Below are 144,179 nucleotides of genomic sequence, written 5' to 3' on the forward strand. Positions count from 1 at the left end.
CCATATTGGCACCGTGGCTCCAACCCACACTGGGCCTTGAATCACCTGAAGGATGGAAGCCCACGCTGAGGTGAGGCCGGACTGAAAAGTCACCACAGGCCACCAAAAGACCACCGCACCCGGACGGGAGATGGCCGTGCCAGGCCGAGAGGAAGCCTCGCCAGGTTGGAGCTGAGGCCAAGCCTCTGTCCTTGACTCAATTTCTGCTGGAGTGTCATGTAAATCTGACATAAATAATTTTTATGCAATCCCACGCCCAACCCCCCCCCTCCCACCTCAGTTTTATAGAAACACTCCATTCCCTTTGGCAATCTTCACTCTCCAAACCCCAATCCCCCATTCTACCGCTGTCGTTCACATTCACGGCTTCTTGGTTTGATTTATTTATTGCCACTTATATCATGTTACAAAATACATTGAAAAGTGTTGTGTGGTGTCGCCGCTCTCTGGCGCTATCTCAAAACAGAGAAAAATAAACCGAAACATAAAATATAAAGGTAGCGATTTGAAGAAATAAAGAAAGCATCCAACTCTTGTTAAGTTCTCCGTCATGGACCATGGGCCTGGTGTCTCTTTGGTGCCATCTTGCCTCACCGACTTCTTAAGTCTGTCCAGTTATTTTGCCATCTGATCCTGTCTCTCAGAGGCAACGCTCTCTGCCTCTCCCACTAATTGTTGCTGAAATTCTCCCCATCTCTTAGCTCACTGTGACATTCTCCTGCCCACCTCGTTCGCACCCCAGCTCCCAGTTCCTGCCCTCTATACATCCCAGCCTAACCATCCCTTTCTCTATCTGTTCAGAGGACATGACCACCCACTGCTAGGTCAGTCACCATTTGTTGCCCACTCTTAATCACCCTTCACAGAGTGGTGCTGAGCTTGAAAGCCATCTGCTGTAAGAAAACCCCGAAGCGATATTATGGATGGAATTCCTGGAATTTTGACCCAGCGACACTGAAGTAGCAGCGATATATTTCCAAGTCAGGATGGTGAGTGAATTGGACAGGGTGGTATTTCCTTGCTGCCCTTGTTCTTCCATAGAGTAAAGGTCGTGAGCTTGGAAGGAGCTGTCTGAGAACCATTGGAGAATTACTGCAGGGCATCTTGTAGGTAGTACACACTGCTGTGACTGAGCGTCGGTGCTGGAGGAAGTGGGATGTTTGTGGATGTGGTGCCAATCAAGCGGCTGCTTTGTCCTGGATGGTGTTGAGCTTCTTGAGTGTTGTTGGAGCTGCCCCATCCAGGGCAAGTGGGGAGTATCCCATCGCACTCCTGACTTGTGCCTTGTATGTGGTGGGACAGGCTTTGGGGAGTCAGGAGGTGAGTTACTCACTGCAGGATTCCCAGCCTCTGACCTGCTCTTGTAGCCGCTGTCTTTATGCGGCTAATCCAGTTTAGTTTCTTGTCAACGATAAAGCCATGGGTGTTGACACTGGGGAGGATTTGGTGGTAGTGGAATGCCGTGGAATGTCAAGGAGAGATGGTTAGATTCTTTCTTGTTGGAAATGACCTTTTCCTGACATTTGTGTGTCACAGAAGTTATCAGCCAATTTGATGCCAGTTGCAACCCTCTACCCCTGACACTCATTCTGCTTACAATAGTGTCAACACCTTTTGACCTCTCTGTACCAGTGTGAGCAGAAGAGAATCCATCCTGCTGAACGTGGCAGGTTTCTACAAGTGGTACACAGCAGTTGTGACCCCATCCATGAATCGCTGAATTGCACAGGGCAATGATTGCATTTAAGTAAAAACAGCGGATGCTGTAAATCAGGAGCAAAAACAGAAGTTGCCGGAAAAGCTTAGCAGGTCTGGCAGCATCTGCGAAGAAAAAAATCAGAGTTAACGTTTCGGGTCCAGCGCGTTCTGAGGAAGGGTCACCGGACGCGAAATGTTAACTCTGAATTTTTTCCTTCACAGATGCTGCCAGACCTGCTAAGCTTTTCCAGCAAGTTCATCGTAGAACCCCTACAGTGTGGAAACGGGCCATTCGTCACAACAAGTCCGCACTGACCCTCCGAAGAGAATCCCACCCAGACCCATTCCCCTACCCCTGTATTTCCCATGGCTGACCCATCTAACCTACACCTCCCTCAGCACTATGGGTAATTTAGCACGGCCAATCCACCCTAACCTGCACATCCCTGGGCACTATGGGTAATTTAGCACGGCCAATCCACCCTAACCTGCACATCCCTGGGCACTATGGGTAATTCAGCACGGCCAATCCACCCTAACCTGCACATCCCTGGGCACTATGGGTAATTCAGCACGGCCAATCCACCCTAACCTGCACATCCCTGGACTGTGGGAGGAAACCGGAGCACCCGGAGGAAACCCACACAGACACAGGGAGAATGTACAAACTCCACAGAGACAGTCGCCCGAGGGTGGAATCGAACCCGGGTCCCTGGTGCTGTGACGCAGCAGCGCTAACCACTGAGCCACTGTGCTGCTCTATTTCTGTTTTTATTGCATTTAAGTAGTGCGTTTCAAGTAGTATAACATCCTGAAGTGCTTCATAAGAGCGATTATGAAATAAAATTTGACACTGAGCCATATAAGGAGTTGTTGCAGCCAATAACCAAAACCCTGATCACAGAGGTGTGTTTTAAGTGGCACCCTTAAAGAGGTAGGAGGTGGAGAGGGGTAACGGGGTTTAGGGTGGGAATTCCACAGTTTTGAACCCAGACGCGGCATTTGTTGGACAATGGAACTTGGAGACAAGAGTTCAACATCAGCACAGCACAGCGACACTGGAAGGTTCTAGAACTCGACGAGATTACGTAGGTAAGAGGGGCAAACACCTGGAGAGATTTGAAGCCAAGGATGAGAAATTTTAAATAAAAGAAAGTGACTGTAAACATTGACACTTCAGAATAGTGGATTTGATTTGGAATAGGATCCCAGAAGTTCAGAATTGTAGGTATGTGATGCTGTCAGATGGGCAGTATCTGAAAATCCAACAAATCAGTAGGAGCTCAAGTCTAACTGCCTGAGTCTGAGTGTGATGGTACCACATCCTGCTCTAGAGACATGAGTATATAGTCCCGAGTGACACCTGCTAGTGCCAGACTGAAAGTGCTGCACTGTCAGAGAGGTCACCTTGCTTTCCCAGGTGAGGTTGACCTCCATTTGTGGATATCATTGGCCCTAGCTGATAGTTATTCCTTGACCAACATCAGGAAAGCGGATGAGAGATAATGGGAACTGCAGATGCTGGAGAATCCGAGATAACAAAGTGTAGAGCTGGATGAACGCAGCAGGACAAGCAGCATCATCTGCTCCTAAGGTGCTGCTTGGCCTGCTGTGCTCATCCAGCTCCACACTTTGTTATCAGGAAAGTGAATGAACTGGTCACTGATTAATCAGCGATAAGGCACCGATGGTCAGTTATTGCTGACGGTTTGACAGGTGCAGCTGGTCACTCAGAACGCCCTGCTGGGAGAACCAGAGAAATGATACCCCACACAGGGCGGCCACTTGTCCCATCTTGTCCTTACCTCAGCATTCCCTTGGCTGCTTTGTGAAGGGTGGGGGGGGCATCGTTTTAAAGTGACAGGTAGAAAGTTGAGAGGGGATTTGAGGATAATGTTTTTCACCCAGATGGGAAACTTCATTGCCTTTAAAAAAAATACTTGGGTGAGCACTCAAATGATTGTAACATCAAGGCTACGGGTCCAGTCCTTGTGAACTGGTTGGACCAAAAGGTCTGTTTCCACGCTGTATGACTCTACATCTCTGACTCTATAGCATGGCTGTTTTTGGGAGCTTGCTGTGCATCAATTGGCTGTCACATTTCCTACATTACAATACCAAAGAATCTTTGTAAAATAATATGTTGCAGCTGTATGTTACTTCCTTCCAGACTATTTGAAAAAAAAACTTTTTTGTGAATGAAGAATTAGCTTGCTTTATAATAAAAGGTAACGTGATGGAAGGCAAAGTTGCTGGGATCACGTGATCATGTCAGGGAACTGCGGTCACGTGACGATAACCACCTCTTGCAACACAAACCACGTGACAGTCACCGGGGCAGGGCGCCCGCGAGGCTTCCGTCATTCCGTTTCATCGCTGGTACACGTGACGAGTAGGGAAAACCGGACCACAAGGCCCCGCCCCAGCGTCGTACCCCCCCCCTACGCAAACCTCGAGTCACGTGATGAGCTATTTTTAAAAAATCATGAACACGCCCCTTCCCCACCCCTGGCAAGCAAGCCCCACCCCTCTCGATGAAGTCATTGGCTTTTGGGCGGGGTGAGAGTGAGAAGGGGCGGTTACCTAGCAACAGGGCCTTGGCGACCAGTGAGCGGCGGAGGCGGAGCGGGTACCGGGAGGTCGCCTCCTCCATCCCGCACACAACCGGTACCGGCCCCTCAGTCACTGCAGCTCGGTTCGCCGGCTGGTCCCTGACACGGCAGGAAGAGAGAGAACGAGCGGTGAGTGCAGCTGTGGGGAGGCCGGAGGCTCCAATCACCTTCACGCCCCTCCCCAGGGATGGACTAGAAAATACAGGTTATCCATTAACTAGTACCTGACTAACCAATACACCATCTGTTGCCAGTTAGACACTTAATGTTTGCAATCTCTTATTTTATACTTAATTATATTTACATTTACTCTTTCATATTTATTGCATATTTTATTTCAATTTTAGTTCCTAAAATTATTGGAATGCTTTTACATGATTAAAATTTCAAATTAATAATGATCCATCCATTTGGTCAGTTTTTTAAATTTTACTTTTGTTGTTTTTTTTTTGTTGTTCAATATCTTTTAAATTTCTCATGATGTTATTTTACTTGTATTAAAAATATATGTTCTTTAATGGTTTTGTCTCATGGTTTTTTTTTGTAGTGTTACATTCTTATCAATATCTTCAATGATTTTTGTTTGCAGTATATTTTGATACAGTATGACTTAATTTTTGTTTATTCTTAACTGCTTTATTGTTATCTTCTGATCTTATTTTGGATAGTTTGTTTTCCTTATCAATTTTGTACAAATATTTTGATTTTCATATTTTGTTTATGATTTGCAGTTTGAATTTTATACTTAATATTTTAATTTATTTTTGTTTTAGAATTAACTTATTTATCATTTTTATTATTCTTTATTTTTAATATTTTCTATTTTATTTATCCTAACTGGTATTAATTTCTTCACCCAGCAAGTTGTGAACCTTTAGAATTCTCTATACTGGAAAGTTGTGGATTATTGAAAATATTTAAGACTAAAACAGATAGATCTTTGGATTGTGTAGGAATTAAGGACTGTGGGGATTCAGCAGGAGGTGCAGATGAAGGACCTTGGTCCAGTTAAAATCTGTGTTTTCAAACAGTCATTCCAGTAAATGTAAAATGCTGGTTAACAACAAGATTGTGTTCAGAACAAATGACAAGCAATACCTGCTGCTTTCTTGGGCCTTGTTATTGACCACCCATCTGGCTAAGTGAGCGAGCAATCTCTCCGTGTTGTTTGTTAGTACGATGGTCTAAATAGAAAAATTCCTCAAATTGTGCCTCCGTGGGGATCATGTCATGATGTTACTAGATGACATTCAGGTGCAGCTAGCATCAGATTGTCTTCCAGTTAATGATGTGAGCAGCTGTATTAGAGTATGGGGAGCATTCTGTATTGTGAGGTACTCAATAACGAGAATTTTATTGTAGATGGTAGCACAACTTGAGAAACAGTAGCCAAAACTGGTTCCTATTTTTATCCTCCTTATCTAACCAATAATTAGTCCATTGGTTAACAGGTTGATTCCCTGACTTAACACCCTAGACTCATTAGATAATTAGTGAGCAAATTAGACAGTGCTAATAAATTTAATTGCAAATCTGTTTGCTAATTTTGTAACCTCATACTAAATACATAGCACATTCTCTGCCTCTGCCCAACGGTTGAATAAGTTGTATGATCAGTTAAATTTAATCATTAAAGAAATGTTCACCCAGATAATAATCCAACATTTCATTCACCATAAATTAATCATTGCCTTTCCACATTGCCAAATTCAATCTATGGAAATTTGTGAAGTTATAATGCAGACAATAAATTAGATGGATTTGGGACTTTTGTCAGGAGGGAATATGCTTGAGGATCACTGTGGTCAATGAACTGAAGACTAATACAAGCTTTCATCTTTACTAATTGTATTGTGTGAAAATCTAGTTAATGTTGAGTTAATTAAGAATTGTTACACTGCACGAATGCCCTTTAGGGCGAGCAATCTGCTATTCCTACCTGATTCTGGCAACGTGTGATTCCAGCCCACACAGCAATGTGGTTGACTCTCAACTGCCCTCTGCACCCAAGATTAGGCAATGAATATTGGCATGGACAGTGATGTCCATATCCTGTAACTGAATAATTATTAAAAAAGGGAAGAGCCACAGCTATTTGGAATGAACTTTTCATTGACTTAACAGAGACAAGTTGGACAAATTACTTCTGTTTGCAAAGAAAATACAGCATAGAAACAGGCCATCCAACCATACTGTTCTACGCTGGTGTCACTATGGATACAGTAGGAGCTGGAGCAAGCCATCTCGCCTCTGAAACTGCCTTGCCATTTAGTGTTAGTGATAGATCTGCCTCCAAGCTTTCCCAAGCTGTCCTTCGATTCGTTTGTGCTTGGTAAAAGCTCTTTGTCTCCTGTCTTTATCTCATCCCAAGCTCATTCCATCACCATGTCTTTCTGTTTCTTTCTATCTCAGGGCCTTGTCCAGCTTCTCTTAAATTCATGAACACTGTTCGATTGAACCTGTTTCTGTGGTAACAACTTCTATATCCTTAACCACCCCCAAAATAGGTTTGGCCTGAGTTCTCTATTGGTGACTGTCTTCGCTTTTAGGGTCCAAAACAGAAATTACTGAAGAAACTCAGCAGGTCTGGAAGTACCTGTGGAGAGAAGGTAGAGTCGACGTTTCACATCCTGTGAACAATTTTGAGGAAGGCTCACTTGCCCCAACATATTGACTCTGTTACTCCCCCCCACAGATGCAACCAGACCTGCTGAGTTTTTCTAGCAATTTCTTTCTGTCTTTTGTTTCAGATTTCCATTCTAGCATCTGAAGTTCTTTGTTTTATTCAAATTATGGACATTACTTTTAGTCTCCCTTACAACTGGAAGCACTTCTTTGACTGTGCCCCATCAAACCCCAAATTGGTTTTGAAGATTTCTGAACTTTGAAAACACCTTTTCTTGAAGAGCACCATCCTGTTTAAGGTGAGAAAGAAAATAATGCATTTATATAGCACTTTTCACAATCACTAGATGCCTCAAAGCACCTCAAAGCCCAATACAATTGTGACTACACTGCAAAAGTTCTGACGTATGAAGTGCAGCAGCTAATTTGTTCACAGCAAGTTCCCACTAGCAACGGTGTGACACTTGACCAGATAGTCTGACTTCTGGCATTGATTGGGGGATAAATTTTCTACAGTACAATTCAGGAACAGGCCTGTCGGCATACCAGGCTGCACTGATTCCTAACCCTTACTTAGACGGCTATTTATTGCCTATATGCAGGCTTTATCCCTCTCTTTGTGTCTATCAAGATACACCTCAAACATTGCTGATGTGCCTGCTTCCACCGCCTCCCACTGGCAGTGCTTTCCAGGCACCCAACACCCCTGTATGAAAAATGTTCCACGCACTTATTTCCTAAATTTTCCCCCTCTCACCTTGAATCTGTACCACCTTGTGGTTGTCCCCTCCACCCTGGGAAAAAGCTTCTGACTATCCACCCTGCTAATGCCTCTCATAATTTTGTAGACCTTTGTATCAGATTGCATCACAGCTTCTGATGTTCAAGTGAAAATAATCTGACTTTATCCAACCTCTCCTCATAACTAAAACTTTGCAAACCAGGCAACATTCAGGTAAATCTTCTCTGTACCCTGTCCAAAGCATCCACGTCCTTGTGGTCGTGTGGTGACTGGAACAGCATGCAGCACTCAAAATGTGGCCCAACTAAAGCTCTACACAGCTGTAATATAACTTGCCAACTTTTGTATTCAATCCCCCAGCCAATGAAAGCAAGCATGCTGTATGCTGCTTGACCACCTTGTCCAGTTGTGTTGCCACTTTCAGGAATTTTTGGACCTATACACCCAGATTCCTTATATATGTTACAAACAAGAAAAGCCCCAGCACTGATCCCTGTGAAATACCACTAGTTACTGATCTCCATTCTGAAAGGCACCCTTCCCACTGTTACTCTGTCTTCTATGAGCAAGGCAGTTCTTTGCCCATCTAGCTGGCACAACCTTGCTCCCAATAGACTCTAGCTTTTGTAACAGCCTGCTATATCAAATGATTTACTAAAGCCCATGTAGATAACATCTACCTTCCCTCATCAATCATTGTTGTCATCTCCTCAAAACTCAGTCAAGTTGGTGAGACGTGACCATCCTCTCACAAACCCATGCTGCCTATCACATACAAGCCTATTCACTATAAATTCTGTCTCTATTTTCTGCAACAACTCCCTATCAGTAATGTCAGCCTCACCACCTCTAATTACCTGGACTATCTCTGTTTCCCTTCTTAAAGAAAGCAACAACATTGGCCGTTGTATGTCTGATGCCAAAGAGAATGCAAAGATATCTTTTAAGGCCCCAGATATTTCCTCCCTTGCCTCCCACAGAAAATTGGGCAAGATCCCATCTGGCCCTGGGGATTTATCCATTTTAATGCATTTCAAGACACCCAACACTTCTTCCTTCATTACGTTGACCTGCCCAGAGTATTCATACACCTTCTCCTAACCTCATCATCCTTCACATTACTTTCTTTGGTGAAAAGTACTCTGTCACCCATTTCCTGTGGCTCCACACATATCCTCCTTAATTTAACCTTGAGTGGGCTTCATCTTTCCTTGGCTACTCTCTTGCTCCTAATGCATTTGTAAAATGCCTTGGGATTCTCCTTAACCCTGCTGGTCAAGGTTGTTTAATTGCCCCTTTTACCTCTCCTAACTCCCTATTTGAGCTCATGCCTACTTTCTCTATATTCTTCAAGGACTTTGTCTGTTTTTAGTTACCTCAGCCTTAGATATGCTTCCCTTTGTTTTTGACTAAGCTGAAAATTTCCTGTCATCCAAGGTTCCCAAATCTTGCCATTCCTGTTCTTCATTTTCACAGGAACATGCCTGTCCTGCACTTTACTCAACTGAAATATTCCTACATATTGGACCAGAGCTGTAGGAAAATCCCTTCACTGTTCTTTGCAATGTAAGTTTTATGCCATGTATTATTTTACGTCCACCAGTTGTGCTCTTGACTTAAAATCTCACCAAAAGGACAGCACCTCTGACAGGGAAATTCTCCCTCAGTATTCCAGTGGGGAGTGCCTGCCTTGATTTTTAGTTTTTTTTTCTGAAACCTGGAACTTCATTACTTCAAGGATGAGAGTGCTACCAACTGAGCCACTTATGAAGCAATTTCCTGATATACACCTCCACTCTGACCTGCTATCGTTTTGTGACAATTTGTTCAATTATTATATTTCCTTGCCTGATGCTGTTCTCATTTTCATTCAGTGTAACTCATAACTCCTCAGGCAAGAAGTTAGAATAGCTCCAAGCAATCTGACTTATTAATTGCGAATCGAAAGCATTAATTGCTGGAGAAATTCAGCAGACCTGGCAGCATCTATGGAAAGAATGCAGACTTAATGTTTCATGTTTAGTGACCCTACTTCAGAACATAATTGTGACATTTTCCTTCTGATCCTGTTGTGGAATTGCTACATCAGGTTAACTTAACTAAAATGAGTGTAGACTGAGTTCTTCTGTCCTTCTGAGCTCAGGATGTGAATTTTCATCACAACCAAACATGATAGTTACTTGCCTTAGTTACAATAATTGTTACGTGCCTATCCCTTGTGTTAGGAATTGTAAGTGTTGCAGGGAAAACACTGGCGTGACACGCAAAGGCAATGGTCTCCGTGCAGCTGGCAACAATACTCCAGCTGGGTGTAATGACAACATTGTTCCCTGATTGTTATATGTTTCAGTCCCCATCAACAAAATTTGCCACATCTTCTGAACTGTGCACCTACCCCGCTGAGAGTAAGATCCCACCTCGGGGAATTCCCTGTTTACTTAAGTTTACCTCAATAGCTGTTGGGATGTGTGCTAGCAAGTGCCTCGCCCATTTTCTCTTTTACTTGTTTTCTTCCAATCAAATCAGAATGCTGCCTGTAATTGAGTGTTGATGGTGGAAGGTGGGGCACTTAGTGTAGATCTCCAAACATATTTTTTCACCACTTCTGCACAGTGCTAATTCTGGGAAACATTAGCGCTCGTAGATAGGGAAAGGTGAGATTTAAAGAAAACTATTTCTCCAAAAGAAGCCTTGCAGAAAAGGAGGTGCTGTTAAAAGATGGGGTAAAAGTCTCTTTGCTTCTAATTTACATGCCTTAATTTGCCTGCATTTTACTAGTTGTTGTCTGGAAGGTTGTGCTAACTTGCTCACAATTTAATTAGTTGTTGTACCGAAGCTGTGAGTGAGCATATAATGATATGAATAATAATTCTATGCTCCAGTGTCAGCACTTCTCGTAGAGCTGAAGAGTTCTGCTTGTCGACCTGCTAAAGAAGGCTACTTTGCAGCTTCGCTGAGGATTGAGAAGCAAAGTGACTGTTTAGCTTGTGAGTAATGACATTGCTTTTTCTTATATCATCTCTAATTTGTCGTGGTGGCTCTCTCTGCAATCCCTTGACCTGTGGCTTTTTATCTTCCCCGGGCTCAAAGTCATTTAGCAGCAACAGATCTTGACAATGGCACTGTGCATTCATGTGCTGTTCAATGTGTAATGGAACTGTGGAGTCCAGGAAAGTCCCATCTTTCACCCCCCGCCTCCCTCGGCTGATCTCACTCAGGTGGTAATAGGGACAAAAGTAAAGGACAGGGAGCAAGCAGGCAATTTTTATTTTCCAGTCGGATGACCAAAGAATTGTGTTTGTGACATGTGTGTTGAGTGAAACGGTCCACCTATTTCCACATTCATTTGGTACACATAGAAGGCTACTTGACTGAAGGACATGGGATGGTCTGTGGTACATTATGGACTCCAGTAATCAATAGCTGCTGGTAAAGATGGAGAGGGTGCATACAGCAGGACAAGGAAGTATCACTTGGCTGACAATTAGTTTTAAATGTGTATGTGCGACTGTTCTTAATGGACACTCCTGGTGATTAAAATTTTCTGAAATGGGCAAGCCTTCAGTGTACATTGTAGCAACTGTTACTACACAGCTGCTACATGCTTCAGCAGAAACCTGAGAACCAAGAATGGAAAATAAGTATCCAAAGAGAGGCCTCTTAATCTATTAATAATAAGATTTCCATTTGTATCGTTTTTCACCTGCAATCCCTGTATTTGTGATTAATCATGTTTCAAATGTTCTTTGAGTCAAAAGCATAAAAATAGTCTTTTTTTAATTTAAAATTTGCTGCTTGAATTTTTATGACATAGAACTTGTTGTGAGTTTATTAAGGGGAAGAAGGGTAGAAACAGTTTGCAGTTAAGCCTATTTTTCTAATCAACCTGTTCAGAGATGTTATTACACACCTCTAGAGCAGGTTGAACTTGAACCCAGCCTAACCCTAACTCTAACCCTAACCCTAACCCTATCGCAGGAGTAGGGACTGTACTTCCATTGCCACAAGCAGGCCCAGTTTGCGGTTATACAGGTGTCTTTCACAACCCTGGGATGTCATCAAGCACTTCACATCAAAAGGAACGCTTCTGAAGAGCAGTCATTGTTTCAATGTAGGAAGCACAGCAGCCACTGTCACACAGCGAACTCCAATAAATCGTAGTGATCTTACAAGAGGAAAAATATGTGTATCGGGACACCAGGGAAAATTCCACTGCTGTATTTTGAGAAGAGCCAGGGCATGTTTTGCGCTTGACCTAGAGGGCAGATAGAGCCTTGGTTAAATGCCTCATTCATTCTGTCGCACAGCAGGTTTGACAGTGCAGACTTCCTCCATCTGACATTGGAAATGTCAGTCCGGATATTATCCTCCCATCTCTGGTATGGAATTTGAACTGTCAACTGCTGACTCAAGTGACAATGAGACAACTGACCCAAGGCACTTTAGCACAAAGCATGCTTGTTGCAGAGTGTCTTATTCCTTTAAGAATTCATCTGTTTTAAAATGTTTGGAATGGTAGTGAGATTAATTAAACATGTTTTTCATAAATATAATGTGTTGAATGGAGTTGTAGTTAACGTTTTCACAAATCATTCACTGGATGTGAGTGTTGCTGGCTTGGTCAGCATTTGTTGCATATCCCTAATTGCTCTGGAGAAGGTAGTGGTGAGCTGTCTTTTTGATCCACTGCAGCCCATATGATGCAGGGAAACGTGCAGTGCTATTACAGATGGGAGTTCTGGGATTTTGATCCAGTGACTGAAAATGAATGGTGAATTTTTTTTAAAAGCAAGATTTTCATCTGACTTGGAAAAGATATTCAAATGTTGGTGTTCTAGTGTGTCAGTGGTTGCATATGTCAGTTCTGTGTTGTCTGCTTCATAAGTTATCTTAGCCGCTGTATTGGATTAAGTTTAACTTATTCTTTTATGAGATGTGGGTGTCATTGGCAAGGCCTATGTTTGTTGTTTATCCCTAATTATCCTTGAACTGAATAGCTTGCATGGCTGTTTTACAGGTTAGGTAGGAGTGAACAGCATTGCTGTGAGCCTGGAGTCCCATTGACCAGACCAGGTAGATTTCCTTCACTAAAAGGGATATTCGCGAACCAGATCAATTTTTAATGACAAATTATCAAATGTTATGAGTTTTAGCTTTAAACTTGCTTAATGCTTCAGTAATTTTGTTGGAAGACTCATTTCTCTTCATTGCTTGCAGTTTATGGTTGTCTCTGTACGGGTATTTGTTAAAATCCCACACATATTTGCAATGCAGCCCATGAAGCCAGTTTCATCCCTTGTGCCCATTTGTAAGTCTGTAAACATGCATTTGTGGGGTGAAAGATTGAGCCTGACTACTATTGTTGAGTATAGCGTAGTGGGCAAACTGAAGGGTCACATTGTATGCCGAGAATGTATAGATACATGGTTCTCATGGCCGCAGAAATGCATACTGCTTCCTTCCCCAGTCTGTGCAGATAACACTTTGTGGGATGTAGATTAAGCCTAGTGGCAGAATGTTGAATGAGGACACCTTGTCCACTGTGTTTGACACCCCCGATTATAATCTATTCACTATTGCAGCAGTTGGAGCATATTGCATTGTTTGAATCACTGGCCTTGGTTTGTTAATAATCTGCCTGTTCCATTGGGCATTGAAGCCCTGCAGTAGTGATTTATGATACTGACATTTGTTGCTGAGTGATGTAGCATCTTTGCTTCTAAATCAAAATGTTGAGAGTTCAAATCCTGTTTGAGAGAGATGAGCATAAAGGCCAAGGTGGCACTCCAATAAATTCCTGAGGGAGTGTGAGCACAATTCTTTTTCATTCAGTACAGAACATCGAGCTCCTGTCTAAATTCTGTCCATTTTCCTCAAGGAACGTTATTTTAACATATAGATGATCTGGTAATTTCTCTCTCGGCTCTTACTAGCTGCTGTAATTGCCTAAATCATTGTAACTTTGACGATATTGCAGCGCTTAGAAATGGTTTAGCATTTTTTTTAACGTATATCCATTTCATGTGTTTATGTTATGAAATACCAATTTGTGCATGACTGGGCAAATTATTCCTTTCTTTCCCATTCACTGTTGAGAATTCTTTTAAGTAAGTTTGTTTTACAGAATGAATTGTTACAGTGGCACCTTTTAGCGAAGGATAAACAAAGCAACCTCTAGAGTTGAAAAATATTGTTTTTTAAAGATAGTCTGTAACTACAGCCGACTGATGTACAAAGCTTGTTTGTTTGTCTTTAGGGCTGTCATGTTGGTTGAATGGGTGCAACTCTGATCAGAGTTTTATTGGATGGAGTAATTGAGATAAAATGCTGTCAGCTACCATCCACTATTGGCACACGAGATGACACCACTAACCAATAGAGCAACAGGCTGCTCAGTTCTTGTATTCTGAAATACTTCACTTGGGAAGTATTCATTCATTTCATTTTACAGTCAGGAAGCTTCTGCTGAGGTCCTAGAAGTGAAATCTGTACTGTGTTTGTGCCATAACTAAACTTTGATAGGGGAAACGGACCGTATGTGTTGGCTGTTGCAGTGGTTTTAACCTGAAGTGTTGAAGTTGGGAATTGCTGGAGTAGATATTAATGTTCTTAAACATTAGGTAGGGTCCATATAACTGTCGTACTGAAGCTTTTTTCTCAATGCCCAGCCATTAAACTGTTCTATTTAAAAGACGAGTTCAGCTGTTAGTGAAAATTTCTGAAAAGGAATCTTTTGTTGCACCACTTTGATTGATGGGTGCAGATTAAGGGGAAAAAAACAGCTTCAGCATTTGGTGCAGTTTCAGTAGAGCTCTTTGTTGACATATGCCCAAGGGCTATCATGTCAGAGCATCACTTGGCTGAGTTTCAAAAGGTTCAGTTATCAAAGCAATGGATTCTGAGTTCAGAGTCTGAGTGAAAGTTTTGAAAATAATTAAAGGATTCACTTTTGTTTTTGAAGTAAAGTCTGAATAGGAGCTTTCTTTTATAAGGGATGAACCACTTGAAATTTTAAAATGTTGAGTAGATGCTATGATTGGGAGTTTTTTTTCCTCTCTATCATGTGTAGGAATGAAAATGGTATCGCCCTGTTGGAAGTTAATGTTATTTTGTCTCCACTTGGCACCATAGGTATGCCCAAGATGGACACTGGGAGAGACACTGAAAGATGACTGGGCGACATGCATGTGCATGGAGGGTACGAGGGACAAAGCAGTAGGGGTGCTTAGGGTGCCTAAGTTGACATGGAGGATTTAGGGATGGGTCAGATCTTGTGAATAGTGAGGGGTAGAGATCCTAACAACTACTAAAGTAACTGGGATGAAGTTTCAGAGAATCCAGACTGGCTTTTTGATTAGCCTGTTTTTCCATTTACCCACTTTGTGGCTGCTTTTGCTTTGCTCCTGACGTCAAAGCTCTGACTCTATTCCTGACTCCCAGAGTGAAAAGCCACGTTTTAGGGTAGATTTTACTCAGTTGGTTCCAATGAGTCAGGAAATTTCCCAACTTGAGGTACCCATCCCAGTAGCTAAACTCCTGCCAAGAATGTCTGCTCATAGTGTGTCCTTTCCCACAATCTCTCTCGCAGTAAGCTGCTCTTCATAGTGTGAAATATCTGGCATCTATGTCAGCCATGTATGCCCCTGTGTATCCATGTGCCAAAGCGTTGGTACCATCAGGATTTTTAATCAAAGCAGCAAATGTAAACTTGGCATCTAAAAGGGAAAATCACCTTGACATTTCGAGTAGGGTCATCTGCAAGGATCTTGGAAAAGCAGTCCTGTGAAACTTCCTCTGAATGTCTGCCTGTGATTTTAGACTCTCTTGTCACTTGTACCCAGCTGTGCATCCCTAATGTTTTCTGTTCTTAATCTGGTCTTGTACATTTGGAGAGTTCATTGTTATGTAACTGCAGCGTATCTTCTTGCTCATTTCAAAAAGTGTTTGCATTGCGACAGTGGGGGAGGTTAAAGAGAATAAGCAGTGTCACTTTAACATTCAGCTAACTAAATATGTATTTTTTGAGTCATTCATGTATTTCCTTTCCTTTTAATTTTAACAAGCTCACAACTCCTAAGATACCAGCAAATGCTGAAGACTGACAAACTCCTTTATGTCTTTTGGACATGTCCTGTCCAATTGCATTAGACAGTCTGCCATTTCCATTCTAGTGTGGTTCCCTGGTTGAGATTGTTGCCTAGAGAATAGATTTTTAAGTACATGGTTTACATTCTTTTGTGGGCTTCGTCAGCTGAGTGGGAAAGATTTTGTGGCTCAGATGGCTTTGCAGGGTGGAAGCTGAGAGACCCGGGTCCAGTGGAGAATAATCTTTAAACTTATCCATGTGCTCGCACAACATGAAAAGAATTGCTCCTCCTGCAAGGATCACGGCGTAGTGATGTGTCACCGGGGGATTGGTGGTGCTCAACCACTGTGAAATCGTACAGTAATGTCTGAAATACTGGATCTACCCTGTGATTTCCCAACTCGATGCAAAATGTTTATGGCAAGAAGCAAGCTATTTACCCATCATGTTTATAGAAGCAGCAAGTTCTGGAGAAATGCAGTAGGCCTAGCAGAATCTGGAAGGAAACCAGGTTGATGTTTTGAGCCCAAAGTGCCTCTTCACTCCTCTTCTGCTCGGGGGAAAAAATGTACTCCAGACTTGATACATTAATTCTGCACCTCTCTCTACTGATGCTGCCCAACCTGCTGAGTTCCTCTGACACTTTTGGTTTTTATTTCAGATGTCCAGCATCTGCAGTGTTTTGTTTTTGTGTTAGTACAACTTCTTTACCAGAACAATCCAAAACCCCATCTCACTGCCCTGCTCTTTCTGCATTTATGTTTCACTTTTCTCCACTTGGAATGTCTCTTCATCTCTTCCTTCGTCATACATTAGTCTTCGTCTCATTTCATCCCTAGTGGCAAAGCTTCAATCTTCAACAGCTTTTAAGTATTTTACCCTCCATCTCTCTGTCAGCCTGTCATTGGAGGAAATGTGAGTACCAATTGTAAAAACCTCTGCCTGGCCAGAATCAACCAATAGTGCTGACCTATGGCTACGAGTGTAGCTTATACCCTTATTGATATCTCCAGCCGTTTTGAATTACGAATTATCAGACAAACGTATTTCAAACACATTGTGATTACTAAAATCCAGAACATGAGCAGCCAGCTAGTTTATTTTCTGAGCACAACTAGTTTTTAACAAACAAAATACAATTTCTATGCTTTACTGGATGAAATGCCTCCACTCCGTGTAAGCATTGAGCTCATGATTAAGTTTATTTGGCAGCACTCTCACTTTTTTGACCAAATAGGCAGCACAGTGGCTTAGATGGGTAGCATGGTGGCTTAGCCATTTGTACTGCTGTCGCACAGTGCTAGAAATCGAGGCTTGATTCCACCCTCAGGCGACTGTTTGTTTGTGTGGAGTTAGTACATTCTCTGGATGTCTGCATGGATTTTTTCCGAATATTCCGGTTTCCACCCACAGTCCAAAGATGTGTAGTTTAGGTGGATGGGCAATTTAGCAGTGATGTGCAGACTACGTGTATTAGCCATAGGCAATGCAGGGTTACACGGATAGGATAGGGCCTGTGTGGACTTGAAGTATACCATTTGACCCATCCACACTGTAGGGATTCTAAGTTCAAGTCCCACTGCAGGCCTTTTTCTCAAAAATCAAGACTAACACTCCCTGTGCCAATACTGATGGACTGCTACAGTGTCAGAGGTGCTGTCTTCCTGAGACAAGTTAAACCAAAGCCCTGCTTTTTCAGCTCAGATCGAGGTAAATGATCCCACAGCTCTATTTTGAAGAAGGGAATGAAAATTTTGCCTGATGACCTGGCCAATGACCTCGTTATCTGCTTTACTTACTCAAGTGCCATCTGTTTATGGCTTCAAGATCCAATTTGGAGATTTGAGCACAAAAATCGAGATTGACTCTCTACTGTTCGCTCTGAGGGAGGGCTACACTGTCAGATGGATTTGTCTTTCCGACGAGAATTGTTTCTTACCATCTAAAGTGGGCACTGGAGATCCAACAAAAGGGTTTTATGGAACAGCAGGAGATTTCTTCCTGGCCTTTTTGGGCTGACGTTTATCCCTCGATGCTCATCAATAAAATGGACTATTTGGTCATCCTGTTGCTGTTTACGGGAGCATACTGTGTGCAAGTTGGCTGCTGTATTTTCCACATAGTAACAGTGTTCGCACTGCTCAGCACTTTGGAGATTATGAAAGGCACTGTGTAAGTGCAAGTTCTTTGTGCGCTACTCTAACGTGCCTCCTCTATTTTCTTTAGTATTTGCACCTCTTCAGCTGTCTTACCTGGAAAATTCTGAGGTAGATCATAAAAACAGTTTATTTGTCACTTTCTTTTTTTTCCTTGCCGACAATTATATCTCACATCATGTGGTGGAAGGCAAAACTTTATTTTCAAAGACATGTCATTGTTTTCAAATTTTAAATTTGTTCTCATAAGTGTTGGTAAATCCACATTTACTATCCATCCATATTTGCCAAAAGCCGAAGGCTTGTATGCAATTGCAGGTTGTGGGACCTTGCTGTAAAATGGCTGCTGCTAGTCCATGATTGCCCTATTATCTTGAGCCCTTCAAGACTAAGAGATAAAATAAGATGATTCTTAAGTTTAAAAATCTTTCAGACTTTTTGGAAAGAAGTTACCGTTTGACCCTTGGTCACAAATCATACACTTCCTCCTAATATTCTAACAGCTTGTTGTGAAGGAGCTGATTTCCTACACTTTTTAATTTCCCTTATCCTTCATTGGATGTGGGCATCAGTGATAAGACTAGCATTTGATGCTCACCCCTCACTGCCATTGAATAGAATGGCTTCCTACTCCCATATCTGAAGGTAGTCAAGTGGCAAACATCCTGTCACATGGATTCACGTGTAGGCCAGACCAAGTAAGGACAGCAGATTTCCTTTTCTAAAGGGCATATGTAAACTAGGTAGGGTTTTTGACAACAATAAACAATAGTTTTGTGCCCACTGTTGCTGAGACAAGCAGATTTTTTTGCGATGAATTAGGGCCAGACCGTTGAGAGATGTTAGGAAACGATACTACACAAAGGGTGGGAGACGTTTGGAGCACTGTTTCTGCTTGTGGATCAGTTGTTAATTTTAAATCTAAGATAGTTTAACAAAAGTTTATCCAAGACATTCAAGGATATGACCCAAAGACTAATATATGGAGTTAAGCCACAGATCAGCCATGATCTCATTGAATGAATGGTGAAATTCACTCAAGGGGTTGAATAGCCTACCCCCGTTCGTATGTTCCTAGCTAAATTTGAGGTCTGTCGTCCACCGTAACGGGGTTTAAATCTGTAAACCCAGAGCAATGACCTAGACTTCTGGATTACTAATCCAGTGATAATACCGCTATACCTTTGTTTAACAGGCATTTCATCTTTAGCATCTTGTTCATGTGAGCATTTCCAAGTATGGATTGAATTGAACCATGTTAGCCGGTTTTTGGCTTAGAAGCAGTTTTTCTTTTATTTCTCTTTATTCAAACAGCAATTTTAACTGTTCTCTTCCTCTTCTGAGATCAGCTGACTTAATGCAGGCCACAAATGCACTTAGCTAAGCCTACATTCATTAGACCTTTGGGGAAATTTGAGGCATTTTCTGTTCTGTTATGGGAACACATTAATGCAGATGAATAATTAATTCCCACTAATGGACTTTGCTTCCTGCACACAGGGCCCAGAGCGTCATGTCCACAATGGTGCAGTTAAATGAGAAACTGAGTGCAGATGAGATCATTACCAGCACCAAGCAGGTCATCCAGGGGCTGGAGGCACTGAAGAATGAAAACAACACCATCTTGCAGAACCTGCAGGAAACACTGCATGGTCTGACTGAAGATGAAGAAGCTCATTTGGTGGAAGAGAAGACCTGCCTGATCCAGAGGTCACTGGAGATGATTGAGTTGGGGCTAAGTGAAGCACAGGTAAGACTAAATATTAAATGATGGGTTGGGATTGCATAAAATTGGTTTGTATTGCCTGGAATTTATAAGGATAAGTTGGTGACAACGCAAAAGCAGGCTCTTTGGCTTGTTACCATGCCAACTCTCTGAAACAGTAATTTAACTAGCCTCACCCCACCTCACCCCACTGTTTTCCTCTAACCTTGCAGTTGTTTTTCTTCAGGCCCGTATCAACTTTGTTCTTGAAAACCATGACTGATTCAGCCTTTTCCCAAGCGCTCAAGCAGTGTGTTCCACATTCTAATCATTCATTGCTTTCCTAATGTCAGAGCAAATTACTGCAGATGCTGTACTGAAAACATAAAATCCTGGAGCTCATAGTGGGTCAGGCAGCATCCATGGAGAGAAAGCAAGCTAATGTTTCGAACCTAGATCACTCCTCATCAGAGCTGAAGTGTGGAGGAGACAGCATTTATGAGAGTGTTTGGGGGTGGGTGGGGAGAGGACTAAGTCTAAACTATCAACATGTTTTCTTCCCCCAACACTCCAAACCCCTCCCATCCCACTATTGCATAAATGCTATCCCCTCTATGCTTGACTTCAGCCTTGAAGAAGACTCATCTAGACTCAAAATGTTAGCTTGCTTTCTCTCCATAGAGCTGCCTGACCTGCTGTGATCTCCCAGGGTTTTCCTCATGTTGCCCTGGTACTTTCGCCAATCACCTTAAATCTGTGTCATCTGATTCATGACCCTTCTGCCAATGAGAAGTTTGCCCCTATCAACTTTGTAGGGTCAGAAGTCACAAGACAGCAGGTTATATATAGTACAACAGGTTTATTTGAATTCACCAAGCTTTTGGAGTACAGCCCCTTCATCAGGTGCACTGAGAGAGAGCAGCCTGCTGACACAGAATTTGTAGGCAGAGAGAGCGAAAGATCGTACAATTGGTCTGAGTGAAGTGTCAGATAATAAGTCTGTGCAAGTTATCAAGAGTGTTAGACACTGATTAGATTCCCTACAGTGTGGAAACAGGCCCTTTGGCCCAACAAGTCCACACTGCCCCCTGATGCATCCCACCCAGACCCATCCCCCGATAACCCACACACCCCTGAACACTATGGGGCAATTTAACATGGCCCATCCACCTAGCCTGCACATCTTTGGACTGTGGGAGGAAACCGGACCAAACCCACGCAGACACGGGGAAATGTGCGAACTCTGCACAGTCAGTCACCTGAAGCTGGGATCGAACCCGGGTCCCTGGTGCTGTGAGGCTGCAGTGCTACCCACTGAGCCCCCATGCTGCCCTGAGTAAAGTGTCAGCAGCTGAATAACCTGTGAAGGGATGACCTCTGATCCAATTAAATTTAGCAGAGAGATAATTATTAAAAAATTAAAAATGAGATGGTGTTGGAGACAAACTAAATGACTGGAATAACGTGATAGGTATAAGAGTTGCATGCTGAGGGCCTAATCAAAGTAATAAATAATTCAAAACTTATAACCTAAATATGGTGGGGATTCTATATCTCTTTACAACCTCTTTCTCAACTTGTACTGCTGTTTTCAACAATTTTATACTCCTACCTCCAATTTTTTTTCAGTTCTTGAATGTCCTTCAGAATTAAACTGTTTGTATTGATTCTGCTTTTTCTTTACAAAATTACCGGGTGAGTTTAGTGCAGTTTTCAAGATGTGTGGCTAGGGTCAACAAAAAGAACTATTTCCATAGTTTGGAGAGTTTAGGACAAGAGGTATAGCCTAATAATTCAAGCCAAACCTTTTAGGAATATAATTAAGAACCATTTCTACCACCTTTTTTGTTTGGAGAATTTTAGAGCTCTCATCTGCTAATGGCAATGTTAATTTAAGAACTGTGACTAGCAGATTTTTGTGGTTAAGAAATTAAAAGATGGGAGACAAAGGAGGAGTGGAGTTAGGTCACAGATTAGCCACAATGTTTTCAAATGGCAGAATGTGTGAAATAACCTCCTCCTGTTTTATGTTGCTAAGACTTCTCATTTTACTGTGGCAGTTGTGAATTTTCAAACGTATAGAATATTCCATAAAGAGGCAAATTACAGTCTGTTTTCCAATTGTACCGGTTCTGAACAGTGGAAGGGTATTTTTGGGTTTCCTCTGTTCTCACACAGATTCCTGTGAGAGGAACAGAGTTAGTAGAAGCAGGAATGGACCATTGGGATCATCGACCTGCTCTGCCATTTGACTAGATATTGATGCTGAGGTAAATCAGCCAATCTTCCACACTATCCATTTATCCCTTGAAATCTCTAATATATCTGGAAGTCTATCAGTCTGCATCTTGAATGTACTGAATGACTGAGCCTCCAGAGCCCTCGGGGGGTTGAGAATTCCAACGATTCATCACCCTCTGAATGAAGAAATTCCTCCTCTGCTCAACCTTAAATGGTCTCCCGTTTATTTTGAGACTTGGCTTCCTGGTTCTATATCCCCATGTCCTCTGGTTCTCACCAGGTACTTCATTGCCTCTGGCCAAGCTAAATTGCCCGTAGTGTTTGGGGTGTGTGGGTTATAGGGGGATGGGTCTGGGTGGGACACTTCAAGGGGCAGTATGGACTTGTTGGGCCAAAGGGCCTGTTTCCACATTGTAGGGAATCTAATCATCTCTCCTCGCACCCTTCCTGATCCTGAAGCTTACAGCTGTGCCAAAAAAGCTGATGAATGCTCCATTTTAGTTCAGGGAAATGAAGAGAGCAAACGTGATTCTCACTAGTGATGTGCACTCCAGGGGCAGGAGGCACTTAAAGGGAAAATACTATCACCTTGCAGCGAAAAATGCCATCCATCTGGAGCAGGTTCCTGCATTTTGTCTCACCCTTGTGATTCACCCCACTGCAGAGTGTAGGACAGCCCAAGGAGAGAGGACAGGAGTCCTCGTCCATCACTTTAGGTGGACACTTTGACACCAAGAAGCCCCACTTCATGCTTACTGACTGAAGCAGACCCAAACAGTCCCTGCAGTTCTGTCATACATCCTTGACCCTTAAGTAATCAAACTCTTTTGAGATGATATTTGGCTGAAACAATTCACCAAAGCAGGTGAATTAATCAACAAATTAACCAACTTAGTTGTAGGAACATCTTACCTCAGTAATTTTAAATCTTTTCATAAACGACTGAATTGTTTTAGCACCTGGCAGATGTCCACTATTGAAACTTTCCAAGCACTTTCCACAAGAAAATGATTGTGTTACTCAGCCCTTCAAGGATCTTGAATCCAATCTTTAAATCTTGCTTTCTCTTGCCTCTTTCTTGAAATGGGTTGAGAGCTCTCTGCCTTGCAGGAAGGTAGTGGGAAAAATTTGAAACTTTTTCCCCTGTGGTTTGTTGAGATGATCAGATCCTGAGGCATTTAACATGGATGTGCCTTCACATTGCAACATTGCAGTAGCAATTACTGGATTGCTAGAGTTTCTATCGTGCCTGAAGATAAGTGCTCCCTCCAGCAGTACAAAGCTGCATTGATTTTATTTAATCCACAAGTTCTACAAATCTTCATGTTGCTGCTGTTTTGCGGACTGTGACTCCTGGAAATAACAAACTCAACTGTACTGAATAAAACTTTTGATCTGAAATATTTACTGTTCAGCGTTTATTATTTGTTCAAAGATTCAGGAAATAGAGAAGCCATTGAAGTATATTTCTGGAGAGGCTGGGAGCATTTGGATTTGAATTGCCCAGACATTTTAATTCTTGACCTGTGTTTCAGGTGGTGACCGCTCTGTCTACCCATCTCAGTACCGTGGAGGCAGAGAAGCAGAAGCTGCGGGCACAGGTGCGACGGCTGTGCCAGGAGAACCAGTGGCTGCGAGATGAGCTGGCTGGCACCCAGCAGAAGCTGCAGAAGAGCGAGCAGATGGTGGCACAGCTGGAGGAGGAGAAGAAGCATCTTGAATTCATGAACCAAATTAAAAAGTACGATGAGGAGGAGGCAGCGGTACGTCAATGAGCGGTGTCACAATTAAATACTGGAAAGAGAGAAAGTTTGCATGGGATTTGGGGAGGAGGGGCAGAGAAGTGAGGTGAATTGAAGCTATTGCAAAGCGCTGGTACAGTCAGGATGGGCAGAATGGCCTCTTGTGCTGAAGGGATTTCTGATGTCTTTTTTCAATTCTTCCTTCTTTTTTTTCTAGTCAGAAGGTGCTAACTTACCAGATCCCTGATTGCACAGGGGCAGCATCCCTCTGACCATTTCTTCGTATGTGAACTTGGCGAGTGATTTTTTTTCGTTTCATTCATCATGCGATGTAGGTATCACCAGCTGAGCCAGCACTAATTGCTCATTCATTGTTGCTCTATACCACCTTCGAATGCATCGGCAGCATATTCTGCATTCTTGTGATGTTCGTGTTTGCATCATGTCTATGTTTTAAAATGCACCCTCGCTGACTGGGCTGGAGAGCGTATGGTGCAAAGAATTGGCTGAACCGTCAATGAAAAGGTCCCACCACGTGTAGGTAATTATTTTTGTGCAACAACAAGCAGCAACTTCATGAATGTAAAAAAAATTAAGAGCAGGGCTACCAATTCAGTCCCTCAAAAATGCTCTACCATTCCGTAAGATCATGGATGATATTCCCCAGGACCTGAGTTGTCTTTCATTTCTACTAACACTTCGATGTTTCAAAAGTATCTACCTCCTTTAAATATTTCCAGTAATCCAGCTTCCACAAGTCTCTAGGATAGAGAATTCCAGACATTCACTTCCGGCTGAGAAGGAATTCCTTCTCAGATCGGCTTTAAATGAGTGTCTCTTGTAACTGTGTCCCCTAGTTTGAAATTCCCCCACTAGTCGAAACAGCTCCACATCAAAGATATCAAGCACCCCCCCCCCCCGAATCTTGTATGTTTCAACAAAATCACCTCTGTCTTCTAACCTCTAATGAATAAAGGCCTAACCTGTTTAGCCATTTTTGATATGTCAACCACATCATTCCAGTAATCAGCCTTGTGAATCACTTTTCAAATGCCTCCAATGCTAGTATATTTTTCTTTCTTTAAAAATATGAGACTAAAACTGTCCACAGTACTCCAGGTGTGGCCTCACCAACACCCTGTACAGAGGTAACGAGACTTTAGTATGGGTAAAAGCTCTAACTTCTTAGAAGCCAAAATTCCATTTGCTGCAGCTGTATGCCAACTTATTGTGTTTCATGCACGTTATCCCCCGGAGTTCTCCTGTGCTGCACTCTTCTTTGGAATCTCTTTTTAAATAACAGCATTCCTCCTGATTTTTCGAACCAAAATGCATGATCTCACACTTTCTCACATTAAACTCCTTCTGCCATGTTTTTGCCCACTCGCTCAACCTATCTGTGTTAGTGATAGTTGGCATAGCCTCTAGAGCACCAAAGGGGCTGTTCTGTCTTTACGGAGCGATGGCTGTAGGGAATTTAACCTGAGGGTCACCACACCTCAGGCAAGGGGAAAGGCTGAGAAGATGGAAACTTCATGGAGCTCTCAGCTGATGTGGGAATTGAACCTGCACTGTTGGTGTCTCCATGCATCGCACACTGTCCAGCCAACTGCCCTTGCAGATTCCTTATGTTCCCATCGCAACTTGCCGCCCCACCTGTGTTTTTGTACCATTTTGTAATGGCTCTCCACATCACCTGTCAACAGCTGTACAACTACAGTGCACTAAACTGTTGACTCTTCCCAGTCTGTGATTCAAAAATAACCTTTAGCTGTCCCCAGCCCATTAATGACCTGCTCAGGATGATTAGCAGACAGTACATTGCAGGTAAGTGGATTGCTGACTTCCTTCCCCTACACCCTCCTGCCTTTGCTTTGAAAATATCACCATATTTCAGAGGCTTTGGAAGACTGATGTGCCATTCAGAAATGTTATTTTCAAAGTGTTCACCTGTCCGTTCTTGCTACTCACAGGCTACTGAAAATCAAGTCCCTCAATCTGAGGCACAGAGTACCTAAAGACCTTTTGGAGTAAATGCCCTGCATTTTGAAGTGTAGCGACTGTTGTAATGTATTTCTTAATCTCTAATGACTGTTCTTCCCGATTTCCTTCTCCATTTGACAGGAAGATAAAGACAGTGTATTCACAAAGGGTCCACTGGATGATCTGTTCCCGAATGAGGATGAGCAGACTCAACGTACGTATTATGTGCATATTTGAGGAACAAATTTTAAAATTTTATTGCTTCTCTCTCTAGATATAAAAATTCAGCTTCTCCTCTCTCCCTCAAATCGTGTGCAAGTTCCTCAGTTGTTGCTTCTGATTGCAGCAAAACTGAAGTGAACAGGCACCTCTGAAAGAACTCCTTCAGTCACTGGGTTCACCAGAAAAATGTGTGCAACAGGCCATCCACAGCGGTAAAGTGAATGAGAAGCGTTTGTGGAAAAATGCCAAAAGGAAAGCGGATGAGTTCCGCACCTGAAAGATGAAAGCTTTTATAAATTATATTGAGGCATCTCACAGAAAAAGGGTGGGGATAATTGCTGGAGACGGTCTGGAAAACTTTGCTGTTTGGTATTCTTAAGATAAATATTGGTTAGCTTTGATGAGGGGAAGAGAGCAGATGGCTGTCTCACTTTGGTTTTTTAAAAATTAAACAATTGTGTGTGTTTTTCCTAGCCTTGCTGAACAGTCTCCTTTGATCTAGCACTTTTTGTTTTGCAAAAAATTGCAGTCAAAATTCTGGGGTGATGTTGATGAGACCGCCACTAATTGCGGGGTCCCTGAGAAAGGTGGTGTTGTAACAATCATTTGTACTGCTGAGTACCTGCCCAGGCTACTTTTATGAAGAGCCAACTACATGATGTAATAGTAGGGTCAAATAAAATCCGGTTAAAAGTTAGGGGTAACTACAGCGATCATTGGTCTTTTTAGAGCTTGAGAATTAATGGAAAATAAGGGAATGCTATATGAGTTGATCAGATATTTTGCATCTGTCTTCTCTCTGGATGATGCAAGTAATTGTCCAAAAATAACTTTCCAAATTTCCCTAGATTCTGGAGAAGTTTCTTTAAATTCTCTACTCAACAGCCGAGTTAGACAGAAAACAAGAAACCAACCACAGACCAGTTAAACTTGACGTCTGTCAGAGGGAAATTGTTGGAATCTGTTATTCAGAGGGTTTTTGCAGGGCAACTGGAAAATCTCAACATAATCAGACCAAATCAGCATGGTTTCATGAAAGGGAAGTAGTGTTTGATTAATTTGCTGTTGAGGAAATAACAAGCAGTGCGGGCCAGGGGAAGCTTTTGGATATGTTGTACTTGGATTTCCAAAAGGCCTTGGTCCAGATGCTACATCAAAGACACAAAATAAGAGCTCATAGTGTCAGGGTACCTATTAGCATGGATAGGGAATTGATTAGCAAAAGGAAACATAGTATAGGCATGAATAGGACATTTTCTGGTTGGCAGCATGTAACAAATGGAGTCCCAAAGGTCTGTGCCAAGGCCTCAACCATTTACATTCTAGCACAGACTTAGTTGTAGGAAATTATGGTTGCTAAATTTGTTAATAGTCATAGAGATATACAGCATGGAAAACAGACTCTTAATGATGGAAAGATAGCTAGGAATAAAAATTGCATAGTGAATATAAGATATCTGCAAAGGGGAATAGCTAGGTTGTGAGTGGGCAGAGGTTTGGAGATGGAACAAAATGTGGGAAATTGTGAATTTGTTCACTTTGGCCTGAAGAATAGAAATACAGTGTATTATATACATATAGAGAGATTGCAGAACTCTGAGGGGCAGAGGGATCTGGTGTCCCAGTACAAGAATCACAAAAGTTCATTTTTAAATATGTTATAATAGTAGGACGGCAAATGGAATGTTTTTGTGGTTGTTGATTTGTTTGCCGAGCTGGTAGGTTGGTTTCGCCACCATACTAGGTAACATCATCGGTGTGCCTCCAATGAAGCATTGTTGGTCTGTCCTGCTTCTTACTTATGTGGTCCAGTCTGATGTGGTGTTTGCACTCCTTTCTGCATTTGCTTCATCATGGTTGGTATATGGGGTCAATTTCCACATGTTTGTTGATGGAGTTCCAAGTTGAGTACCAGGCCTGTAGGAAATCTGTGTGTGTCTTTGGTTGTCTTATCCTAGGTTGGTTACATTGTCCCAGTCGAATTAGTGGCCTTCTTTGTCAGAGTGTATAGAAATGAGTGATAGTTGGTCACGCCTCTTGGTAGCTAGTTGGTGCTCATGTGCCCTGACAGCTAGTTTTCTTCTGGTCTGTCCATGTAGTGTTTGTGGCAGTCCTTACATGGAATTTTATATATACCGTTGGTCCTGTTAGTTGTGGGTATGGGATTCATTGTTCTTGTCAGTCGTTGTCATAGTGTAGCTATGGGTTTGTGTGCTATCACGATTCCTAGCGGTCAGAGTAGTCTGGTGGTCATCTCTGATACGTTCTTGATGTATGGCAGGCTGTGTCTTCCTGTTGTCTGTTACCAGCAGAGTACGCATTTTGGGTAGCTGTTTTTTTTTCAAAAGCCTATGGATGTGTTCCTCGATAATAAAATGTGAGGCTGGATGAACACAGCAAGCCCAGCAGCATCTCGGGAGCACAAAAGTTGACGTTTCGGGCCTAGACCCTTCATGTGTTCCTCTTTGGCTTTATGCGGTGCCGGACGGCTGCAGTGTATTATGGCTCTTTTGTACAGAGTTCTGATGCAGCTCTGTTTGTGGGTGTTGAGGTGGTTGCTGTTTAATTTATTGCAAGTAGATAGAATATAAACATAGGGACATTTTGCAGTTTTATAGGATATTGGTGAGACCACATGTTTAATACCATGTACAGTTTTAGTCTCCTTATTTTAAAAGGGACTGAATTGTGCCAGAACCCATCTGAGGCAGCTCATCACCACCTTTTCAAGGACAATTAGGAATGGGCAAGAAATACTGGCCTAGTAAGCAATGCCTAAATCCTGTGTGTGAATCCAAAGACAAAAGCAGTTTGGATAAGATTGAATCAATGCTGAGATGAGAGGCTTGCCTTATGAGGAAAAGGTTGGACAGGTTGAATGTGCATACATTTGAGTTTTGAAGGATGTGAGGTGATCTTATTGAAACAAGTAAGATCCATTGTGAAATAACTTCACAAAGAGCTCCCTTCTATCACTAAGTCAGCCTTTATTTACACATGAATAGTACATGACACTGATCCGGCTATTCAGAGTCAGCTCCTAGAGTGAACAGAACCCCTGACACACTTGTTTATATCTGTCAGCTAGGACTCCCTAATTGGTCCTGACTAACGGCCCCAATTAGGGAACCCATATTCTGTGAGGCCCCCATCTGGATGGCCCTGTTCCAATCCCTGCACATTGGAGATTTGACTTTGTGGATGCTGAAAGAGCTGCAGTTTAAAAATAGGCGGTTTCCCTTTTAAGACTGAGACAATGAGAAATTTTTCTTCAGAGGCTTGTAAATATTTGGAACTCGTATCCCCAGAGAGTGATAGAGGCAGCATCATTGAATATTTTTAGGCTGGAATGAATAGATCCTTGATTAACAAGGAAATGAAAGGTTATTGGGGATTGGCAGGAAAGTGGGGTTAAGGCCACAATCCAATCAGGGGTGATGTTATTGAATGGTAGAGCAGACTTCAGGGACCAAATAGATTCCTGCTGCTCCTAATTCATTATAGGAATGACATTGTCTCAGCATAAGGCTTTCAGATCCGAGGCAAGAAGTTTTTTTCTCCCCACTGAGAATTATGATTTTTGTTCAGAAACTTCCTGAAGCAGAAAGAGGAGATGCTTTATCATTGACCATATTCAATACAGAGTGCTAACAGCATCAGGGAATAGACTAGCACATTGGAATTCAGGGAGAAGATCAGCCGTGATCTGAGTGAATGCAAGAGCAGAATTGAGTGACCTTATGGGTTACCCCATGTCTTTCAAAGATGTGAATGGAGTGGTTGAGTTTTTACACTGACCCACACTTAGAGTGAGGTTCCTGCTTGTGTCAACCCACAAGTAACTGGTTTGATTGCATTCAGTTAGTCTATTTGCCAGAACTGAGGCTTGAAATAGGACGTCAAAATTATTATCCCTGCACCATCACTATTCATCACCATGCCTGGACATCATGTGTGTCAAACATTGATGCTCAATTCCTCGATGGCTCAGTTAATAAAGGAATGGAGTGCTACTGTGACTTGCCCATCCTTGGAAGTGAAGATGACAGTATACATCGTATAGGTTGTTTGACAGGGCACGTAGATGACCGTCAAGGTCAATCTATGCCCAGGAAGTTCTGCTACAATTAGGACGGAAAATCACAATGATTGATTTGAGTTTTGAACAAGTCACTTATTTTAAGATTTGATCATCTTGCTTATTCCTCCCTGCCTCTGACATGCTCTTGCTTACAATGTAGCCCATATTTTTTTCCATTTCATTGCACCAGATGTGATCCTGGGAGAGGTATTCCTGGGTCTTGAAGTCAGTATCATAGCTCATAAAGAGGTTATTGAGCTACGTGTGCCAGAAATGTCCCATGTTTGACCCCTTTGCTGAATTAGGCAGACTTGACAAGGGAGCTTAAGGTGAAGGAACCCTTAGGAGGCAGTGATCATAATATGATAGAATTTACTCTGCAATTTGAGAGGGAGAAGATAGAATCAGAGGTAACGGTATTACAGATAAGTAAAAGCAACTGCAGAGGAATGAGGGAGGAGCTGGGCAGAATTGACTGGAAGAGGAGTCCAGCAGAAATACAGTGGAACAGCAATGGCAGGAGTTTCTGGGAGTAATTCAGGAGACATAGCAAAAATTCATCCCTAAGAGAAAGAACAGGGAGGATGAGACAACCGTGTCTGACTAAAGAAGTCAGGCATAAAAGCAAAAGAGAAAGCATGTAATATGGCGAAGGACAGTGGGAAACCAGAGTATTTGGGAAGCTTACAGAGGACAACAAAAAAAGAGGGAGAAGATTAAATATGTGGTTAAGCTAGCCAGTAATATAAATGAAGATTGGAAGAGTTTCTTAAAGGGTAGAAGAGAGGCAAAAGTGGACATTGGACCACTGGAAAATGACGCTGGAGAGATAGTAATGGGGAGCAAGGAAATGGCTGAGGAACTGAATAATTACTTCACATCAGTCTTCACAGTGGAAGGCACGAGTAACATCCCAAAAATTCAAGATTCGGGGTAGAGCTGCGTATGGTCACCATCACCAAGGGGAAGGTGCTAGTAAAACTGATCGGCCTGAAGGTGGATAAATCACCATGGACTACACCCCAGAGTTCGAAAGGAGATAGCCAAAGTGATAGTGGAAGCATTAGTGGTGATCTTTCAGGAAGTGATAGAGTCAGGGAGGGTCCCAGAGGACCAGAAAATTGCTAATGTGACACCCCAGTTTTAAAAAGGGAGTAAGGCAAAAGAAGGAAAATTACAGGCTGATTAGCTTAACCTCGGTTGTGGGTAAGATTTTGGAGTCCGTTGTGAAGGATGAGATTTCTGAATATTTAGTGTATAGTAAAATAGGGCAAAGTCGGCAGCTTCATCAAGGGGAGATCATGCCTGACAAATCTGCTAGAATTCTTTGAGAAAGTAATAGTCAGGGAGAGCCAGTAGATGTTATCTACCTGGACTTTAAAAAAGCCTTTGACAAGGTGCCACAGAGGAAGCTGCTGAGTAAGACAAGGGCCCGTGGTGTTAGAGGCAACATGCTAGCATGCATAGAAGATTGCTTTCTGCCAGACAACCAGAGAGTGGGAATAAAAGGGTCTTTCTCAGGATGGCAGCTAGTGACAAATGGTGTTCTACAAGGGTCAGTTTTGGGACTACAACTTTTCACGTTATACATTAATGATCTAGATGAAGGAACTGTAGGCATTCTGGCTAAGTTTGCAGACGATACAAAGATAGATGGAGGGACAGGTAGTATTGAGGAGGCGGGGAAGCTGCAGAAGGATTTGGACAGGTTAGGAGTGAGGGCAGTGAAGTGGCAGATGGAGTACAACGTGGGAAAAGTGAGAGGCCAGGCTCTCTGATATGAAGAATAGAAGCATGGACTATTTTCTGACTCAGGAGAAAATGCAGAAATCTGAAGTACAAAGAGACTTGGGAGTTCTAGTCCAAGAATCTCTCAAGGTAGACTTGCAGGGTGAGTCAGTAGTCAGGAAGGCAAATGCAATGTTGGCATTTATTTTGAGAGGGCTTGAATATAAAAGCAGGATGTACTACTGAGGCTTTATAAGGCCCTGGTCAGGCTGCATTTGGAGTATTGTGTATAGTTTCAGACCCCATATCTCAGGAAGGACGTACCCGCTCTGGAGCGGGTTCAGAGGAGGTTCAGGAGAATGGTCCCAGCAATGAAAAACTTAACATATGAGGAACGTTTGAGGATTCTCGGATTATACTCATTGGAGCTTACAATGGTAAAGGGGGGATGTAATTGAAACTTACAGGATACTGAATGGCCTGGACAGAGTGGCTGTTGGGAAGATGCTTCCTTTGTTAGGAGAGACCTGAGGGCACAGCCTTACAGTAAAGGGAAGTCCTCTTAGAATGGAAATGAGGAGAAACTACTTCAGCCAGAGAGTGGTGAATCTATGAAATTCACTGCCACTGCAGTTACATCAGCTGGAGGTGGGTTGACGAAGAACACAGCTGCCCCCTGTGGAGGCCGGGTCATTGAGTACATTTAAGACTGACAAAGATAGGTTCTTGATTGTCAAGGGGATCAAGGTTACTGGGAGAAAGCGGGAGAATGGGGTTGAGGAACTTATCAGCCATGATTGAATGGTGGAGCAGACTTAATGGGCCAGATGGCCTCGTTTCTGCTCCTATGTCTTGTAGTATTGGCAGGGTTGGCAATGGGCTTGCTTTTCTTTTGAGAAGTTGGTGTTGAATTACTTTCTTGAACCATGACAGTCTCTGATGTGGGTGGACCAACAGGACTGTTGTGGAGGGAGTTCCAGCATTTTGACCACTGTCACCGAAGGAGTTGAGATATATTTTGACTCGACCCTATATGATTTGAGGGTAAACCTTTGGATGGTGGTGTTCCTGTGGACCTGCTGCCTTTTGTTCTCTTTAAGAAATGGAATTCAGAGTTTAGGAAGGTGCTGTTGATGGAGCCTTGGCTAGCTGCTGTAGTGCTTCTTAGAAATTGTCAACACCACTGTGCACCTCTCGTGGCAAAGTGAATTTTAAAGCTGGTGGTTGGGGTGCCGATCAAATTTTGGATAGTATAAAACTTCTCGAGTGGGGTAATTCCATAATGCTCTGAACTTATGCCTTGTAGACTTCTGGAAGCCAGGAGATGCATTGCTTGCTGCAGAACTCCCAGACTCCTGATCTGCTCCTGTCGACCATAAACTTTATGTAACTGGTCAGTGGTCAGTTTCATTAGAGCATGTTGACTTTATTGTCTCTGAATAATCTGTCAACACTTGTTGCCCAAGCTACCAGCCTCCTTGGAAGAGGGATAAATGAGGCTATCCTGTGTCCTGCAAAACTTGAGGAGAAGAAATAAAGTTTAGAGTAAGAAGTAAAGTGTTTAATGGTCTGGAGAAAGGAGCCCGAGCTTTTGTGCTCCTAAAATGCTGCTTCGTCTGCTGTGTTCGTCCAACTCCACACTTTGTTATCTCGGGTTCTCCAGAGTCTGCAGTTCCCATTATCTCTGATCTCAGTGTTTGATTTGTGTGCTTCTGTATTGCAGTGCACCAACCGCACAGCAGTGCTGCAGTAGCAGCCCAACAGGGTGGATATGAAATCCCAGCACGACTGCGAACACTGCACAATCTGGTGATACAGTATGCTTCACAAGGCCGCTATGAAGTGGCTGTTCCACTCTGTAAACAAGCACTGGAGGACCTGGAGAAAACATCAGGCCACAATCACCCTGACGTGGCTACCATGTTAAATATTCTCGCCTTGGTATACAGGTATGATTTACTCAATATGCCAGCATTAGGGGCAACAGAATTAGATCAATTTGAGAAAATCTACTTTAACACACCAGTTTGCATAGTGTAGCTTATGGAGAGATTCCAGAACTTGCACCCAGCGACACAGGAGGATGATGCCATGTTCTAACTCTAGCTGGTGTGTGATCTGGGGAGACACTTTTGGGTGTTTGCACATGCTGCCCATGTTCTCCTAAGTAATTCTTTCTTTGTTCATTTCCAAACGTGGTGGTTTGTTCCCAAATAGAGTCCTGAGCTGCAATTTTGGCCTGTTACTGTCTGAAGCAACAGTAGCTGCCCCAGTACCCCCCCTCACTCATAGGTCTCTGCTTTCCCTAACCCCTGTTTTCCTAATTTTCACTGAGGACCCTCATAATGGGGTCATAGTGGCAAAACAGTTTGGGAAGCATTATCGCAATTCATCATTTTAACTTGCTTCCATTACTGTGATCACAAGTGAACATTAAGTACAAATACAGTGTGTGCAGGATGTATCAGGTTTGTGCATCTCTTCTCTTTTGTACTAAGCTATTTGCATGTTGTCTCTAATCATTGTTGCAAAGTATTTTCACAATCAATATTTCCTGTTAATTTCTACATAAACAGCACTACCTCTGCACTGATAACAAGGGGATGTGATTTGTTTTAAAAGAGGCAATACTATTAATAGAAAAAACATCCCAGTCCTCAAGACCTAGTATAGAGTTCACAGGAATGTGTCAGTGTTTGCAGGAGAATCTTGGAGCAGGTCAGTGTTTCTAGAGAGCAAGTTGTTTGTGTGTGTGTAAGTGCGCGCTCGTACATCTATCCACGTGTCCGTTTGGAACCCCAGCACTGTTCAGTAATTGCTCTTATCAGGATCTGGGCTGGAAGGCCCATGGTCAGTCCTCCTGCCAACTGGAACTCTTAAGTGATCAACTAAATACCATGAAAGGGCCTCCTGTTGCTCAGACTGCAGTTACATCAGCTGGAGGTGGGTTGAGTAAGAACAGCCTACCTGACTAGTTCAGCAATGCAGGCAGACTGTCCATTTTCCTGGGGAATGGGGGTCTCTATATCTGCCTAATTTGTACATGATCAAAAGGGACTGGATTGAGAGCTGCTGAGAGCCACCCCTGCCACCTTCAACCTGCATTGCCCAACTCCAGAAAGGCCCCGTCAAATAATACTTAGCTTTTCCATCAGTGATCCTTCAACCTGGGAGACTGGGCTCCCTCTCTGTGGCACTGCCAGCCTCTGTTTGGCTAAGTCTGAAAATGGGAAGATATCAGCGAAAGTTTTTAACTGCAGCACTCTGAATTTCACATTCCTTATCGTGTTTTTATCTCGTGGAAATGTCCTATCTCCATGGGCTCCCGTTCCATTTGCCAGAGATTTGCAGAATGGCCCTATTCCAAACTTTGCACATCCCAATTCATCCATCAAACATCAATGCTCTGTACTGTCCATCAAAGCAAAACCTACTATTAGTGTGGTTCAAGAAACTAAAACAGAAACACAAGTAAACTGTTAAATCTAACTCCCAATTCTGTTGAAAGGTCATTGACCTGAAAATTAACCCTGTTTATCCCTCCACAGATACTGCCCGACTTGCTGAGTGTTTGCAGTGATTTGTGTGTTTCATTCTGATAAGAGGCTGCAGTGTTTTGCTTTTACTATGGTAGTACAATTGTTAAATGCACAATTATGGACACAGTAAGATTGTGTCTTAATTGGGACATTGAGCTGGAAATAATAATAATTCAGATATCTTTATCTGTGTGTTCCTTCAATTTAGATAGCACCACAAAGATCTGAGCATAAAACAGTATCTTAGTTGGAGTACTGTGCTCAACTCTGGTCCCCCTGCTATAGGAAAGATGTTAAACTTGAAAGGGCGCAGAAAATATTTACAAGGATCTTCCTGGGGTTGGAGGGTTTGAGTTAAAGGGAGAGGCTGAATAGTTTGGGTCTATTTTCCCTGGAGCATCGGAGATTGAGGGTGTCCTTATAGATGTTTATAAAACCATGAGGGGGCATAGCTAGGATGATTAGCGAAAGTGTTTTCCCCAAGGTAGGGGAGTACAAGACTAGAGGGCATTGGTTTAAGGTGAGAGGGGAAAGATGTAAAAGGGCAACCTAAGGGGCAACTTTTTCACACAGAGGGAATGAGCTGCCTCGGGAAGTGGTGGAGGCTGGTACAATTACATTTAAAAGGCATCTGGATGGGGACATGAATAGGAAGGGTTTAGAGGGATATGAGCCAAATGCTGGCAATTGGGACTGGATTAATTTAGGATATCTGGTCAGCATGGACAAGTTGGACCAAAGAGTCTGATTCTGTGCTGTACATCTCTGACTCTAATTTCCATTGTATTTCTGCAATACAGTTGCCTTTCACTGAATTTTCGTAGCATACTGACTATATTTAGTTCTGTAAGAGGATCATGAATACCTGAAAGAATTACTTATGCTCAGGGGTTTGCAGAAGGTCATCAAGATTTTAAAAGGCTAGCTTGAGTCCGCAAATTGGATTAGTGTTTTTTAATTCGCTTAAAGGCACTTTGCATTCTTTCTAATATATGTCAAGAAGAGAGTGTTGATCTTAAAAATATTTTTTAGCTTGACACTTATTACTGGAGCTGTTTTTGTATCATGTTACTGTGATCCTTATCCATTCCATGCCAACATGGGTGGCCCACGTTCTTTATTTCAGTGTAAAGTCACTAGGACTCACTCAGACCAGCAGCCAGGATGGAAACACCGTTGCAAAGGCAGCTTTAAGCCATGAAGAACAGAACATAGCAAAGAATGAAGGTCCTGCCTTAGTGTGCAAGGGCTTCAGGACAGGATGAAGGCAAGACCAACCAACTTCCCGAAGAAGAGTAAAGCCGGGTGGGGACGAGAAAACTGTCAAGCAATAAGAGAACATTTCACTCCAGGAAGCTCTTTGCTTTATTGCATTCTTTTTTTCCTCTGCTGTTCAGATTTTGTTTCCTGTCTTGCTCACCCCATCTGCCATTCCCTTCCATGTCTTACCCCACGTTTTCAGGATGAGGGTGCATGCATGTGAGCTGCTGTCAGATCTTTGCCAAAATTAGTATTTATTCCTCAATCTGCTCCCAAAGACTAAAGTTATCAGATTCCTGACCTCCACCCCCCATCCAAACATCACAGATTATGGTATCATGCAGCCAAATGTAAAATGGGGATGTCAGATTGGAACTTTAATTCTTTAGTTTGCTCTGGACTTCTACATCACAATACATGATCAGTTTGCTTTAGTAGGAGTGGGCTACTGCTGGGTTGCAGGTATCATGGGAGCACCTTCAGACTTCAAGACATGATCCCATCATAACATTTTCATCTTAACAGAGCAACAAGAGGTGGGGAGCTTTAGAGAGTTAATTCCAGAGCTTGGGGCTAAAGCAGATGAAGGCAAATTATAGATTGATGAAAATCCAGGATTTTGAAAGGGTTCAAGGGCTGCAGGAGGTTATAGAGATGGGGAGAGTGTGGATTTGGTTTTGTCATCAGCTCTTCCTAACCAGCAGTAAGCCATTGCATTTTGTAAAATAAGATTGGCTGAAATCATTTGCCCAGAGGCCTTTGCTGCAGTTTTTGTAGATATGAGGATGGGTTAGGCATTGGCTGTCAGAACCTTCACTAATTCATTGGCACCATTGTATGAAATTATATGTTTCTTTCAAGGGCATCTCTTCAGACTTTCTCAGGGGCTGCTTTTATTTTTGGAAGCTGCCATTTTTTTTCTTCCTCATTAGCTCTTTTATTCGTAATGCAGTCACAAAGTAATAATACTTCTGTTATTTGAACTCTCACAAAGCACAAGTAGAAGAATTCAACAGTTTCCTCAATGATTGTAGAATGGGAGTGGTGAAGATAGTCCTGACGCACTGTGTACAGATGTTGTAATCTTAAAGCATGTTTTAATTTGAGACTTACGGAAAATGTCATTCTCTGTACTGGTAACGAGTTAAAGCGAAGCAGCCCGTTATATTTCAGTGAAGGTCCAAACACACGCAGTTTTGGGAATGTAAATGTTTGGAGGCAAGAATGATCCCTCCAAAACCCATTAGTACTCCTTACAAATTATAGCTCCACTTTGTTGTTTAGTTTGAAAAAAAGGACACTTTGTTTGTTTGATGAAAGGTCTAGGCCCGAAACGTCAGCTTTTGTGCTCCTAAGATACTGCTTGGCCTGCTGTGTTCATCCAACTCCACACTTTGTTATCTCACTTTGTTTGTTGCCTGCACTTTGAGCTCCTCCAAGGGCAGACAATGGCAGAGAACTTTACCACTTACTATAGCCCTAACCTCCACAGTTCTTCTCAGAATTTCTCCTCACAGTCCTTTTCCCTGTGTTTTACAGAGATCAAAACAAATACAAAGAAGCTGCAAACCTTTTAAATGATGCCCTGACAATCCGGGAGAAAACCCTGGGCCAGGATCATCCAGCGGTGAGTTTATTGCTTTACTGTTACACTCTTTAGCCAGCTGAAAGAGGCAGTGATCATTCACTGGTTGGTGGAGTAAATTACTTAAGTCAGAAAAGTTGGTTTGTCAGCCAATACTATAATTGTACGTTCTTGACACAGTTAATGTAGCAAAACATCCCAAGACTGACTTCAGCTGCATTAAAGTAAATTTGACAGCGTGGTGGTTCAGTGGTTAGCACTGCTGACCACAGCATCAGGGATCTGGGTTCGATTCCAGCCTTGAGTGTCTGTGTGGAGTTTGCACATTCTTCCTGTGTCTGTGTGGGTTTCCTCCAGGTGCCTCTGGTTTCCTCCCAGAGTCCAAAGATGTGCTGGTTAGAAGGAATGGCCATGCTAAATTGCCCCATAGTGTCCAAGGATGTGCCGGCGAGGTGAATTAGCCATGGGAAATGCAAAGTTCTAGGGATAGGATAGTGGGTGGGGTAACTAAAATTGGAGATGCATGAGGCCAGAATTGGAGGAGTCCAGAGACCTTAGCAGATTGTAAGGACAGAAGAAGTTACAAAGGTAGGGAAGGACATCATGAAGGATTTAGGATTGACAGGGTACAGAAGGATAGTTGATGCTTCATGCGTGTGGTATAGTATTGCCTCCCTGAGTTTGCTCTCCTACCTAGAGTGTTGTTCACACTTGCTGGAGTACACACCATAGGGTCAGCAGCAGCTGTTTAAAACAACGATTCATAATACGCTGTCTGGGTTTCAGTGACTGGGTCTTTCTCACCACCTAGGTGCAACTGCAGAAAGTAGACCATGTTTCCCAGTATGACGCTACCAGTATAATGTTGACAGAGTGCTGCAGATCTCATAGAGTCATAAGCATGGAAATAGGCCCTTTTGGCCCAACTCACCCATGCTGACAAAAGTTTCCTAAACTGATCTCATCCCATTTCCAACATCTAGCCCGTTTGTCTCTGAACCGTTTCTACCATTTACCTGTCCAAATGTCTTTTAAATGTTGTAATAGTACTCTCCACTACCACTTCCTCTGGCAGCTCACTCCATATCTGCATATACGGTGAAAAGTTGCTCCTCAGGCCCTTTTTAAATCTTTCCCCTCTCTCCTTAAACCTGTGCCCTTTAGTTTTAGACCCCCCCCCCGGCCCTGGGGAAGAGACCTTGGCTATTTATCTTATCTATGCCCCTCATGATTTTATAAGCTTCCGTAAGTCTTTTGGATGATAGATAAACCAAAGCTCCTTCAGCCCTGTTGGATAATGCAAACAATCTGGTGAATATTTGAAGAAAAGCAAAGAAATTCAAACCAATCTCTATTCTTGAACTGTTTCGAAAGTAAATACGTAGGCACTTTCAGACTTTGAGTGTATAAAGAGTGCAGGTTAACTGGAAGTCTTTCTTAGTTGAAAAGTATTCAGCTAACCTAATGTCTCATGACCTGCCAAAAGTCCTCCGTGTTAACAGAGAGTTAGATTCAAAAATCAAACCAGAACCAGGAGCCATCAGTACAAGATGGTCAGTAATAACACCAATTGCAAATTCAGGAGAAACCTCTTTGCCCAGAGAGTGGTGAGAATGTAGAATTCACTGTGATTAAGGTGAATAGCGTGGATGCATTTAAGGAAAAGTTTGATAAGCACATGAGGGAGAAGGGTGTGGAAGGATATGCTGACTGGGTGAGTTGAGGTGTTGAAGGAGGCGCACTAGGTGTTATCTGTTGAGCTGAATGGCCTCTTTCTATGCTTTAATTATGATGGTTGAGGTGGTATGGTGTTGTTTGACTTCCTCCAAACTGGCACCAAGACCCTGTAGTTACAGTTAATGCTCCTTGCTTAGAGACGAAAGTTGGAAATGGGCCAGAGTTTCAGCTGCTGATCATCCAGCGGGTCTGCATGAGATCACGATGCAGACTAATTCCTCTGAGTGATGATTGAAGATCAAGCTAAGGGGTGACCTTTTATAGCGGTTTATAAAATCATGAGGGGCATGGATAGGGTGAATGACCAAGGTATTTTCCCCACGGCTGGGAAGGACTAGAGAGCATAGGTTTAAAGTGAGAGGGGAAAGAGTTAGAGGACCTGAAGGACAACTTTTTCATGCAGAGGATGGTGCATGTATGGAAGAGGAGGAGATGGTGGAGGCTGGTACAATTACAACATGTAAAAGGCACCTGGATGGGTATATGAATAGGAACGGTCTAGAGCGATATGGACCAAATGCTGGCAAATGGGACTAAACTAATTTAGGATGTCTGTCAGCATGGACAAGTTGGACTGATGCTTCTGTGCTGTGCAATTCTATGAATCTGTGGTGACCCCCCTTGCTGAGATGCATGCCTGTGCAGCCCTAAACTCTAAAGGAGAGCCCTTGCATCTTCAGGACTGGGGAAATTACAGAAGCTAGATTTAAAAACTATCTTGTACTAACCTGGCTTTTTAATTCCTCCCACACAGGTGGCTGCTACTTTGAATAACCTTGCTGTGCTATTTGGCAAGAGAGGAAAATACAAAGAAGCTGAACCGCTGTGCAAGAGAGCTTTGGAAATCCGTGAAAAGGTTAGGGGGAGGCGATTGGCTTAATGGGAATTCACTGCACTAATAATCTGGAGGCCCAGGCTAATACTCTGGGGGCATGGGTTCAAATCCTGCATGACATCTGGTGAAATCTTTTTCAATCAATAAAATCTGGAAATGAAAGCTAGTCTGTGATGGTGGCCATGAAGCAAGTGTCATAAAACCTGCCTAATTAGTTAATGACCCTTTAGAGAAGGAAATCTAACATTTTGACCCGAGCTGCCCTACATGTGAGCTGCCACAACGTACTCGTGCACTCTGGAGTAACCTATCGAGCTAATTAGTTCAAGGGGTATTAAGTTTGGCCAGCAGTTACAAGCCAATGTTCTGTGAAAGAATCTTTTAAATAAAAAAGAGAAGACCCCATTCTGTATCCTAGAAGAAGCTGCTCAGTTTTGTCTTCCTCCGGCAAAGACTGAGATTGTGCAATGCCATGAAAGCTCCACTAGAAAATATCACAGAATCCCTAAAGTAAGGAAGCGACCATTCGGCCCATCAAATCCACACCGACTCTCCGAAGAGCATCTTACCCAGACCCATGCCCCCTATCTTATCACCCTGCATTTTTCATGGCTCACCCACCCTAGTGTGCTCATGTCCCTGGGCACTATGGACAATTTAGCATGGCCAGTCCACCTAACCAGCACAACTTTGGACAGTGGGAGGAAACCAGAGCACCCAGAGGAAGCCCACACTGATACAGGGATAACACACAAACTGCACACAGACTGTCACCAGAGGCGGGAATCAAACCTGGGTCCCTGGCGCTGTGAGGCAGCAGTGCTAACCACTGAGCCACCGTAGTATGTCTATTAGTGACGTCCTGTGACGTTGCTCGTGGTGAGTGCAGTGAATCCTCTTTATAAGATGGGACAAAACATCTTAAGACCATAAGACATTTCTTTTAATTGGAGCATGTTGGTTCAAATCCGTAATATTACAGTAAATAAACAGGAGGACAGGAGAGTTTTAAATGCTTGATTTTGCAAAGGATGATGTGAATATTTGCCAGAATAATCCCAGGCTTTAAAAGATTAAATTATAAATAGGGACTTTCCCTTTTTTTAGTTGTTAACTGGTGGGATGTGGGCATCACTGGCTAACCAACATTTGTTGCCTGCCCCTAGTTGCCCTTGAGAAGGTGGTGATGATGAGTTACCTTCTTAAACTGCTGCAGTCTATGTGCTGTAGGTAGACCCGCAGTGCCCTTAGGGAGGGAGTTTGACCCAGCAACAGTGAGGAACAGTGATATGTTTCCAAGCCAGGATGGTGAATGGCCTGGAGTTAACCTTGCAGTTGGAGGTGTTTACTGTGTAAACGTGCTTTGTATTCTCAAATAAGAGACATTGTTAATGCCTAAAAAGATCGAATGAGGTAGATATTCCTTCTGGTGGAGTAGAACAAAGGGGATCATAAATTTTGAGTTAGGCTGTTCATGTATGAAATCAGAATGCCTTTGTACAAGTAAAGTGAAGTGAATACTCTTCTTCTCAGAAAAACTATTTATGCTGATGCAATTAAAATTGTAAAAGGCTAGAGGTAAGTTTTTGTTGAGTAGATGAGTTCTATTGACATGGAACAAAGGCAAATGGACAATACTGAGGTGCATATTGTCCATAGTCTCATGGTATGTTGGAGCAGACCTTGGGGGCTGAACAGTCAACTCCTCCTGCCCTGCATTTCAATTTCAGCTCCAGCTCAGTTCATTGGCATCAGATACTGACTGCTTCCTTAACAAGGTGTGATATCTCTAGTATTCTATAGACGTATCATGCTTTTGTCAAAATGATCTATAAACAGGGATTGTAAAAGCTGGGAAAGCATATAATGAATCAGTGGATTTATAACCATGTTATATCAAAAGGATGGGACAGTCACTAATAAACCCAATAAAGAATTGAGGAGATAATTCATTAATGAGGGACGTTAAAAGTGGAATCTGTTTCTGCCTGAAGTATTTCAGAGGCAGTGGAGGCAATTTGTCAAGGCTATTCTGACATCCTCCCGAATCTGTGACCATTTTCACATAGAAAAACACCTTTACCCTGTGTGACTACCTCAAGTTTTGTGTGATCCGAGATTGAAACTTTGGGGGATTTGAGAGTTGGGGTCTGGGCTTCAACTATTGACCATAGGGAGGGAGGCTCAACTTGTTAGGATGGCCACCAGGGGAGGAGGTGAGGGTTTCCCCAGAAAAGATGAACACACCTGCCTTATCACAGGCCGCCTTTCTTCGTGTGTTTGCACCATCTGACCACATCCACCCACTAAAATGTATCACCTGGATTTAAAGGAGCCTTGCAGCTGTCACAAAATCAGTCCACGATTGAAGGCAACCATTGTAGCCTTAGAACTCAAGACCGCAAAACCTCAAATTGTGACACTATTGGAGGTAGTGCGCTCGGTTTGGGAAGAATAGTGCAGCAAATGTTTCATGGGAGCACACCTGCAACCCGTTTCTCCAAGACTTGCACTTTCTTCAAAATATTTGTAAAAATTCATTTTGTATCAAATATTAAAGAATTTACAATAAAATTCATTTTGCCCCCATACAGTATATCCTGCTCAACATGATATTTACAAAATACATACCGAGTCAGGTATACACTTGGGGCAAAACAATTCATTGAAAATTACTGAAATTGCATCAGTCTTTTTTTCTTTCTACACCATCTCTCAGTCTCAGATACCTCAATATATTTTCAAGATAATAAAATGTGAGGCTGGATGAACACAGCAGGCCAAGCAGCATCTCAGGAGCACAAAAGCTGACATTTCGGGCCTAGACCCTTCATCAGAGAGGGGGATGGGGGGAGGGAACTGGAATAAATAGGGAGAGAGGGGGAGGCGGACCGAAGATGGAGAGTAAAGAAGATAGGTAGAGAGGGTGTAGGTGGGGAGGTAGGGAGGGGATAGGTCAGTCCAGGGAAGACGGACAGGTCAAGGAGGTGGGATGAGGTTAGTAGGTAGCTGGGGGTGCGGCTTGGGGTGGGAGGAAGGGATGGGTGAGAGGAAGAACCGGTTAGGGAGGCAGGGACAGGTTGGACTGGTTTTTGGATGCAGCTCTTCCCCCCCCACCCACTGCATCCCAAAACCAGTCCAACCTGTCCCTGCCTCCCTAACCGGTTCTTCCTCTCACCCATCCCTTCCTCCCACCCCAAGCCGCACCCCCAGCTACCTACTAACCTCATCCCACCTCCTTGACCTGTCCGTCTTCCCTGGACTGACCTATCCCCTCCCTACCTCCCCACCTACACCCTCTCCACCTATCTTCTTTACTCTCCATCTTCGGTCCGCCTCCCCCTCTCTCCCTATTTATTCCAGTTCCCTCTCCCCATCCCCCTCTCTGATGAAGGGTCTAGGCCCGAAACGTCAGCTTTTGTGCTCCTGAGATGCTGCTTGTCCTGCTGTGTTCATCCAGCCTCACATTTTATTATCTTGGAATCTCCAGCATCTGCAGTTCCCATTATCTCAATATATTTTCAGTAGTCTTGATTCATAATGTACATTCTTTATAAGGCATACAGCCCTAGGGGTTCTATAATTTCCAGCTACTTGGTATACTATGGCCGAACAGCCTTCGGCAGCAAAGTCACCCCACTATACCTCTCTGTGGTGGTTACCCCACACTCCAGGGCATCCTTTGGCATTTAGCCCTGGACCCTGGAGTGTGGTGATCTGCAACACTTATTCAGGGACAGTGTCAGCCTGCACTGAAAGACCAGCAAGTATCAGGTAGACTGACCTCCTCCAAGTGACACACCAACTTGAACTTTAAAGTAGTTCCCTTGTCATCACTGGGTGAATATTTGGCAGCTCTTTCCCATACAGCACCATGGGTACCCCTACACCACTCTGGGCTGCAGTGATTCATGGAGGCAGCTTGCCACCACTACCTCGGTTAGGAGTGAGCAGCAAAAGCTGAGTCAGCAATGCCCACAGTCATGAACAAATTAAAAGAAATGCAAGTGTATTTATAGAGTTGTTAAGCAAACAAGAGGGATAAAGGAAACAAAGGAAATTCTGATAGGGAGATTAAAAAGAGGCTAATGGACGATCAAGTGGTACATGAACATTGGTATGGACCCAGTTGTGTTAAATATCCAACCAGCAGTTTTGTGCTACAAATTTTAAATGTATTGTTTAGACCTGACTGTCAGCCAGGTTACAATATGAAGGAATACTTTCCACTTTATAAACAAGTGCATTCTCTGACATATTGTGATATCAATCTGGACTTCAATTTAAGAAAAAGACTTCTCGCCACCTGTCTGCATTCCCAAGTTTTAGCAGTCACTAATCTGATTTGCATGCCTGAGCCCAACGTGTTTATTTCATCTATAATTATAGAATAGAAACCCCACAGCGGGGAAGCAGGCCATTTGGCCCATTGAGTCCACACCAACTCTCTGAAGAGCAGAACTTATCCCTGTAACCCTGCATTTCCCATGACTAATCCATCCAGCGTGCACATCACTGGACGCGATGGTGCAATTTAGCATGGCCAATCCACCCTAACCTGCATATCTTTGGACTGTGGGAGAAAACCAGAGGAAACCCATGCAGACACAGGGGAGAACGTACAAGCTCCACAGACACAGTCACCCGAGAATAGAATCAAACCCGGGTTCCTGGCGCCATGGGGCAGCACTGCTAACCACTGAGCTCCATGCCATCCTATGACCCCCTAAGGAATTTTTTCCAGCTGACTCTTTTAAATAATCTCAGGTAGCATGCAATTTAACCAATTTAAGGCTCAAATGGGTTGCGTGCAAATTAGGTTTAAAAGATAAATATGTTTTCCCTCCGTGCTTTGGGGATATATGGTTAACAGCAGAACTCCAGAGGTGAATTGTGTATTGCAGTATTGTAGCTAGAGCCAGACTGTAAATGGTGTGTTGTCTCTGCACTTATTTGCTTATGTTAGTTGGCGATGAGGATCCCACCTACTCTTAGACACACTGGTAATATTACTTTATTGTTACTTTCATCCCCATCTCTTCAGAAGCCTTTACTTATCAGAGTGGCTTGACCGGTAGTCCATGTGAATGTCAGAGTCTGCATACGCTGTGTCACAATACCAGCAAATGTCAAGAAGTGAGCGTGTATGTGTCAGATATCTGTGTTAGAATCTGGGCATTTATGTGCTTATAGGTGTATGTCTGCTTGCGTGCATTTGTGTGTGTGCAAGCAGATATGCACTTGGCAGCATGTGTGTTTGTGCGTGCACAGGCACTTATCTGTGTGTGTGTATATATGTGCCGATGCGTGCCCACTTGGGGTGAGGGTGCATGCGCTTACCGGGCTGAGTGTGGGTGTGTATGCCCACTTGTTGGGATGGGCATGCATGTGCATCTGCGCAAGCACACTTGTTGCGGTGTGGACTCACGCTTGTCGGACTGAGTACATGCGTGCACACTTGTTGCGGTGGACATGCGTGTGCATATGCATGGAGACTTGTCAGTGTGCTTGCATGTGTATTCTTGCACTTGCTGGAGTGTGTGTTGTCTGAAAATAAATGGTGGACTGCCACACTGCCAGGCATTCACCTATCCCAGTGATATCAGAGAGCAGAAATAAAGAATAACTGTACTAATTCGTATGAGGGACAGGAATTTAAGGCAATTGGCAAATTAGGTGAGACACGGAAAATTCTTTATTTTACCCAGCAAGTCATTATGACTGGCATACTTTGCCCAACAGGTAGCAAAATTGGATTCAATAGTAACTTTCAAAAAGGTATTGGATATAGAATTTCAAGTATAATGCAATGAAGAAAGAACGTCGAGTGGTATTATTTAGAAAAGTGCTTCAAAGAACCATGAAGAATCAAACACTCCGTCTCTGCTGTGTGACTGTAAAAACAGAGTTATTGTGGTGTCTTAACCAGTGTTCCTCTCTCAACCAAAATATCCAGAAGTGAAGCCGTTGCATTTCAAAGCAATTCATGATAGTGAAGCACTTTGATATGCATTGCTTAATGTACCTATGTGCACGTCTTTCTTGAGAGAGTTTGCTAACTTTGGTGTTCTGAATCCTCAGGTACTGGGCAAGGACCACCCTGATGTAGCAAAGCAACTGAATAATCTGGCTCTGTTGTGCCAAAACCAGGGGAAGTACGAGGAGGTGGAGTATTACTATGAGCGGGCACTAGAGATCTACCAGACCAAGCTGGGATCAGAGGATCCCAATGTGGCCAAGACAAAGAATAACCTGGTGAGGAAATAAACTTGCGTCAGTTGTCTGGAGGACAGAGAAATTTTGCACATAATCACATCTGTTCTTAATGTTTGAGCCTATCCAACTGAGTGCTAGGGACTTCACACCCTAATTTCTATCCTTGCATGATATCCATAAATACACACTTGCGCACCAAGATGTGAACTTTCATGAGGGCACTTGAAGGTAGGCAGTACATGTTGGCCTGAATAGTATCACCCACATCCTAGGAACAAGAGAGGGAAATCATTGGCTGAAATTGCTGTGAGTGGATTCGTAGTATATTTGCAAATCAGCGAATTTTAGATAGACTAGGCAGCATTCCAAAAGTATCCCTTGGCCAGTTTGGCTCAGTATTACAACTATCTGAGAGCAGTCCTGTAATTTACTTAAATGGAAACGGGCTAATCTCAGAGCTGTACAAAAAATTGCCATGAAAGAGACAGGAGGGAAGTTGGGAGAAATTTCTATTGAGACAAGCCTTAGTGGAGTAGTAACAAACAGAAGTTGCTGGACTAACTTGGCAGGTTTGGCAGTGTGTGTGGAGAGAACGTTGCCTGTGGGGAGGAGTTGAAGCAGGCAGACTTTTTACAATGTTTTGAAACAATGTTTGGATCAATACTTCAAGAAGTGTTTGAGAAAGTGCACCTCATTGTATTAATTCAGTCATTCTAAAGTTGAATGAACTGTAGTAAATCCCTCCTGTTTTTCAGTTTTATTTAGATTAGAGCAAACGTTGCTAAGGTCTAGCTGATGTTAAACCACAGACTTTCCACCTCCTAAATCCAGATTTGATTCCTGCAGAGGTGGGTTAATTGAAAGGCACCTTTCTGTGTTGATCATTGAAATTCCCATTTGGAATCTGTTGGAATATTCTCAGTGCGTAAGGTCCTTGAGTACATTGTAGCTCGGGTTGTGGATGCTGTGGCTGGTTCCATCCGAGCTGGTTTGTTAGTTTACAGACATTTCATTACCCTGCTGGGTAACATCATCGGTGCAGCCTCCGATGAAGTGCCGTTGTGTTTTCCCACCTGTTATGTAAATTCTGGAGTCTGTTGGAGTTGATTACATGATTTCTGCTTTTTCTTTGCAGTAGTGTGCATATAGGGTTTAAAAACCAGTTCTGAGGAAGGGTCATCAGACCCGAAACGTTAACTCTGAATTGTTTTCTTCACAGATGCTGCCAGACCTGCTGAGCTTTTCCAACAACTTCTGTTTTTGTCCCTGATTTACAGAATCCGCAGTTCTTTGTTTTTATTCAGTGGAAATACTTGTATTTCCCAGCATTGATACCCTGTACTGGTCAAAAAAAGTTGACAAGCGTTAGGCTGCTATCTTCCAGAAGATATTTTGCTTGGTCCTGACATGATTGCGTACTTTTCTGATTTGAGAAACTAAGTTGGAATTTCACAATACCATGGTAATTGTGTTATTGCACTCGTAATCCAAAGACTATTGATTTAGAGATGCTAATTTGAATCCCACTTGGGAGAATTTAAATTCAATTAACTAGATAAATTTGTAATGAAACAGTACTCCCAGTATTGGTGACCATTAATCACAGAGTTGTTGCAGTCCATAAGAATGTCATTTGAACCCTCCTGTCTGAATAAGTATCATGCCCTGTAGTCATAACCTCCCCCTCCCCATCCACTCACTGCATATTTTTTTCTATTTTGATAATCGTCCAATGCCATCTTGAATGTCTCAACTGAACCTGCCTCTACTGTGCTTCCAGGCAATCCATTCCAGACCTGCTATATGAAAAAGTTTGTTTTCACATCACATTTATTTCTTTTGCAAATCACTTTAAATCTGTACCCTCTTGTTCTTGATCTATTTATATGGGGGAAACAGTTTCTCACTGTCTATTCTGTGTGGACCTCTCATGACTTTTGAAAGCTACAGTTGAATCTCCTATTAGTCTTTTCCTCTGGTAGGAAAATAGCCCCAACTTCTCCAATCAACTGGATTCCTGTCAAATCCCACTTAGTTCAGTACTGTCCTTTAGGTCTGGCCTACAGGTGACTCCAGACTCTTAGCAATGTGGTTGACCATTAGCTGCTCTCTGAAATGGCCTAGAAAGACTTTCACTTTAAGGACAGTTAGGGGTGGGCAACAAATGATGACATTACCAGGAACGATTGAAGGAAAAAGCAAGGCTATGTTAAACTCCTGCAGAGATATCCTGGAGCTGAGATGACTGACCTCCAATGACCTCAGCCATCTTCCTTTGTGCCAGGTATGACTTCAGCCATGGGAGAGCTTTCTCCCTTGTTCCCAGTGACTGTAGTTTTGCTAAGGGGTCTGATGTTGCAATCAGTATAGCAATGACCTCGCTGTCTGGCGGTTGGTCACATCTCACCATCCTGACCTAGAAATATATCGCTGTTCCTTCAGTCTTGATGTGTCAAAACCCTGGAACGCCCTCCCCAAAAGAACTGTAGGTGCATCTAACAGCAGTTGGGCTACATGATTCGAGAAGACAGGTACCATCACCTTCTGAAGGGCAACCAGGGATGGGCAATAAATATTATCGCAGCCAGCAAAGCCTGCTTCCCAAAAACAAAGAACAGAGGATTTAGTGTCCACATCAGACGTGGCTGCCTCACCCCACGGTGTTTCGGGCTGGACAATAAGTGCCAGCAAGGCCCATGAATAAAATGACGTCGCAGTTGATGATGCTGGGTGTGAAAGGTTTCAGTTATAAAGAAAAGCTGGATAGGCTAGGACTGTTTTCATTGGAGCATAGGTGGTTGAGCAGTGACGTTTGTAGATGTTTATGAAATCATGAAGGGCATAGATAGGGTTAATGTTAGGTATCTTTTTCCGAGGATTTCAAAGCTACGGTGCATATCTTTAAAGTGACAGGAGAGAGATTAAAAAAGGACATAAGGGCCAATTTTTCATGCAGAGGGTGGTTTGCATGTGGAATGAACATCCCTGAAGAAGTCGTGGTGGGGGCTCAGTTACAACATTTAAAAAAGTGCCTAGCTAAGTCCATGAATAGGAAAGGTTTGGAGGGATATGGGCCAGGAGCAGGCAGGTGGGGCCGGTTTAGTTTGGGGTTATGGTCGGCATAAATGGTTAGATCGAAGAGTCTTACCATGCTGTATGACAATGAGATTAAACAAATGCTGAATTAGAAGGTGCCTCACTTAAGTCTTAAGACCCAGTTATATGAGGGATGTGAAAGATTTTGTATGTGTTCTTGAGGAAAAAGCAGGAGTTGGAATTGAACCTACTGCAAGAAGCCTTGGTTTCACTGTGTTGAGTGTGACTACAGGAAAGGAAGAGGCCAGGGAATTTAGAACTTAGGACAAACCATAAAAATCAGAAAAATTAAAAAGAGATTTTATGGGCTGATGATGTTGTAATAGTAATGTCGTTTGATTAGTAGTCCAGTGGCACAGACTGGTTCCAATCCCAGCACGGCACCTGACAGAATTTAAATGCAGCTAATAGATTTTCTTTTAAATCTGAGATTTGAAAACCAACCTCAGTAATGTTGACTGCAGAACTATCATTGATAGTTTGTGAAACAACAGCCATCTAGTTCACTAATGTCCTTACCTGATCTGGCCTATGTGTGACTGCAGACCCACATCACTGAGACTAATTCTTAATTACCCTCTTAAGTGGCTTGCTCTGACCACTCAGTTCAAGTGCAATTGGGAATGAGTAACATACACTTCCTTTGCCAGTCACAGCCAATTCCCGTGAAGAATAAATTAAAAGTGAGTTGTCTCGCTGGTGACAATTGTCATGTAAATAGAAGTTCATGTTTAGATTTTAGTTTGTTGATATTTTCCCTGAGTGTGCAGAAATGTAATTCTTACCTTCTCTGTTCTAGGCTTCCTGCTACTTGAAGCAAGGAAAGTACAGACAGGCTGAGGCCTTATATAAAGAGATCCTAACACGAGCCCATGAGAGAGAGTTTGGCTATGTTGATGGTGAGTTAAACACTACGAGTGCACTATTCCTAATGACTGTCCAGGGATAACAAGGTAGTCCTTTAAACAGAAGCTAATGGTAGCGTTCAGGGAATAGCATAAAAGTGCACACTGTGTGAACTGATAGGTAGAAATGTTTACTGTGGGTGGGAACTGTTATAATATTATGTATGAGTCTTAGAAAACATGAAGCAAGATAAAGTTCATTTAACCAGGAACAGTTTGTACAATCTTTCCTGTCATTGATGCCACCCACTTATTGACTGTCCTGCTAGATGTTTGTGTATGTGTTTGTGCCAATCCCCAAACGTAATGGAGCAAAGTTGCAGAATAGTCATCCCCTACCTAACTGCTATTAAACCCATCACTACAGGAAACTTGTTCGACCTCACCTGTTCCAGTATGTCTTGTCTATTGCGCCGTCTTAGGCGCTGACAACATCTCCCAAATCCCTGATCTCTACCACCAAGAAGGACAAGGGCAACAAGTACATGGGAGCACCACCACCTGCAAGTTTCCCTCCAAACCACACTCCAACATAACTTGGAATCATATCACTGTTCCTGTACACTAACTCCGTCAAATCTGTGGAACTCCCTTTCTAATAGCACTGTGGGTGGACCTATACCAGATGTCATGCAAGAGGGTCTTCTCAAGAGCAATTAGAATGGGGAATAAATGTTGGCCTAACTAGTAATGTGCAAAAAAAAATTCAACACTTTGTATGCTGTAATGCCAAGCTGTAAAAGTTATTTAAGTTTGAACAATCTTAGTGTCTTAATCCATGTCTGGTTCTCTGGCAAGAAATGTCCAAAATAATCTGACTCTAGTTAATACTTTGTTGTTTTAGAGGAAAGTCTGATCTCTTTGCTTCAAGTTTCAATTTTCAACAATATGGCTTCTTTGCTTGCCTTGCTCTCCTTGTATGTCTACCCCAATATAAGGCTGTGGAGGCCTCAAGCCACTAAATATATTTAAGAAATAAACCGATTTGTATGCACTGAAGGCTTATGGAGAAATATTGACGGTATAGCATTGAGTTAGAGGATCAGACATGATCATTAAATAATAGCAGGCTTGATGGGCTGAATGGCCTTCTCTTGCCCCTACTTTCCTTGTTACTATATATCACTATGTAAAGTATCACATGAATTAAGTGCGCCCATTATGAAATGCAGAAACGTCAAAATGAAGATAATGCCGAATCTGTTATTGCATCCTGTGCAGGCGACGAGAGACGGGTGTGGATAACCTCTGAAGATGGGGATGATTCGAACAAGGTAATAGCCACACACCCATCGCAGTATTCAGCCTCTAAACTGTTTCTGTTTCCCCGCTGCGGGCGCTGTAAGCAACGCCATGGGAGACCAGTCAGTATCTATCAAAGAAAACAAATAGGAAATAAAGCCACAAATGCTGCAAAGATGAAATAAAAACATAAAGTTCTGTAATTGGCAAAGGTGGAAAAGTGTTTCAGATATAGGCCTTTTGTGAGAGTCTTCTGTTTAACGTCTGAAATATTGACCAACACTTCCTCAGATATGTTCTGTATTCCAGAGTCTCCTGCTTGGTTGTCTCTCTCCGGTGTGTGTTTTGTTTCTTTGCTTCTCATTTATGTAATTTTGCAATAGCTGCTAATTTGCTTTGGTTCTTTTAACAGACCCTTCAGCGTCGGTCAGTGCCATCCTTGTTTACAGTTCACATTTCTCCTATGTAGATCGACACAACAGGGTAGAATATTTTTTGCATGCAGCAGAAATATCCATCCACTCTTTAGTATATGATGTGTAACGTGCCCAGCCCTTGTTTGCTTAAAGATCGATACCCTTGGATTTCCTTCCATCATATAGGGTAACCGGGATTTTCCTCCACCAAAGGAAGGAGGACATTGCTTGGTAATGTAACGAAGGCAGGTTCAATTGAGGCATTCAAGAGGGAATTAGAAACAACGTGCAGGCTTACGGAGAAAGGGAAGGAGAGTGACTTCAAGTCAAAATGCTTAGGGAGCTGGTGCCCCCTAATTGGTAATTTAGTCTTATCATCAACTAATTAGTCAGTTCTGTCAGAGGGCTGGCACAGGCAGCATGGCCCGTATTGCAACCCCCTGCATTGTACACATGCCTTTGTACTTTCAAAGTATCAGCGAGCCCTTAAGTAATGCTCATGTAAACATTCTTGTGGGGAATTGGGAGTGGACAGAATCAGTTTCAGTGCGTCACTGTGGAGCAAGAAATCAACAAAAGCCATCCTCAATATTACAGTGGGTTTTAATCTGTATCCTTAGACTGTTGTTGCACTTCTGGTCCTGGGTTCAACAAACATAAATAATTTTACATCAGACTTCTAAAAACAATTGTACAAATTCTTGGGAGCAGTCATGTTTGAACACACTATCTTTCAGATATTTGGTTTTGTGTTATCACCATGACCGATCCTAAATCGACCTGAGACAGCTGGTCCCCTGCCAGCTTCCAATTGTCAATCAAGGTCAGCTGCAGGGGCAGAATTTAATTTTGAACTTATCACACCTGGAGCTAGCTGGCAAGGATAGAAAAGCAGCCTTGGCTGCTTGCATGTGGCCTGAATTCTAAGGTCCAGAGCCCGAAACTGAGATAAGTAATGAGCTGAATTCCAGGCAAATAATTCCGAGGCAGAGAAATAAACCGATTTGTATGCACTGAAGGCTTATGGAGAAATATTGGTGGTATAGCATTGAGTTAGAGGATCAGACATGATCATTAAATAATAGCAGGCTTGATGGGCTGAATGGCCTTCTCTTGCCCCTACTTTCCTTGCTACTATATATCACTATGTAAAGTATCGCATGAATTAAGTGCGCCCATTATGAAATGCAGAAACGTCAAAGTGGTTGACGTGTAAGGTACAGAACCTGATGCTGAGATGATTGTTTGGGCTTTTAGTTCCAAAGCCCCCAGTTTTTGCACCAATATAGTTTCCAACTTTAAATGTAATTGAAAGTGAGCGTTCTGGATATGGATATAGGTCATGTTTAAGCTGTGAAGGTGAATAAAAGGAGGACTACAAAGGTGATTCTGAATCTGAGGACTTCGGCAATGAGGAAAGATCAGAAAAACTAGAACACTTCAGCCTCCGAAGGGGTGGGCCTTGTAAAAGCAGATGTACTATTAAACAGGCAAGAAAATGTTCCTGGCTTGCACAATACTGTAAAGCGTGATCATAAGGCAAGGGACACAGATTAAAATGGATAAATGGGTGAATTTTTGGTTGCATTTTTCTTTTGGCGAACTTTAAATTCAGAGCACTCAACCCTTGTAACAAGCATCCAAGAGACTGAAGCCAAAAGTTGTTCAAGACCCAGGTGATTGCTGTGATAGAGGAAATGGTGTGCTTTGGGCAGGACAAGCAAGCAATGCAGTGATCTTATAGATTTTAATTAGTTGATGATACAGTCTAGGCAGAAAAGCTCTTTTTAATTTGTAGAAAATAGTTTTGTGAGTAACTTTGACCTTTTACAGTAGCCTCTGTTGTTGTTAACATGCTCAGTTGGCGGGAGCAGCAGCAGCAGCTATTTCTCTCCAGTAACATTTTGAAAGCTAGAGAGCCATAAGTATAAGATGGTCACCAATAAATTCAGTCAGGATTTCAAGGGAAACTTTTGCAAGCCAGAGTGTGAAACTCATTTAACACAATGGGTAGTTAAGGTAAAATAGGATTGTTGCTTTAGGAGATGGCTGGAGCACCAACGAAGGAGAAAGGAATAGCAGGTTCTGTTGATAGAACAAGATGAGGGGAGATGTTTTATTTGTAGCGATTGGAACCATAGCCAGGTGGGTCTCATTGACTGAGATTCTTGATTGGGATTGTTAATCTGTGCCAGTCAGGGAGCCCTGGCTGTCAGAAATAAACAGGAGTGTCTCAGAGTCCTCTCCCTCCAAGGGCTGGCTCTGAGCTGTCTGGTCAGAGCCCATGTGCTGTGCACGTGTAAATGAAGGATGACTCGGTGATAAGATACCGGCCTCTCTGCAGTTATTTCACTCAGAGATAAAATACAAAAACTAATTGGGCTGCATGAGCTGCTTCTGTGCCAAAATCTGAACAAAACTACCTAATTGAAAGGACTTTAGCCTAACTCAGTCACAAAATGGCAAGACTCAACAGTCAACAAGCATCCAAAACTAATCTGCATCTGGGCAAGTTGCAAAGAAGTGATTTGGTTTTAATTCCTGCTGTGCAATATTTAGCACATAACAAAATTTATGTTTGCTTGACTTTGAATTTGGTAACGGCCTGGTTCTTTGTCTGATGCAGTGTTTTTGCTATTTGCACCAAACTATTTTGTAAAGTGTTGTTATTCTGTCAACAATAATGAGGTTTGTCTATTCATTCACAGGTTTATACAAAAGTGCTCTTAACATTTCAAAACAAAAGTCATTTTGTTTTTCTTCTTGTCCCCTCCCTTATCTAGGTTGGGTTGTACCATACTGTGTCCATCTGCATATACACTATCTGCAAGTCTTGCCAAATGTCACTTTGTACTGCAAAAACGTTATAACGATTTACACTTATTTGCATCTGTGAATTTTTCTGCTTGTTGAGGTGAGGGCTGTTAGTGCTAGGCTTGGGACGTCAGTGAGCCAGATGGGTTTTTATGACAATTGACAATAGTTGTCATGAACATCCCTGAGACCAGCTTTACATTCCAGATTTATTAATTGAATTCTAATTTCACCAGTGTCTATGGGATTTGAGCTCTGGTCCTCAGATCACTCATCCGTGCCTCTAGATTACTAAGGCAGGAACATTATAAAAGTACCACTGCCTCCGTTCTGGTTAGATGCAAAGGAATGCTCTCGTTGTTCCGGCCCAACTTCAGAAGAACTTCCTTTTGCTGACGTTGGCTTTTTGTCTTTTTATCCCCAATCTTGTTGCTCTTCTGAGCAACACTTTTTGACTATTCACACCAAGAGCTGGATGGAGACTCCATTCATGTTAGTGATTTCCACCTAGAGATTTTCATCCCCTCTGAACTGGATCTAAACCCAGACATAAGTGTTCTTGAGCTGGCCTCTCAATCAACTGCTGTCCCCCGATTCTAGTGACCCACCAAGGCCTCAGTTTTAGATTTTCTTTGTCACCCCCTGTTAGAAAGTAACTGCTCATCAGCTGATGTGGACGCACGCCAGGTACAGTCTACAGTCACCTGTCTGTTAGGGTTGTGTCCTTTCACCCTGTCCGTTCTTTTGAGAGTGCTACAGTCCCCACAAATGATATTTGTGAGTTACTTTCCACCCTAAATGCCCCTCCTCCCTGAAGTTTTGATTTCGGTTGCGGCCCCACAGTTCACAGAACCTGTCCTCGCCCATGTCTGTGTCAAGGCCAGGTTGCAGTGGTGAGACTCTTCCCTGCCCCAAGAGCCACATCAAAACCAACCCTATTTCCACCCATGACCCAGTGGAATAGTAGAACAAGTTCAAGGAGCTGCATGGCCTACTGTTCTTGTATTCATGTCCTTTCTCAATGTAACCAACTTACTGTTTTCAGGAACATCGCCTTATAGTGATTAGCAGATAGCGCTGTGTTCCCCACCCTCCCAGTCTTTGTTGCTGGGCATTAATGAGTGCAATAGGTAGCATTCCTGTGACCGCTCATCAATGTGCTCAACGCAGACCGGGGATCAGATCTGAAATCTTGCAAGGTATCTGGATCTGAGAATCATTCCATTCTGTTACAGTTATCCACTGAACGAATTACCTGTCTCTTTAAATTACTCGATACAACAACTGTTGGGTTGATAATCGTTTGGCACAACCCCTTAATAAAGCTTCTCGTTACAGGAAAGTTACATGGTATCACCCACTCAGTGCCCCACAAAGTTGCCAGAATCTGAAATCTGTTAAAGTGTACAAAGGTCCACTTTGGTGTCACTGTGGTTTCGATGTAACCTAACTGTATTTTCTCTCTTTCGTGTCCCTCAGGAAGGTGTTTCTTGAACTCCCTCTTTCTCTGCCTGCCTGGTCTTTTCTGTCCAAATCACTCTTCCCTTTTGCTGCATTTGCACTATTTCATTGAACCACCTGGGAACTAACTCATCTGATTTTTCAGAACTAAATCCTAAGTATTTCATTGCATAATGGCAATATATGGTGCCAGGCAGTGTAAATTCTAGTCCCCTGACTCTCACTTCAAAAGTCAACCGAAACACCATTCAGCATCACAGTCAACAGCAACTTAGCCTCTGTTCTGATTCCTATTCTAGGATATGGAGGGACAGGAAGCAATAGTTTCATGATTTTATTTTAAAAGTTAAGACCAGCGAGTAGAGGTTTAGGTCCACAGTGTGACCACGCCTTGCGTTGAAAGAAAAATAGGTCAACAGAGAAGAACAAGTAAGTTTGTACAGGAAGCATTTCTGAGAAGGTTCACTTGTCTGATTCCTGAGATGTGAAGGGATTGCCTTATAAGGAAAGGTTGAGTGCGTTTTGAGTCTATGCTCATTGGGGCTTTGAAGAATGAAAGGTGATCTTATTGAAATATACATGTTCTTGAGGAGTGCTTGGCAAATTAGGTGCTGAGAGGGTGTTTCTCCTCATGGTGGAGATGTAGAAACAGGAGACACAGTTTAAAATTTAAGGCCCTCCCTATTAAGATGCAGATGAGGAAGAATTTCTTCTGAGGGTCATCGATCTTTGGAATTCTCTATCTCCAAAAGCCGTGGAGGGCAGATCATTGAATATATTCAAGGGTGAATTAGACTGACTTTTGATCCACAAAGTGGGCAGAAGTTATGGGAGGCAAACAGCAAAGTGGAGTTAAGGCTTCAGTCAGATCTGCCATGATTTTTCAAATGATGGAACAGACCTGCTAGATTAAATGGCCTATCCCATTCCTGTCTCTCATGATCTTCAAACCTCTGCAGATTAGAAGTGGGAGGGAAGAGATAGGATGGAGAGAAGACTCTGTTTAAGGATCAGGGAAAAGTAGGTGAAGGTGAGAAATGTCTTGCATACAACACAGGGAGCAGGCAGTGCAAAACATTTGGATAAGAGGAAGATGTTTGAACAGATTGTGCATGACTGGATCCACAGTGGAATATGAGCTTCCAGCTGATATTCCTCTTGAGTTTTAGACATGCAGTCGTCTACACCCAAGAACAGCTTAAGGGAGATCTGCACACAGTATGTCCCAATCTGTCTGTCTGAATTGAATTGGTAAAGTTAGGATCCCTGCTTTAAGGCTTGCAGCTTTGCAATCTGCTGCAACATTCAACCCCAATCTTCAGCAAAACCCTCATTGCTGTTCAACTCTGGCAAATTGCTGGAGCAGCAGTGTTGCTGGAAGCTCATTGTAAACGGTGCAGTTTTTTGGCATATTCCCTCTGATGTGGCAGTAATAAGAAGCTAATTGTGATACCTTGGAAGAATTTTAATCATTATTTTGTAGAGTTTTTTTAATGGAGTATTTTATTCTAACATATTCCTTTATTTACCCAAATTAAGGTGAAAAATGATTCTTGGGAATTGCAAAGGCCTCTTTAAGCACTCTAATCATTTCTGCCATTCAACTGAATCATGATTGGTCTATAACTCAACTCCACTTACTTTCATTCCATACATACCCTTCCCAAAGGGAAATCTAATTCTCTGTTGGAATTTTCCACCCCGTCTCAACAACTTTTAAAGGAGAACATTCCAGACTTCCACTATGCTTCTGTGCAAAGAAGTGCTTCCTCACTTCACCCTTGAACAACCTGTTTTATTTTTCCTTTATTCACTTACGAGACAAGGGCGTCACTTTTAGGCAGCATTTATTGCCCATCCCTAATTGTCCAGACGGCAGTTAAGAATTAACCACATTGCTGTGGGTCTGGAGTCACATGTAGGCCAGCCCAGGTGAGGTTGGCAGTTTCCTTCCTAAAGGACATTTGTGAGCCTAACAGGTCTTTTCCTGACAATCGATTCATGGTTACCACTAGATTCTTAATTCCAGATATTTATGGAATTCAGATTCCACCATCTGCTGTGGCAGGATTCGAACCCAGAACATTATCTTGGTCTCCAGATTAACAATCCAGTGATAATACCACTAGGCCATTGCCTCTCCTGGTAGATCTATCTGACTGTAGATGTTTTGAAATCAATCTGTTCTGGTGTGTCGATGTGATGGGAAATGAACCTGGTCTTTTTGGCTCAAAGGTAAAGCTGCTACCACCTTCAGAACCTAGCCCTAATTCTATGTTTATAGTTCCTGGTCTTGGACTTGCCCCACCAGATACATTGGTTGCTCTCCCTTCCCAGTTAAATCCTTTTAATCACCTTTAACCATCTAAGTTAGATCATCTTTTAATCTTTATACCTGCTGAGACAATGTTTGTGTGATGAATACAGAATGACAAGGTTCTCTGATAAAATTGTACTGTTTCCTCTCAGTTTATTATTACTTTTCCTAAATATTCCAAATTGCTTAATGGATAGTGAATTACCATGAAGTGATTAACTGACATAATTAGATGTGATGTTTGCAACCCAATGATACAAAGCAGCATCATAATTTAAACTGTGTTGGTTGGAAGATAAGCACTGGTCGTGGTGTAACCTTTTATACTTTCCTGCTGTGAATGGGAGGAAGCATGTCCTCTGTGTTACTCCTAACAGTATTAGGGACTGATGAGAGTTTCTTTGTCATTTGAGAAAGTTACATGACAGTTTACTCACAGCAAGATCCCTTCCTGTGTGTCCCATCTTGCTTGGTTGGTGTCCACCTACGTTTTAATCTTGGGACTTTGCTTATACATTTCAGAGTCACTTGTCCAAGAAAAGTTGAGAGAGGATTTAGCAGAACCATGGAAAAAAACACTTCTCCTCCCTCTGAACCTTTGCCGTCATTCGTGGCTGATCTGTACCTCAACTCCTTTTTGAGTTCTTTCTACTTAAATCCCTTTGATTTTGCTCTTTCTTTCTTTCTTTCTCTCTCTTTCGCTCTCTTCCGCTCTCTGGAGATAAATGAAATGGGACCCTTTGAAAAGGATTCCCCGTTCTCTTATATTTAGGGCAGACTAACTCCTGCGGACAGCTGCTGGGACCATCTTGAGCGTTCAGCCTACTGCACAGCATCCAGGTACTCTTACTTCTGTTTCACTTTCAATATCGTTTAGTTTTGCTGTTGGGAAAACCCAAACAAGATTTTTTAATGGTGATTAAAAAGTTCAGTTGCCAGGATTCAGTCAAGGGGATGGAAAGATATGCTGAGAATCCGCGTTGGCAAGTTTGGGGCAGCATGGCAGCACAGTGGCTCAGTGGTTAGCACTGCAGCCTCACAGCACCAGGGACCTGGGTTCAATTCCAGCCTCAGGCGACTGTCTGTGGGGAGCTTGCACGTTCTCCCCGTGTCTGCGTGGGTTTCCTCCGGGTGTTCCAGTTTCCTCCCACTGTCCAAAGCTGTGCAGGCTAGGTGGATTGGCCATGCTAAGTTGCCTCAGTGTTCAGGGATGTGTAGTTTAGGGGGTCAGTGTGAACTTGTTGGGAAGAAGGGCCTGTTTCCACACTGTAGGAATTATTTTAAAAATGCCCTGCTTATTCAATCTCTGGCTTTGTGCTCCTGTGATTCACACAGTTTCTGACAGGAACCAAGCTGTTCTTTCTCAGCATTGTCGAGCCCCTCCAGCAAGAGAGACCAGTGCCTCAAATATTCTACCATTGGTTTTAACATTATTGTGTCCGGGTCTCTCGGTTTTGTTAATATCGAGCAGAGCACAGAGAGAAATGCAGTGTGAAAGGTAGTCAGACCTCTACCTCTGATCCATGGTTTATGTCTTCCTCACAGTTGATGAACAGGGCGGGGTGTGGAAGGGGAGATTTATTTGAATGATGCCAGGAATAGGAGCTAGGATCATCTGCATTATAATGCAAAATGTATGCTAATAATGTTTTTGTTCTCTTAACCAGAAGCTGGATTTAAACATTGACAGAATCTACCCTTTTCAGTGATACAGCAGGACTACCTGATGGCGACAGAACTCTGCGGTTACAAAAGGAAGGGACTGAGATTGTTCTGATCCACAACAAAAGGGACCCAGATTCTACACTGAAGGTAGTTATAACCCAGCCTGACCCAGTTTTAGATACCACTGTGGTTGTCCCAAAATTGATGCAGTGAATCTCCTGGGAATTGGCCCTATATTGTTGCTGTTCTCTTCCCTCCCCCATTGTCAGATCACACAGCAGGACTAGTGCATGTGGCAGTGGTGTCTGGCAAGGTTCAAACTTTCATCAAATATGTTATGGACAAAACCAGACCACCTCCACGTACCTTAAGTAGGTAACCTAGACCCTACCCTTTTTATTTTAAAGATAAATGTGAGTTGCGATGTTCCAGATGCAATTTTATTGGTCCAACTCCTCAAAGTTAAGCAAACCACAATTTATTCAAACACTGTAGATAAAATACGACAAAAGAAAGGGGAATACAGAATAATTTAACTCTACTGGAAAACTTGTCAGAATAATAGATTACTTTACTACTTAACAGTAACAGTAATACCCCATAAACATACCCTTGGCAAAAGGCAAATTCAGAAAACAGACTGGCTGGCTCACATGCAACTCCTGCAGCAGCCCAGGAGGAAAATCATCCAGAGGAAACTGAGATTGTAGCATCTGGGAGCGATTTACTGCCTTCTAACCCTGCTGAGACCGCAGCAACAACTGCTGAAAGCTAAACTTAAAATCTCTGGTCTGTGGGAGCTTGACCACACCCATTCAGGCTGCATCTATTGTTCCAGCTTTTTAAAAAAAAAACCCAAGATTTCACAACTTGTTTATCTTCAATAGACTGCTCAGTATTTGTTCCCCACTCTCTCTCTGAAAGAAACCAGGACAAAAATACACCTGTTAAAGCCACAGTATTGTCACAGATGTTTAAGCTCCTTGATTCCATTGTCCCTTGTTTGACCTGCAACTTAGCGTTAACTTATCATTCCAGTTGTGACCTTTCAGTTTGGGTGCGAGAGTTCCAGGTTTTCACTCCACTCTGTGCAAAGACATTCTTCTTGACATTGCCTCTGAATGGCCTGGCTGGAGTTTAATGCTAATGCCCCCTTGTTTTCAACTTCTATGCCTACCTGCTCCACAATTATCAGAGGCAATAGCTTCTCTCTCAATGCTAGGGAGCTTTTTAATCATATTTAATCAATTACATCACTGCTTAATCTTTTATACTCAAGGGAATGCTCCCTTAGTCTATGCTCATTATCTAACCCATAATCTCACTTATCTTTGGCGAATGTACACCGTATTTCTTCCAAGGTCACAGTAATAGAGTCGTACATAATAGAAACTGCCCCTTCAGCTCACCATGCCTGCGCCTAACAACAAACATCATGATGCCACCCACAGATTGCAGGAACAGCAACTCATATTCTGCCTGGGAGCCCTCCGGCCCAATGGTATCAATGTGGATTTCGCCAGCTTCAAAATCTCCCCTCCCCCCACTGCATCCCAAAACCAGCCCAGCTCGTCTCCACCTCCCTAACCTGTTCTTCCTCTCACCTATCCCCTCCTCCCACCTCGAGCCGCATCTCCATTTCCTACCTACTAACCTCATCCCGTCCCCTTGACCTGTTCATCTGACCTATCCCCTCCCTACCTCCCCACCTATGCTCTTCTCTCCACCTATCTTCTCCTCTATCCATCTTCGGTCCGCCTCCCCCCCTCTCCCTATTTATTCCAGTTCCCTCTCCCCTTCCCCCTTTTCTGATGAAGGGTCTAGTCCTGAAACATCAGCTTTTGTGCTCCTGAGATGCTGCTTGGCCTGCTGTGTTCATCCAGCTCCACACTTTGTTATCTTGGATTCTCCAGCATCTGCACTTCCCATTATCTCTGATCAAACTACTGTAATCCCACTTAACTGCACTTGGTCCACAGTCTGCTATGCCCTGGCAGTTTAAGTGCTTGTCAAGAAGCTCCTTAAATATTGCGAGAGCACCTGCCTCCAACTTCTCAGACAGCAAATTCTATATTTCTGCCACCTCTGGGTAAAAAATTTTCCTTGGGTCCCCTCGAAACCACCTACTCCTCACCTTGAACTTATGCCACCTAGCGAGTTCATCTTTCTTGAGGGCAGTGCCCAGGGAGAACACGGAACTATGAAGTGTACAACTGAACTTTGGGTACAAGGCAATCCATGTTTGTTTTAACCTCGCTACACCAAGACTGTGTTGGGGGTGGGGGGTAAAAACCTGAAATAGTATCTGAGTGTGAAGCTGGAGGTGCACAGCAGGCCGGGCAGCATTAGAGGAGCAGAAAAGTTGACGTTTCGAGCCAGGACCCTTTCTGAAGAAGGGTCCCAATCTGAAACGTCAACTTTCCTGCTCCTCAGATGCTGCCCGGCCTGCTGTGTTCCTCCAGCTCCATACTGTTAACTCTGACTCCAGCATTGGCGGCTCTTACTACCTCTGTCATGGTACCTGTTCGTAATCTATGACCACTCCTCCCTAACTGCAAGAAGGGCAAGTGGACTTCCTTGTTGAGTGGCCAGCGTGCTGTTGGCTTGCATTTGAGGGAGATAGAACGGTATCATCTTGATGTAACCAGTGCCAAGCAGCACATTCTGCAGAGCACAAGAGAAATCTGCAGAGTTGGTGAAATTATCTTCAGTAGTAAGTGTTGTGTATGTCAGAAGTATGTGTTTCTGATCTAGATATTAAAGAAACACACTTGTTAAATGGCCCAAGTATGTGTGACTAAATGACAGTTAAAATACACTGTGAAAATTAATTATGTTGAGACAGCAGAATAATCGGGCACTAAATAGCGGCCGAGTAAGGCTTGCAGACTGCCACAAATAATGTTGTAATTGTGTCAAGGCCTGTACAGCACTAGGCTTACGAAACCAGGCTGTAATTTTCCTCAGAGTAAGAACTGCTAATGCTGGAGTCAGCGATCACAGTGTGGAGCTGAAGGAACACAGCAGGCCAGGCAGCATCAGAGAAGTAGGAAAGTTGACGTTTCGGGTCGGGATCCTTCTTCAGAAAATGAAGAAGGGTCCTGACCTGAAATGCCTACTTTCCTACTCTGATGCTGCCAGGCCTGCTCTGTTCCTCCAGCTCCACACTCTGTTATATGTGTAATTCTCCTCTACTGTTTTCCCACTGAATATAATTCCTGGTTGCTGGCTAGCCTACATCTGAGACGGCTAGTCATAATGGTGAGATCATAGCTAACCTTCTCTGTGCACAGACCTCTTGATATTGGGCTTCATTAATTCAATAAAAGGCAATATTAAAATGCAAGTTCTTTCTTTCACTGCTTGTTCTTACACTCTCTCCCTTTCTTCTGATTTAAAAACATGATATTTCAATTCTTTTTCTTTACTCCTTCCCTTACCATGGAAACAGAGGGCAAATAGTGGCATTATAGTTCCCTGTTGGCACATAAAACCACCTAACTCATGCGCAGCGGTGTATGTACCTTGGAGCTGGAGGCATAGTGGTAACATCGTGGGACTAGGAATCCAAAGGCCAAGGCTAACATTACAGGGAAATGGGTTCAAACCCTGGTAGATTTTAAGTTCAATAAATAACAAATCAGGAATTCGAAGGCAAACTGAACAATAGTGACCATTGATTGTTGTTTAAAAACCTACCTTTAGGGAAAGAAATCTGCCCTGCTTTCTGAGACACCAACCCACAGCGATGTGGTTGATTCTTAACTGCCGTCTTAAATAGCTGAGCAAGCCACTCTGTTCAAGAGCAGTTCGGGATGAGCAATAAATGCTGACCTCGACATTGGCACCCGCATTGCCATTGAAGAATAAATATAAATATACATCTCTGGGTACATCTATCAAAGGGCACATGAACACACCAATTATTTGAAGTGATGTGGAATCATTGGCAGCTTTATCCTGTTGAATGTTCCTGGTATCAGCAATGCCCACTTACTGATCCATCTGTGATCCTTTATAGGTACCAGGTGGCACATCTAACACTGGCCCCTGGAGGCGGCCTTTCCGCTGTGACTACCTGGATGCTACCGCTGTGATATTTGCAAATGGGCCAGACGGCTGCGAGGAAGTGAGTATGGGGCTGGAATGGAATGGGGTAAGTACACCATAAGGTTAGAAATTCAACATAAAGAACCCTTCCAGTACTGGAATAATCAACGACTTGGGGCCTGACTTTTACCATGTTAGAGGGAGGTATTATGGGATGCAGCTGGGTTAGGGAGGGGGCGGTGGCATCACAAATTAATTCCTGCGTTAGTGTGAAACCTGGTCAGTGCCAGGCTTGTTCCAGTTGAGTGTATCTCTCAAAATACAGTGCAGAGTATGGGGGGTCCCAACTTGTGAACACTCGTACTCGAGAACGCAATCCCAAACAGGGATGTAATTTTAAAGGTTTGATATGTGGAAGTTTCCTGGTACTTCTGTATGGCTATTTTATACGGCCTTGCATTATGTTTTGACTTGCAAACTGACTCAAAGCCAGAGCCCATTCACAACCCGGGGATTACATGTGGTTTGTCAAGTGTGGGAGGTCATGTGGGCAAGTGACACTTGACACTTGTTACCATTGTCATTCATCTCCCACTGTTGCAGCCTCACTAATATCTTAATTGCAAAACCCCAAAGTGAAAGACTTGAGGCCCAATGTGCAGGATGCCACCAATTTTGAGAAGTGTGGAAGGGAATGTAGGATAAGTCTGAGTACAAAGCCAGGAGTAAAAGCCATTGGAGTAAAGGGAAAAGAGGAAATCTGGGATATGAGGGTAAAAAATAGCAGATGATGGAAATTTGAAATCGGACAAAATTTGCTATAAGTACTCAGCAGAACAAGCAGCATATACGGAGGGAGAAACAAAGCTTGCATTTTAGCACGATAACTTCCCATTGAAACAGAAGGAAGATAATCCTTTGGAAGTACAGAACTTGAATATTGCTGAAAAGCGACAGGTTTTGTCAATGCATTTTTATATTACACTCCATGAGGACAATTCACAAGAAATTCCACAAGAAAATGGAAAGTAAATTTATACTGTATGAGAGTAAAGTGCTGATTGATTGAGGCATTGCCATGGAGAATGCACCAGCCAATGATACATAACAGTTAACCACCAAGTTTTGTTTAAATTTTAAACCAGGCACGTTGACTTTGGTCACTGTATCTTGAGATAAAACCAGAGAATGGTGGTCACCCAAATTTACTGAGTTGAAATAGATGGCTCAGCAGCTAGCACTGCAGCCTCACAGTGCCAGGGACCCAGTTTCAATTCCACCCTCAGGCGACTGTCTGTGCGGTGTTTGCACATTCTCCCTATGTCTGCATGGTTTTCTTCTGGGTGCTCCAGCTTCCTCCCACAGCCCAAAGATATGCAGGTTAGGGTGGATTAACCATGCTAAATTACCCATAGTGCCCAGGGATGTGTAGATTAGGTGGGTTTCGGGGATGGATCTGGGTAAGATACTCTGAGGGTCGGTGTGGACTTGATGGGCTGAATGGCCTGTTTCCATACTGTGGGATTCTATAAATAAATGCAGTGTGCTTACATGTTCTTTCGGTCTGCAAATAACAGAGCCCTGTGTATTAAAACATGTTGAAAGTGCACCACATTGCAAGCCCAACTAACAGTTGTAAACTGCTTAAATACACTGAAGATTATTTAGCAAAGGATGTTCAATAACAGAACCACATCTAATGTTGGGCACTGTTTTGCAGGGATGGACTGGGTACAGTCAGTATCTTGATTGCTGCAAACAGCCCGAAGATAGAAGAGAGTAAATTGAAATGTCACAGCACTGTGGGTGTGCTTACACCAAGCTGACTGCAGGAGGCAGCTCAGCACAACCTCCTTAAGCATAATTCAGGATAGACAACAGTACTAGCCCAGCCAGCAAAGCTCACAGAGTTTTTAAGCCGGAGAAGGGAGCATAGAATAAGACAGTTTCACTCTTCTGTTCTTTCCCTGTAACCCTGCAAGTTTATTTCCCTTAAGTTTCCATCCAGATTCCTGTTGAAATCATTCATCATTGCCACTTCCAACTCCATAATAGGCAGATGTTCCAATCCTTCGCCACTCACTGCCTAAATATCTCTCACCTTCACCCTGTGTCCTCTCTTCCATCCACCATCAGCAAATGGGAGCAGTTTTGCTTTGTGAACTCTAAGTATTTCATAATCTTATATCCTCCATCAAATCCCTCCTTGTACTCCTTTTCTCCAATTGTATTTTCTCACCGCTGGTGTGCTAGGCATCCTGGAAGAGTTTCTCCAGATATAGGCTTAGTAATTGGTCCTACATAGGCTTGGCCTTTAAACAGGATAAAGAGTTGGGGGGAAGAATGCTGAGTATGTTTGAGAGAACCATACTCACTTTTCTTGGAGTGTCAGCCATGGAGGGGGAGTTGAAGACTTAACTTTAATTTTATGGAAATGAATAAAGGAGGTCTACAATTTAGTTGATGGTGGAGAGAATGTTGGGGGCGACACTATCTTCCAAGGAACTGAAATGAATTAAGGTTTTCAGCATTTCATTCAAACGCTGCAAGAAGACTTGGTCATTGTGCTCCAAGAGCTGGGAGTGCAGACTGAGGAGCCAGCAGCAGAGGTGTAGATGGTGTGGCTGGCAGTGGAGATTATGGATTTAACATCAGCTGTGGCTCAGGTGTTGGCCTGAGTCAGAAGTTTGTGAATTCAAGTCCCACTTTCGAGACTTGAGCACAGAAATGAAGGCCGACCCTCCTGGCACCATAGCAATGCCCTGTCAGAGATATTGTCTTTCAGATAAGATGTTAACCTGAGGGCTTGTCTGTTTCCAAACGTATGTAGAAAGTCAACATGACTCAATTTTTAAGGAGAGCCTTCCCTGGTGTCTTGGACCAATATTATTCCTTTAGTCAGCAAATGTTCTGGTCCTTACCTCAGATGGTTGTAGAAGCTTGCTGTGCATAAACTGTCTGCCACATTCCCAGCAATACAACAGCACTTCAAGAAACATTTCACTGGCTACACAGTGTTTTGGGATGTCTGCTTTTGGATAGGATGAAAGAAAAAGACTGAATTTAGAAGGTTGGGTGATGAACCATTTATGATGACATTGGCTATGAGATTGAGATAATGTCAGGTAGCCACAGACAGTGCGTTGGTATTCAGAAGGACAGGACTATCCCAAAAAGGTGTGATATCCTGTAGTTTTGTTCATTCACAGAACGTAGGTGTCAATGACCAGGCTACTATTTATTTACCATCCCTAATTACCCTTGAAAAGGTGGCGATGGTGAACTAGTGATAATATAAAAGAGTGGTGTGATGTAGTTACATGGGGAACTTGCAGATAGCTGTGTCCCTATGGGTCTGTTTCCCTTATAGCTGGTCACGGGTTAGGAAGGTAGTGTCGGAGGAATAGGGCAGCTCAAACCCTGTGAGAGTACGGGCATTTCCAATTTCGTTTTGGGATCTAATCTGTTGGAATCCTTTAAGGAAGGAGCACATGTTGTGGATAAAGAGGAAACCAGTGGCTATGCTGAACTTGGATCCCCAGAAAGTGTTCGATAGAATGCCTAATCAAAGCTTACTGAGGAAAAAATAAAAGCTCATGGTACTGGGGTAGTATTAGCATGGTTGGAAGATTGAATGGTTAATAGAATATAGAGAGAAGACATAAATGGATATTTCTCAGGTTGGCACTTTGTAACAAGTGGGATTGGTGCTGGGATTTAACTGTTTTCAATTCATGTCAGTGATTTTGGATGAAGCGATGGAAGGGATGGTTGCCAAATTTGCTGATGACACAAAGGTAGGTTGGGAAGTAAGTTGTGAAAAGGCCATAATGACACATAGGCATTAGACACAAGGGCACAGAGGCACGTAGATAGCTGCTTGAGTGGACAAAGATGCGCCTAATATAGTATAATGTGGGAAATTGTGAAATTATCCATTTTGAAAAGAAGAATAAAATAGAAACATATTATGCAAATTATAAGAGATTTCAGAGCTCAGATACAGAGGGATCTGGGTATGCTAGTGCATGAATTGCAGAAGATTACTTGCTGCACTTACATACTAATCAGGAAGGCTAATAAAATATTATCATTTATCATGCAGCATATTGAATACAGAAATCAGGAGGTTGTGCTTCACTTAAGCAAAGGCCACATCTAGCGGGCTTTAACAAAAACAGAAATTGCTGGAAAAGCTCAGGTGTAGCAGCATCTGTGAAGGAAAGAACCAGAGTTAAAGTTTCAGGTCCAGTGACCCTTCTTCAGAACTCAGACCCTTCCTCAGAACTCATACTCGTCCTCTAGAGGCCTGTGCTCAGTTTTTCAACTGCCACATTTTAAAAGCTGTAAATGTATTTCAGAGAAGGTTTTCCACTAAAAGGTAGAATGTGGAAAAGTTGGACAGGGTAGGCTTATATCCACTAGAGTGTAGAAGATGAAGAGGTGACTTGATTAAGGCATGGATCCTGAGGGGCTTAACAGTATAGACATGGAGAGGATGTTTCCTCTTGCTGGATAATCTGGAACTAGAATCTGTACTGCACCTGTCAACCATCCCAGGATGGGACAACATGGGGTTAGATCCAAACTAAAGCTCCCCCTACACTGCACCTGTCAGACATCTCAGACTAGGTACAGCACATGGTTTAACAATTAGGAGTTGCTGACTTAAAAGGTGAGGTGAATTTTGTTTCCCACAGAGGGCAATGAGTCTTTGGAACTTTCTTTCTTTGAAAGGTGGTGGAAGCCAAGTCCTTGAGTAATTTGAAGGCAGCAGTAGATAAGTTCTTGTTTTAAAAACGGTGGGGTGAGGGCCAGGCGGGAATGTGATCTAAGGTTACAATCACATTATGCCATAGTATTATTGTGTGCCCAAGCACGCTCAAGGGCTAAATGGCCTAGGGTTTCTTGTTTATATATTCAAATATGGCATCTGATTGAATTGACAGGCTTATTGGCTGCTGGGCAGGAAAAGTGGGATCGCCCCATGCCCATCAGGTGGTAGTAAGGCTGGTATGTGATGGGGAGGGGTAGGGTGTGGTGTGGGGTCAGTATATCATAAATATCTGTCAGTCAGTATTTCTGTTTGTAACGCCTGTCACACCAGACTCAGTTATGTTTGTTCAGCACAAGAAATCACTAAACAAGCATTTGTTAAAACTCTGTAATGATCTGATCTTTCTCCAGCCACACTAACCCCCTTTCTTTTCTCTTTTTCAGTCTCTTCGATGCAGAGACCTTCCTGATACTAACCCTTACCACCAAATGAAGACTGTATAACATTTACCTCAGTTCCTTCTCTCCCACTCTGTGACTGATGGCCTTTATTGTGTTAAGATGGAAGGGGGGGAGAAGGGTGTGTCAATTATATAATGCTTGTTTTTACTGCCTATAGTGTGATGACAGTGTCTGCCAAGTGACTGAGTAGGGATAAAGCCAAATGAAACTGTGCGTGTGCACTCTGAGACCATAAACAATCGCCTTAGTTGAAGGTGACTGTAAATAAACCTGTTAATTCAAGGTGTTTTTTTCTTAAAAGGTGTAATGAACAGCAGCTAATTAACCCAGTTTAAAAACTGTTCACTCAGGAAACCATAAAGAAAGTCTCCTGAGGTTCAGCTGCCTTCACTGTTTGCTGATGAATTGCATCAGGCAGCTAAAACTGTACAGTCTTCTCTGACGTAAAACCTGACATCATAAATGTAAATTGTTCTTCTGAAGGGATTTTTGTGAATTTATTTTCTTCCAAAGGCTTAGTTTGAATGTTTAACCTCTTGTTGCTGAAGGTTGATGTAATGCAATGAAGTAATGCCGTTTTATTTTTTTCGTTTGAAAATGTCCTGCTGTAGGACACACTCGGGAGTCTGAAACGCAGTGGATCTTTCACCAAACTCCGTGAATCTATTCGAAGAAGCAGTGAGAAGCTTGTCCAAAAGCTGAAAGGTGTCACAGCACAGGACACGAGGCTGAGAAACCCAGGGTATGCTCAGTCTTGCCTCTGATTTACAGGCTCACCCAATCTGCCTCCTGTATGCCTCTATAACCTCCTCAGTTCCCACAACTCCTGTGCTAATCCGGCCTGGAGGTGTTTAGTGGGAACAATGCAGAGGACACCTTTCTCTGTAACTAACCCCAGGCTGTCCTTGTTTGCTGATGGACAGTGTCAATGGATTTTACTTTCTGTTTAAAAGTATAGCGTAAGCTTTACTCTATAACTAGGTTTGTGCTGTTCCTGTCTGGGAAGTGTTTGATGGTGTAGATGAAGCTTTACTCTTGATGTAACCCCATGCTATCCCTGTTCTGTTTCTTCACTGGGAGTGTTTGCTAGAACATCCGAGAGTGTACTACCTCAGGGCACACTTACCCAGCATCCTATCTGGAGTGATCTGTGGGTTGACGTTTTGATGTAACTGGATTTAGCTGATGTAGCTGCCGTTGCTGGAGGCTGTTAGCGAGTTTAGAGCCTGGGAGCCTATCAGGGACTTTCTGGTGAGGCTGGGAATGGTACAGCAGGATAAATAATAAAGCCCTGTTCATTTCTCTTGCAGCATGAAACGAGCAAATTCCCTGAATGTTCTGAATGTGAGCAGCAGAATGGCTGGAGACACACAGCAGGTAAACCCTTTCACTACAAAGCACTCTTTGTACAGGCGATTTATATTCATGTTGATCAGTCACCCAACTCTTATTGTTATTGATAATGAAGTCTGTCAGGCCCCTAAGCCATCTGCACTGTTGCCCTGGGACCCACTGCTCTCGGCTGATAGATCCATGCAGTACTGTGTGCTGTGAAGCGCTGGGACCACTGTGCGGTACAGACTGAGTGCTGAGAGGCATTGGGACCACCATGCGGCACAGAGTGAGTGCTGTGAGGGGCTGGGATCACTGTGCGGTACAGAGTGAGTGCTGTGAGGCGTTGGGACCACAGTGTGGCACAGTGAGTGCTGTGAGAGGCTGGGACCCAAGGCCAGAGCAGTACCTGGTATCAACGTGGCCCCTTCAATCATGAGTTCAGGTGCTACTTACGCAGAAATACCTGGACTAATGCTCCCAGTTTCTTTGTTTGTTCACAGAATATGGGTGTCACTGACCAGGCTGCTATTTTGTTTCCTTTCCCTAAGTGCCCTTGTGAAGGTGGCTGTTTCTTTGTTGTACTCACTGCTCTCCCTCTCCCTCTTTCCCCCCTCACCCCTTTCTCGCTCGTGCTCTCGTTTTCTCGCTCGTGCTCTCGTTTTCTCGCTCGTGCTCTCGTTTTCTCGCGCTTTCTCGCTCGTGCTCTCGCGCTTTCTCGCTCTCGCGCTTTCTCGCTCTCGCTCTCGCGCTTTCTCGCTCTCGCTCTCGCGCTTTCTCGCTCTCGCGCTTTCTCGCTTTCTCGCTCTCGCGCTTTCTCGCTCTCGCGCTTTCTCGCTCTCGCGCTTTCTCGCTTTCTCGCTTTCTCGCTTTCTCGCTTTCTCGCTCTCGCGCTCTCGCGCTCTCGCGCTTTCTCGCTCGTGCTCTCGCGCTTTCTCGCTCGTGCTCTCGCGCTTTCTCGCTCGTGCTCTCGCGCTTTCTCGCTCTCTCGCTTTCTGTTTTCCCCCTTTCCCTCCACTGCAGCGACCTACAAGCAGCCTGATGGATTCCCGAGTTCTGAGCACCAGCCAAACTCACTTGGCACGTCGCAGCTCTCTGACCGACTCTGGTTAGGACACATCAGAAGCATCTGAATTGACTCAGGGCTCTGCCATGTATTCTCTGGCTCCCCCCAGCACGCCCTCCACAGCACATATGCACTACCCCCTCCCTGAACCACACTCGTGGACCATGGTGTAAGTTGCAGCCAAATCCCCTTCCTTCAGGGAGTTAGTATGCACTGCGTAGCTCCTTAACCTTTTATGGCACAAAGAGACCACGCAGCCCATCCAATCCTTGCCATCATTTACGCTCCACGTCAGTCTCCTCCAACCTTTCTTCATACTATCCCATCAACATATTCCCTTCAATTCCTTTCTCTCGTATTTTTATCCACCTTCCCCTTGAAATGGATCAATACTTGAAGACTGAAAGATGTAGGACCCCACAATCTTGTACCTTTTCAGGTAATATCCTATATTTGGAGCCTCCCACAGGTACCTCTGCTTTTCCCTTCCGAACACTGTCACAATTTGCCTCTCTCCCTTCGCTTCATTTGGCCAATTTCACAACCAGTGCTGACCATCTGTCTACAAGCCAGTTTTTTTTACACAGCACAGAAACAGGCCATTCGCCTCTGCAGATCCATGCTTGTGTTCATGCTGTACCCAAGCCTCCTCCCACCCCATTTCCCCACATCCTATGTCCCTCCTCATACTGATCTAACCACCCTGAAGTGCTGCTGTGAGACCCTGTGATTGTGGAACTCACTATCTAGCAGCCAGGTGACCATCACGTTGAGTTACCCGGGACATACACCCAGCTCACTGTCGCTGCTGCTGACAGGACAGTCAGGGCCGTCACTTGGATTTCTTTCGAGCCCTTTACGCTTTTCGTCATGATAAGCATTGTAGGCAGTTGTTCCCGGCTCCTAGTTTACTGCTCCCCGGGGACTCCTCATCCTGCTGAAGTACCACAGTCCCAGGCCCGGAGGTAGATGCAGCTCCCTGGAGAAACAGCAGCACTGGGTTGTGTCTGTCCCACCCTCAAGGGGGAGAAAGCCCAGCAGGAAAAGAAACAGTGACATCCTGGTCAAACCGGAGCTCCATTCTGAAGTTTGCAAGACTGGTTGGACCAGCATCTCTCAGTCCTGGCTTTGCACTCTACTGGATTTACCATCTGGACTGCGAGAGTCTTTACACTGACAAACCCTGGAGAGGAAACTGCCTGACAATCTGAAATCCCAACAGAAGAAAGCCTGGTAACCTTCATCTGATCAAGCAGCATCTGTGGGGAGAGAGTGGGAGTTGGAAGGCAAGGAAAGACTCAAGTTGTCAGCAGGATGAGCATTCACTTCTTGTCCATCAGCCCTGAGGGGGAGGAAATGGCAATGATCTTAGACATCATTGCTATTGCTCTCTGTCCCTGTAGTGTTTTCCAGCATTTTCTGCATTAACGAGGGAAGCAGTGGACAGCTCCCATTATGTTTCCCCTCACCCCATGTAAATCTCCTTCTTCAGCAGCTTGAGACAACCTCACTGCCACCGTCTGGGGACATTCAGGTTCAGTTTGTCTCCAGCCAGTGTTGCTTCGCTCCCTTTTCCGAGTGTCGAGCACTATAAGGTGTTGCAGTCACAGAGTAAACTCCTACAGAGGAGCTGCCGTGCACTTGAAACACCAGAACGTGTTGAAACTCTGCCCCAGGATGTGCCAAAACCTTTCTCTCACAATGTCCGATATTAAAACTGGAGACGAGGGCCCTGTCAGTGCCTGAAGGAGTGCTTCTCTAGATTTTTTTTGCACCCAAAAGGTTAACCTGCTCCTTTGTTGCTTTGAGATAATGAGCTGAAAGGCCCACAGTGGGCCTAGCAACATCTAGATCTGCATCTCACTCAGGGAAGCCCAGTTGAATCAGCCCTCCTCCTCCAATAGAGACCTTTTGATTCCTCTTCGGGGTATTTAACTGCCTCCTGTGACATAACCTGATCAGTCTGTGAACACTGACTCCCTAACCCCACTCCCCCTCCCAGGACATCCTTTTAAATACTGCTTCAGTACCCAGGAACATCCAGCAAATACAGACTCTGTCTCCCTGGAAATTAAAGCACGCTGCCCAGGGGGCTCTGTATTTATTTGCATAATCCCCTAGGAGCTTAGTAAATATGGAGATAATCAAGACACTAGGGAGGATTCAAGTATCCAAAAGGGAATTTGTACTGGCCCTTGTTCTGGGGACTTGCACATTATCTGATTCCAATGGTGTCCTTGGGAAGGGCCATCCACAACGCACAGGTACCTCTTAGCCTGTCAGTCACATTAAGGTAAATCCACGAGTGGTTTTGATGTTACAGAACTCAAGAACAAGTTCTTCACAAATATCTTTGAGGCTTTGTTGCAATGATTTGATGCATTTCAAGCAGGGGCTGAACACCAGTGCATGTGTGTGAGAGACAGAGTATGTGAGAGCACAAATCATCTGGGCTATGATGAATCTGGAGAGCCTTTAAGCTGCAGTGAATCCGGTGCAGAGATGCAAGTTCAGCCCACATGTTGGAAGGGAGCCTGCTGATGTAGGATGTCATTCCCAAATTCAGAAGGAGGAATTGGGATATGTCAGAGGAAGTGTGTTGGTGGGATATCAGGGAGGAGGGGGACAGAGCGGAGTGGAGGTGCTACAAAAATGAAACTGGAAGTCCTCCTTATTAATAGTAGCACAACGGTCCTGAGGGGAGCCCAATTTTCACATAGCAATTTTTTTGTGTCAGTGTTCGATTGGAATGGGGGAGACAGGCATGTCTCAGTGAGCACTGTTTTCCCCAAGTAGTAAATAGCTATAGATTCTCTCTCAGTACCTGTATCAAGGCCATTTGAAAAATATTTTATCACTTCTTCCAGCCCCACTGTGGGCCTGAACTTTTAGCATACCTCTAGTTAGTTGTTGTGAGGTGTTTAGTCATGTTCTGCATACTGTACCAAACTCCTGAAAATTGTGATTTTTGCAATGTTATTTATGTTTTGAGGAAAAAGAAATAGTACAATAAAAAGTTTATTTAGGATTTATTTTAAATAAAAGTGGAATGTAGTTTTGCTGAAGTGTCCAGTCCATCCCATGTGCAGGAGCATTTTCAGTGAACACAAAAATGGTTAAGATCAGTTGGAACACCCTAGCCAGTCCTACACTGCAAAGACAGACTGCAGTCGATTGCTGCTTTTTCATTCTTCACCATCCTGGGGCGTCAGGGGAGCTCACCTACCGAGAGGACAAATGTTGAACACTTGATATCGCCTGAACTCCACATCATTGTCAACACCAACGGAAGCAAGATACTGCGCATGCTGGAAATCTGAAATGAGAACAGACAGCGCTGGAGAAACTGCAGGCCTAGCAGTATGAGTGGGGAGAGAAACCAGAGTCAACATCTCAAGTCCACTATCCTCTCAAACCTGGAGGAAAGTATTGCAGCTTTAAAAGTGGTAACTCTTTCTCTGTCTGTCTCTCTCTGTGTGTGTGTGTGTGTGTGTGTGTCCACAGACCTTCTGAGTTTCTCCACCAATTTGTCAGTATCAATAACCTGGGTGTTAACAGATTGGATTTAATGGTGCTGGGCTCCCACAATGAGGAGGATCCACAATGGAGTCTCTCCGTTTTAAATGGGTGGCCCCTCCTGTCAGGGAGTGTGCATATTAACATGTCTGTACCAGTTGTATCTCCTGGGGATAAAGATACAATAAGCAAAAGCCTAGAAGATAATTTATAGTGAATTTTATCTTTTTGAATACTTCTCCATTGATTATAAAAGTAATAGCTTCACTGACCAAATCTAAAGAGCCATTTGACTAGGAGGTGCAGCTGGAGGCAAAATGTATTGTGACAAAGTCTTTGCCAACTCTGGGCTGAGTGAGTTCCCAATCTGAAATAAACAATATGGATCGTGGTTGTTCATTGTTAAAATGCAATTGGGGTCTGAATTAAATCATTAAATGTCAAAATCTGCTGCTTAAGCCAAGTCTGTTAAAACTGTGAAGGTAATTTTTTAAAAATTTGTTCAGGGGATGTGGCTGTCTGTGACTGGGCCCAGTGTTTATTGCCCATCACGAGTTGCCCCTTGAGAAGGTGGTGGTAAACTGTTCTCTTGAACTGCCCTAGTCAGTATAACATGGATAAATCCACAGTGCCCTTAGGCAGGGAATTCCAGGAACACAGATAATTAAATTGAGACAACAAGGTGTCGAGCTGGATGAATGCAGCAGGCCAAGCAGCATCAGAGGGACAGGAAAGCTGACGTTTCGGCTCTACACCCTTTTGAGCTGTTCAGTTACTCCCTGGTTCTTCCTCACAGCACTGCGAATGTTTCTATGTATTTATTCAAATCCCTTTTGAAAGTTACCTGCTTCCAACACCCTTTCATATGGTCTGGAATGCACCATGACCTGCTTCCAACACCCTTTCATATGGTCTGGAATGCACCATGACGCTCTTTTCAAATTCACTTGTGGGAATGTAGGCATTGCTGGTGGGGCCAGCATTTATAAGCCATCCCCTTGTTGCCCTTGAGAAGGTGGGGGTGAGCTGCCTTCTTGACCCGCTGCAGCTCATGTGCCATAGGTGGACCCTCAGGGCACTTCAGGAAGGAATTCCAGGATTCTAACCCAGCGACACCTGAAGGAACGGCGATATACGTCCAAGTCAGGATGGTGAGGGGATTGGAGGGGAACTTGAAGGGGGTGGTGTTCCTGTGTATCTGCTGCCCCTTGTCTTTCTAGATGGAAGTGGCTGATGGTTTTGGAAGGTGCTGTTTAAGGAGCTGATGAGCTGCTGTAGTGTGTCTTGTAGATAGTATACAGTGTTGCTACTGAACAGGTCATTGGAGGTCATTGATGAAGCAGCTGAAGAAGCTGCTCTGTGGAACTCCTGCAGACATGTCCTGGAGCTGAGATGACTGATCTCCAAAAACCATCAGCATCTTCTTTATGAGAGATAATGGGAACTGCAGATGCTGGAGAATCCAAGATAACAAAGTGTGGCGCTGGATGAACACAGCAGGCCAAGCAGCATCTCAGGAGCACAAAAGCTGACGTTTCGGGCCTAGACCCTTCATCAGAGAGGGGGATGGGGGGAGGGAACTGGAATAAATAGGGAGAGAGGGGGAGGCGGACCGAAGATGGAGAGAAAAGAAGATAGGTGGGGAGGTAGGGAGGGGATAGGTCAGTCCAGGGAAGACAGACAGGTCAAGGGGGTGGGATGAGGTTAGTAGGTAGGAAATGGAGGTGCGGCTTGGGGTGGGAGGAAGGGATGGGTGAGAGGAAGAACAGGTTAGAGAGGCAGAGACAGGCTGGGCTGGTTTTGGGATGTATGGCTGCACTGCATTTAAAGGAAAATCCTCAACTTTGATGACAGAAAATAAAAATTTGAGCTGAAAAGTTGCTTCAATCAAAACTGATTTTGAACACCACTATTTAATCTTACCTTGATCTCCTCTGCTGTAAGGAGAACAATCCTTGTTTCTGCTCTTTAAAATCACCTGTAGTTTTTTTTAAAATGACCAATCTATTAAATAAGTGGATAAATTACCCGTGTTTTCTAAATAGCTAATCTACGTGAATATCCCATTAAGGTGTGTCTGTGTCTGTATTTCTTTAGCCCTGGTAATAGCCTAGTAAGAAAATACTTTGAGAGCAAATATAGGCCATTAAGCCCCTCAAGCCTGCTCCACTACTCAACAGCTGATCTGATTGGGACTCAATTCCATATTCTTGCCAGCTTTGCCTCCACCTCCTCCTCTTCCCCCTCTCCCCAACCAATAATCTTTCACTCCCTTGTTACTCAACGTTTCTTGCTTAGCTATATTCAATGATCCCACCTCCACTGGTCTCTGTGGAAGAGCTCCAAAGACTTGTGACCCTCTGACAAAAAAATTCTTGTCTTTGTCTCAAATTAAAATGAATTTTTAAAAATTACGTGCCTTAGCTTGCGTCTCTCTCACAAGACAGAGAGAACTTCCTTTCAGCCACTTGATCAAGATCTCACAGGATTCTTTGTCTCTCCCATTCTAAACTCCAATGGGTAACCTTCATCTGCTACTCCTGCAAGACCCTGACAACCCCCCAAATGAGTACCACACCACAGCTCAGATCCAGCCAGTGATTAATTTAAAATTAAGCATACCTACCTTTGTTTTTAATACATTCAAACAAATGGTTAATAATGTTGGCTTGGGGAGAGTATTCACGTTTAAAGGGACAATATTCACATTGGTAAGGGGGTGCGGGTGTAGAAGAACCTGGGCCTACGGCCCCAACTTTGACCTTTTGGCCAATGAGAATGGGGCTAAAGTTCAGCAATAATTCCTTTAACATCACCACTCAAAGCCGTGGTCTCTGGCCCATAGAACCGTGTTTCCCGAATCTTTCCCTACCGTGACTCCATGTTGAGATTTGAAAATAGTCATAACCCCTTGGTGAGTGATGGGTTAGGGTTAGGGTTAGGGTTAGGGTTAGACAGGACAGGTTGGCCATTTCTGCCTGGAAAGTGGTGATCCCACAATAACAGCAGTCCTGACCACCCCCACCGCCCATTTTGGAAGCCCTGCTATATAAGGATGTCTGGGGAAAGCAGGCACACCAAACCCTACAAGCTCCCCTCTCACCATCCTGACTCGTCGTCCCTTCCGTTTTGTTGGGTCAGAATCCTGGAACGCCCTCCCTCCCTCCCTAATAGCAGTGTGTGTCCCTACAGCACATGGGCTGCAGCTTTGCAGCAAGAGGCTCGCCACCATCCGGGATAAAGCAGCCCGTTTGATTGGGACTGTATCCACTCGACCGACACTCGGGTGCAGCAGTGTGTACCACCTACAAGATACACTGCAGAAATTCACCAAGGCTCACGGCCAACCCGTTTCAAACTTGTGATCTCTAACCCCTAGAAGGACAAGGACAGCAGATACACGAGGACACCACCCCCTGCAAGTTCCCATCCGAGCCACTGCCCATCCTGACTTGGAAATATATCTATGTTCCTTCAGTGTCACAGGTTCAGAGTTCTGGAATTCCTTCCTGAAGTGCCCTGAGGGTTCATCTATGGCACATGAGCTGCAGCGGTTCAAGAAGGCAGCTCACCCCCACTTCCTCAAGGGCAACAAGGGGATGGCTAATAAACGCTGGCCCCACTAGCGATGCCTACATTCCCTCAAGTGAATTTGAAAAGACCGTCATGGTGCATTCTAGACCATATGAAAGGGTGTTGGAAGCAGGTAACTTTCAAAAGGGATTTGAATAAATACATAGAAACATTCACATGGCTGTGAGAAGAACCAGGGAGTAACTGAACAGCTTAATTGCCAGTCCCATTTACCCCCACCTCTGTGCTACTGCCATCAGTAACTCACCACCTGACTCCCCTCAAATCCTGTCCCACCATCTACAAGGCACAAGCCAGGAGTGTGATGGAATACTCCCCACTTGCCCCTGGATGGGGGCAGCCCCAACAACACTCAAAAAGCTCAACACCATCCAGAACAAAGCTGCCCCTGCTTGATTGGCACCGCATCCACAAACATCCCACTCACCGTCCCCCCTTCCCCACCAATGCCTACACTATCTACTGGTTTTGTGGTATTACTCTTCCCCATGTCTGTGATCACACCCATCCCTGCAACCTCTGCACTAATCTAGCCTCTTGAGCATCCCCAAGTTCACTTGCTTTGCCTCTGGGTGGCTTCTGCTCCCTGGACTCTGAAATTCCCTGTCGGCCTGTCCTCGCTCCTGGATCCCTGCTGTGACTCCATATCCAACTTTACTTTCTCACGCTTCCGACAAGCACCATGGGACGTTTCATCGCCTCAAAGATGCTGTATCAACGTTCGTCGTTCCGAGCTGACACCAGCACGATGGGCTGAATGGCCTGTTTGATACTGCGATCGGATCGGGAACCAGTGCAGTTAATTATTTTCCGAGGCTTCGCATCTGCAGGGAGCACAGACGCGGATTTAAGCACGTCTCTGTCAGAGCAGTTCAGGGATTCCTTGACACAGAGAGGAGATAAATGTTCAGATGGGGAGGGAGAGTGAAGACAAACTGAACAGAATCTGCTCTGACCGGATGAGTCATTCACAGCTGCAAGTTTAATTTGCTGCTCCTTGCCTGTTTGACGTCAGCACCTCTGAGTTTGCAGAACATTTCTTAGTTCATTATTTTGTCAGAGGCATCAACTCAATTTAAATGCCTGTGAAATTTGATAGTGCACAAATATCCTTGACAGCAATTTAGAATTTTCTAACACTATCTATCCATTTGTTATTCTCAGTCCTTCTCCAACTATTTTCTCGCGATCTCTGTCTGTACTGTGAGGCTTCTTTTTTGCTGCTGGTCTCTCTCAGACTCTCCTCCCTCTCTGTTTCTGCCTTTCCCTCCCTCCCTCCTTCAGTCCTTGCTTTCTCCATCTCTGTTAGCTGTGGTTCACCACTTTCGGCTCAGAGTCATAGGATCATAGAGGCGTACAGCACAGAAACAGTCCCTTCGGCCCAACTTGTCCATACCGACCATATACCATAAATGAATCTAGTCCCATTTGGCCATATCTCTCTAAACCCTTCCTATCCACATACCCATCCAGATGCCTTTTTAACATTGACAGAATGCAGAGCTGGGCTGAGAAATGGCAGATGGAGTTCAACCTGGATAAATGCGAGGTGATGCATTTTGGAAGGTCGAACTTAAATGCTGAATATAGGATTAAAGGCAGGATTCTTGGCAGTGTGGAGGAACAGCGGGATCTTGGTGTTCAAGTGCATAGTTCCCTCAAAGTTGCCACCCAGGTGGATAAGGTTGTTAAGAAAGCATATGGTGTTTTGGCTTTCATTAAAAGGGGGATCGAGTTTAAGAGCCGCGAGGTTATGCTGCAGCTCTGCAAAACCCTGGTGAGACCACACTTGGAATATTGTGTCCAGTTCTGGTCGCCCTATTATAGGAAAGATGTGGAGGCTTTGGAGAGGGTGCAAAGGAGGTTTACCAGGATGCTCCCTGGACTGGAGGGCGTGTCTTACGAGGAGAGGTTGACTGAGCTCAGACTTTTCTCTCTGGAGAGAAGGAGGAAGAGAGGTGACCTGATCGAGGTGTACACGGTAATGAGAGGCATGGACAGAGTCGATAGCCAGAGACTTTTCCCCAGGGCAGGATTGACTGCCACGAGGGGTCATAGTTTTAAGCTGTTAGGAGGAAGGTATAGAAGAGACGTCAGAGGGTGGTTCTTCACCCAGAGAGTTGTGAGCGCATGGAATAGTTTACCAGTGGTAGTCGTGGAAGCGGAGTCATTAGTGACATTTAAGTGACTGCTGGACATGCACATGGACAGCTGTGAATTGAGGGGAATGTAGGTTAGGTTATTTTATTTTTGGATTAGGATTATTCCACGGCACAACATCATGGGCCAAAGGGCCTGTACTGTGCTGTACTTTTCTATGTTCTATGTTCTAAATGTTGTAACTGTACCAGCCCCCACCACTTCCTCTGGCAGCTCGTTCCATACACGCACCACCCTCTGTGTGAAAAAGTTGTCCCTCAGGTCCGTTTTAAATCTTTCCCCTCTCACCTTAAACCTATGCCCCTCTAGTTTTGGACTCCCCCACCCTGGGGAAAAGACCTTGTCTGTTCACCCTATCCATGCCCCTCATGATTTTATAAATCTCTATAAGGTCACTCCTCAGCCTCCGACTCTCCAGGGAAAATAACCCCAGACTATTCAGCCTCTCCCTGTAGCTCAACCCCTCCAACCCTGGCAACATGCTTGTAAATCTTTTCTAAACCCTTGCCATTTCACAACAGCCTTCCTATAGCAGGGAGGCCAGAATTGGACACAGTATTCCAATAGTGACCTAACCAATGTCCTGTACAGCTGCAACATGACCCTCCCAACTCCGACACTCAGAAGACTTGCGGGCGCCTGTCTCAGTCACCTCATCACTGACAGTGTAAGAGTGAGGGACTGCAACATTCAGCAGTGCCATCTTTCAGATGATGCCTTCCACTCTGCACCGTCTAATGAATGTAAACTATTCCTTGACACAATTCAGAGAAGAGCAGGAGGATTCCACCCAGTATCCAAGTCGACCAACATCAGCAAAATTGGTCATTATCACTTTACTGTTTGTGAGAGACTTTAAGGCTTGGAGCCAGAATTAGGCCATTGAGCCCATTAAGTCTGCTCTGCAGTTCATTGAGATCGTGGCTGATCTAATCATCATCAAGTCCACTTTTCTCCATAACCCTCAATTCCTTTCCTGATTAAAAAATCTATCTCAGCCTTTAATATACTTAATGATCCAGCATCCACAGCCCTCTGCGGAGCAGCATTTCGGTTCAGTGGTTAACACTGCTGCCTCACGTCACCAGGGACCCAGGTTTGATTCCACCCTCGGGCGACTGTCTGGAGTTTGCACTTTCCCCCCCCCCCCCCCCCGTATCTGCGTGGGTTTCCTCCGGGTGTTCCGGTTTCCTCCCACAGTCCAAAGATGTGCAGCTTAGGGTGGATTGACCATGCTGAATGTAATATTAGGGGTGTGGGTCTAGGAGAGAGGGGCAGTGTGGATTCAATGAGCTGAATAGCCTGTTTCCATGCTGTAGGGATTCTATATTTTTAAAAAATTCTGCAGTTTCACTAGCCTCTGACAGAGGAAATTCCTCCTTAACTCTATCTTAAATGCATATCCCCCTTATTCTGAGACTGTGCCCTCTGGTCCTGGACCAGAATTGGCTATCACATCTCATGCAAAAAATATAACTTCAGAAGAAGTTGATTTGCAGTAAAGAGCTTTGGGACATCCTCCAAAAGGTGCTACATAAGTGCAATGTTTTATATAACCAGTCTCTTTTTTTCACTGTTCTTCCATGTTTTCTCACTCTCGATCTCTCTCTTGGCACACTTCTCTGCCTCTCTCTCTCCTTTCAATGTTCTTCTGGTGAACAAAACAAAAATCAGATCAAACAGTGGTGTCCAGGGGAATTTTTGTTTTATTCGTTCATGGGATGTGGATGTTGTTGGCCAGGCCATCATTTATTGCCTGTCCCTAATTGCCCAGAGGACAGTTAAGAATCAACCCCATTGCTGTGGGCCTGGAGTCACATGTAGGCCCAGACCAGCTCGGGATGGCAGTTTCCTTCCCTAAATGACATTAGTGAACCAGACAAGCATTTGTCCCCAACAATCATTTAATGGTCACCATTTTTAATCATTGAATTCAAATTCCACCATCTCTGTGGTGGGATATGAACCCAGGTCCCCAGAACAGTCGCTCAGTTTCCTGGAGTAGTAGGTTAGTGATAATACCACTAGGCCGTCATCTCCCTGTTGCATCTCAGCACAGAAGATTAAAGTTGTAAAGTTCTGAGAAAATGAATTTCCCTGGGTGAACATCTGTCCTTAAACCAATGTTAAATTTGGAGGATTTCAGCAGCTATCTTGCAGAAGGAGCTTGGGAGCACCCTCAACCATGCTGCAACATTTAGGGATGTTCCGGAAGGAGCCAACCATTTGAAATTAAGCCAAGTCAGAAATCTAGCACTCGCAGATCTGAAGAGCATCAGTCTTTGTGTGAATCATCGCTGACTGATTTAGTCATGTATTTTGTCGAAATGCAGAAAATTGACAATGTCAGGGGAGGAATCTCCTGCTGACCATACCAGTAAAACATGGATTATCCAATCTAAGTCCACTGACTGGCTTTTCCTCTGTAGTCCAGCAGGTGAGGACCATTCAAGTGCATCTTCAAGCATTGTTTTGACACAATGCATATATCTGTCTTTTAGTAGGGTTGGTTTGCTCAGATTGTGATGGCCAACAGTGTGGTTTTGATTCCCGTACCAGCTGAACAAAGTTCCCACCTTCTCAACATTCCCCCTGGCCTGAGGCATGGTGTCCCTCAGGTTAAACTCACCGCTAGCTGTCTCTCTCTCTAAAGCCAGGACAGTGTGACTATGATGACCTTACCCATGACCTTTTCAGACAGCAAATTCGGGAGGTCAACCATCCTGGAGATGGTGATCGGCCCGACCAGATCTGAATCGAAAACTTAAGAGTCATACAGCATGGAAATAGACCCTTCGGTCCATCCAATCCGTGCCGACCATAATCCCAAACTAAACTGGTCCCACCTGCCCGCGCTTGGCCCATACCACTCCAAACCTTTCCGATTCATGTACTTATCCAAATGTCTTTTGTACGTTGTAACTTCCTCTCTAAGTTCGTTCCACATACAAACTCGCTGTGTGAAAAAGTTACCCCTGGTGTCTTTTTAAATCCCTCTCCTCTCAGTTGAAATCCTGCACTCTAGGGAAAAGACACCTGCATTATCTATTCCCCCCGTGATTTTATAAAACATCTCCACTCCTGGAGAAAATGCTTCTAACTTTTTCATAGAACCCTGATGGTGGAGAAGCAGGCCATTTGGCCCAGGGAGTCTACACCAACCTTCCAAAGAGCAGCCCACCCAGACCCACTCCCCTGCCTATCTCTGTAACCCTGCATTTCCCACGGCTAACCCACCCGGCCTGCGCATCCTGGGACACTATGGGTAATTTCACCATCGCCAACCCACCCTAACCTGTACATCTTTGGATTGTGGGAGAAAACTGGAGCAAACCCACACAGACATGAAAAGAACATGCAAGCTCCACACAGACAGTTGCCTGAGGTTGGAACTGAACCTGGGTCCCCTGGTGCTGTGAGGCTGCAGTGCTAACCCCTGAGCCACTGTGCCATGGGGGTAAAATTCAGCTCAGTGACACATTTGGAGATTCACTGATTTCTGCCCCATTTCTGGATATTTGGCAAGGGAAAAGTTACCTGGTTTTGTTGCTGACAATCACTGGTATGTAGAGTCCATTAGCTATGATTAGTGACTGGGATGGCCCTCACTGATATCGCAGAGGGAGAAATGTATTTGATCCCAGGGACGGAAACGTCAAACACAGCAAGCGAACAGTACAAGTCAAGGGCATCTGTTTGAGTACAAAAGTGTAATATTGATTTTATTTGGAAAAAAAGAGTATTTTATACACATGAAGTCACCTTCAGTGAAATGGCACAATGATTGAGGCTTGAATAAAAGCCCCAGCACCTCACTGTCCCAAACCACACTGCAGTGCTGTCCAAACTTTAACAAGAGCCACTGACCTCCCCGTCCCATGGCATCTCACGGGGTTACAGTTGAAGACTTCACCCCGTTACCGTGAATGTCCAGTCGTTAATACCAAACAGATCTCCATAAGGATCCAACAAGGGGAGGGAGGATGGGAAAGGGCTGGGGTGGGGTGGTGTGGGTGACAACAGCACTGGCCAACACTCAGATTTCATCATCCATGGGTTTGAGGTGGGGCTGCGGTGTTTGGAGTTACCTGGACACCAGCTGGCTGCAGTTTGGGCTCCGTTGCACAGAAGAGTTCACAGTGAACACCAAACCACAATGTGTACCAAAGGCACTCACTTGGTAGGGCACACAATTCAACTCATAAAGGCTGTAAACGCTGATGCTGTCATTGGCTCTGAACGAGACAGAACCTCCTCTGGCAGACGGACATGAGATCAGTTCCATTCCCTGCTACGTACTGTATCCGACCAGGAGTTATCCTACTCACTGTATGTCAACCCAACACACACCCACCGTCCAACTTTGAGAGATTCCAAACATCCAGATACCAATTTGTTCCAATTGATTGCCTCCTGTGGGAGATGGAAGAACTGGTGTTTGATAATGTCCAGCACAAGGGACGGGAAAGGGCAAGGCTTGTTCTACATTGTCCAGCAGGTCATCAACTGGGAATGGGAGGTGACTGGAAAATTGTTTCTATTGTTTCGTAATAACTCCATTTAGTTCATGGGCTGTGGGCATCTTTGGCTTGGCCAGTGTTTCTTACCAGTCTCTAAATTACCTTTGAACTGAGTGCTTTGCTCAGCCATTTGGGAAAGTGACAGTCAACCCCATCATTGTGGTTCCAGAGTCACATGTAGGCCAGACTAGGTAATGTTGGCAGATTTCCCTCCCTAAAGGGCATTAGTGAGCCAAATGGGTTTTAATAGTTTTGTGGTCACTGTCATTGTGTCTGCCTTTCAATTCCAAATTTTGTTAAATGAATTTAAATTCCATCCAAAGCCCGGGTGGGGTTTGGGTGTTCTCCCCAGAGCATTGTCCTGGGCCCATGGCTTACTCAACAACAGTTTACATCACCGTGGTATCACCACTCCCACACACAGACACTCCCACACATACCCTCACACTCCCATATACCCACCCACACATTCCCACACCCCCCACTCACCGCTCCAGCCTATAACCAAATCTACACCGCACACCACACTTAACCCCACCCAGACGGAAGCCCACATCCAAACCCACACTCACACCCACCTACACTCAGACCCGCCTCCACCCAAACCCACACACACACCCGCCCACACCCAAACCCACACACACACCCACGCACTCACCTACATCTGACTCCACACTCACCCCATCCAACCCCACACTCACTGTCACCCACACCCAACCACACCCACACTCACACCTACCAACGCCTGACTCTGCACCCACATCGAACCCCACACCCAACCCCACTCACTCCCACACCCAAACCCACACTCACACCTACCCACACCTGACTCTGCACCCAAATCCATACCCACACTCACCCACATCGAACCCCACACTCAAACCCGCTCCCACCCACCCACCCAAACTCAACCCCACACTCACCTACCCACACCTGACTCTGCACCCACACACCCACATCAAACCCCACACTCAAACCCACTCACACTCAGACCCACTCACACCCAAACCCATACACACCAAGCCCCATACACAAATCCAAATTCACAACCCACACTCAAATCCCCACACGCACACCCAAACAGTCACATTCCTGTACCCAACACCACTATCACTCCTCCAACCCATAACCAAATCTACAGCCAACACTCCCACCCAGCACCACTCCCAACCCACTCACACCCCAAACACACCCAACTCCACACGCACCCAACTCCATACGTACCCAACTCCATACTCACACACAGCCAACCCCATTCCCGAAACCACACTTACACCTCACACACACCCAACCCCACTCGCAAATCCACACACACCCACCCAGCACCACCCCCCCACTCCCAACCCACACTCACTCCTCACACACACACACCTACACACTTCCAATCCTGAACCCAACCTCATGCTCATGACTCCAGCCTATAACCAAATCTACAGCCAACCCCACACCCACACCTCACACTCATGTTCCACACCCCCCACACCCATTCCCACATGCAAACCCACTCTCACTCACTCACCCATCACACCCATTCCCATATTCAAACCCCACACTCTCAATCACACCCACACCCCACATTCCCATACTCACACTCACATCCCACACACACCCATTGACACCCCAATTAACATGCAGACTCCACACTCACAGTCAAATCGCACTCTCGTACCCCACACCCACCAATACACACACCCCACACTCACACATGCCCCTCCCACACTCACACCTCATACAGACTCACACCACCCCCACACACACCCCACATACACACTCACACTTACACCTCCTACATACACACACACCCCATTAAAACACACTCACACGCAGAATCCACTCACACTCACATCCCATTCTCGTACCCCACATCCACCAATACACACACCCTACACACACATTCACACTCACACCCATCACACAGACTCAACCCCCACACACACTCACACACCTCAGACTCACACCACCCTAGACACACACTCACATCCCACATACACACACCACATAAATACATTGACACCCCCATTAAAACACACTCACATGCAGACCCCACACTCACATCCCACACTCGTACCCCACACCCACCCACACACACACCCCATCCACACCACACACTGAGTGGTCTCCCTGTGACTCCTGGTCTGGACAGCATGTACAATGGACTGTGTTTTCTTGCACGGTTCAAGCTGGTTCCCTGAGGGCCCCCCTCTTCCATTTTGCAAACCTACCCAGGAGAGGGGCACTCGAGAGCAGGAAGGTCAACGCTGCTGTTCCCTTTGTGTCCAGAATTGGAAGAAAAGGCAGCAGCAGCGTGTTTATCCCCCTTCCCTTTCCAGTATCACACCCTCCCTAGCACGCACTGCCTCTGGTAGGTACTGGGGAGGTAGGGTGAGATACCACTGCTCCCCTCGGCACAAAATGAACTAAGAAGCTGATACTGCACTTTGGGGTGCACTGCAGTAGAAGTCATTGTTTATCGACAAGCATGCATACACAAACATGACGGTACCCTGTCCAGGTTATCTCTCCCCATCCTTCCACCCACAACTCAGAGCAACCATAGCAACGGCTCCTGCTGCAATCTGGCCTGGAGTCACTTTGCAAATCTTAGCTGGATCACCTCAATATCTGAGGGATAGCCTCAGAGGTTACAGGTCCTTTGACAGACTACATATTCAACATGCTTTGAGGTCTAGTAAGATGGAATCTGAGATTTAGCGATAGGATACAGTTTTAAAAATAAAAAATAATGTTCATAGTTTGCCGCACTCTTGAATAAAATATCTTTTTGTAAAAATCCTGCCATCTTTCACAGAGGTGACGAGACCAGATGTTTCAATTTCCTCATATTCCTACTGGCTGTCTCCAATTTTTCCATTCTATTTGTGTTCTTTTTTGCACATTTGACCACATCGAAAGTGTCGGATGATCCAGTTTTAAGTATCCAAAGGTAATTGGCAGGATGGTATTTACAGAGTTTGTAGGTGGGATCAGGAACCAGAGAGACAGAACCAGCAAAAAGTTGGGGAAATCATGTTCGGGGGAAAGAGGATGAGATTTTTTTGTTGGGATGCAACAAGTTGTAGTGATCTGGAGCACGCTGCTGGAAGGGCAGTGAAAACAGGAGCTTACGAAGAGGGAGATAGTGGGAACTGCAGGTGCTGGAGAATCTGAGATAACAAGGTGTAGAGCTGGATGAACACAGCAGGGCAGGCAGCATCAGAGGAGCAGATTTTTTTTTGAAGATTGGTCCAGACCTGAAACATCAGCCTTCCTGCTCTGCTGATGCTGCCTGACCTGCTGTGTTCATTCAGCTCCTCACCGGGTTATCGTACTGAGAGGGAATCTGTTAAACCGTTGACGAGAACCATTTGCATAGCAACGGGCAAAGATTCATCACCGTCTGAGAGGAGAAACTCCTCTTTGTTTCTGTCTTAAATGGGCAAATCCTTATTCTGTGATTATGCTTCCTAGACAACCCCTCCCCGCCCCGCCAAGGGGGAAGAATCTCTCCTTAGCAATCTTGCCAAGAGCTCTAAGAATCTCTCATGTTTCAATCAGATGGTCTCTCCAAATTCCTATGAGTACAAGACAGCGCAGTGTGGAGCTGGATGAACACAGCAGGCCAGACAGCATCAGACGAGCAGGAGAGTTGACGTTTTGGATTGGGACCCTTCTTCAGAAAAAATGTCAACTTTCCTGCTCGTCTGATGCTGCCTGGCCTGCTGTGTTCACCCAGCTCCGCACTGTGTTATCTCAGACTCCAGTATCTGCAGTTCTTACTATCTCCAATGAGTACAAGCCCAGTCTATATTCTTAACCTCTCTCTCCAACACCTGCTATCAGACTTGTGAACCTTCTCTAGACTGCCTCCAGTGCCAGTGTGTCTTTCCTGAGATTAGAGGCCCAAAACTGGTTCACAGTATCCCAGTGTGGTCTGAATAGTGCCTTGTACAGTTTTATACGGGATGCAGGACTAAGTTCAAAACTCTTCCAAAGGGCTAGAATGGCTAAGAGGTGCCAAATGGGCTTGTCTTCTTCAGAATGGGATGGATTTTCCGATACACATAGACCATTTCTTTAGGAAAACGGTATTTTCCTCTCTCCTCACACTGCCCCAAGCCAAACCCCACAGTCGGAATGCCCTCTGTCAGTATTAAGACTTCCCAGCCTGATCCTTGGGATTGGATTGCTTAGGGTTATATTCTCTAAAGTTTATAAGAATGAGTTGGTTGGGGAGGGGAGGGGGAGTAATCTCATAGAAACCTATAAAATTCTAACAGGACTAGACAAGAATGTTCTTGATGACTGGGGGGGAGTCCAGATGCAGGGGGTCACGGTCTAAGGATATGCGATGTCGCTGAGATGAGGAGAAATGTCTTCACCCGGAGAGTGGGGGAGCCTGTGGAATTCTCTGTCACAGAAAGTGGTTGAGACCTAAACACTGAATATTTTCAAGAAAGAGTTAGATATAGTTCTTAGGGCTAAAAGGATCAAAGGGTATTCGGGGGCAGGGGGACTGAGTTGGATGATCAGCCAGGATCTATTGAATGGTGGAAGCAGACTGGAAGGGCTGAATGGCCTATTCCTGCTCCAATTTCCTAAATCTCTAAGCCTTCTATCGCAGGAATCATGGGTCAAGAAGGGTCACTTTGCAAGAATGGGGCAAGATGTATGGCTTGCTCTGACAAGTTTGTAAAGATTCCCTGGGTGTCACAATGTCGCAGGAGAACCTACTCGCCAAAAGAGGGCCTAAGTGAGCCACAGCAGCCCTCAAAGCAAACTTTCCACCATCACAAGTGAATTCTGCCTTGTGTTGGGATTACAAGGCGTCGAGCTGGATGAACACAGCAGGCCAAGCAGCATCGGAGGAGCAGGAAAGCTGACATTTTGGGTCTGGACCCTTCTTCAGAAAATGAAGAAGACCCTTTTCTCCCTTCCCATTTTCTGAAGAAGGGTCTAGGCCCGCAAGGTCAGCCTTCCTGCTCCTCTGATGCTGCTTGGCCTGCTGCGTTCATCCAGCTCCACACCTTGTTATCTCAGATTCTCCAGCAGCTGCAGTTCCTACTGTCTCTGTCTTGTATTGATTCGACTGTATTTTTTTTAGGTGGCAGGGGTGGAATTTCGGCAGCAAGGCCCAAATTGTCAGACCCTCTAAGATGGGAAAAGCGAGCTTCCTCAGAGACCACTGACTTTTACTTTGTCATTGGTTAGGTACCACAGAGTATATATTCTTGCTGAGTCAACCAGGCTGGTCTGGGAGAGGCGTCACTTTCAGGCACACACTGGTTTCTGGACAGTAGGAGGGCGTTTTACGGATTGTCACTTGGTGACCGTTATTTAGTAAAACAAAACCCCACGCCACCCATCGATACGGTTCGATCCCCCCCACCGACCATCACCGTATTCTGACGGGGCGAATTTTTCACGGGTCTGAATGAGAATAATTCCACGATTTCTGAGGAAGGGCCACCGGACCCGAAACGTTAACTCTGCTTTTCTCCTTCACACAGACGCTGTCAAACCTGCTGAGCTTTTCCAGCAACTTCTGTTTTTTGTTGCCAATAATTTCAGAAGCTTCAGCCGAGGGATCGGCGTGGAACCTCAGGAATTTCCAGATGCAAGAGCCCACATGAGGCTCAGTGTGCTTCCAGCAAAGGTCAAAGGTCACAGCCACGAGCACGATGACACTCATTACCACCTTCAGTGACAATTCATGGCCTACACAGAGGAGGGTTAGCAATGGAGGGTTACTTGTTCCTTCACACAAGAGGTGTCCATCTCCCATCGCTGCCTTCAGTGAAAGTTCACGGCCTACGCAGAGGAGGGTTAGCATGGGGAGTTACTTATTCTTTTCCCCACACACAAGGCATCTATCTCCCATCACCCTTTTAACACAGCGTCTCGCTCAGGCCGTTTCGGAGGGCGGCCCCATTCGCTTAGGTTCAGAAGTCACATGTAGGCCAGACTAAATAAGAACGATGGATTCTCCCCTCCTGGTAAACCATATATGGCTTTTGACAACAGTAGATAATCATTGTTGTTGTAGATAATCACAGTTGTGATCACCAAGACTATCTTTTGACATCCCCTCAACCCCACTATTTGTTAATCCACGATGGATTCCACCAGAGACAGTAGGAGCATTTCTGAAGGGTCTAGGCCCGAAACGTCAGCTTTCCTGCACCTCTGATGCTGCTGGGCCTGCTGTGTTCCTCCAGCTCTACACATTGTTATCATGGATTCAACCGCGTCGGATTTGAACCCACATCCCTCATCCACGCCTATGGATTCGATTGACATTAACGATACACCATCGTCTCCCCTGTAATTAAGTGTCGCAGAATCCCGCAGTGCAGAAACTGGCCATTCGGCCCATCTGCTCACTGTTACATTTGTTGCTCCACACCAGCTTCCTCCCTTTGACTTACTCTGTCACTGCAAAATCATGACAATTTGTCTGGGAGGGTGAAGCAGGGGCCTTGTCGCAGTCGACAGTTGACAATCCCAAAGCCAGAATCACAGCCCACAGTCAAAATCCGCAATAAGTAAATGGGCAGTACAGGAATTGACCTTGGAATTCTCAAACAAGCCACTTGAACAGAGCAGCAAACTGGCCTTTTTCACTGAGAGAGTCGGAGCATGAAATGAAGGAATGGCACCGTTGCAGTGGCACAGTGATGTCACATTCTACCTATGCTTTCTTATTAATGTCCACAGTTAAGTTAGATTTCAGACATGGAATGAGCCAAGGGTTGAAATGACTGTTCAATTATTGTAGTCCTGTTTTCAGCTCCAATGAGTCAGTCTTGGCAACATTTTCCCACTTCGCAGACGGGAGTTTTTCTTAAAAATAATTCCAGATGTTGGCATCACTGACGAGGCTGGGCTAACTGCCCCCTTGAGAAGGCGGGGGTGAGCTGCCTTCGTGAACCTGCTGTGGCTTGACCCACAATGCCTCTTAGGGAGGCAATTCCCAGGATTTTGACCCAGTGACCCTGAAGGAACGGTGACATATTTCCAAGTCAGGATGGGTAGTGGCTCGGAGGGGAACTTGCAGGGGGCTGGTGTTCCCATGTATCTGCTGCCCCTTGTCCTAGGGATCAGACGTCACAAGTTTGAAAGGTGATGTTAGAGGATCCTGGGGGAATTTCTGCAGCGCATCTTGTGGATGGTACACACTGCTGCTACTGAGTGTCGGTGGGCGGAGGGAGTGGGATGTTTTTGGATGTGGTGCCAACCAAGTGGGGGCTACTTTGTCCTGGATGGTGTCAAGCTTCTTGAGTTTTGTTGGAGCTGCCCCCATTCAGGGCAAATGGGGAGTATTCCATCACACTCCTGCCTTGTACCATTATGGAGATTCAATGATAGTAACACCATTGGGGGATTCAGTGATGGTGACACCACTGGGGAGAGTGAATGATGGTAACGCCATTGCGAGGAATTGAGTGATAGTAACACCATTGGGGGATTGAGTGATGGTAACGGCATTGAATGTCATGGGGTTGGACTCTGTTGCTGGAGACAGGCACTCCCTGGCACTTGTGTGGCACAGACATTAGTCACCACTGATCAGCCCAAGCCTGGATGTTGTCCAGATCTCTATGCAGACAGACATGGACATTACACAGCAATCAGCAGGAAGCAGCCCTGGCTGGAATGACTTGAGTTCTTAGGCACTTACAGGGAGAATCATCACCTGTATCGGGAACAACAGCTGCCGATGGGGTTTGCTTGAGGTTATCAGCTGCAAAGCAAAGCTCAATTTTCTGCAGTTTGGTCCATGAAGTTGCTTGGTAGCTGTCTATCAGATGACAAGAAGGGGAACAGGACCGAGACTGTAGAGGTGCCATGGGAGTGAGCATTTGAGCAATGGATGACCTGGAAGGTGTTGGCAGGGTGGGGAAAGAAGGGTGCAAATTGGGGATTGGGACAGAAGGTTAATCTCTCACTTTGAGCTCAGAGACAGGAGACTCCAGTCAAACCCTACCCCTACCCTGGGAGTCAGCTTAGGGTCAAGAACATCTCAATGAAGGCCAAAGCCTAGACTTGATCAACCGTCATTGGGTCGTAGGAGACACTCCACCAAAGCTGATAGCGCCTCCCCAGTTCACCTCCCTATGCTGGCTGAAGCACTGACCAATGACAGAGATCAGACATGGACCCTCTGATCATGCACCCCTCACAGGCTGTGTCAGTGCCCTCCTACCCCTCCTTCGCAGGGCAGGTAGGTACGGACAAGGTGGGGGTGGGAAATAAAGTGGTGAGTCTCAAGGGGAGCCATGCAGGAGAGCGAGCAAAGCCAGCTGCAGACTCTCACTCACTCAGCAAATCTTACACTACTCAGGAAATCAATGAGAAACTGAAAGCAGCGTTGTCTCCAAATGGAAAAGCGTTTGGGCCACACCCCTCACCACCCAGCCTTTGGGATCTAGCAGAGGGGTGAGAGTGATCTGTCTCACTCTGGGAGTGGAGCGGGCACCACCCTGATTCCGCCACTCTGTCCAGCAACTTGCCAACACCACCACCACCCAACCACCAGCCAATCCCCAACCTGGGGCTGTTTGTCGCAACTCGCTAGGACCATGACTGCGCCCCCCCCCCCCCAACCCCGACACATCATGCCTCAGGAGGCCAATCCTCCTAAAGTAATCGAATGGATCTCCACCTCCATACTCTGGGGCCAGATTTCCCCGCAAGGAAGATACCCCCCACCCCCTAAAACGCCCACTTTGTGCTTTTCCGACATGCGTCCCTCAGATGGGACACAAGGGAGCATGGCAGGCAGTGGGAGGGATGGGGGTGTGGTCGGGTGGGGAGGGGAGGTGGGGTGATAAGTTGGAGTGGGGTGGGGACTGTGGGGCAGGCAAGGGAGGGGGGGTGGGGTGTGGAGGGGAGGGGAGGTGGGGTTGGGGTGGGATGGGGAGGTGGGGTTGGGGTGGGATGGGGAGGTGGGGTTGGGAGAGAGTGGGGAGGTGGGGGTGGGATGGGAGGTAAGGGTTGGGGGGGTGGGGGTGTGGGGAGGTGAGAGAGAGTGGGGAGGTGGGAGTGGGTGGGGAGGAGGGGGTTGGGGGGGTGGGGGTGTGGGGAGGTGAGAGAGAGTGGGGAGGTGGGAGTGGGTGGGGAGGAGGGGGTTGGGGGTGGGGGAGGTGGGAGAGAGAGTGGAATCCGGTGTCTGACGGTCGCGGTAACCGGGGCGACGGGCCAGCGATCGCGGTCGGGAATCCGGGGAGGCAGCGCCCCCGCCCCCCCCGGGCCGGATCCCTCTTTCCAAATGGGATCTCCGGAACTGTGACCTCGGGAAGGGGCCGAGGAGACCGTGAGCCCGGGGACGGGGAGGGGCGAGTCCGGGGGGAAGAGGGTCCGGGCAGGGAGGGGGCGGGGCCGGGCAGGGAGGGGGCGGGGCCGGGCAGGGAGGGGGCGGGGACGAGCGGGGAGAGGAGGGTCCGGGCAGGGCGGGGGCGGGGCCGAGCGGGGAGAGGAGGGGGCGGGCCGAGGTGGGGAGGGGGCGGGGCCGGGCAGGGAGGGGGCGGGGCCGGGCGGGGAGAGGAGGATCCGGGCAGGGCGGGGGCGGGCCGAGCTGGGGAGGGGCCGGGTTGGGCAGTGCGGGGGCGGGCCGAGCTGGGGCGGGGCCGGGCAGGGAGGGGGCGGGGAGAGGAGGGGCAGGGCGGGGGCGGGCCGAGGTGGGGAGGGGGCGGGGCCGGGCAGGGCGGGGGCGGGGGTGGGCGGGAGCCATCCCGACGTCGTTGAGCAGCGCTGTCCGGTTCGCGCCCCGCCTCCGCCTCCGCGTCATTTCCGGCAGTGAAAGTCTCGAGGGCCGGGCCGCCGGTTTCCATGGAGATCGGGAGGTAGGCCCGAGGCTTTCGGAGTTCCCAGTTGTGTTCGTTTCCGGAGCCCCATCAGCAGCTCTCCGTCTGTGTTTGCCCCTCAGCTCCGGCCATTACAACGTTGTGTAGATGTAGACAAATATAATGACCAGGAGGTTGAGGATTGTCCCACTGATACCCAGCATGGCCAGAATTCTCTCCTCCTTGTCCTCATCCTCAGGCTCCGGGAGACGCACGATCCTCGTCTCCTCGACGTGCTCAACGATCACCATCTTAAAGCCGGGACTCTCCAAACAAATCCAGGGCCGTCCCGATCTAGAAGAGGTGGTGGGGGGGGGGGGGCGGGGGCGGGGGAGACAACACGGGAGAGGTTCAGATTCCCCGACACCCGAGCTATCACCGGCCCGCCGAGCATTGGCGAAACGCACCAGCCGCGGCTCGACGGGCCGAACGGCCCGGCTCCGCTCCCAGATCTTTCCATACGCCCCCTCCCCCCCCCCCCCGTGGGCATTGGGGAGGGAGGGGGATTAAGGGTTTGGTTGGCGGCAGCCCACCCGCCTGCCCCACCCTCCCGAAAGGCGGGCTGTGGGACCTTGGGAGGCGTCACCCAACTTCCCGCCCCCTCCCACCTCATCTAAAAGGTCCAACCGGTCGGTGGGGGAAGAATGGTCTGGGGGGGGGGGTTTGAAGAGAATGGTCTGTGAGGTGGGTGAGTGGGGGCGGATGGAGGAGAACGGTCTGGGGAGGTGGGGGGGTGATGGAGGAGAACGGTCTGGGGAGGTCGGGGGGTGATGGAGGAAACGGTCTGGGGAGGTGGGGGGGTGATGGAGGAGAACGGTCTGGGGAGGTGGGGGTGGATGGAGGAGAACGGTCTGGGGAGGTGGGGGTGGATGGAGGAGAATGGTCTGGGGAGGTCGGGGGGTGATGGAGGAGAACGGTCTGGGGAGGTGGGGGGGTGATGGAGGAGAACGGTCTGGGGAGGTGGGGGGGTGATGGAGGAGAATGGTCTGGGGAGGTGGGGGGGTGATGGAGGAGAACGGTCTGGGGAGGTGGGGGGGTGATGGAGAAGAACGGTCTGGGGAGGTGGGGGTGGATGGAGGAGAATGGTCTGGGGAGGTCGGGGGGTGATGGAGGAGAACGGTCTGGGGAGGTGGGGGGGTGATGGAGGAGAACGGTCTGGGGAGGTCGGGGGGTGATGGAGGAGAATGGTCTGGGGAGGTCGGGGGGTGATGGAGGAGAACGGTCTGGGGAGGTGGGGGGGTGATGGAGGAGAACGGTCTGGGGAGGTCGGGGGGTGATGGAGAATGGTCTGGGGAGGGGTTTGAAGAGAATGGTCTGTGAGGTGGGTGAGTGGGGGCGGATGGAGGAGAACGGTCTGGGGAGGTGGGGGGGTGATGGAGGAGAACGGTCTGGGGAGGTGGGGGGGTGATGGAGGAGAATGGTCTGGGGAGGTCGGGGGTGATGGAGAAGAACGGTCTGGGGAGGTGGGGGTGGATGGAGGAGAATGGTCTGGGGAGGTCGGGGGGTGATGGAGGAAACGGTCTGGGGAGGTCAGGGGGTGATGGAGGAGAACGGTCTGGGGAGGTGGGGGGGTGATGGAGGAGAATGGTCTGGGGAGGTCGGGGGGTGATGGAGGAAACGGTCTGGGGAGGTCAGGGGGTGATGGAGGAGAACGGTCTGGGGAGGTGGGGCGTGATGGAGGAGAACGGTCTGGGGAGGTGGGGGGTGATGGAGGAGAACGGTCTGGGGAGGTGGGGGGTGATGGAGGAGAACGGTCTGGGGAGGTGGGGGGGTGATGGAGGAGAATGGTCTGGGGAGGGTGGGGGGGTGATGGAGGAGAATGGTCTGGGGAGGTGGGGGGGTGATGGAGGAAACGGTCTGGGGAGGTGGGGGTGTGATGGAGGAGAACGGTCTGGGGAGGTGGGGGGTGATGGAGGAGAATGGTCTGGGGAGGTGGGGGGTGATGGAGGAGAACGGTCTGGGGAGGTGGGGGGTGATGGAGGAGAACGGTCTGGGGGGTGATGGAGGAGAACGGTCTGGGGAGGTCGGGGGGTGATGGAGGAGAACGGTCTGGGGAGGTCGGGGGGTGATGGAGGAGAACGGTCTGGGGAGGTGGGGGGGTGATGGAGGAGAACGGTCTGGGGAGGTCGGGGGGTGATGGAGGAGAACGGTCTGGGGAGGTGGGGGGGTGATGGAGGAGAACGGTCTGGGGAGGTGGGGGTGGATGGAGGAGAATGGTCTGGGGAGGTGGGGGGGTGATGGAGGAGAATGGTCTGGGGAGGGGTTTGAAGAGAATGGTCTGTGAGGTGGGTGAGTGGGGGCGGATGGAGGAGAACGGTCTGGGGAGGTGGGGGGGTGATGGAGGAGAACGGTCTGGGGAGGTGGGGGGTGATGGAGGAGAACGGTCTGGGGAGGTGGGGGGTGATGGAGGAGAACGGTCTGGGGAGGTGGGGGTGGATGGAGGAGAATGGTCTGGGGAGGTCGGGGGGTGATGGAGGAGAATGGTCTGGGGAGGTCGGGGGGTGATGGAGGAGAATGGTCTGGGGAGGGGTTTGAAGAGAATGGTCTGTGAGGTGGGTGAGTGGGGGCGGATGGAGGAGAACGGTCTGGGGAGGTGGGGGGGTGATGGAGGAGAATGGTCTGGGGAGGTCGGGGGGTGATGGAGGAGAACGGTCTGGGGAGGTCGGGGGGTGATGGAGGAGAACGGTCTGGGGAGGTGGGGGGGTGATGGAGGAGAACGGTCTGGGGAGGTGGGGGTGGATGGAGGAGAATGGTCTGGGGAGGTGGGGGGGTGATGGAGGAGAATGGTCTGGGGAGGTCGGGGGGTGATGGAGGAGAACGGTCTGGGGAGGTCGGGGGGTGATGGAGGAGAACGGTCTGGGGAGGTGGGGGGTGATGGAGGAGAACGGTCTGGGGAGGTGGGGGGTGATGGAGGAGAACGGTCTGGGGAGGTGGGGGGGTGATGGAGGAGAATGGTCTGGGGAGGTTGGGGGGTGATGGAGGAGAACGGTCTGGGGAGATCGGGGGGTGATGGAGGAGAACGGTCTGGGGAGGTGGGGGGGTGATGGAGGAGAACGGTCTGGGGAGGTGGGGGGGTGATGGAGGAGAACGGTCTGGGGAGGTGGGGGGTGATGGAGGAGAACGGTCTGGGGAGGTGGGGGGTGATGGAGGAGAACGGTCTGGGGAGGTGGGGGTTGATGGAGGAGAACGGTCTGGGGAGGTGGGGGGTGATGGAGGAGAACGGTCTGGGGAGGTGGGGGGTGATGGAGGAGAACGGTCTGGGGAGGTGGGGGGTGATGGAGGAGAATGGTCTGGGGGGTGATGGAGGAGAACGGTCTGGGGAGGTGGGGGGTGGTGGAGGAGAATGGTCTGGGGAGGTGGGGGGTGATGGAGGAGAACGGTCTGGGGAGGTGGGGGGTGATGGAGGAGAATGGTCTGGGGAGGTGGGGGGTGATGGAGGAGAACGGTCTGGGGAGGTGGGGGGTGATGGAGGAGAATGGTCTGGGGGGTGATGGAGGAGAACGGTCTGGGGAGGTGGGGGGTGATGGAGGAGAACGGTCTGGGGAGGTGGGGGGTGATGGAGGAGAATGGACTGGGGAGGTGGGGGGTGATGGAGGAGAACGGTCTGGGGAGGTGGGGGGTGATGGAGGAGAATGGTCTGGGGGGTGATGGAGGAGAACGGTCTGGGGAGGTGGGGGGTGATGGAGGAGAACGGTCTGGGGAGGTGGGGGGTGATGGAGGAGAATGGTCTGGGGAGGTGGGGGGTGATGGAGGAGAACGGTCTGGGGAGGTGGGGGGTGATGGAGGAGAATGGTCTGGGGGGTGATGGAGGAGAACGGTCTGGGGAGGTGGGGGGTGATGGAGGAGAACGGTCTGGGGAGGTGGGGGTGTGATGGAGGAGAACGGTCTGGGGAGGTGGGGGGTGATGGAGGAGAATGGTCTGGGGAGGTGGGGGGTGATGGAGGAGAACGGTCTGGGGAGGTGGGGGGTGATGGAGGAGAACGGTCTGGGGGGTGATGGAGGAGAACGGTCTGGGGAGGTCGGGGGGTGATGGAGGAGAACGGTCTGGGGAGGTCGGGGGGTGATGGAGGAGAACGGTCTGGGGAGGTGGGGGGGTGATGGAGGAGAACGGTCTGGGGAGGTCGGGGGGTGATGGAGGAGAACGGTCTGGGGAGGTGGGGGGGTGATGGAGGAGAACGGTCTGGGGAGGTGGGGGTGGATGGAGGAGAATGGTCTGGGGAGGTGGGGGGGTGATGGAGGAGAATGGTCTGGGGAGGGGTTTGAAGAGAATGGTCTGTGAGGTGGGTGAGTGGGGGCGGATGGAGGAGAACGGTCTGGGGAGGTGGGGGGGTGATGGAGGAGAACGGTCTGGGGAGGTGGGGGGTGATGGAGGAGAACGGTCTGGGGAGGTGGGGGGTGATGGAGGAGAACGGTCTGGGGAGGTGGGGGTGGATGGAGGAGAATGGTCTGGGGAGGTCGGGGGGTGATGGAGGAGAATGGTCTGGGGAGGTCGGGGGGTGATGGAGGAGAATGGTCTGGGGAGGGGTTTGAAGAGAATGGTCTGTGAGGTGGGTGAGTGGGGGCGGATGGAGGAGAACGGTCTGGGGAGGTGGGGGGGTGATGGAGGAGAATGGTCTGGGGAGGTCGGGGGGTGATGGAGGAGAACGGTCTGGGGAGGTCGGGGGGTGATGGAGGAGAACGGTCTGGGGAGGTGGGGGGGTGATGGAGGAGAACGGTCTGGGGAGGTGGGGGTGGATGGAGGAGAATGGTCTGGGGAGGTGGGGGGGTGATGGAGGAGAATGGTCTGGGGAGGTCGGGGGGTGATGGAGGAGAACGGTCTGGGGAGGTCGGGGGGTGATGGAGGAGAACGGTCTGGGGAGGTGGGGGGTGATGGAGGAGAACGGTCTGGGGAGGTGGGGGGTGATGGAGGAGAACGGTCTGGGGAGGTGGGGGGGTGATGGAGGAGAATGGTCTGGGGAGGTTGGGGGGTGATGGAGGAGAACGGTCTGGGGAGATCGGGGGGTGATGGAGGAGAACGGTCTGGGGAGGTGGGGGGGTGATGGAGGAGAACGGTCTGGGGAGGTGGGGGGGTGATGGAGGAGAACGGTCTGGGGAGGTGGGGGGTGATGGAGGAGAACGGTCTGGGGAGGTGGGGGGTGATGGAGGAGAACGGTCTGGGGAGGTGGGGGTTGATGGAGGAGAACGGTCTGGGGAGGTGGGGGGTGATGGAGGAGAACGGTCTGGGGAGGTGGGGGGTGATGGAGGAGAACGGTCTGGGGAGGTGGGGGGTGATGGAGGAGAATGGTCTGGGGGGTGATGGAGGAGAACGGTCTGGGGAGGTGGGGGGTGGTGGAGGAGAATGGTCTGGGGAGGTGGGGGGTGATGGAGGAGAACGGTCTGGGGAGGTGGGGGGTGATGGAGGAGAATGGTCTGGGGAGGTGGGGGGTGATGGAGGAGAACGGTCTGGGGAGGTGGGGGGTGATGGAGGAGAATGGTCTGGGGGGTGATGGAGGAGAACGGTCTGGGGAGGTGGGGGGTGATGGAGGAGAACGGTCTGGGGAGGTGGGGGGTGATGGAGGAGAATGGACTGGGGAGGTGGGGGGTGATGGAGGAGAACGGTCTGGGGAGGTGGGGGGTGATGGAGGAGAATGGTCTGGGGGGTGATGGAGGAGAACGGTCTGGGGAGGTGGGGGGTGATGGAGGAGAACGGTCTGGGGAGGTGGGGGGTGATGGAGGAGAATGGTCTGGGGAGGTGGGGGGTGATGGAGGAGAACGGTCTGGGGAGGTGGGGGGTGATGGAGGAGAATGGTCTGGGGGGTGATGGAGGAGAACGGTCTGGGGAGGTGGGGGGTGATGGAGGAGAACGGTCTGGGGAGGTGGGGGGGCGGATGGAGGAGAACGGTCTGGGGAGGTGGGGGGGCGGATGGAGGAGAACGGTCTGGGGAGGTGGGGGGTGATGGAGGAGAACGGTCTGGGGAGGTGGGGGGTGATGGAGGAGAACGGTCTGGGGAGGTGGGGGGGCGGATGGAGGAGAACGGTCTGGGGAGGTGGGGGGGCGGATGGAGGAGAACGGTCTGGGGAGGTGGGGGGTGATGGAGGAGAACGGTCTGGGGAGGTGGGGGGTGATGGAGGAGAACGGTCTGGGGAGGTGGGGGGTGATGGAGGAGAACGGTCTGGGGAGGTGGGGGGTGATGGAGGAGAAGATCTGGGGAGGTGGGGGGGTGATGGAGGAGAACGGTCTGGGGAGGTGGGGGGTGATGGAGGAGAACGGTCTGGGGAGGTGGGGCGTGATGGAGGAGAACGGTCTGGGGAGGTGGGGGGGTGATGGAGGAGAACGGTCTGGGGAGGTGGGGGGTGATGGAGGAGAACGGTCTGGGGAGGTGGGGGCGGATGGAGGAGAACGATCTGGGGAGGTGGGGGGGTGATGGAGGAGAACGGTCTGGGGAGGTGGGGGGTGATGGAGGAGAACGGTCTGGGGAGGTGGGGGGGCGGATGGAGGAGAGCGGTCTGGGGAGGTGGGAAGGGGCGGATGGAGGAGAACGGTCTGGGGAGGTGGGGGGGTGATGGAGGAGAGCGGTCTGGGGAGGTGGGGGGGTGATGGAGGAGAACGATCTGGGGAGGTGGGGGGGTTATTGAGGAGAACGGTCTGGGGAGGTGGGGGCGGATGGAGGAGTACGGTCTGGGGAGGTGGGGGGGTGATGGAGGAGAACGGTCTGGGGAGGTGGGGGGTGATGGAGGAGAACGGTCTGGGGAGGTGGGGGGTGATGGAGGAGAACGGTCTGGGGAGGTGGGGGGTGATGGAGGAGAATGGACTGGGGAGGTGGGGGGTGATGGAGGAGAACGGTCTGGGGAGGTGGGGGGTGATGGAGGAGAATGGTCTGGGGGGTGATGGAGGAGAACGGTCTGGGGAGGTGGGGGGTGATGGAGGAGAACGGTCTGGGGAGGTGGGGGGTGATGGAGGAGAAGATCTGGGGAGGTGGGGGGGTGATGGAGGAGAACGGTCTGGGGAGGTGGGGGGTGATGGAGGAGAACGGTCTGGGGAGGTGGGGGGTGATGGAGGAGAATGGTCTGGGGCGGTGGGGGGTGATGGAGGAGAACGGTCTGGGGAGGTGGGGGGTGATGGAGGAGAATGGTCTGGGGGGTGATGGAGGAGAACGGTCTGGGGAGGTGGGGGGTGATGGAGGAGAACGGTCTGGGGAGGTGGGGGGGCGGATGGAGGAGAACGGTCTGGGGAGGTGGGGGGGCGGATGGAGGAGAACGGTCTGGGGAGGTGGGGGGTGATGGAGGAGAACGGTCTGGGGAGGTGGGGGGTGATGGAGGAGAACGGTCTGGGGAGGTGGGGGGGCGGATGGAGGAGAACGGTCTGGGGAGGTGGGGGGGCGGATGGAGGAGAACGGTCTGGGGAGGTGGGGGGTGATGGAGGAGAACGGTCTGGGGAGGTGGGGGGTGATGGAGGAGAACGGTCTGGGGAGGTGGGGGGTGATGGAGGAGAAGATCTGGGGAGGTGGGGGGGTGATGGAGGAGAACGGTCTGGGGAGGTGGGGGGTGATGGAGGAGAACGGTCTGGGGAGGTGGGGCGTGATGGAGGAGAACGGTCTGGGGAGGTGGGGGGGTGATGGAGGAGAACGGTCTGGGGAGGTGGGGGGTGATGGAGGAGAACGGTCTGGGGAGGTGGGGGCGGATGGAGGAGAACGATCTGGGGAGGTGGGGGGGTGATGGAGGAGAACGGTCTGGGGAGGTGGGGGGTGATGGAGGAGAACGGTCTGGGGAGGTGGGGGGGCGGATGGAGGAGAGTGGTCTGGGGAGGTGGGAAGGGGCGGATGGAGGAGAACGGTCTGGGGAGGTGGGGGGGTGATGGAGGAGAGCGGTCTGGGGAGGTGGGGGGGTGATGGAGGAGAACGATCTGGGGAGGTGGGGGGGTTATTGAGGAGAACGGTCTGGGGAGGTGGGGGCGGATGGAGGAGTACGGTCTGGGGAGGTGGGGGGGTGATGGAGGAGAACGGTCTGGGGAGGTGGGGGGTGATGGAGGAGAACGGTTTGGGGAGGTGGGGGGGTGATGGAGAAGAATGGTCTGGGCAGGTGGGGGTGATGGAGGAGAATGGTCTGGGGAGGTGGGGGGGTGATGGAGGAGAATGGTCTGGGGAGGTGGGGGGTGATGGAGGAGAATGGTCTGGGGGTTGGGGAGGTAGGGTGGGGTCATGGAGGAGAATGGTCTGGGGGTGGGGAGTGGAGGAGAATTGTCTGGGGGGTGGGGGAGAATGGTCTGGGGGGTGGGGGAGAGTGTCTGGGGGTTCGGTGACAATCATCTGGGGGGTGGGGGAGAGTGGTCTTGGGGGGTGGGGGAGAATGGTCTGGGGTGGTGGGGGAGAATGGTCTGGATGGTGGGGGAGAATGTCTAGGGAGGTGGAGGGGAATGCTCTGGGGGTTGGGGGAGAATTGTCTGGGGGTTTGGGGAGAATGGTCTGGGGGGTGGGGGAGAATGGCCTTGGCGGGGTGGGGAGTGGTTTGTCTCTCTGAGCAGGAAATGCCTTTGAAGCTAATTTTCACCTCCCCAACACCGCTACCCCGCAAATACTGACCAAACTGGGACCTTGCTGGGTTGAACCCCACGCCTGGGGAGCTAAGTGGGTCAGGGAATGTAAACCCCAAATCCAGCTTTTCCACTGGATTTTCACCCATTCGATGGGACTAGGATGCAGACAAACACATTGCAGATTCAATATAGTCCACGTGGGTGGGATGGGAGTGGGAAGGGGCAGATGCGGGGAGTGTGGATGGCAAGGAGAGGGAGGTAGAGAAATGAAGGTTCTAGAGGAAGACAGTAACTGGGAGGGGGAGGGAAGTGTCAGGGACAAGAGAGGGAGGGGAGGTGGAAGGGTTGGATAGGGAGGGGGAAAGGAGAAGGGTCGGAGGTGTTGGAGGGAGTGAGAGAGGGAAGAGGAGGGAGGGGATGAGGTGAAGAGGAGAGGGAGTTGGATGAAGTGGAGGGAATCAGAGGGGAGGGGGGGATGAAGGGAAGAGGAGGGAGAGGCTGCCGCAGGGGAATGAGGTGGAGGGAGGGGTAATGAAGATGAGGGTGCGCAAAGGGGAGGAAGGGGGACAAAGAGGAGAGGGGATGAAATGGAGGGGGGCACAGAGGGTGGGGAGGGGGATGAAGGGAAGAGGATGGAGAGGCTGGGGAGGGGGATGAGGTGGAGGGGGCATAAAGGGGCTGGAGGGGATGAAGGGAGTCAAAGAGGAGAGAGGGGGTGTGAAGCAGAGTGGGTGGAGGGAGATGCTGGGGGACGGGGATGAGGTGGAGGAAAGGGGAATGAAGATGACGGAGACATGGGAGGGATGGGATGAAGGGGGACAAAGTGGAGGCAAAGGTGAAAGGGGGAGAAAGGGAGGCAGGAATGGGACGAAGGTGGAAGAGATGCAGGGGAGGGGAAGGAGAGGGAGGGAGATACAGGGAAGAGAATGGAGGGAAAGGGAGGGATTGAGTAGGAGGATGAGACGCAGAGGGAGCAGGAGAGGAGGGTGAGGAATTGGAAGCTGGGGGAAAGGAGTATCGGGAGGGGCGAGGGGTCTAGGGGAGGAGAGACAGAGGTGAGGGAAGAGGCGGAGGCAGACGTGAATTGTGGGTGGAGAATGGGAGAGGGATTGCGGGGATGGTGTCTATCTGATGGAGGCTGGACCAGAGAGGAGAGGGGGAAGCAGACTCACAGTATTCCAGGATTCTCTCCTGCAGCCTACCCCCAGCCCCACCCCCACACCTCTGCTGGAGAGAGACTGTGATGCCCCTGTGGCGGAATAGCTCAGCGGATGCGTTCGTGCAGGGAGGAGATGAATATAAATTGGAGGAGCTCATCCAAACGCCCCGAACCACCCCACCCTGGGAAAGTAGGGGCCATAGGTCCAGTCTCAATGTTCAGTGTTTAATTAGAGACCCCCCCCCCCCCCCCACAAAGTCCCCGCATAAACAGGAAACACAGAGCACAGCCTGGAGCAGTCACATAATGGAAACCCTTTCAACACAGAGGTGGAACTGGTTTGCAGCCTGCCATTCAAACCTCCCCCACCACCCTCAGCCCGTGTTGCATTATTGCAACGTGGGGCTCACCAGGGAGAGCAAGATCCCAGCAAAGCATGGGATGGGGGGCGGGGGCGTGAAAATGACAGCAATGTGTTTATGTTTTGCTCGCAGAGAAATGACAGCCAAACAGAGAGGGGGTGGGTGCTGGGGATGGAGATGCAGTAACAAGGGCAGCTACTCGCACGAAACTGGAGCTCTGTGATTCTCCCCCGTCTCAGACTGTAACAGAGACGTTAATTTTACTACCGCATAGGAGGGTATCAGCGTGCGCTGGGCCCTGCGATAAATAGGCTACAATATTTGCAGCTTCATTTTGCACTGGTCCACGGTAACAGGTGTGAAAAAAAACCTTTACCACCCCCCCTCCCCCAAAATATGAGGTTGGAGGGTGTCACTTACCAGACTGTAGCGTGGGTCATTACAACATCTGCTTCCAGATTCAAATGATCCGTTCCTCAACTACAAAAAAAAATCCAGCCCCCTCCCAAAAAAGAGAACCAAATCTCTCTGCTTCTCACTGTCTCCCCACCTCCCAATCCTTGTCTAAATCCTTTCCAAGGTAAATTAAACTGGCAAATGATTACAAGTCTCTACTGCAGTGAAAGAGGTTTTGATGTACATTTAGCCCCAGGAATATTCGTGTGTAAATCTCTCTCCTTTACACACACACTCACATGCACACACAAATAAATCTCACCCTCTTCCAGTTCAGCCTCCCATTTGCCTCTCTTGGTCTAAGGTTCTTCTCCAGTTGTGATCAGAATCTCTCTGGCGATGCTGTTGTGTGTGTGGTTGTCTCTCCCTCTCTCGTTAAAATCCAGCATCGCTCCGTGCCCATCTTCCCAACAATAAATCAGGAACATTGCACTTGGGCAAGAGCTCCCTCCATACAGTCAGAAACTGGATGCAGCCACACACACACACACTGGCGTGTACGTACAGTCACACAGACACTCACACCTCTTCACAAAACACACACAAAATTCACGCACCCACTCACAAAATGCACATTCAAACATTTACACACACTCTCACACACACAAATATGCACACTCATTCAGACACACATTAAAGTTGAGATAAACACACACAAATACACACACATTCAAGCATGCTCACGCACACACTCAGACACACACACACCGACATTCAGAAACACACTCAGACCCACTCACAGTCTCACAAAATGCACATTCAAACCTTCACGTACACTCTCTCACACACAGACACACACTCATTCAGAAACAGTCATGCACACACATGCACTGACTCACACACAAGGACCCATTCAAAGACTCACAAAATACACTTTCAGACACTCAGCTACTCAGTTTTACACACACACATATTCAAATTGAGACACACACCTTCAGACACACAACACTCGTGCACAGTCACACATACACACGTGTATTGACACACAAACATAAAAGTCTTAAACACAGCCATGCATCCACACCTGTATTCACACACCCACTGACACCACACACACATTTACACGCATGCATATGTACACACACATTCAGACACACTAGCAGACACACACATGCACTCACACACACACACTCATACACATGCAAGCACATACCATGTTACAATCCAAGCCTAAGGTAATGCTTGACTCATCAGATCACGGAGTTTAGTTTGATAGGCCATATGATTCATTATTTTCTTTGTGTTTATCATGAGGTCAGTTACTGAACAAATTCACTAAAGATTGCTAATGTACCTTTAACAAATTAAGTGAAAAAATTGTATAACACACAAAGAAATGTTATGCATGAACTATTTAAAATAGTCATATTACAAATATGTCAATGGCTAATCCTGAGACCCTTAAACATGTTGCTAACTCAGCTCACTTGCATCATAACATGGGTTCCCTAAACTTATATCCTCAACAGATTTGATTTATTTCTGGAAAGTATCTGACAAGATAATTATTTGCCCTCACCAAGTCCAGCAGAATGACCACTGGAGGCAAAAGAAACTGATGACACAGGAGGAATGCCCTGGAATGTTTCCTGATTGTGTTGAGACTAGATCTCAGCCTCAGAGAATTTGACAGAAAGAACAAGGGAGATGGTTCAAAAATTCAATTTGCTCACACAAATATTTTTAAAAATTAACTAAAAAGGGTGAGGATAGAGAGAAAATGAGGCTGACATTTTAGCCTATTTCCTTTAATAAAAAATGCAACAGATTCAGAGTTTAAAGCTTTAGACCAAGTGACCTCCTCAGAAATGGAATCAAAAACAATGGCTGAGAGTTGTAACTTGAAAGACAAAGTATCATGAAGAAATCTGGATAAGCTCAGGTTGTTTTCTTTGGAGCAGAGAAGGCTGAGAGGGGACCTGATAGAGGTAAATAAAAGTTTGAGGGGCATGGATAGGGTGAATAGAAAGTAGCTATTTCTCCTTATTCAAAGGGTCAATAACAAGGGGGAAGGAGGTTTAGAGAGGATTTGAGGTAGAACTTTTTCATCCAGAAGGTAGTTGGGGGCTCTGGAGCACAGAATTTGAGAAGGGGTATCCTTAAAACCTTTAAAAAGCACTTAGCTGAGTACTTGAAATGTCATAACATTCAAGGCTCTGAGTGTAGTGCTAGAAAGAGGGGATTGAGTAGGTGGGAGTATATTTTTGGTGGGACAGACCCAACTCCAAAGAGTCTCTTCCATATTGTATGATTCTGTGAAACAGAGACCATCTGAAATGCCAGCCACATAGGAATGGGCAGTCGCCCATCAGAGGGTAGTTCCTGGTGTGAAAATCATAATAGAACTCTACACTTGGGAATATGAGAGCTGACCTTGTAGAGGTGTATACAATAATGAGGTGTATAGGTAGAGTTAACAGCAGGTATCTTTTCCCTAGGATGGGGGTTTTCAAGACGAGGGGGCATATTTTTGTGGTGAGAGGGGAAAGATTTTAAAAATGACACGAGGGGCAATTTTTTTACACAGAGAGTGGTTCGTGTGTGGAATGACCTTTCTGAAGAAGTGGCGGATGTGGGTACAGCTACAACATTTAAAAAACGTTTAGGTAAGTACGTGAATAGGAAAGATTTGGAAGGATATATGCCGGGAGCAGGCAGGTGGGACTAGTTTAGTTTGAGGTTATGGTCAGCATGGAACAGTCAGACCGAAGGGTCTGTTTCCATGCTGTATGACTCTTTGGCATGGCCGTCAAAATTTCAATGGCAGGTCACTTGGCTATTAGGAAAACAGGCTAAAAGAGTAAAACATGTTTATTGGCCAGGATTACATAAAGACCTGGTCAAATTGTGATGGAAATGCCATACATATCAGATAGTGAGGAAACACCAAACTTCAATTAAACTGCTCCTTTCAGTCTCGTACCAGATTCGTAGGAACCTTTTGAGCAGGATCTTGACATATTGTGTCAAACCCCTACCTAAAGCCAGAAATAAGAATTGCTATCTATAAATTACTTTGGATAGAGTCATACAGCACAGAAACAGACCCTCTGGTCCAACCAGTCCATGCTGACCATAATTGCAAACTAAACTGGTCCCACCTGCCTGTGCTTGGCTCATATCCTTCCAAACCTTTCCTATTCATGTACTTTTCGAAATATCTTTTAAACATTGTAACTGTACTCACTTTCACAAAATTTCCCAAATCAACTTCATTTGGAAAAGTTACTGCCAAACAAAGTGTTGGTTTAACAGTTAGTTCAATTTTTTTTTACAGGGGATGCTTTTGGGATAAATGAGATTGTAGCCTCAAAATCTTTCAAATTTGTCCTCGCTGTAAATAGCACGGTTTATTCTGTTTTATCTTCACCTCTTCTGTGTTTATGGCTTTTCTCTGTTGAACCCCAAAATCTACAGCACTTGTCTTTGAGAGAGACCACCTCATTAATTTTTCCAATAGAAAAGCAATATGTGATCTATCAAGCCAAATTTCAGTCTGGGAATCTTAGCATTTTGTCAGTGTGGAGTTCTGGAATACCACCAAGCCAAGATGTTACAGCTTGCTTAGGACTTCAGCTTGAATTCATCACATCTGGTCTATTTTTCAAAATGTATCTTCTTATTAAATGTTCAATTGTTGTACTCTCCATAGAAATGGACTACTCAAAGTGGGGCTCAGGACCCCAAATGGGGTCATGACCTCCAACCCAGTAATGGCTGCTATGGATCTCTGATTGAATTATAACAGTTGTAACAAAATCATCCCGACCCATGCAGATCTCACAGAGACATTACCTTACGTTTCTCTGCACTGAAATTCACCTGTATCTGCCCCTTTGGTCAAGTTGTCAATGTCCCACAATCATCCTCACAGAATCATAGAAACTCTGTAGTATGGAAGCAGGCCACTCAACCCATCAAGTCCATACTGACCCTCCAAAGAGCATCCCAACCAGACCCCTGGCCTACCCCGTAACCCTGTATTTCCCATGGCTAATCTACCCTAAACGGCACAACTTTAGCCTGTAAGAGGTAAGCCACACAGACACGGGGAGAATGTGCAAACTTCACACAGACAGTCGCCCAAGGATGGAATCCAAGCCAGGCCTCTGGCACTGTGAAGCAGCAGTGCTCACCACAAAGCCACCATGTCACCACAAAATTCACCGTTCTCCTTAACTCAGTACCATCTGCAGATTTAGTGTCCCTCAAATTTAGTGAATTTTTTTCCTCACCTTCAAATCATTTATATAAATCAGAAAAAGAAAGGGTCCCAACACTGATCCTTGAGGAACACCACTTATCGCCAATCTGAAAAATACCCATCTGTGCCTACCCTCTGCTTCCTATCTTTTAGCCGACTTCTAAACCATGCTATTAAGGACCTATCAATCCCAAATGTTTCCCTCTTCCGCACCTACACAGGCCCCAAACCCTCTTCCGCACCTACACAGGCCCCAAACCCCACCTCTTCCTCCGTTACATTGATGGCTGTATCGGCGCCGCCTCTTGCTCCCCAGAGGAGCTCGAACAGTTCATCCACTTCACCAACACCTTCCACCCCAACCTTCAGTTCACCTGGGCCATCTTCCTCACCTTCCTGGACCTCTCAGTCTCCATCTCAGGCAACCAGCTTGTAACTGATGTCCATTTCAAGCCCACCGACTCCCACAGCTACCTAGAATACACCTCCTCCCACCCACCCTCCTGCAAAAATTCCATCCCCTATTCCCAATTCCTCCGCCTCCGCCGCATCTGCTCCCACGATGAGGCATTCCACTCCCGCACATCCCAGATGTCCAAGTTCTTCAGGGACCGCAACTTTCCCCCCCACAGTGGTCGAGAACGCCCTTGACCGCGTCTCCTGCAACACATCCCTCACACCCCGCCCCCGCCACAACCGCCCAAAGAGGAACCCCCTCATTCTCACACACCACACCACCAACCTCCGGATACAACGCATCATCCTCCGACACTTCCGCCATCTACAATCCGACCCCACCACCCGAGACATTTTTCCATCCCCACCCTTGTCTGCTTTCCGGAGAGACCACTCTCTCCGTGACTCCCATGTTTGCTCCACACTGCCCTCCAACCCCACCACACCCGGCACCTTCCCCTGTAACCACAGGAAATGCTACACTTGCCCCCACACCTCCTCCCTCACCCTTATCCCAGGCCCCAAGATGACTTTCCATATTAAGCAGAGGTTCACCTGCACATCTGCCAGTGTGGTATACTGCATCCACTGTACCCAGTGTGGCTTCCTCTACATTGGGGAAACCAAGCGGAGGCTTGGGGACCGCTTTGCAGAACACCTCCGCTCGGTTCACAATAAACAACTGCACCTCCCAGTCGCCAACCATTTCCACTCCCCCTCCCATTCTTTAGATGACATGTCCATCATCGGCCTCCTGCAGTGCCACAATGATGCCACCTGAAGGTTGCAGGAACAGCAACTCATATTCCACTTGGGATCCCTGCAGCCCAATGGTATCAAAGTGGACTTCACCAGCTTCAAAATCTCCCCTTCCCCCACCGCATCCCAAAACCAGCCCAGTTTGTCCCCTCCCCCCACTGCACCACACAACCTGCCCAGCTCATCCCCTCCACCCACTGCATCTCAAAACCAGTCCAACCTGTCTCTGCCTCCCTAACCTGTTCTTCCTCTCACCCATCCCTTCCTCCCACTCCAAGCCGCACCTCCATCTCCTACCTACTAACCTCATCCCACCCCCTTGATCTGTCCGTCTTCCCTGGACTGACCTATCCCCTCCCTACCTCCCCACCTATACTCTCCTCTCCACCTATCTTCTTTTCTCTCCATCTTCGGTCCGCCTCCCCCTCTCTCCCTATTTATTCCAGAACCCTCACCCCATCCCCCCTCTGATGAAGGACCTAGGCCCGAAACGTCAGCTTTTGTGCTCCTGAGATGCTGCTTGGCCTGCTGTGTTCATCCAGCCTCACATTTTATTACCCTAATCCCAAATGTTTCCAATATGTTAACCAGCCTGCCACATGGTATTGCGTTAAATACTTTCTGAAAGTCCAATTACACAACATCCACAGCACCACCCTCATCCACTGACTGTGTCAACTGGTCAGAGAACTTAATCAAATTTGTCGCATGTGCCTTTGACAAAGCCATGCTGAATATTTCATATTAACTTACTTCTCTCTAAGTTATGTTATGTTATGTTATCCTATGTCATGGCCTTGCTGAGTTTTCCCACTATTCCTTTATTCATTCACGAGATGAGGGCCTCGCTGGCCAAGCCAGCATTTATTGCCCATCCCTAATTGCCCAGAGGGCAGTTGAGAGTCAACCACACTGCTGTGGGTCTGGAGTCACATGTAGGCCAGACCAGGTAAGGATGGCAGTTTCCTTCCCTAAGGGACAATAGTGAGCCAGATGGGTTTTTCCTGACAATCGACAATGGATTAATGGTCATCGTTAGATTGTTAATTCTAAATATTTTATTGAATTCAAATTCCACCATCTGCCATTGCAGGATTTGAACCCGGGTCCTCAGAACACTATCTGGGTCTCTGGATTAATAGACCAGTGATAATACCATTAGGCTATGGCCTCCCCAATGTTGGCATCAAGCCCACTGGTCTGTAGTTTCCTGGATTATCTTTAGCCCCTTTCTTAAACAACGGCGTCGCATTTGCAATCCCCCAGTCCCCTGTGATTTATCCAGTGTTTGGAGAGACCTGGGAATTTGCTGTCAATGTCTCCACAATTTACTCCCTTACCTCTCTCAGCAATGCAACGCATCTGGGCCTGGTGGTCTCTCTACCTGGAGTTTTTTTTAGCACCCCTTCTTTATCTAACACAGTATGGCTTGGTTGCCCCATACCAACATTTTCAACTCGGCCAATGTCACCATTTTCCAATTTGGTAAAGACAGAAGCAAAGTGCTCATTTAGTATCTCTGCCATCCCCTTTGCACTTCATCCTGCTTGTTCCTCATGGCCCCACTCTATCCTTCACTATTCTTTTACTGTTAGTATGTTTGAAGAGCATTATTTTTTATAATGCAGCCTGCCATCCTTCACTCATGCTTCCTCTTGGCTTTCAAGTTCCAGCCTCTCTCCTACATTTGAGATACTCTTCCTGATGGAGATTATTATTCCTGTACACATCACAAATCAACCAGACTCGCCACATAAACACAGCGGCTACAAGGGCAGGTCAGAGGCTGGGAATCCTGCAGCAAGTAACTCCCCTCCTGACTCCCCAAAGCCTGTCCCACCATCTACAAGCCACAAGTCAGGAGTGTGATGGCCCACTTGCCTGGATGGGGGCAGCCCCAACAACACTCAAGAAGCCTGACACCATCCAGGACAAAGCAGCACCCTCCCCCCAATTGGCACCGCATCCACAAACATCCCACTCCCCCCCCGCCACCGACGCTCAGTCGCAGCAGTGTGTACCAGCTACAAGATGCCCTGCAGAAATTCGCCAAAGATCCTCAGGCAGCACCTTCCAAACCCATGACCACTTCCATCTAGAAGGACAAGGGCAGCAGATACATGGGAACACCACCCCCCTGTGAGTTCCTGCAAACCACTCACCATCCTGACTTGGAAACATATCACCATTCCTTCAGAGTTGTGGGTCAAAATCCTGGAATTCCCTCCCTAAGGGCATTGCAGGTCAACCCACAGCAGGTGGATTACAGTGGTTCAAGAAGGCAGCTCACCCCCACCTTCTCAAGGGGGCAATTAGGGACAGGCAGTAAATACTGGGCCCAGCCAACGATGCCCATATCCCACGAAATGAAAAAAAAACTTCTTCCTGATGATTTTCTCATCAATAGACTAAGTTATCCAGGATATCCTGGCTTTGGATATGTGTATTTATTTTTAGTGTGTATGTGCCTAGTTTCTGTCTTAATCATCTCTCTTCTGAATGTCTCCCAATGTCCATCCACTGTTTTAGTCAACAAAATATCTTTCCAATGACCTTCTCTGGTCTAAGTCTGCTTAAAAAATTCCGGCGTAAATGTTAATCCTGCTCCAGGATCGAACTGCCAGTTCCACTATGTCCTGTTCGACCATCACCGCCTATTTTCTCATCGGCTCTTGGTCCTCCATTCTAAAATTCTCACTTCCCTTGGCTTTCATTCTCTGTCTCTCTCTCACTTTCTCTCTGCAACCTCCTCCAACCCTGCAGACCTCCATATACTCCTCCAATTCAGGGGGTTGGGCAGAGGGAGGGAGGGGAATGAGGACAGTTGGAGAGAACTGTAGGAGGTCAGCAGAGAGTAGAAGAGAAGCAGGGGGGTGGTGGGATTATTTCCTCTGCGGGATCAGATCTGCTATGTGTGCAATGAGCAACATCTTTTTCGAACAAAGAACAAAGAAAATTACAGCACAGGAACAGGCCCTTCGGCCCTCCAAGCCTGCACCGATCGAGATCCTCTGTCTAACCTGTCATCTATTTCCTAAGGGTCTGTGTCCATTTGCTCCCCACCCATCCATGTACCTGTCCAAATATATCTTAAAAGACGCTAACGTGTCTGTGTCTACCACCTCCGCTGGCAACGTGTTCCAGGCACCCACCACCCTCTGCGTAAAGAACTTTCCACGCATTTTTTGTGGGTGCTAAAACTGAATTTTATCTCCTTTGCTGTTATTGACCTTTCGTTGCTGTCATTTCTTGTCTGTTTCCTTTAGTTACCCACAATTACTGACTGCACCAAATGTTTTCACTAACTTAGAGTTGCTTCTGGTGAGTTTTCTGTTTCGAATGCTTCCTTCATCGAAACTGATCAGTGCTGTGAGATTCCTGGCCATGAGTTGGTGTCAAAGCTGTGCCAACGGTTTTTTTTTGGAAAAAGGATTATTTTTAAGTTTCTCCAAACAATTTCAGACCGGAGTCTCAATTCTTCATTTCTGTCGCAATTTTCTAGGCAGCGAATCCCACTGTTGTCCCTGATTTTTGCCGTGAGTGTCAGCACCACACCTGAACCTGGGTTGAAGTTTGACTGGTCAGAGAGAAGGCAAATTCAGGAACAGGTTTTAACCAGAGTCCTCTGTCCTGCTCTGATGATTGTTTATTAACACTATTTTTAACTCATAGTAATCTGAGAGATACAAGGTTCAGATTTTATTGTGACATTGTCAAGCGGCTCTAATTTTAATGTACTTCCCACTTCCATTCTAGTACAGATCTACTTTGCTCCTCCCACATGGTACTATTAACACCCTATGAAGAGCAACTCCGTGACATTATTGTTGGGATCCTCCAAGGTGCTAAGGTTTTAACACAGCACCCTCTGTCCTCACTCCCTCCTTCATTCCCCCTCTCCATTCTGTTGTCCCTCTTTCCCTTTCTCCAATCCTTCCCCCACTTCTGTTCTCCCTCCTCCATTCATTTCCCTCCTTCCCACCTCTGCCTTCTCTTCCACTCTCTATTCACCTCGTACAGTTCTCTCCCACCATCATCATTCCCTTCCCTCCTTCTCTCACTCTGCTCACCGCCCCCCAACACCACTACCCCTTCCCTTCCTCGAAGGCCAGAATTGGAGAAGCGTCTGGAGGTCTGCAGGATTGGAGGAGGTTGCAAGATAGAGAGAGAGAGAGACAGAGAATGAAAGCCAAGGGAGATGAGAATTTTAGAATGGAGGACCAAGAGCCGATGAGAGAGTAGGTGGTGATGGGACGGCAGAATTCTACACCTAGTTCCAAGCTTTATGACCTAATGTCGCACAATGATTAACCCTTTCATTCATTTTGTACAGTTGTCACTAGGCCCAGGTACTTCTGAGGTAGATATTGCTAATGTGATGAGATAAACATCAACTGGCATTCCCAGTACCCAATAAGCCTTGTTCCACTCTCTGGACCAATTTCCCACTCGGATATGGGGACAGAATGAGGCTATTCAGTCCCTTTAATCTGTTCTACTGTTGAGGTATGTCCCATCCCTGATGTATATTTGAGTGGAGGTTTGGTGCAATCATGCTCCTTATGGGTAGTTGGGGGATTTTCGTTATTCCTGCATAGTATGTGGGCACTGCTGGCCAGGCAGCATTTATTGCCTCACCCCTCATTGCCCAGAGGGCAGTTAAGAGCCAATCACATTGTGGTTGATAAAGGGAATTTGGTGAACCAGATGGGGTTATTGTCCTGACAATTGGCAACAATTTCACAGGCCACCATTAGGCTCTTAATTGCAGATTTTTATTGAATTCAAATTCTGCTATGGTGGGATCCAGACTCAGATTCCCTAGAACATTACCTGGGTTTCTGGATTAATAGCCCAGCAATAAGACCACTAGGACGTCACCCACCCTAAATGTCATGAGGGGTTGGGGAAAGGGAGGGGTTAAGGTAGTAACTGAGGACTGTCTTCCCTCAGACAGTCTTTAGTCTGCTCTCCTCCAGCAAACATTGGAGGCTGGATTGCTGGCTGACTATATTCGAGGCAGAGTATTATTTTTCACCGATGTCAGGATTGAGGATTACAGGTTGGAGGAAAAGAGAGCTAAGTGGAGTGGAGGCCTCAATTCAATTGGTCACAATCTTTTGAGTGGACAGGCAGGTTCGAAGTGATGAATAGCCTGTTCCTGTCCATTTGTCCTTTATTTCCAACGCCCTTATTAAAGCGAAAGGTGGCTTGTGTGGTGTATTAAAGGGTTGGGCTGAATGGCCTCCTGCCGTAGTATGATGGCACAAGTACAGAGTGGTTGGGCCTGATGCATAGAGTCTGTAAATTGAAAGCATGGCTCGGGGCAGCCCAGTGGCTCACTTGTCAGCACTGCAGCCTCCCAGGACCAGGGACACAGGTTCGATTCCACCCTCGGGCCACTGTCTGTGTGGAGTTTGCACATTCTCCCCGCGTCTGCGTGGGTTTCTTCCGGGTGCTCCAGTTTCCTCCAAAGTCCAAAGATGTGCAGGTTCGGGTGGACTGGCCATGCTAAATTACCCATAGTGCCCAGGGATGTACAGGTTAGGGTGGGTTGGCCATGCTAAATTACCCATAGTGCCCATGGATGAGCTGGTTAGGGTGGATTGGCCATGTTAAATTACCCATAGTGCCCAGGGATGTGCTGGCTAGGGTGGATTGGCCGTGCTAAATTACCCATAGTGCCCAGGGATGTACAGGTTAGGGTGGATTGGCCATGCTAAATTACCCATAATGCCCATGGTTGTGCTGGTTAGGGTGGGTTGGCCGTGCTAAATTACCCATAGTGCCCAGGGATGTGCAGACTGAGTGGGTTAGCCTTGGGAAATGCGGGGTTACAGAGATGGGGTAGGGCAGTGGGTTTGGGTGGGATGGTGTTAAGAGGGCGATGTGGGCTGAATGCCCTGCTGCCATACTGTAGGGAGTCTATGATTCAATAAAGTTTTTCGTCAAATTACTTTGATACCACCTTTTTTATAAAATTGAGAGAAGGAGAAGAGTCGCTTCCAATCCGATTTGTTTCAATATATTATTTCAGCGCAGATAAAACTTATTGCTCTCCATCGCTCACAGCCTGACAGATTCTGTTCTATCTACTGCTTATTTCTCACGTGGGACATGTCCAGGTTAAACACCAGACTCAGGGCTCGGCATCATCCAAATTCAACAGATGGCACGTCTTCCCTCTTGCAAACCTTCCAGATCTTGCTGCTGGAGCAACAGGAGACACAGTGCTTCTGGGTGGTGTTAGCACATCAATCAGCTCAGGAATCACAGAGAGGAGCATGTTTTTGTAATCCACACAGATTCCAGAGCCAACTGTCCATTAACCTCCCGCATGTAACAACTAGCCTGCAAATACCCCACTGCTCACAAGCTATTGCTGCATGTGTGCACCTGTGACTGCCTTCACTTTTATTGACACCCACATGGGCATCACTGGCTGGGTCAACATTGGGTACCCATCCCATAAGGGCCCCCTGGGGAAGATGGCAATGCGCTGCCTTCTGGGACCACTCTCAGAATGCCATGAGGGAGGGAATTCCAGCATTTTGACACAGCGACACTGAAGGAACGGACGCTCAGAGACCACTTTGTCGAGCTCCTGCGGTCTGTTCGCGACAAACGACAACACCTCCCGTCGCAAACCACTTCAACTCCCCCTCCCACTCCCTGAGCGACATGTCCATCCTGGACCTCCTCCAGTGCCACAACGACGCCACCTGCAAACTCACCTCACACTCTGCCTCAGGAGCCTACAACCCAAAGGTCTCTATGTGGACTTGACCAGTTTCAGAATCTCCCCACCCCCCCCGACCTCATCCCATGCCCAACGCTCCCTCCTATCCCAGCCTCCTTGACCTGACACAACCTGCCCATCCTCTCTCCCACCTATCCGCTCCTCCCACCTCACTGACCAATTCCCACCAGTCCCTACCTGCACTCACCTATCACCATCCCACCTACCTTCCCCAGCCCCACCCCGCCTCTCTATTTATTTCTGAGCTCCCTTCCCCCTCCCCTATTTCTGAAGAAGGGTCCTGATCCGAAACATCAACTTTCCTGCTCCTCTGATGCTCCCTGGCCTGCTGTGTTCCTCCAGCTCCACACTGGATTATCTCAGATGCCAGCATTGGCAGTTCTCACTGTCTCTGAAGGAATGGAGATGTGTTTTTAAGTCAGGATGGTGAGGGGCTTGGAGTTGGAACTTGAAGAGGGTGGAGTTCCCATTTATCTGCTGCCCTTTGAGGTGGCACATGTAAATGGTGCTCATAGACTCATACAGCACGGAGACAGACCCTTTGGTCTAACTCAGCCATACCAACTGTGTTTTCCAGTATGACTCTAGCAGTATACTGCTGGGACCCCATAGAGTCACGCAGCTCGGAAACAGACCCTTCAATCCAACTTGTCCACGCTGACCAAGTTTCCTAAGATTAACTTATTCCATTTGCCTGTGTTTGGGCCATGTCCTTCTAAACTTTGCCTAACCATAAACCCATCCAGATGCCTTTTAAATGCTGTAATTGTACCAGCCCCCACCACTTCCTCTGGCAGCTCGTTCCATACACGCACCATCTTCTGTGTGAAAAAGTTGCCCCTCAGGTCCCTTTTAAATCTTTCCCCTCTCACCTTAAACCTATGCCCCTCTGGTTTTGGACTCCTCGACCCTGAGAAAAAGACCTTTACTCTTCATCTTATCCATGTCCCTCATGATTTTATAAAGGTGACCCCTCAGCCTCCTACACTCCAGGGAAAACAGTCCCAGTCTATCCAGCCTTTCCTTATACCTCCAGTAGCATCCTCGTAAATCTTCTCTGCACCCTTTCCCAATTTAGTAACATCCGTCATACAGTTTTGAAAGGGTTAACGCTGTAGAACCAATTAAGCTCCACCCAAACTGATGATGTCTTAAGGACTCGGTTGAGTGAAAGGCACAACAAGTCTCGAAGGAGACAAATGAACCATCTCGATCACTTTGTGACAATAAGGAAGGTCAATGTATCAGATTTACTTCCTTCATCGGGACTGGGGAGGGGCAAGGGAGCTGGGAAATAAATGGAGGAGGTGGAGCGGGGGAAGGCAGGTGGGATGGTGATAGATGAGCGCAGGTAGGGAGGAGCAGATAGGTGGGGGAGAAGATGGACAGTTTGTATCAGGTCAACGAGGCAGGATGAGAGGGAGGGTTGGTCACGGGATGAGGCCAGGGCGTGGGGAAGTTTTAAAACTGGTGAATTCAATGTTTAGACCAGCAGGCTGCAGGCTCCCAAGGTGGAATATGAGGCATTGCTCCTCTAGCTTGCAGGTGGTATCATTGTGACACTGGAGGAGGCCCAGGATGGGCACGTCGCCCACGGGGTGGGAGTTAAAATGGTTGGCGACTGGAAGATGTTTGTCGTAAACGGAGCGAAGATGCTCTACCAAACAGTCTCCAAGCCTGCGCATGGTCTCACTGACGTAGAGGAGGCCGCATCATTTGTATTTGCAGTTAGTTGCTATCATGCAATAAACGCACCTTGTACCCCTCTCCGCTACTACTTGTTTAAAACAGTTGCGTCTCCTCGTTAGAAGTTTCTCTTTTCCACAATAAACTGAGCAATTCCCAGTAATTCCCAACGCTAAAAGGATGCCACCTGGTGGTGAGTAAGAGTTTGAGCAGCTGTAAGCACCATGGCGGCTGGGATGGCCTGAAGATTTAGTTTAGGGGCTGCATCGCGACTGTAAGACACCCCGACTTTTCAAGTCATGTTTCACGTGTACAAAAGTACAGAGGTACAGGAGAACAATGAAAAGTGTAATACCTTGCCACACACAGCACCAAGGTGCCTCGGCCCAAAACAAACTTAGGTACATGATAAATAAAAAGCAAAAGAACTGCGGAAGCTGTAAATCTGGAACAAAAGCAAAGTTGCTGGAAAAGCTCAGCAGGTCTGGCAGCATCTGTGAAGGAGAAAACAATTAACATTCAGGTCCGGGGCGACCGGACCCGTAACGGTTGACTCCGTTTTCTCCTTCACAGATGCTGCCAGACCTGCTGAGCTTTTCCAGCGACTTTGCTTAAGTACATGATAGTGAGAGAAACGAGGCTTCAAAAAGTTAAGCATTATTTCATGGGAAAATGAAGAAAGAGGTGATAGTTTTCATTAAAGCCTTTCATAGTTTAGACGAGGAAAATAAATAAGTTAGAAGGTTCAACGGTTTTTGATGAGTTCTCCGCTCATTTCACTCCGTTGTCTGTTCCCAATGCCACTGCCACAGATACCAACACTGATGCTGGCTCTGCTGCCTTTACAAATCTCCCTCGCTTACGCAGCAATATGCCCGGGCACGGCCCACTTGCACCCTGAGACACCGCCTTGAGCTGCCGAGAGACTGGCTAACATATCGCCGAGAGACCAGGCCGAAACCCACCACGAGGCACAGAGAGACCAGGCTGAAACCCACCAGGAGGCACAGAGAGAGACCAGGCCGAAACCCACCACGAGGCACAGAGAGACCAGGCTGAAACCCACCAGGAGGCACAGAGAGAGACCAGGCCGAAACCCACCACGAGGCACAGAGAGACCAGGCCGAGGCCCACGATGAGGCACAGAGAGACCAGGCCAAGTCCCAGCATGAGGCACAGAGAGAGACCAGGCTGAAACCCACCAGGAGGCACAGAGAGACCAGGCCGAGTCCCAGCATGAGGCACAGAGAGACCAGGCCGAGGCCCACCACACGGCACAGAGAGACCAGGCCAAGACCTACCACAAACCACCAAGAGACCAGGCTGAGACCTGCCATAAACTACTAAGAGCCCAGGCCAAGACCCACCACGAGGCACAAAGAGGCCAGGCCAAGACCCAACAAGAGACCGACGTGGGGAGGAGGGGAAAGAAAGGGGAAAAAAAACAAGAAAGGAAACAGAAGGAGCGGAGAAGCTCCAGGGTTGGAGCGTCCTCAACAGTGAGTAGATGGTACATAGTGCTGTGACCATGCACTAGTGGTGGGAGTCTCAATGGCTGAAGTGGGAGTAGATTTTACAGAAATATAACTGAGCAGACTGATTGTTCCATCACATAACTGAATGGAAGAGACGGTAATATCCACGCAGATCACTGAAAAGGTATTGAGTAAATTAGCAGCTATCGTGCAGTTCTTACCTCCTGCATGTTTCAGAGTGGCACTCTTGCCCATAAAAGCATAGTTGAGCAGATTTAAGGGATCGCAGAAACCTATATTGACAGAGAGCAGAGCTGGTAGTGATCATGTTGCTGTTTGCAGGAGGTCGCTGCACACTAACAATGCCAATGACTGTTGTAAAAGTGCCCAATTGGCTGTAAAGTGCCATGGATCGCCAGGCAGTGGTGGAAGGCGCTAAAGGAATGCAACTTCTGAAACTCAGGTGGGCTGCACCTCCCCCCTGTGAACAGCAGGGGTCGACATTGCTACAGAGTGACTGATGAAGCTAGCAGTCGGATAAAATGAATGAGCTGATCACTTTTTGAATTGATTTAAAACTGCTGTGGTCCTGCTTAAACTTAAAAACAAAGCAGGAGGATTTGAGGTCAGGTGGGTGGCCCAGATGACCACCTCTCTCTTGGCAAAGATCCCGGCCTGAGTTGTGTTTGGCGAGCAAGAGTTCTGACCGAGCAGAAAGGAAGTTGGCGATAACGATTGATTGAGAGTATCAAAGCCGGCATTGCCATCCGCATCGCCAATGTCGGATCTGTCAATGATTGCTCGTACCGAACCCACTTCATAACCAACCTCGCCACTTCTGTAGAACACTCCCACCTCAGTTCTTTGCCTGCTGAAACCCTCAAGCAAGGCCAGAGAGATCAAAGGACTGAGTTAGATGATCAACCATGATGAGATTGAATGGTGAAGCAGGCTCGAAGGGCCGAATGGCCTACTCCAGTTCCTAATTTCTACATTTCTATGCCCTTGTGACCTCTAGATTCATCACTGACCATTCTCCACTGGCCAAAACGTCCTGTTTTTTCAGACAACACAACTTTGAGTAAAGATAACAAAGTGAGGAGCTGGATGAACGCAGCAGGCCAAGCAGCATCAGAGGAGCAGGGAGGCTGACGTTTCGGGTCTGGACCCTTCTTCAGAAAAACCTTCTTCATTTTTTCTGAAGAAGGGTCTAGGCCCGACACATTAAGCTTTCCTGCTCCTCTGGTGCTGCTTGGCCTGCTGTGTTCATCCAGCTCTACACCTTGTTATCTCAGATTCTCCAGCAGCTGCAGTTCCTACTGTCTCTGAATGAATTTGTCTGAAGCAGTTTCTACACCTGTGTACGATTCAGTGTCTATCCATTATTCACTCAGAGGGTGGTGAAGCTGTGGAATTCTCTAGAAATTCTCAGAAAGCTGTGGAGGGCCTAGTCACTGAATATGTTTAAGAAATAAACAGATACATTTCATTCTTTATTCATTAATGGGATGAGGGTATCACCGGCTCGGGCAGCATGTATTGCCCATCCCTAATTGCCCAGAGGGCAGTTAAGAGTCAACCACATTGCTGTGGGTCTGGAGTCACATGTAGGCCAGACCAGGTAAGGATGGCAGTTTCCTTCCCTAAATGATGTTACTGAATGTATATGACGGTGAGCTAGAGGATCAGCCATGATTTTGTTGAATGTTGGAACACACAGAGCTTCCCATTTGGATTAGGCCTGGATACCTGATATGGAATTGTAAATTTGTAAATATTGACGTCTGCTAGAATCACATAGAGTATGGCTTGGCATGGGGACAGGTTGGATATCATTGCAAATTTTGAAAGATTCAAGGTGAAATGCTTTTGTAATCCTTTTACAATCCAGTTTATTTTTTTTTAATCTCTGCCCCATGACTGGCCTCCACTCGACCCCCAATGTCTTGTTGCCCACTCCCCTTGGTCTTCTTCCCTTCTCTTCTCCACTGCTCCCCTTCGCTCTCTGACCTCCCTATCTCCCTCTCCTCTCTCCCAGTATCTCATCTGACCCAATCTCCCAACTCCTTCTTCTCTCCCTGTTTCTTTCCCTCCCTCTCAGACCTCCATTTCTCCTTTCTCACTCTCTGTCTCTGGTTCTCATCTCTCCTTCCTCTTTCTCTCTCCCTCTCTGGTCACCCTATCTCGTATCCCCCTTTTTCCCTACCACCTCCTCTCTCTCCCTCTCATTTTCTATCTCTCCCGGTTTCCCAGTGTTTCGAACACCTCTCTCCTCTGTCCTTTTTTCTCCTCCTCTCTGTCAGTCTCTCTTTTTTTCCCTCCATCTTCCATCTCTCTGTCTCTCCCCCTCTTCCTCCCCAACCTTACAATAACCCACCCTTCTCCCCCTTCTCTCTCTCTTCCGCCTTCATCCCCTGGCTTCACCTTTGTTCTGACAAAACAAAATATTCCATTAGCCCAGGGAACAAAGACACCTCAGAAATATTTGCACGGAAGCTGTTTAAAGCCAGATACCGTCTCTTTGATGTTCATCTGAGTTCCTGCCAGTGTTCACACAGAGAATCTATTCATGCTGTGCCAGAAACTGCAAACAGATCTCCCGATAATCGGGAACTCTAATAAATGCTATCCCTGAAGTTTGGTGCAGGAGCAGAGAGCAGAAAAGATCACTACAACTATTTCGAATGAGTTTGTTCAGGGTTGAGACTTTGGAGTGCAGACTCATAGTTCCTCGAAAATGGAGTTCCAGGTAATTAAGAGAGTGAAGAAGACATTTGGTACAAAGACAAAATCTATCTAAGGCAGACAAACGGGAGGCTGGAAGAACACAGCAGGCCAGGCAGCATCTGGAGGAAAGGAGCAGTCAACGTTTCGGGTGTTACCCCTCTTCAGGGCTGGATGTGAGGGGGTGGAGGAAGCTAAAGAGGGAGGAGGGGCGGAGGTGGAATGGGGGAGTGGGGGTTGGGGAATGGGGTCATGGATTGGCAGAATGGTGGTGATAGGTGGAAACCAGCAGTAGGTACGACCTGGTTGGTCGATGGGAGGGATGAATCTGGTTGGTGGCTGGAAGGGAGGGTCAGAAGGTGGAATGGGCGGGAAGAGGTGGGGCGGGGGCATGGGTGGGTAGGTGCTTGGTACGCCAGCCTTTATCAGTCAGTGCATTGAGTATAAGGAGTTGGGAGGGTCATGTTGTGGCTGCACAGTACATTGGTTAGGGCCACTTCTGGAATACAGCATTCAATTCTGGTCTCCCTGCTACAGGAAGGATGTTGTGAAATGTGAAAGGGTGCAGAAAAGATTTACAACGATGTAGGAGGGTTTGAGCTACAGGGAGAGGCTGAACAGGCTGGGGATATTTTCCCTGGAGCGTCAGAAGCTGAGGGGTGACCTTATAGAGGTTTATAAAATCATGAGAGGCATGGATAGGGTGAATAGCCAAGGTCTCTTCCCCAGGGTGGGGGGAGTCCAAAACAAGAGGGACATAGGTTGAAGGTGGGAGGGGAAAGATTTAAAAGGGACCTGAGGGGTAACTTTTTCACACAGAGGGCGGTGCGTGTATGGAACGAGCTGCCAGAGGAAGTGGTGGAGGCTGGTACAGTTACAGCATTTAAAAGGCATCTGGATGGGTACATGGATAGGAAGGGTTTAGAGGGATATGGATGGGTACATGGATAGGGAGGGTTTAGAGGGATATGGATGGGTACATGGATAGGGAGGGTTTAGAGGGATATGGATGGGTAGATGGATAGGGAGGGTTAGAGGGATACGAGCCAAATGCTGGCAAATGGGACTGGAGTAATTTAGGATATCTGGCCGGCATGGACGAGTTGGACTGAAGGGTCTGTTTCTGCGCTGTACAGCTCTATGACTGTATGTTATGCACCACCCCTTGGTGCAGGTGGGACCTGAAGCCTGGCCTCCTGGTCCAATGGTAGGCACACTGCTACTGTGCGACTAGAGCCAAGGATGTAGTGACCTTCACAATCTTCAAAGCACCTTACAGCCACAATGCACTTACCGTTGAAGTGTAGCAGCTGATTTTGTACACAGCGAGATCCCACAAACTACAGTGTAGTAATGGATTAGCGTTAAGGTTAGGTAATGAACTTTTGAAAATTTTTGACGGAAATTGAGAGATGAATGTTGGCCGAGGAGACCAGCCCTGCTTTTCTCTGAAATATTGGCCGGGAGATCTGAGAGGACACACATGCCTCATTGAAAGGCCAGCGTCCAACAATAATGTAAAAGTCACTAGAGTGCCATAAGGCTGCCCTCTCATTAGGGAGAGACGAATGGCAGTGAGTTTAACCCAAGGGTCACCAGGCCTCAGGCAAGATTGAGAAGGTGCGAGCTTCACGTTAACCTCAGACAGGCTTGGAATCGAACCTGCGCCGTTTATGTCACACAGCATTGCGAACCATCTGACCAAGCTAACCAACCCCCCAACATAACAGAGCAGCAAACCCTCACTGATGGTGTGACCCTCACTGACGGTAGCTCAGCGGTTCGCACTGCTGCCTCACAGCCCCCGGAGCCCAGGTTCGATCCCAGCCTCGGGCGACTGTCAGAGTGGAGTTTGCACATTCTCCCCCTGTCTGCGTGGGTTTCCTCCGGGTGCTCCAGTTTCCTCCCGCAGGCCAAAGATGAATCAGTTCGGGTGGAACAAAAGCAACAGTTGCTTGAAAAGCTCAGCAGGCGTGCCGGTGTCCATGAAGGGAAAAAAATCAGAGTTAACACTCCAAGTTCAGTTCTGAGGAAGGGTCACCAGACCCAAAATGTTAACTCTGACCTTTCTGCCCCCCACCACCTTCACAGACACTGCCAAACCTGCTGAGCTTTTCCAGCAACTTCTGTTTTTGTTCCTGATTTACGGCATCCTCAGTTTTTTCGGGTATTTATGTAGGTTAGGGTGGATTTTCCGTGCTAAATTGCCTGTAATATCCAGGGAAGACACAGGCTAGGTAGACTAGCCATGGGAACTGTGGCCTTATGGGAATAGGGTGGAGGCGTTGCTATTTGGAGGGTCGGCGATGACTCGATGGACCAAATGGCCTGTTTCCACACTGTAGGGATTCTATGATTGTCTGCACACTGGAGCATTTGCCCTGATTTTGTCTTAACAGTGGGACTTGAACCCATGAACTTCTGACTCAGAGATGGAAGAACAAGTGTTTAATTTGCCGGTGTGGTTCCAAAATTGTATTCGAAAGACAGTCTGGCATTCCTTATCAGGCAGACAGCATCTCAGGGATTCGATAGGATTGAGATATATAAGGTTTCTGCCTCTGAGTTCCAGTCTTACAAACACATTGCTTTCCCCTGGTCAGTTCCTTCTGCTGAGTCACCACAGCTCCTCTTCAAATCCCCTTAACCCTCTCTTTCCTGAAAGCAATGCCCAGATTATCAGACTAGGTTAGCGCTTGCTTGCCTCCCATCCCCTCATGAAAAGCCCACAGGATTTCTGAGGTAAATTGGCAACTCCAATATTTTGAGAGTCTGAAGGCACAAGGGCCAGGCAATTACCAGACTGGGAGACGGAGAGTGGGTCATCCTACAGATCTTGTTCTTCCCGGAGTTCTGTCACCTTTGGATTTCTATCTTTGTAGCCTAGGCACCAGGTTTTGCATGCATACCACTCAAGAGTTTTACAACATGGCTTCCTTCAAAAATGGAAATATTTCGTTCGTTCCAACCTATCGGTGATTATTCTAAACCGCATCGAACCCAATCCCTTCACTTCCCACTCCTTCAATCCTGAATAAATCCCAACTGGGAATTCAGGAGACCATGACTCACCCCAGACAGTGGTGAGAATGTAGAGCTCACTCCCACAGGGAGTTGCTGGGGCAGAGAGTATTTGAGGGACTACTGGATAAACACAAGAGGACGGGAAAGGAAGGCATTGGAATTAGGGAATTATGGCAGCAGGTTTGGATGGAGGAAGCTGGGAGGTGGCTGGTATGGAGATTGCAGAACAGTATGAAGCTGTTGGGATGAATGGCCTGCTCCCTGCCATTAATATAAAGCAAAAAATCACCCAATGTTCAATGTGGCTAAAAGAAGCGATGCCCTTGTACTGATTATAACAAGGTCAGCCAGATGGACCTGATAGAATGTGAGTTCCCTGGTTGGGGCTGTAAATCTGGTCCCGCCTGGGAGGCCTGGCTGACAGATACAAACAGGAGTGTCAAGCGTCGTGTTCACTCTGAGAGCTTGTTCCAAGGGAGCTGTCAGTGTCCAGGACTCTCCATGTGTAAATAAAGGGTAATGGGATCCCAGCCTCCATGGGAGTTAGTTCAGTGATACTCAATTAAATGAACAGTAAGTTAAATTAGGGAACTGATGATAACTGTGTGTTCTGATTTGACTTTGTCAAATCTCTCTGTATCAATTAATGATTTTTCAGGAGTGATTAAAATTGATTTATAATGTTTCATTTATGTAAAATCATTTAACATTTGTGGAAAGAAAACTAAACAGGAGTGTCCGAGGTTGTGCTCACTCTGAGAGCTGGCTCTGAGGGAACAGTGTCAAGGACTCTTCAGGTATGAATAAAGGCTGAGGGGATCCCAGCCTCCGTGGAGTTATTTGAGCCTTGCTGCAGTTGTACATTTTGCAGTCAGCAGGACTGAGCATCAAATTTCAAACCATCATGACAATTTGTACAACAGGAGAATATTGGTCCAGCAATAATAACACAGCATGGAGCTGGATGAACACGGCAGGCTAGGCAGCATCAGAGCAGCAGGAAGGTTGATGTTTCAGGGTGGGACCCTTCTTCAGGTCTCTTCAGAACCCCTTTCGATGAAGGGTCCTGATCCAAAGCGTCGACTACCCTGATGCTCTGATGCTGCCTGCGATCCTCCAGCTCCAGACTGTGTTGTCTCTGACTCCAGCATCTGCAACTCTTCCTATCTCTGAGAGATTGCCAAGTCAGTTCTGACTGCTTGGATCCTTGCAATACTCTCCAACCTCCAGATGCTTTCTGTGGGAGACAGTTCCACAAGTGATGTTTCCTCACCTTGGTTCTAAATGATCTATTCTGTATCCTGAAGGGGCTGTGCGCCCTGTTTCCAGACTCCTCATCCAGGGAAAGCAACCTCCGTGCATTCTATCCAGCCCTGGTAGGAATTTAGACATTTCGATCAGATTGCCGCTCGTTCTTCTGAATACAGGCCCAGGTGAACCAACCTCTCCTCATATGCTTAACCCTTGAAGTCCAGAGGTTATTCTTCATGGAACTCTTCACCACGTTCCTTCTAAAGCTAGTATCTCCTTTCGGAACACCGACATAAAATAATTTGCAAAAACAAATGCTGGGACTGGCGGACGAAGAATTTTTTTTAACACAGCCAATGTTGTGAGCTGGGATGAGTTGCCTGAAAGCGCGATGGAAGCAGATTCGATCAGAATTGTGGAACACAAGGAGCTGCAACAATACTTGAAGGGGGATTATTTCCAGGTCTGTGAGGTGTTGGGGAGTTAGGGGGGGGATCCAGGGCTGGTAGGTAACGGGCTGTGGGGGGAGGGAAGAGCAGGAACTAGTCTGGTAGATCTTCCACAGTCCTCACATACGCACGGTGGGCTGAGTGGCCTCTTGCGAAGCTGGACGATTCAGGAGAAGTTTCAGAGTTCGTGTTAGGTGGGTTAGACATGGGGAAAGGTATATTAGGGGAATGAGTGGGTTGGAATACTCTTCAGAGGGGCAGTGTGGATCTGTTCGGCCAAATGGCCTGTTTCCATACTATAGGGATTCTGTGAGAACTGCTGTGAAATTCTTTCAAGATGCCGTAGAGCTCAATGTGAGCCTGATTGGAGGAGACAGCATTCTGGACAGAATCTTAAAATCTCACCACTATGACAGAGTTTGCAATATTTTACCTTTTAACTATAAATCAGCTAAGCATATTCACATTCCTGTCTCTGCTGTTACATAAATTAAATGATTAAATATATTCCTTTCATTTAATTCGCAACCGCCACTGTTAATTTTTCTTATCCTCAATCCCATGACAATTTTTTCTTTTTGTGATTATTCCCCTCTCTCTTTCTTTCTGTTTATTTTAACTCTCTCTCTCTCTCTCTCTCTCTCTCTCCTGGCTTGTTTAGCATTGATCTCAATCCCCCACCTCCTCTCCCAGCCTTCCCTTTCTCTTTGTCCTCCCCCTTTCTCACATCCTGAACTCCTTGCCAAGCAGGAGTGCAATCCCTTTCCCACACTCACTGGCTAAGCCCAGGCTACTCTGAAGACACGTGTCAATTGAAAAACCCCTCCTCTTTCCAGCAGAAGATCAACGCACATAGCTCCCCTGGCACCAGAAAGCAAAAGAGACACACGGAGAGACAGAGAGAACGAGACAGAGAGGGAGGGAGAGAAACAGGGCAGAGTGAAGGGGTGAGAGACAGTGAGCGAGTGAGAGGGAGAGAGACAGAGGGTGAGAGGGAGAAAGAGAAACAGGGCAGAGTGAGACAGAGAGCGAAGGGGGAGAGAGACAGAGAGAGTGAGAGGGAGAGAGAGAAACAGGGCAGCGTGAGACAGAGAGTGAATGGGGAGAGAGACAGAGAGAGTGAGAGGGAGAGAGAGAAACAGGGCAGCGTGAGACAGAGAGTGAACGGGAGAGAGACAGAGAGTGAGAGGGAGAGAGAGAGATGGAGAGGGGGAGAGAGAGAAACAGGACAGAGTGAGACAGAGAGTGAGGGGGAGAGACAACAGAGAGAGGAGAGTGAGAGAAAGAGGAACAGCAAGAGGGATAGAAAGAAAAACAGAGCAGAGTGAGACAGAGAGTGGAGAGACAGAGAGGGAGAGGGAAAGAGACAGAGGAGAGTGAGACAGAGAGTGGGAGAAAGACAGAAAAGGGAGAGAGAGGGGAGATTGAGACAGTAAAAGGAGGGACAGGAAAGAGTGAGTCAGTGAGAGGGAGAGAAAGAGAGGGAAGGAGGGGGCAGGGAAAGAGAGGAGAGTGAGACAGAGAGAAGGAGAGGGAGAGGAGATTGACAGAGGGAGGGTAGAGGAAAAGTCACAGGAGACCGACCCTGAGACGAAGCGACACCGGGTGAGTGAGAAAGGGACCACAGAGAAAAAGAGAGAGATGTGAGTGAGAAAGAGACAGAGGAACAGGGAGACAGACGAGGAAAGAGGAGACGGGGGGGGGGGTGACATAAGCAGGGGCTGAGAAAGGGAGGAGAGGTGCACAGAGACACAGAGACGAGAGAGAGAGTAACAGTGAAGAAGAGAGGGGTGAGATCACAAAGAGACACAGAGGTGAGAGAGCAAGGAAGAAGGGAGAGAGAAAGAGGAACATTAGAGAGATAATGAGGGGAGGATTGAGGCAGTAAAAAATAGAGGGAAGAAAGAGGGACAAAGTGAGAGGAGCGAAAGAAAAATAAAGGGAAGAGAGAGAAACAGAAACACCAGCAACTAACTGAGGAGGGAGAGGTCTGCATACTCCGTACAGGGTTAATTCTCAATCCTACTGTTTGCGATGGCCTTTCTCTGCAGAATGAATCACAGCTTCAAGGACAGTCAGCTCCCTCTGGTCATTTCTGCGCTATTGGTGACTGTAGTTTCACACCCTCAGTGCCTAGATTTCAAGCCACCGTTCAAACCCGCTGAGCCGCTGTCGTTCTGCTCAGCCTACTCCAGTTTCGGTTGCTGTGACGCCCGCACGGACTCCTCTCTGGCCAAACAATACCAGCACATACTCAGCTACCTCCATCATTCAGGAGTCTCAGTGTGTGCCAAATACATCCAGGAGCTGCTGTGTCAGGTGAGAGGTGGTAGGGGTTGGCGGGTGCAGGATGGATACAGTTTCACAGGGAGGCAGGGGGCAGGGTTTGTTCTTGGGAGTTTGGGAATCGGAATCTCTGAATGGCTGGGGTGGGGGGGGGGGGGGTAGCGGGCAGAGATTGGGATTTGGGAGAGATAACAAGGTGTGGAGCTGGATGAACACGGCAGGCCAGGCAGCATTAGAGGAGCAGGAAAGCTGACGTTTCGGGTCTGCAGGAGGGTCCAGATCCGAAACGTCAGCCTTCCTGCTCCTCTGATGCAGCTTGGCCTGCCGTGTTCATCCAGCTCTACACCTTCAGATTCTCCAGCATCTGCAATTCCCGCTATCTTGGAATTTGGGAGCCCTTAATTGTGAATGTCGGAATTAATTTGCAACTGGGATCCAGTTGGGATTGGGGTGATAGACTCAGGTTCTGGTCCTAGAGTCTCAACACAAGGGGACGTAACCTTCCTCACCTACCCCCTAATCCTAATAGCTTACTGCATGACATCCAATGACCATCTCTGTGACACACTAGACCCATCTTGAGTAAGTTGTACACGACTGATGCTGAAACACTCTACTCATTAACGTCTTGAGGATGTCGCTGGCCAGGGCAGCATTTATTGCCCATCCCTAATTGCCCAGAGGGCAGTTAAGAGTCAACCACATTGCTAGGGGTCTGGAGTCACATGTAGGCCAGACCAGGTGAGGACGGCAGTTTCCTTCCCTAAGGGACATTAGTGAACCAGATGGGTTTCTCTGATCATCAATTCATGGTCATCATTAGACTCTTTATTCAAGTTTTTTTATTTACACTGAATTTAAATTTCCAACATCTGCTGTGGTGGGTTTCAAAGTCAGGACCCCAGAACATTACCTGGGATCTCTGGATTAACAGTCCACCATCTCCCACAACTCTGGGACATATTACATACCCTGAGACCCCCGAACAATTTGAATACACTCAGTTTCACTATTGAGCATCTCCGAAGATCAACCCTTCATATTTTCCTTTAAACAATCTGTTCAGAGATGTCATGGCACACCTTTGGAGCAGGTGGGATTTGAACCCCTGGCTCAGAGGTAGGGACACTACCACGCTGCCACAAGAGCCCCCCCCCCCCTATCAGGGCATTATAACCTGATGGGTTGAAATTATCTCATTATCTCCGTTAAACCTTTGAGCCACTAACTGCCTTAAACAACAGGGAGGAAAGGTGCAGAGCAAGCTGGATGGGCCAAATGGCCTACCTCCTGGGCTGTTTCTGGGATCTTGCTGTGCGTGCCGAGCATTTTTCACTTCATGGTACATCAAAACGTGCACCTCTGGCTAGAATGCACTTCTCAGGATCTGGGGGGGTGGTAGCTATAAGCGCTACATAAATGCAAGTCTGCGTTATTTGCTTATGAGAGTGATAGGTATTTTAATTGAAGGTATTAAGGGATGTGGATCAAGGCAGGAGGTGGAATTAGGTCACAGATGAGCCATGAGCTCATAGAGCAGTAGAGTCGGATCCACATTCTCCATACCCTCTGAGCCCATGCCTCCTTCAACCCCCACCTCCTCCTCACCAGGTCTCCTTTCCACTTTTACTCAGCTTCACAATATTCCCGACATGTATCAGAGTGATTCCTGTAGACACTGACTCAGCCGTTTCTCCACTCAACTTGCCTCCCCGGCTGGCTAGTGGAAAATGTATTAATCTTTCGCCACGTGCTAGGGAGGCAAAGATGGATTTTTTAGGGCTCGGGGTGGGATTATTTTAAAAAGTCATCCTTCCCTGCTTTGAAAGTGATTCATACTTTTCCACAAGAAAAATTAACTCTTCGGAGACAATTTCAAAATTGCTAGATGGAACACAAATACAGTACGCACAAAAATGATTTCTACAAAACTTCAGTGATAAAAACATAGCCATTGTAAAATGTCAGCGTTTATTCAGGAGGGTCAGGATCACTCGCTGTGTAACTGTACAGGGTCAGTGTTTATTCAGCAGGGTAAGGGTCACTCACTGTGTAACTGTACAGGGTCAGAGTTTATTCAGCAGGGTGAGGGTCACTCACTGTGTAACTGTACAGGGTCAGTGTTTATTCAGCAGGGTGAGGGTCACTCACTGTGTAACTGTACAGGGTCAATGTTTATTCAGCAGGGTAAGGGTCATTCACTTTGTAACTGTACAGGGTCAGAGTTTATTCAGCAGGGTGAGGGTCACTCACTGTGTAACTGTACAGAGTCAGTGTTTATTTAGCAGGGTAAGGGTCACTCACTGTGTAACTGTACAGGGTCAGAGTTTATTCAGCAGGGTGAGGGTCACTCACTGTGTAACTGTACAGGGTCAATGTTTATTCAGCAGGGTAAGGGTCACTCACTGTGTAACTGTACAGGGTCAATGTTTATTCAGCAGGGTAAGGGTCATTCACTTTGTAACTGTACAGGGTCAATGTTTATTCAGCAGGGTGAGGGTCACTCACTGTGTAACTGTACAGGGTCAGTGTTTATTCAGCAGGGTGAGGGTCACTCACTGTGCAACTGTACAGGGTACAGTGTTTATTCAGCAGGGTGAGGGTCACTCACTGTGTAACTGTACAGGGTACAGAGTTTATTCAGAAGGGTAAGAGTCACTCACTGTGTAACTGTACAGGGTCAGTGTTTATTCAGCAGGGTGAGGGTCACTAACTGTGTAACTGTACAGGGTCAGAGTTTATTCAGCAGGGTAAGGGTCACTCACTGTGTAACTGTACAGGGTACAGTGTTTATTCAGCAGGGTAAGAGTCACTCACTGTGTAACTGTACAGGGTCAGTGTTTATTCAGCAGGGTGAGGGTCACTCACTGTGTAACTGTACAGGGTCAGAGTTTATTCTGCAGGGTGAGGGTCACTCACTGTGTAACTGTACAGGGTCAGAGTTTATTCAGCAGGGTAAGGGTCACTCACTGTGTAACTGTACAGGGTACAGTGTTTATTCAACAGGGTGAGGGTCACTCACTGTGTAACCGTACAGGGTCAGTGTTTATTCAGCAGGGTAAGGGTCACTCACTGTGTAACTGTACAGGGTACAGTGTTTATTCAGCAGGGTAAGGGTCACTCACTGTGTAACTGTACAGGGTCAGTGTTTATTCAGCAGGGTAAGGTTCACTCACTGTGTAACTGTACAGGGTCAGTGTTTATTCAGCAGGGTGAGGGTCACTCACTGTGTAACTGTACAGGGTCAGTGTTTATTCAGCAGGGTAAGGGTCATACACTGTGTAACTGTACAGGGTCAGAGTTTATTCAGCAGGGTAAGGGTCATTCACTTTGTAACTGTACAGGGTCAGAGTTTATTCAGCAGGGTGAGGGTCACTCACTGTGTAACTGTACAGGGTCAGTGTTTATTCAGCAGGGTGAGGGTCACTCACTGTGTAACTGTACAGGGTACAGTGTTTATTCAGCAGGGTGAGGGTCACTCACTGTGTAACTGTACAGGGTCAGTGTTTATTCAGCAGGGTAAGGGTCACTCACTGTGTAACTGTACAGGATCAGTGTTTATTCAACAGGGTAAGGATCACTCTCTGTAACTGTACAGGGTCAGTGTTTATTCAGCAGGGTAAGAGTCACTCACTGTGTAACTGTACAGGGTCAGTGTTTATTCAGCAGGGTGAGTGTCACTCACTGTGTAACTGTACAGGGTCAGTGTTTATTCAGCAGGGTAAGGGTCACTCACTGTGTAACTGTACAGGGTCAGTGTTTATTCAGCAGGGTAAGGGTCACTCACTGTGTAACTGTACAGGGTCAGTGTTTATTCAGCAGGGTGAGTGTCACTCACTGTGTAACTGTACAGGGTACAGTGTTTATTCAGCAGGGTAAGGGTCACTCACGGCGTAACTGTACAGGGTCAGTGTTTATTCAGCAGGGTGAGGGTCACTCGCTGTGTAACTGTACAGGGTCAGTGTATATTCAGCAGGGTAAGGGTCACTCACTGTGTAACTGTACAGGGACAGTGTTTATTCAGCAGGGTGAGGGTCACTCACTGTGTAACTGTACAGGGACAGTGTTTATTCAGCAGGGTGAGGGTCACTCACTGTGTAACTGTACAGGGTCAGAGTTTATTCAGGGTAAGGGTCACTCACTGTGTAACTGTACAGGGTCAGTGTTTATTCAGCAGGGTGAGGGTCACTCATTGTGTAACTGTTCAGGGTCAGTGTTTATTCAGCAGGGTAAGGGTCACTCACTGTGTAACTGTGCAGGGTCAGTGTTTATTCAGCAGGGTAAGGGTCACTCACTGTGTAACTCGACAGAGTCAGTGTTTATTCAGCAGGGTGAGGGTCACTCACTGTGTAACTGTACAGGGTCAGAGTTTATTCTGCAGGGTGAGGGTCCCTCGCTGTGTAACTGTACAGGGTACAGTGTTTATTCAGCAGGGTGAGGGTCACTCACTGTGTAACTGTACAGGGTCAGTGTTTATTCAACAGGGTGAGGGTCACTCACTGTGTAACTGTACAGGGTCAGTGTTTATTCAGGGTGAGGGTCACTCACTGTGTAACTGTACAGGGTCAGAGTTTATTCAGCAGGGTAAGAGTCACTCACTGTGTAACTGTGCAGGGTCAGTGTTTATTCAGCAGGGTAAGGGTCACTCACTGTGTAACTGTACAGAGTCAGTGTTTATTCAGCAGGGTAAGGGTCACTCACTGTGTAACTGTGCAGGGTCAGTGTTTATTCAGCAGGGTAAGGGTCACTCACTGTGTAACTGTACAGAGTCAGTGTTTATTCAGCAGGGTAAGGGTCACTCACTGTGCAACTGTACAGGGTTAGTCTTTATTCAACAGGATAAGGATCACTCACTGTGTAACTGTAGAGGGTCAATGTTTATTCAGCAGGGTGAGGGTCATTCACTTTGTAACTGTGCAGGGTCAGAGTTTATTCAGCAGGGTGAGGGTCACTCACTGTGTAACTGTACTGGGTCAGTGTTTATTCAACAGGGTAAGGATCACTCTCTGTAACTGTACAGGGTCAGTGTTTATTCAGCAGGGTAAGGGTCACTCACTGTGTAACCGTACAGGGTCAGTGTTTATTCAACAGGGTAAGGGTCACTCACGGCGTAACTGTACAGGGTCAGTGTTTATTCAGCAGGGTGAGGGTCACTCACTGTGTAACTGTACAGGGTCAGTGTTTATTCAGCAGGGTAAGGATCACTCACTGTGTAACTGTACAGGGTCAGTGTATATTCAGCAGGGTAAGGGTCATTCACTGTGTAACTGTACAGGGTCAGTGTTTATTCAGCAGGGTAAGGGTCACTCACTCTGTAACTGTACAGAGTCAGTGTTTATTCAGCAGGGTAAGGGTCATTCACTGTGTAACTGTACAGGGTCAGTGTTTATTCAGCAGGGTAATGTTCACTCACTGTGTAACTGTACAGGGTCAGAGTTTATTCAGCAGGGTAAGGGTCATTCACTGTGTAACTGTACAGGGTCAGTGTTTATTCAGCAGGGTGAGGGTCATTCACTGTGTAACTGTACAAGGTCAGAGTTTATTCAGCAGGGTAAGGGTCACTCACTGTGTAACTGTACAGGGTCAGTGTTTATTCAGCAGGGTAAGGGTCATTCACTGTGTAACTGTACAAGGTCAGAGTTTATTCAGCAGCGTAAGGGTCACTCACTGTTTGACCGTACAGGGTCAGCGTTTATTCAACAGGGTAAGGGTCACTCACTGTGTAACTGTACAGGGTCAGTGTTTATTCAGCAGTGTAAGGGTCACTCACTGTGTAACTGTACAGAGTCAATGTTTATTCAACGGAGTGAGGGTCACTGACTGTGTAACTGTACAGGGTCAGTGTTTATTCAGCAGGGTAAGGGTCACACGCCATGTAACTGTACAGGGTCAGTGTTTATTCAGCAGGGTAAGGGTCATTCACTGTGTAACTGTACAGGGTCAGAGTTTATTCAGCAGGGTAAGGGTCACTCACTGTGCAACTGTACAGGGTTAGTCTTTATTCAACAGGATAAGGATCACTCACTGTAACTGTACAGGGTCAATGTTTATTCAGCAGGGTAAGGGTCATTCACTTTGTAACTGTGCAGGGTCAGAGTTTATTCAGCAGGGTGAGGGTCACTCACTGTGTAACTGTACTGGGTCAGTGTTTATTCAACAGGGTAAGGATCACTCTCTGTAACTGTACAGGGTCAGTGTTTATTCAACAGGGTGAGGGTCACTCACTGTGTAACCGTACAGGGTCAGCGTTTATTCAACAGGGTGAGGGTCACTCACTGTGTAACTGTACAGGGTCAGTGTTTATTCAGCAGGGTAAGGGTCACTCACTGTGTAACCGTACAGGGTCAGCGTTTATTCTACAGGGTAAGGGTCACTCACTGTGTAACTGTACAGAGTCAGTGTTTATTCAACAGGGTGAGGGTCACTCACTGTGTAACCGTACAGGGTCAGCGTTTATTCAACAGGGTGAGGGTCACTCACTATGTAACTGTACAGGGTCAGTGTTTATTCAACAGGGTGAGGGTCACTCACTGTGTAACTGTACAGGGTACAGTGTTTATTCAACAGGGTGAGGGTCACTCACTGTGTAACTGTACAGGGTCAGTGTTTATTCAGCAGGTTGAGGGTCACTCACTGTGTAACTGTACAGGGTCAGTGTTTATTCAGCAGGGTAAGGATCATTCACTGTGTAACTGTACAGGGTCAGTGTTTATTCAACAGGGTGAGGGTCACTCACTGTGTAACTGTACAGGGTCAGTGTTTATTCAGCAGGGTGAGGGTCACTCACTATGTAACTGTACAGGGTACAGTGTTTATTCAGCAGGGTAAGGGTCACTCACTGTGTAACTGTACAGGGTCAGTGTTTATTCAGCAGGGTAAGGGTCACTCACTGTGTAACTGTACAGGGTCAGTGTTTATTCAGCAGGGTAAGGGTCACTCACTGTGTATCTGTACAGGGTCAGTGTTTATTCAGCAGGGTAAGGGTCACTCACTGTGTAACGGTACAGAGTCAGTGTTTATTCAGCAGGGTAAGGGTAACTCGCTGTGTAACTGTACAGGGTCAGAGTTTATTCAGCAGGGTGAGGGTCACTCACTGTGTAACTGTACAGGGTCAGTGTTTATTCAGCAGGGTAAGGGTCACTCACTGTGTAACTGTACAGGGTCAGTGTTTATTCAGCAGGGTAATGTTCACTCACTGTGTAACTGTACAGGGTCAGAGTTTATTCAGCAGGGTAAGGGTCATTCACTGTGTAACTGTACAGGGTCAGTGTTTATTCAGCAGGGTGAGGGTCATTCACTGTGTAACTGTACAAGGTCAGAGTTTATTCAGCAGGGTAAGGGTCACTCACTGTGTAACTGTACAGGGTCAGTGTTTATTCAGCAGGGTAAGGGTCATTCACTGTGTAACTGTACAAGGTCAGAGTTTATTCAGCAGCGTAAGGGTCACTCACTGTTTGACCGTACAGGGTCAGCGTTTATTCAACAGGGTAAGGGTCACTCACTGTGTAACTGTACAGGGTCAGTGTTTATTCAGCAGTGTAAGGGTCACTCACTGTGTAACTGTACAGAGTCAATGTTTATTCAACGGAGTGAGGGTCACTGACTGTGTAACTGTACAGGGTCAGTGTTTATTCAGCAGGGTAAGGGTCACTCACTGTGTAACAGTGCAGGGTACAGTGTTTATTCAGCAGGGTGAGGGTCACACACTGTGTAACAGTGCAGGGTACAGTGTTTATTCAGCAGGGTAAGGGTCACTCACTGTGTAACTGTACAGGGTACAGTGTTTATTCAGCAGGGTAAGGGTCACTCACTGTGTAACTGTACAGGGTACAGTGTTTATTCAGCAGGGTAAGCATTACTTTCTGTAACTGTATGGGGGTGTGCGACTGTTTATTCTAAAAGGTAGCTCACTATCTGAATAGATTTACACAAATCCCTGATGAACCGCCAGCCTCAGACAAAGTAATTTCTGCTGGGAGACAGCATATTGTCACCTCCCCACTGCCCAGTGAGTCTGGGACACTAACCAACAACAGGCAATTTGTCCACGGGATACATGAACGTGGAGCTCAAATTCCTCATGGTGAGAAAGCCGGAGATCAGGATTCCACTGGGAATAACCTGACAGAGGCATTCACTAAAGCCAGGAGTCACTCAGGCTATTTGTAGGAGGATTCTCATCCATTCAGGGTCATTGTCAGTAAACTGCAGCCTAACTTCTGCCCCTGACAGTGCTGGCCTCTTTGATTGGGCTCTCACAGTGGCTCACTGGTTAGCACTGCTGCCTCACAGCCCCAGGGACATGGGTTCGATCCCACCATCGGGCGACTGTCTGTGTGAAGTTTGTGCATTCTCCCCGTGTCTGTGTGGGTTTCCTCCCACAGTCCAAAGGTGTGTAGGTTAGCGTGGATTGGCCATGCTAAATTACCCATAGCGTTCAGGGATGTGCAGGCTGGGGTGGGCTAGTGCATGGGCAATGCAGGGTTATAGGGATGGTTTGGAAGGTGAGTGTGGACCTGATGGGCCAAAGGGCCTGCCCCCATGCAATAGGGATTCTGTTCTGTGATTCCCAGTGTGTTACTGAGCGTAAGTGCTGTCCTATTCCCATGTCACTGAGCTGCGGTCTGATGGCTATCATTTCTCACATCTGAATGAACATGTCGTGTGTTCGAGTCCAACTCCTGACACTTGTGGACAATATCTAATGTTGACCCTCTATGTGCTGTACTGAAGGAGGGCCACACTGTCAGTAGATGCTGTCTATTTCGAGTACGTGTTAAGTTGCGATCCGGGCTGTGTTCTGGGAGACAGCATAGAGAGGAAGAGCACAGATGGTCAGGCCAATAGAACAGAGATGAGGAGAAACTTCTTTAGCCAGAGAGTGGTGAATCTATGGAATTCACTGCCACAGAAGGCTGTGGAGGCCGGGCCATTGAGTACATTTAAGACTGAGATAGACAGGTTCTTGATTATCAAGGGGAGCAAGGGTTAAAGGAAGAAGGTGGGAAAATGGGGTTGAGGAACTTACCCGCCATGATTGAATGAATAATCAGACTCAATGGGCCAAATGGCCTAATTTCTGCTCCTATGTCTTATGGTCTAGTGGTCAATACCATGTTGCTGTGTGCTTGTGAATGTGCCTGTTCGTGTATGCAGATGTTAATGTACCTGTGTCTGTTTGTGAGTTTTTGTGTAAGTGTGTGTGTGTGTGTGTGTGCGCGCGCACATGAGTGTGTGTGTGTGTGTGTCTGTGTGTGTGTGAGTGTCTGTGTTAGTGTGTGTGTGTGTGCACATGAATGTGTGTGTGTGTGTGTGTGTCTGTGTGTGTGAGAGAGTGTGTGTGTTTGTGTGTGTGTGTGTGAGTGTCTGTGTGTGTGTGTGTGTGTGTGTGTGTGTGTGTGTGTGTGAGTGTGTTTGTGTGCGTGAGTTTGCTGCGTGCAGATTACCTGTTATGTCTTCTACATTACCATGCGAATAGTCAGCCCACAACTGGACCACTGTGAATAGTTTATGACCACCCTTATCAAAGGAAATATATCACTGCATTGGAGGGAGTTCAGACAAGGTTCACTCAGCTGATACCAGGTATGTAGGGGCTCTCTTATGAGGAAAGATTGAGTAGTTTGGGCCTGTATTCATTACAGTTCAGAAGAGTGAGAGGTAACCTTCTTGAAACAGACAAACCCTTAGAGGGCTTGGCAGGGTAGATGTGGAGAGATTGCTTCCCCCTTGTGGAAGAGTCTAGGACCAGAGGAGCACCATCTCAGAACAAGGGGTTGCCCATTGACAACACAGATAGGGGGGAATCCTTCTCCCAGAGGAGAGTGAATCTGTTTCAGGTCCTTTGCCGCGGAGGGGCTATTGAGGCTGGGTCACTAAGTGTACTCAAGGCTGAGATAAGAGTTATCTTTAATCAAGAAGAAGATAGAATATAGAACATAGAACATTACAGCACAGTACACGCCCTTCAGCCCTCGATGTTGTGCCAACCTCTCATACCGATCTCAAGCCCATCTAACCTACACTATTCCATGTATGTCCATATGCTTGTCCAATGACGACTTAAGTGTACCTAAAGTTGGCGAATCTACTACCGTTGCAGGCAAAGCGTTCCATTCCCTTACTACTCTCTGAGTAAAAAAACTACCTCTGACATCTGTCCTATATCTTTCACCCCTCAATTTAAAGCTATGCCCCCTCGTGCTCGCTGTCACCATCCTAGGAAAAAGGCTCTCCCTATCCACCCTATCTAACCCTCTGATTATTTTATATGTTTCAATTAAGTCACCTCTCAACCTTCTTCTCTCTAATGATAACAGCCTCAAGTCCCTCAGCCTTTCCTCGCAAGACCTTCCCTCCATACCAGGCAACATCCTAGTAAATCTCCTCTGCACCCTTTCCAAAGCTTCCACATCCTTCTTATAATGCGGTGACCAGAACTGTACGCAATACTCCAAGTGCGGCCTCACCAGAGTTTTGTACAGCTGCAGCATAATCCCTTGGTTCCGGAACTCGATCCCTCTATTAACAAAAGCTAAAACACTGTATGCTTTCTTAACAGCCCTGTCAACCTGGGTTGCAACTTTCAAGGACCTGTGTACATGGACACAGAGATCTCTCTGCTCATCTACACTGCTAAGAATCTTACCATTAGCCCTGTACTTTGCCTTCTGGTTACTCCTACCAAAGTGCATCACCTCACACTTGTCTGCATTAAACTCCATTTGCCACCTCTCAGCCCAGCTCTGCAGCTTATCTATGTCTCTCTGCAACCTACAGCATCCTTCGTCACTATCCACAACTCCACCGACCTTAGTGTCGTCTGCAAATTTACTAACCCAACCTTCTACGCCCTCATCCAGGTCATTTATAAAAATGACAAACAGCAGAGGACCCAACACCGACCCTTGTGGCACACCACTAGTAACTGAGGATCGAGGATCATTGGGGGAAAAGGCAGGAATGTGGAGTTGACCATGTTCATATCCGATCTTGTTGTCTTAGGGCATTGGACTTGATGGGCAGAACGGCCTCCTTCTGCTCACATGTCTGAGGCTCAAATGTCCCCTGAGGTGGTGCAGGTCACCACACACACACACAGACACACAGACACACACACACACACACACACACACACATACAAACACTCTCTCTCTCACACACACACACACACACAGACACACACACACACACACACACACACACACATACAAACACTCTCTCTCTCACACACACACACACACACACACACACACACACACACACACACACACACACACACACACACAGACACACACACACACACACACAGACGCACACACAAACCCGGAAACATACACGTACACACACAGGCACGCACACACAGACACACACACACACACACACACACACACACACACACAACACACTCACACACACATACAAACACACACGCACACAGACACAGACACACAAAAACACAACTTCCTCTTCGTTTCTCACTCAGAAATGTTCCCCTTACGCGGCGCACCTGTATGACGCGGAGGATGCTAACACCCCTGTGCGGGTTTTGCCGGGGCTCTGCGGAGATTACTGCAACGAATTCTGGAAACGCTGCCGATCTACCCTCAGCCTTCTCACTGGGGACGTGCAGACGATGGAGCTGGAGTCAGACCGGGGCAAGTTCTGTGGTTACCTGGAGCTCCAGGACCCTGACTACTGCTACCCCAACGTCCTGTCCAGCGAGAGGCTCCAGACCAATCTGGGGAGAGTGCAGGCCGATGCTGAGGGATGCCTCCAACTGTGCCTGAAGGAGGTGGCTAACCGACTCCGGAACCCAGTGGCCATGCTCCATGCCAGCGACGGAACCCACCGCTTCTTTGTGGCCGAGCAAGTGGGCGTGGTCTGGGTCTATCTGGCCAACGGGTCGAAGGTCAACCGGCCCTTCCTCAACCTGACCGAGGCAGTCCTGACCTCGCCCTGGCTAGGGGATGAGAGAGGATTCCTGGGCCTGGCTTTTCACCCCAGGTTCAAGTGGAACGGCAAGGTCTACGTCTACTACTCCATCTTCTCGAGAAAGGCCGAGAGAGTCCGCATCAGCGAGTTCAAACTGCTGCCCAGCAACATGAACGCCCTGGATCACGCCTCAGAAAGGTCAGAGAGCAAGCGCTTAGGAGAGGGTCCGCACACACGATTGCAAGACCAGAGGGTAACGGACACACAGCCTCCTGCCCAGAGAAACAATTCCCACCACCGAACTGTCCCATTATCGTCCTAATGCAGGCCCGGAAACACACTGACTCTCACTGGGGTACAGTCCCACACTCACACTGACTCTCACTGGGGTACGGGGACCCACACACACACTGACTCTCACTGGGGTATGAGGTCCCACACACACTGACTCTCACTGGGGTACGGGGTCCCACACACACTGACCCTCACTGGGGTACGGGGTCCCACACATACACTGACTCTCACTGGGGTACGGGGTCCCACACACACTGACTCTCACTGGGGTACGGGGTCCCACACACACACTGACTCTCACTGGGGTACGGGGTCCCACACACACACTGACTCTCACTGGGGTACGGTCCCACACACACAC

General features: G+C 46.9%; 2 protein-coding genes across 12 annotated transcripts in view; both read left to right on the plus strand.

Annotated features, from left to right (window-relative positions):
- Positions 1-4,295: 4,295 nt before the first annotated feature.
- Positions 4,296-76,428, plus strand: klc3 (kinesin light chain 3). 7 transcript variants are annotated; one of them, XM_048522396.2, is made up of 18 exons: positions 4,296-4,439; positions 9,154-9,243; positions 10,560-10,664; positions 19,420-19,669; positions 23,401-23,628; positions 25,732-25,804; positions 33,345-33,570; positions 37,960-38,047; positions 40,497-40,598; positions 46,659-46,832; positions 50,689-50,788; positions 52,016-52,068; positions 59,817-59,884; positions 60,751-60,856; positions 64,731-64,865; positions 70,609-70,739; positions 71,308-71,374; positions 72,353-76,428. In XM_048522396.2, exons 4-18 carry the CDS (start codon positions 19,433-19,435, stop codon positions 72,440-72,442), a joined length of 1,878 nt encoding a protein of 625 aa, XP_048378353.2. In that variant the 5' UTR covers positions 4,296-4,439; positions 9,154-9,243; positions 10,560-10,664; positions 19,420-19,432; the 3' UTR covers positions 72,443-76,428. The 7 variants fall into 7 exon arrangements, with proteins under 7 accessions (XP_048378353.2, XP_048378350.2, XP_048378356.1 ...); XM_059640877.1 differs by lacking the exon at positions 4,296-4,439 and adding an exon at positions 7,123-7,234; XM_048522393.2 differs by lacking the exon at positions 9,154-9,243.
- A 53,720-nt stretch (positions 76,429-130,148) lies between these two features.
- LOC125447639 (HHIP-like protein 1) overlaps positions 130,149-144,179 on the plus strand; it is a 45,147-nt gene continuing 31,116 nt past the window's right edge. For 4 of the 5 annotated variants that reach the window (XM_048522220.2, XM_048522222.2, XM_048522223.2 and 1 more), the window contains exons 1-2: positions 130,149-131,623; positions 143,076-143,722. In XM_048522220.2, the coding sequence (XP_048378177.1) occupies positions 131,339-131,623; positions 143,076-143,722 (932 nt within the window). In that variant the 5' untranslated portion in view covers positions 130,149-131,338. The remainder of the gene's footprint in view (positions 131,624-143,075; positions 143,723-144,179) is intronic. The other variant, XM_048522221.2, reaches the window with a different exon arrangement.

Source organism: Stegostoma tigrinum, chromosome 39 (genome assembly GCF_030684315.1).
Source record: "Stegostoma tigrinum isolate sSteTig4 chromosome 39, sSteTig4.hap1, whole genome shotgun sequence".
Taxonomy (NCBI): domain Eukaryota; kingdom Metazoa; phylum Chordata; class Chondrichthyes; order Orectolobiformes; family Stegostomatidae; genus Stegostoma; species Stegostoma tigrinum.

What these genes read in the sequence shown, in the direction of transcription:
- klc3 (XM_048522396.2), top strand. Translation starts at nt 19,433, where the DNA reads ATGTCCACAATGGTGCAGTTAAATGAGAAACTGAGTGCAGATGAGATC. An exon ending in AGAGTTTGGCTATGTTGATG is followed by an intron (nt 50,789 to 52,015) that starts GTGAGTTAAACA and finishes CATCCTGTGCAG; the next exon opens with GCGACGAGAGACGGGTGTGG. An exon ending in ACCCAGATTCTACACTGAAG is followed by an intron (nt 60,857 to 64,730) that starts GTAGTTATAACC and finishes GATCCTTTATAG; the next exon opens with GTACCAGGTGGCACATCTAA.